The following is a 139,607-nucleotide window of genomic DNA, read 5'->3' on the forward strand; positions in this document are numbered from 1 at the left end:
CTCTGACCTGCAGATCTCCCTCAACAACACAGTTTACAAGTGGAGGATGTTCTGGCTGACCAGCAGCTCTGTAACCAGAAGAAGAACTCCATTCTGGACCAGGAGGAACCAGAACCTCCACAGGTTAAAGAGGAACAGCAGGAAGTCTGCACCAGTCATGAAGGAGAGCAGCATGTACTGAAAGAGGAGACTGATCCCTCTATAGTAACTGCTGCTTATGATGGACCAGAACCAAACCATGACATGGTTCTCTCTCACAACGCTCCTCAAGGTAAAACGTCTCTAAAATGTTTTTTTTCTTTGTCAGAACCTGAATGTTTATTATTATTTCTGTTTATTAGAACTTTAATGTTGGTTCAGGTCATTTGGTTGTTCCAGGGTTTAGATCTTTCCATCAACACATTAGTCAGGGCTTTTGAGAGCAGGTATGGACTGGCCATCTGGCATACCGGGTAATGCCCAGTGGACCGGAACACATTTTTGGGTTGGGGATGGCATAATGTAATCAAAGGTTAGGGCTGAAACAAACCAGTATTTTGGTACTCGGATACTCGCCGATTATTTTAGCAATTATTCAAGTACTCGGATCACACGTAAATGTCATAGTTTTCCCATAGAAACAGCTGCAGCGGCATTGCTTCAGTCTAGGGCTGGGCGATAAAAACGATAATGATAATTATCGCAATATAACTTTTTATATAACAAGATGACACAAGTTCGATAATGCTCAATAAATGTGTACACGTTGTGTGACGCTGCACATGTGCATTACATGCTGGGCTCTCGAGTGCTACATGTGGAGCTGTACCATCACTGTTCAACTTTTTTTTCTCCGAAAAGAGGACACTTTAGGCTTTCTATTGGTATACTCCGCCATGTCTCTGTCTTGTTTACAGGCTGTGTCTATGGGAAAGTCAGTGTCCAATTGGACAACGAGATCACAAGGTGCTCAAACTAGAATTGTAGAGCTTTCTGCTCTCATATATATCTCTCTCTATATCAAAGATGATTGATTCGACACGAGACGTATCACCCCTGACTAGCTGGGTCGTCTACATGGCTGAAAAGCAGCTCTGAATGCAATAAAAGACGCGTAGCAGACTGTTATCTCAGCTGGAATGTCATCAAAGTCAAAAGAGCGAATGGCACATTTTTTACTTATAGTGTAATAAATTTGTATGGGTTATGGTTCTACTTTGTAGTACAAAGATATAGATTGTAATATTGATTTTATGGAGATTTTTATTAAGAGATACACACCTTAGTTTTTTGAAGAATTGGTCATGTCATGTTTTGACAAATAAAGAGAAGCTTAACACCACAATTAACCATCTGGTTTCAACAAACTGTTCTCCTCTAAATGTGAAATAAATATAGATTTTACATATTGTGTTAATTATCGATATCGACTGATAATGAAATATATGATCATGATAAATTTTTTGCCATATCACTCAGTCCTACTTCAGTCTGCGACCTCCTCCATACCCGGCGCCAAAACCATGTGTCTATGTGTCTGACCTGCAAACTGCTCACTTGCGTTTCAAACCCAGGACCTCTTGAACCCAAAACACTGATCATCCCGCTGCGCCACAAGAGAATCATTCTCAATGACGTCACTAACGAGTCGTCGAATGCTAAATTAGTTGTTAATGCATTTTGCCTTCGAATATTACTCGAGTACTCGAGTAATCGTTGCAGCCCTAAAAAAGTACATCATAGATATTTTCTATCAACCACAATGGTATTTGAGATGTTAGTATTACTATTAAATAACAATGTTGATGATGCAGCAGTATACCAAAGGGGTACTGGGAAACTCACTCTAAGCTTGAACTTGAAAACTTGAGAGCTCTGCTTTGTGTCCATTTGTTCCTCCAGTTCTCCCTCAACAACATGACTGTAAGGAGGAAGAGATCCTGTCTGACCAGCAGCTCTGTAACCAGGAAAAAAAATCCAGTCTGGACCATTTTGAACCGATTGTCATCCAATACAAAGAAGAGCTCAACCATCAGGACCCACTGCTGATACCTGAGATAAAGTTACACAGAACAGGTATGTGAAACTGCAAACAAGCAGTGAATCCAGTGACTCATGCAGGATCCTACTCAGTTCTGTGCAACGTTTATATTAAGCTCAATGATCAAAACTGTGAAACATGTTTTCTTGTTTATTCTAACCCTTTAGATCTCACTCAACAACACAATTTTAAGGAGAAAGAGCTGATTCTAGCTGACCAGCAGCTCTGTAACCAGAACAGGAACAGCAGCCTGGATTGGGAGGAACCAGAACTCCCACAGGTTAGAAAGGAACCGCATGTTCTCTCCAGCAGTCATGAGGAAGAGCAGTATGAACTGAGAGAGGAGACTGAGCCCTCTATATTGACTGTTGCTAATGAAAGGAACTATATTGAACTAGAACCAAGCTGTGACAGGATTGTCTCTCACAACTCTCCTCCAGGAAAAAAATCTGTAAAATGTAAACCTGGTAGAAAAGGTGAGAAGCCATTTTCTTGCAGCACATGTGGCAAATGCTTTTGTCGAAATCATGATTTAGCTATTCACATGAGAACCCACACAGGTGAGAAACCACATTCTTGCAAAACATGTGGGAAATGTTTTACTCAAAATGGTAGTTTAACTGCCCACATGAGAACCCACACAGGTGAGAAACCACATTCTTGCAAAACATGTGGGAAATGTTTTACTCAAAATGGTAGTTTAACTGCCCACATGAGAACCCACACAGGTGAGAAACCACATTCTTGCAAAACATGTGGGAAATGCTTTACTCAAAATGGTAGTTTAACTGCCCACATGAGAACCCACATAGGTGAGAAACCATTTTCTTGCAAAACATGTGACAAATGTTTCAGTCAAAAAAGTAACTTAACTTTCCATATGAGAACTCACAGATGAGAAGCCATTTTCTTGCAAATTATGGTGGAAATGTTTTAGACAAAATAGTGTTTTAACTGTCCACAAGAGAACCCACACAAATAAGTCAAGTGTTTGCCAAACAGGTGTGACCAACTGAACTATTTGTTTAATGTTCTTTGGTAGGTTTTATTTCTGTGTACTATTGAATGTGAACTGACAGCTGACACTGAGATCTGTCATGTTGATTTGTGTGTATGTCGAAAAAACATTTTTTTATGCAACCAGTTCAATGAATTGGTTTCCTGAATGAATTGTTAAATAATTTATATAAAACTATGTTTTTTGTTTTATTTTAGATACGTTAGTAATCCCAGGGAACTCCTTTAAGGCTGCTGCCAAGCAGTGTCATACAATGACTAGCAAGGTACACCACAGGCTAGGGTGAAGTGTCTTGCCCAAAGACACACAACATTGACTTTAGGGAGGAGTTGGGATTGAACCACCAACCTTCTGGTTATTGGACACCCTGCTATACCACTGTGGCACTGCTGCCCCGAAAACACAAAGGCACTGCTGGGATTTGAACCCAGGGTCTCCTGTTTACAAGACAGGCGCTTTGACCAACTAAGCCACAGCGCCTTCAGGTATATCAGCTGTATCTCAGAATGTGATGGAGGTAAAGCATGCTGGGACATGTTCAATCAATTGTACTGCATTTCTGCAGTATCATTTCCTTAACATAGCATGTAACACTTGATAGCCCTGATTGTCTGTAGACAGTTGTCAATTAATAAATTCAAATTAATTCTATAATACCTGACTTTCTACGAAGGTTTGAATTTTGAGACTGTTTAAACAAGAGAGAAAAGTGTGACAATGTGCTGCTATGTGGTGGCAGGGCAGCAAGTAGGTGGGCCCTGGTAAGAAAAAGAGGGGCTGCCCAGCTGTAGCAGTGGTGTAAAACAGCTGACCCTGGCGAGACAGGGGGCTAACCCGGCACAAGTAGGCACACACACACGGCCAGGTGCCATGGATGGACAGTGGCAGAAGATTAAAAGATGAGTAGCAGTCAAGGAGGGGCTTGATGGCTTTAGAAGGAAGGGATTATGCCTTGTTTTTGCAACCGGTTGCTGACTCAGGTCTTCTCGTATCATTTTTGATCTGCAATAAAGACTCTGAGTTTGCCTGTCTACAGTTGTCTTTGTGACTGTTGTTTTTGTAGATGTGAGCTTTATTGACCTCAGTTCTCATATTTCAAAAGAATGTACAGAACAACAATTTGTTATATCTTCCATCGTTATTTCAGGTGAGGGAAATGAGGAAATAGTTCTTAGAAACGACACAATTTATTAGCCTCTGTGTAGCAACTTGGCAGAGCTCAACTCATCCTCATACAGGGGCATACTCAAAACATTACATGCTTACGTACAACGTAACTATGGTTACCCGTAGGGACCAAAATACATAGCAATTTGGACTACTGGTAAATGATGGCTTTAGAGGACCTGCACAGCTCAGCTGAAATCATTCAGACCTCAGTGCTACATATGATGGTATCATTTGATGGTCTGTGTAGTCCTGTTTGGATGTCAGATTTTATAAGGTCCATAGCTTCTGTTTTACAATGTGTTATTTTTGGCCCACAAGCTAAACAGAACCAGAAGTGCAAAAATTGACTGATGAAGATGATATTGAGCATTTCCTTACCTCTTTTCACATCTGACATCATCATTTCACAGACACTTTGTGATGAAATGACGTCAGCACAGTGTGTGTAGTGTGTACTTGTAACATCAGCTGGACCCATGTAGGAGGCAGAGGTGGACTTTTGTTCAATAAGTCTCTTATTGAGTGTAGAGTCACTAACATCAGCTCACAGTGTGATGAGCTCCTGCTTCTTATTCTGCATCAACTAGATGAGGAAGAATAGAATGTTCCTGTGTGCATGCAGCAACACACATCAGACAGAGAGCCTGACTGCATCACTGTGAGGGTCCTGATCAGCACCATGGACAGCTGCCACTTGTGTCTTTGACTGCTGAGATTTTCAAACAGGTCTCTGAATAATAGGAGGAGGATCCTGCTGTGAGCTCCACTGGAGACACTGCTGCTGCTTCTTACTTCTTGGACCACCCGTTATTAATACATTGTGTTGAACAGGTGTACATAATAAAGTGTCTGCTGGGTGTAATGTTGTTATTACTCCCATCAGTGTTTTACAAAATCTTCTCATATGTCCTGTTTATTTCTGTTACCAAGAAAGAGTCCAAACAAAACAACAGTGTGTTTGGGAGGTCTCACAGCTTGTTCTCCTCCTCTGAGCACAACTTTTTTTTCTGGGGTCATATTTAAATACTGTTGTGTAATTGGTCAGAATTTTGAAAAGTGTGTAGTGATTGGAGAAAAGTGGAAAAGCCTCTCCACTAACTGAGAATCCACACAGGTCAAATAATACTGTCTGCCAGACCTGTGGTTCAGTCTATTATCATGCTAGGCGCACGTACACGCCCACCTACACGCTGAACATTATCAGCTCGTTACACATTAAGGAAACTGGTGTTTGGGCAAAAAAGCAAAACCATGGAATCATGAATAGTATCAACAAATCTTCCTCCTCCTCCTGAAATGACTGCAAACCTGATGCTCCGCTTCTTTGTCTCCAGGAGTCCTAATTCAAAGGGACTGTTTTCATTTGTTGATGTTTACATGTAGAATGTGTGATTTATGATGCTGCTGCTCAGATGTTTTTATGATGTTTTACCACGATTAAAGAACACGGTGATGTAGTGACTTGTTATATTTAATGTAAGTACTAAATGTTATTAAATACTAAAGTGTGGAATGAGAAGAGACTCATGTGTCTGCATGTCAGTAACACAAAAGAACAGCTTAGCAGAACGGTTGTCATGTGATTGAGGTTTGACTGAGAGCTTGTTCATTCGAATCAATGAATTGCTAAGAATGTGAATCAAATAAGAATGAATTTTGGAAAACAGTATTTTCTTTAAATGCACAGCAAAAATAAACAAATAGCATGTAGACATGAAAGCCATTACGGGGACGTTTGATTTCTTCCCCAGGATCCTCCACTAACAGCTGCTCAGCATCAATCCGAGTAAGAAAAAACACACTGCTGTGTAAGAAGAGCCATTTCCTTTTCCATGGCCTCAAGTTTAAGAGCACGTCTTGTTAATATGTCCACAACTTTACATTCAATCTCTACAAGTTGCCTGCGGAGGTCCTCCCTGGATACAGCAGGGTCACAACAGCTGTCCTATAACACACACATGCATGTTAATGTGATGACAAAAACAATCATTTTAGACATTTTACTGAAGTTTGAGGTTGAAATAACTCACCATGAGACGTTGGATGAGCTGCATAACCTCCAGGCTCTCAGGAGACTCTAATTCTTCTAGTGAGAAGTCCATTATCTATGAGGACACACCAGGAAGATCCTGAAGCTGAGTGTGTAACAATTTACATCGTAACAGCTCAGAGTGAAAACAACATGAAACTGAAGTTGTGCACATGATTGTGAACAGTGGAATAAAACTCAGTGTTCAGTAAATTAGAAAGCACAGAGGCAACAGTCACAGGTCCACAGCGACCAGGGTCAGGATGAGGTCTACATCTGGGTTTGGATTTCACATGATAACACTGTGCCCAGTTACACATTGAAACTTGAAATAATAACACAAAACAGTGAGGGGCACTTCCTGCACTTTTGGACATTAAACAGTGAACAGTGCAGCTTTCTGAATAAAGTACACTGTCTGATGATGGAGCTGTCCTCTGTGTCCTTACTGCAGGTGAACTCTGTAGCTCTCAGCACTGCTTCACCTTTCAGACAAACTTTCTACTGCCTCTATAATCTAACCAACATTGCATGGAAACACTAGCAAACCTCTGGTAGCTGTGTCATGTTATTTTAGACCCTGTTCACACAGAATCGCTGGAATCTGGCTAAGCTCTGAATGCAAATGCAGCTAGCGACTCCCGCTAGCACCGTCAAACTTCCAGGTTCACGGGGAGGGTATCCAGGTCACGTACAAAAACACTAGAAAGGAATAAACTAGTTACACTAACCAGGGACTCACATTTCTAACTTTACATGCAGTTCTAGAGGAAAAGACCAGAAGAATGCAGAGCTGCTGAAACTTACTGTAGTCCTGCTGCAGTGGATCCACACGTCCTGCTGGAAAGTTGTCTGTAGCAGTCAGACACACTGACTCGTACTGTTAGATTCACTGAGAGGAGGTTTATATTTCACTTTGAAGCTCCGCCCTCTGTTTGTATCAACCCCTTCCCACCAACATGGAGGCCATGCTGGCACCATGTTGGCACAGAAAATGTCACATTGTTTACATGAATAATAGTTGTGTATCGTTGTATATTTAGTCAGGTCATGTCAGGACTGTGTCCTGTGTAACTACACTGATGTTGAGTTCTGTTGGAAGAATTCTACCTTAATTTGTTTTTTACTATTAATTCACTGATTCTTGAGATTAGGGACAAAACATGTCCTCAATTTAAAAGCAAGCCTGGACATTAAAATAATTTTTAAAAATCATTAAAAGAGACTTTGAAAGTTTAATATGGGAGATTTAAATATACTTCTGAACTTAGTTTGGTGTATATGTATGTGCTTTCATAGCAATTTGATATAGTATGAGGGCAGAGCAAGAAAGTACATGCCAATTAGCATGACCTCTGCAAGAGGTCATAAGAGCTGCCTGAAAGAAAAAGTGATTAAACATGTGAATAATACATAAAAATTACAACAAAATTAATTTGATGGTTTTATAAAATGTACAAGAATACATTAAGTTCAATAAATATAATTATATCCATTAAAAAAATCTTTTCAAAGTAGCGTCCTCACATCAAGTCAACTCCGTCAGGTTTTTTCAAGTTTCTAAATAAATCAGGCATATATTGGTCAGCTATAACACTGAGGACCCCCTTTTCATTTTCCCTCTCTTGATGGAAGCAGCAGCACAACACATGCTCAAGTAAGTTTAACAGTTTTTTTTCTTTTTAGCCAATAAAGGCGATTTCTCTGTCGTCACAAGTTTTGGGTGTCAACTTTGTCATCTAGGTATAATTGTCTTATATGAAAATTGTTAAATAAATGTAGGTAATTTAGCGTAGCTTATAGAGGCAGCTACCACCTGGGGGAAAACAAAATGGCTCCAGTGTATGTGACATGATTGAGACAAAAAAACAATTCATTTTGTCAACTCCGTCAGGAGTCAACTCCGTCAGAATGAATGCCTGACGGTGTTGACATTTAACCTGACGGGGTTGAAAAATTCTCCAGAACTCATTATGTATTGAATAACAAAACATAGAATGACAAAATACTCACATAAATCTTATCTAACACTGACTGATATTTATTTTATTTAAAAAATTATTATTTATTTAAATTTAAATACATTTTAAATTATTTATTTAAAAAAGAAATGATCAACACAAATGTTAACTTGTATGTATTGCTTTTATCTGTAGGTAGACATGGCTAGATGTAAACTTTCAGTGGAAGAGCAAAGAAAAAGAAATAGGGAATATCAAAGAAGGAGAAGACAGAAAATAAACAGTGATGCAGACAAAAGAAGGGAATCTCTAGAGAAGGAAAGGCAAAGATGGAGGCAAAGGGTCCTCAACAAAGCTGTGAGAACAGTGGTAGACTTGGGGCCAAGGGAACTCAGACATTGCAGAAAACGTTGGAGGGAAGCAAAGAAAAGGTCAAGAAGTTCCAGAGCCACACAGTATATTGTCACCCCACCAGCTAGTCCCTTAGAGCAGGGGATCGAAGAGCCGGCCACCAGTAGACGAGCTCTTGCAAATGAGAGACAGAGAAGAAGAGCTAGAAAGAGACACTCAAGGGAAATACAAGCTTTGAAGAAAAAGATTGATAAATTGAGAAAAGAGCGAAACAGGCTTAGGAAGCAGGGATGGCGGGAGAAAAAGGCTAAAGTAACTCCAAAATCAAATGACAAACAAAATAGAGGTAGAACAACAGTAGATTCTCCACGAACAGAGACAGAGAAGATGTTATCAGGAAGCTATCTTAGGAACCCAAATATCAAAAGAACACTTTTTTTTTCACAATGTTCTCTGCAAGGAGCTTAGACAGGACCAAGAAACTGTGTCACAGAGACGCACAAATGGTCATAGGCAACTGGCACTGTCTGGCAAGGTTCTAAGGAAGTATCGGCTTCTTCATGGTGTGCACAAGTTTGGAGTCAGCTACAAGTCAATGAGTCTAAAAAAGAAACCAGAAAAAAAGAAAACATATCTCCAGCTCATCAGCCAGACAGTTAAGGAATTCTTTGAGAGCTCATCCCGCATGACCACTGATAAAACTGACACCATCACCAGAAAAAAAATCAAGCGCCAGCGAATGGTTCTGACTGACTCCATGCTAAATCTCCACGCTGAGTTTCTTAACACAAACCCAAATCTGAAACTCAGTTATTCTTCATTTTGTGCACTACAACCGTTCTATGTTACACCTCCAAAGGCATCTGACAGAAACACATGCATGTGTCATTACCATGCAAATGCCAACTTAATGCTTCAAGCTCTTGTGTCATCAGGTGTTGTGGAGTCAGCAAAACTTGAAGATAGTTTTCATTTAGTTTGTTGCTCTCCAGCAAGTGAGGCTTGTCTTCTTCGCACTTGTTTATGCTGCAAAACCAAACACACAGCTGTGGCTCCAGAACTGGGTGGAACTAATGTTCAGTGGGAGCAGTGGGAGAGAGTTCAGGACCAGACAACAACTGAGAGCCATTTCAACATGAGACTTCAACCACACTCAGGAAGTCTTTCAGAATTGCTTCATCTGTATGAAGAGAAACTTAAAAGGGAGACAACAACACATGTCTGCCTGGTTCGCAATCAAGTAAATACATACAAAGATGTCATCAAAACCTGCAATGAGAACACAGTCATCGTGCATATTGATTTCTCAGAATCCTGGAAGTGTAAATATGCATCTGAGGTTCAGGCCTGCCGTTTTGGCCAGAACTTGCCTCAGTGGACTCTACATACTGGGATGTTTTATACCAAGGATGAAAAGGCAGCATTTTGCTCAGTGTCTGAGTCCAAGAGACAAGATGCAGCAGCAATCTGGACTCACATAGATCCTGTCCTCACAGACATAAAGACCAAATATCCATCAGTAACCACTGTACACTTCTGGTCAGATGGGCCAAGTAAGCAGTTCAAAAACAAGAAAAACTTCTTACTCATTTCTGAAGTGCCACCCACTTTCGGCTTCAGTAGGACTACATGGAATTACTTTCCAACAGCCCATGGCAAGGGTGCCCCTGATGGCATTGGAGGAACTGTAAAGAGAACTGCAGACTCGTTGATTCTACAGGGAAGTCATATTGAGAATGGAAACGTGTTCTTTGACAAGGTTTCAAACTGCCTCAATGGTGTGCAGCTGTATCTTACTGAGGAAGAAGACATGGAGAAATATGATGCATTTCTTACACAACAGCTCAGACAGGTTCCAGCAACAAGACAAATACACCAGGTCATCCCGAATGACAATAGTATCTGTCACAGACAGATGTCTTGCTTTTGTAGTGAGCCTCTGGATTGTCAGTGCTTTGCCCTGGCTACCTCACATTTGCAAGAACGCATAGTAGAGCAGCACACTGAAGCAAGGAGAAGTAAGAAGAGGCCACTGGCCCTGTTAATGGAGGAGATGGAAAATGAAGCGGAAGAAGAAGACAATTTGATGGAGACATGGGAAGCAGAAGACAGTGATTTGATGGATGAAATAGAGGAGACATTGAATGGTCCTGAGGGCACTGTTGTTGATATCACTATCAACAATGTTGAAAAAGGAGACTGGCTAGCAGTGGTATATGACAACCACTGGTGGCTTGCAAAGTCCATTGACATAGACAATGAGCACCAAGATGTGAAGGTTGAGTTTATGCACCCTTGTGGTCCTACAGCCACTTTTCACCCAAAACAAGGAACGGAGGTCATCTGTTTTTGTCCAGTAAAGGACATCCTTCTTAAATTAACTGGGAGTGCATCACCAGTCAAGTCCAGTCGGAGACGAGAGCTCTATAACATGACTCCTGAAGTAATGAACTTCATAGAGCGCATGCATGTTCGCCGCTTGTTGTCTGATGCCTAAATCGTACAGGTTAGGTAAATTTTTGAATTATTGAGTTATGCATAAAGTCATTTAGGAGATCTGCAACCTTGACACTTGTCCTGTAGAAACCAAGTTACCTGACTGATAGAACATACTGTACAGCAGCTGTATAATAACATACATATCATACATGCACTGAATAATAACAGACATTGCATTGACATTTTGAGTCTGATTGTAAACTTTCATTTACAGTGAGCCCTTGAAAGGAGGGAGGATGCATTCAGGGAGTTTTTGGGATCCCACACAGGTGCCACTGGAAGCCTGTGTCCTAAATAAGTTTTAAATGTTTCCTCAAACAGTTCAGTTCAGCAATATTCCAAGTATAGAGTACCTCCAAAGTTGTCATGTGTATTCATGTGTTGTTTACTGGCCTTGTTAATAGGCTTTGCCTACTCTTGTCAACTCCATCAGTTGACAAGAGTGTAGGTTTATTCTTTTTTTTTTTTTAAATGCATTTTGGTACAATTTATGAATTTGTTTATTAAAATATTACTTGGACTGCATGCACTGGTCTCTTATTTGCATAAATTGGCAGATTAAATATAATATTAAATATAATTTATATTTTTTATAATTTATTTATATAATATTAAAAATGAATATATGAAACAAAGTTTTTTTTAAAAGTCATTTTCCAAAACCGTGTAAAATAATGACAGAATGGTACAATATGTATTTTAATCACTTTTTTATGATTAAGTAAGCTAGTACTTGATATTTGAAGCTTTTAAAGTTTGACTTAATTATTCAAATTGAAATAAAATTATTTTGGATATGTTGTATGGAGTTGACATATGATGAAAAAAAATCAGATAAATCCTAATTTTTATAAAAAATTATATAGTAAATAACTTACTACATTTACATTTACTACAAATATATATTTTTTAATTTTAAATGTAGTTCTGTCCATAATCTCAAGAATCAGAGAATTAATTATAGTGTATAGTGATTAATCATTACGTAGTCCTGTGATCCTGTTTTATGATTATGCTTGTGCCTATTCTAAGATGTGTGTATTCTGAGAAGCTGTGTCTGTCAGATAACAGAGGGTATAAGAAGGGAGCTGCTTGAGCACTCCTACAAAGGCAACTGTCTGTGTCTGTGACTGCTCCTTCCTGCAGGAATAAACACACTTGAGTGAACTCCAGCTATTATCTCTTGTGTATTTTTCTAACATAAATTGGTCCTTCGAGCCGGATCCCAATACGCACTCACTTCTCTGGCGGCTGCTTGATAGTGCACACTGACGAGGGCCTTGCCTCCGCTAGAAGCAGGGAGCCACTAGAGGAGGGAGAGCTGACGGGATTCTTATTTGAACCTGCTGTCTTTCACTCTCGTGTACACCGGTGAGAAGTTTTTTTCTTTTTCTTTAAATCTTGCTTCAATACATCTTCTGCATGCATGGCATTTTCTTTAATGATTGTCAGTGTCGCAGTCCTCCATCCAACTAAGTGTGGGGAATTAAAAAACCAATGGGGAAATTGCATTTTTGCAACAGCAGGTACAGACAGCAAAGGATAAGTTAAGAAAAGATATATATGATAAAATAAACTACCAATAAAATATAGAATAGAATCATCAACAGTTTACATATGAACAGTTATTGCACAGGTGAGTGGAGGGAGAAGTGGTCTGTAAGAAAACTGTACATAGTGCATCAGAAACTAAATAAATAATGTGTTGTACACTGTGGTGTGTGAATATTGCTCCTATTAGAAGTGGTTATTATACAGTCTGACAGCAGCAGAGGTTGTGTGTAATGACGCGGCTCACCAGCAGAGGGCGTGTGACGGAGCAACAAGCAGAAACTACAGAGGAGAAGAGACACAACAAAGATCAGAACAGACACACTCAGCTCTTCTCTCTGAGACCATGATGATACCGTCACATATCATCACTGCACATGTTTTTGGCTGCACGTCTGGAAATGAGAGGAGACAGAACATTATCATACATGTTGCATAAGTAAAGTCACATGACATGCACCACTGTAAATAAAGGAAATCACATATTTTTAAGACACTTAGAGCACAGAGCCCAAGAAATAATATAATCTAAAGCTCACAAGACACAAGACGAACAGAACAGAACAGAACAAATACTTTATTTATCCCAAACTGGGAAATGTTTTCTATTGCAGCAGCAATGTACAGGGTCAGTATCATCCTATCTGCTGGTAAAAGTCTTTCTCGCCGTCGGGGAATCGAACCCCGGTCTTCCGCGTGACAGGCGGAGATACTATCCACTATACTAACGAGGAACGCTGACAACCACCATCTGTCATAGCAGCAGCCACCTGGTGCGGTCATGTGTCAGCTGGGGTGTGACGGAGTGGCTACGTCAGTAACTGTGGGCAGACTGCAGGTGTGTGTGCACCCAGACACACACAGGTCCCAGCTGAGAGCAGCCGGACCTTCCTGTCCTCCTGTCCATCGCTGTCCAAGGTGAAGCGACACCACCAGACCACAGGGCCATTATTTATTTAGCAGGAAAGAAGAAGATGCTCTGCAGCATTCAGGTGTGTTAACACAGTGCAGAGAGAGGAAGACATGAACAATGGTGTCAGAGCAGCAGCTGTTGCTGCATCAGCCAGGTGGAGCTGTGCAGTGTGCAGCAGCATGAGCACAGAGGTCCTGTTTGAACGGGCAGTGAGGATGAGCAGACTGCAATCAACTTTGAGCCCCGAAGGTTGCTGCTTGGGGCCTCAGCCCAGAGCGCGCTCTGCCTCAGCATTCATTGTCCTGCTGTCACTCAGCAGGCCACACCCATGTCCCACCCCCCGCAAAATCGGGGTCAAAACCTCAAAGGTGAAAAAAGGAGAGGCGAAAGTGGAAAAAAGATTTGAACCTGAAAAGTAAATCTGAAGCTGAAAAAAGATTTGAACCTGAAGAAACAAGATGTGAAACTGTAAAAAATTAAGATTTGAATCTGAAAACAAAAAATCTGAAACTGAAAAAATAAAATGGTAAATATGAAAATAATTATTGAAATGAAACCTGAAAATAAACTATTTATTCAAAAGAATTTCAAAGTTGATTCAAAAAAATCAACATCAAAACATTAATTTTCAGTTTCAAGTTTTAGTGTTTGAATTAATTTTATTTTTTCAGGTGAACAAAATTTATGACCCCGATTTGGCTCCATAATCGTGAGGGATTGCCCAGAAGGGGGCGGTGAGTCTGGCCCTACCCCGGATCCTGTAGCATATAAAAAAAATGAGCGCACCCGGAAGGGGTGGCGCAGGGATCAGTGCGTTGACAGCCGTGGATGGGGGGGAGGTGAAGAGCCCTGCCCGGAGGCTGCCAGGTGGTGAAGAGGCTCTGTCACTGGGATCCAGCCTGGATGACGTTAGCCTATATGCCGGCTCCCAGGAGCTTGGGCAAAGCACCATGAAGGACAGTTTTGTGAGGCTCACCCTTCGCTCCAGTAAGTCCCTGCTGGCTGAAAAAGCCAGGGCAAGAGAAGCCGTCTCTGTGCCCGCCTTCCTGGGACATAGGGTGATCTCCTCCGACTCTGACCTGGAGAGAGAGGCAGGGCAGAAATTGTATAGAAAAAAGATGCAGGAAGCAAAACAGAATAGGCATGATAGGAAAAAGAAATGATACTGTTGCATTGAGGTCTGCCTCCACCTTACTTCTTGATCACAATCACATCTTTAAACATTCCTGGCGCAAGGACAATAGAGAAAATACAACACACACACACGGATATTCTCTGTATGCAGGAAGTAAGGTGGAGCGCAGACCTATTAAGTCAAGTAAAGAACATTTGGAGAGGAGAAATATTTTATGACCCTGGACCCTCTCTGGCAGCGGGCGCTGCTGTGCGGATCAAACCGGGCCTCCCTCACGATGTGGCCTGTGTGCACACCGACGGCGGGGGCCGGTTGGTCATGGTGGACCTGAAAGAAGGCAGCAAGGATCTAAGTAATTAATATATATGGAAACAATGATGAAAAGGGAAGGAAAGATTTCCTATGGGAAAAACTAAGTAAATGGGTATCGGGGAATTGCATCATAATTGGGGATTTTAATATAATAATGACAACAGAAGATACAGTAAATATAAATAACAACAAATTAAAGAGTGACACGAGCAGACAAGAATTACTAAAGTTAATGTCGGAATATAATTTAATAGATTTATGGAGAGTGCTAAACCCGGGAGGTCGGGACTACTCCAGGAGACAGCTGGTGCGGGGGAAGCTGAGACAATCCCGAATAGACTTGGTGCTGGCGTCTCCTGGAGTAGTCACAGAGGTGGACACCGTGGATTACATGCCTAACAGGTGGAGCGATCATTCCCTGCTTCAGGTTCGCATGAGAGGAGCGGGCAGGCCCAGAAACGGCGGTCTGTGGGTTCTAAACAATAAAATCTGAGAAAATGAACATTTCAAAATAAAGATTAATTCTTTTCTAAACGAATAAAATATGAAATAACGGAAACCGAAGACTTATTGAAATGGTGGGAGGGGGTAAAAAATAGGATAAAAAACTGTGGTAGGAAAAACAGGAAGAGAACGAATTATTAGAAATAATAAAAATCGAAACGAAAAAAATAGAAGAAAATCCGGATCGAAACACAATCATACTCGCAACAGCGCAGGCAAAACTGCACAATTTAACGGTCAACAAATGCAAAGCAGCAGCAATAAGAGCAAAAGCAACATATCTAGTGGAAGGGGAAAAATCTACAAGTTACTTTCTGGGGTTGGAAAAACGAAAACAGGAAAACTCTTTCATAAAATCGATAGTAAACAGTGAGGGGGAAATAATAACGGACCTGGGAGGGATTTTACAAACGGCGCAGAATTTCTATAGCAAATTATTTCAAACTGAAGCAACAGATCAGGACGAAAGGGAAAAAATATAAATTACCTGGAGAAAAAGCTGGACGAAGCAGACAGGGCCTTCTGTGACTCCGACCTGACAATACAACAAATCACAACAGCCATAAAATCACTGAATACGGGGAAAAGCCCAGGATGGGACGGACTGACAGCTGAATTTTACCCAGCGTTCAGTCCTAACCTGGCCCCCATCCTATTTCAACGAAATAGAAAGAAGAAAAACAACAACGGAGAATTTTGCAAAAGGAATAATAACAATAGTGTATAAAAAGAAAGGGGATAAAACAAACTAGAAAACTACAGACCGATAAGTCTTTTGAATACGGATTATAAAATAATGGCGAACATTTTAGCAAACAGGCTGAAAAGGGTCATTGAGGAGGTGGTGGGTGAGACACAGGCACATGGCGTGCCGGGCAGAGACATTTCTGACTCTGTCCTGGCCGTCAGATGCCTGGTCAAACACATGTGCACAACGGGGGTTTTTATTGAGTGTAGATTTTGAAAAAGCTTTTGATCGTGTGGAGCACACCTTTCTATGGCGAGTCCTAGAGAGGCTGGGCTTTGGAGAGCGGTACATTAACTGGATCAAAACACTGTACAGCGGAGCCACCAGCTGCGTCAAAATAAACGGCGCGTGCACGGGCGCGTTTCCGCTGAGCAGATCGATCAGACAGGGCTGTCCGCTGTCTGCCATGCTCTTCACCCTGGTGACAGAGCCTCTGGCAGAAGCGAAATGTAAATATTAGAGGGATTAGAGTGGGAGAGTCTGCGTGCTGCAAGATTGTGCAGTACGCAGACGACACAAATGCCACGGTGGTAGATAAAGATAGTGTTAATGAGGTGATGGGCACGATAGATTCTTTTTGTAAAGCATCGGGTGCAAAAATGAATATTAATAAAACACAAATAATGATGTGTGGGGGAGCACAAAGCACACGCAACACATGGGGGTTTCAGAATGCGGGAGAGGAAATAAAGATACTGGGGGTGTGGGTGGGGAAAGATGAAGGGAGAGCAAATCAAAAACATTGGGACATTTTAACAGGAAAACTCAAGAACATAATTAACCTGTGGAAGCAGAGACAGCTGGGGATAAAGGGAAAAATAACTGTAATCAATTCACTAATGATGTCTATCATGTCCTGGCTGTCTGTCCTCTGTCCCCACAGCAGGAGAGCAACATTAACAAAGCCATCAGCAGCTCCCTGTGGAGGTCTAACATGAACCAGGTCGCCCATGACGTCATGATACTTAGTCCGGTTCGGGGACATTGTTGACCCGGCCGGTGGCATAGAAGCTGCGGGGATCCTGGCCATCCTAAGGAGGGGGAGAATAGTTTTCAGAAAAGGCAACATTGTTGATGTATGTGATAAACTGGCTGCCTCTGTCCCTCAGTGCTGGTTACGGTTGCTGAGGGAGGGAAGGCAGCCAGGAACAACTAATCCACTCTGTTGTGAGTTTTATACCCGACAGGACCAGAAAAACCTACAAGACATCCCCACAAAAGGGTTGTATCACATCTTCGTCCGGAACAAGAGGAGACCACCAGCGGCTGACCAGGTGTAGAGGAGGGTTTTCCCTGGCCTCCGGGGGGACAGGATCTGGGCCACACTCAGGAGCGGCATGGCCCCTGGGAATGTGCTCACAATGGACGTTAGATTAAGGCACAGAAAGATACACCCTGGAATAGTGCTACATCAAATAAACAAAGAGGCATTCAGCAGGGGCTGCGCCGTCTGCAGGGCAGCCGAGGTGTTGTCTCATCGGGAGCTTTATCAGGAATGGATAAACTTTTCCCCACCAGGGTCTATATCAGGCAGAAGCAATCCATATCAGAATGGTGCATTAAGGCTGTTCTAGTCGAACACTGAGTGCAGTGTGGTGTCAGGATGTCAGCTAAGTGCTTAACCACATTCTGTGTGACTGAGTTTGTGCTGCTGATGATGGCTCTGTGGAGACTCCTTCTTGGTGTATCTTGGAGTCCATACAGGCCTGGATAAAGCTGGAAGCAGAGCTGACAGCTGATTATTTGATCCCTCTCCAGTTTCTGTAGGTAGCTGACAATCTGTTTCTTAGTTGCTAGTGGGATCTCTCTTCTACTGTGTGTTGAGGACTCCACCTCATGATAAGTTCCACCAATGGAATCTGCTCCGGCAATTTGGCACTTTTGGAAGTTTAGTCCTTCAGCCAGTGCTTGTTTTTCCAGCTGGCTGACATCCTGTTCCTCGCCCAAGCAGCCAATGGTGTCCAGCCTCAGCTTCAGGTTGCAGCACTTGGATGAGTGGCTTCAGACAGCCAAATATATCTTTGTCGTGGTGGCACTCACAACGGGCCAAGTGTGTGTCGATCAGCAGTCCACTCTTTCATGTAAAAGAACATGTAGCCGGTCTCCTACCTGCTTGCAGTCTCATGTATCTGCTGGCCCTCTGCAGCGGTGACCACCTCACCAACGCTGCCTGCACATCTTTGTGTTGGAGCCGTAGGCAGCTCGACTGGGGCCTTCATCCGCAGAGTCAGCACTACATTAAAGACATATAAAGACGTTATATATATATATATATGTGAGTTTGGTGTTCCATTAGTTGTGTCGACAAATATAAAACAGGTTTACCTTCAGCAATCTTTGTCAGATGAGCAGGCCCAGTTCCTCACATTACAATTACTGTTGCTGTGGCCTTGATGGTATCAGTCTAGTCCATAGAGGACTAAAAGTACCTGAATGAAGGGTTGGCTGGAGGGAAGAGAAGGTTCAGCAAGAAAAGTTCAGCCTTTTATAGGTCTGTCATTCTTTATCTAATGACCAGCAACAACCAATAAGAGGCTGGCATTAATGAACCACATGAAGTTCAGCTTTGCTGCATTGATGATGTCACTGATTGATCAATGAATCAATGGACAACAAGAATCAATAAGAAGTTAATAATTGGTGAGGATCAATGAGAGGGGAAAAGGTGTTCCAAATTTGTTGTTGATAGTGTGGGTTCAAATCCCACTAACAGTTCAGTGTGTTGTGAGGTCATGTGACAAGATGGATGACTATAGTAAGGATCTACTGTAGTGCTGTGTGAGTCCTCAGAGCACACTTCTGTCTTCATTTGAAGCTGGTAGGTACAAACTGTACCACTGCTAGCAGGAGCCCCTTTGTTCTACACCTGGACATCAGCTCACTCATTTTAACCACTGACAGACTCCGTTTCTGGAAAGACAGACTGGACAAGACATGTCTCTGGTTCTCTTCCAGGCAGGTTTGCGTAAAGAGGGGGTTCCATGGTGTAATGGTTAGCACTCTAATGAATGAAAAAAAAGAGGAGAACAATGAAGAGAAGAAATCTTTGTAACAATGTAACTCCAAGTCAGTCACACTTGTGTGAAATCAGCCTGTCCAGTTAGGATCAACACTGACTGACACTGTCCTCCATGTCTAGATAAGGCTGTCTTTATGCAGTGCTGTTTAATTTTATTGTATAATATTTGACCTGTATATATTTTCACATGGGTGAATGGGCTGAATAGTATGTTATAGTCCTGTATGCAGTGTGTGTATTCACTTGTATTTGTTTTATATTTGTTCTGACAAATCTGATAAATCATATAAACATTTAAGACTCACTCTGATCTTCATCAAAGAAGCTCCCACACAAAAACACGTTTGAATGCTCATTGTTCATATTATTAAACCATAAACAGGTAAAATTACGGCCGATGTTGTCAAATGCAGATCTAGAGCTGATTATCCATGCTTTTATCTGGTTTCGTTTAGATTACTGCAATTCACTTTTTATTTGTTTTTTTACAATTCTGGACTCAAACGCCTGAAATTGGTTCGGAATGCTGCTGCAAGGCTTTTAACAGGATCAAACAGATGGTCACACATTACCGCGAATTTATCTTCCTTACACTGGCTCCCCATTAAATTCAGAATTGATTTTAAAATTTTAACCCAAACTTTCAGAGCTTTAAATAGGCAAGCCCCCCAGTACATCACAGACATGCTGGTGTGTTACTCCCCTAGACGCACTCTTCGATCCTCCTGCCAGCACCTACATGAGGTTCCAAAAACCCACCTTAAAACTCGACACCACCCGGCACCCGGACTATGGAACGTTCTGCCCCTCCCTATCCGTGTGGCTGAGTCTGTTGATTCTTTTTTTTTTTTTTCAACAATATATTTATTGAAATTTTACAAAATACAAATGTAAAATGGGCTCACATAAGAACAAACTAACAAACAAAAAGGCACATTTTAAAAGCAGAGTACAAGTACATGAAAGTATTTGCAGACGAAAGATGGCATTGAAAATTCAGCATGATTGTGTAACTGTACAGGGACTAGTTATGAAGTCCCAGGGTCGTGCAACATATAGGATAAATCTTTGTTTTTCATATAATTAATGAAACGGCCCCACACTTTTTCAAAAACCTCTTGTTTGCCTTTTAAAGTGTATGTGATTTTTTCCAATGGTAAACATAAAGACAATTCTTTGAGCCATTTTGCTATGCTTGGTTTGCCCATTTCTTTCCATGACATAGCAATCATTCGTTTGGCTTGTAATATTCCTAGATTTATGAGAATTTTGTCATGGCGATTTATATGGAATTCCTCAGGGTGCAAGCCTAATATAAAAAATTTGGGTTCCAGCTTTAACTTCACCGACAATATTTCCTGTAACATATCCCTAACCTCTCCCCAAAATTCTCTGAGTTTTGGACATGACCATAGACAATGGAACAAAGTGCCGTTATCTTCTCTACATCTATTACAGAGATCTGGGATCTGTATATTAAATTTGTTAAGTTTTTCTGGAGTAAAATAAAGTCTCATTAGCCAATTGAATTGCAGTAACTTTAGACGTGTATTGCCCGTCTGCGTTTGGGCTACCTCACAGGCTTTTCTCCATTGGTCTATAGATATCTCCTCCTGTAAATCAATTTTCCAAGCATTAAATTTAGAAACAGAAGATTGAGAAGAAGATGACATCAGTAGGTCATATAATTCAGAAATGATTCCTTTGTTATATGGATTTTTAGTGAGAATTTTTTCTAAGGTTGATATACAAGGAATTTGTGTAAGGTTGCTTTGATGGGTCCTAATAAAATCCTTTAATTGCAGATATTTGTAAAAATGTTTTCGGGGGATATTAAATTTAGAAACCAATTGTTCAAAAGCTAAAAGTTTTCCATCTTTTCCATAGACATCCTTCACTAGTCCCACCCCCCTGTCTGCCCACATTTTAAAGCCTCCATCATTCTTCCCTGGGGTAAAATTATTGTTGCTCCAGATTGGGCTGAAATGTAGAAAGGGGGGTGGATTCATTCAGATATCGTTTGGTAGCCTGCAAAACACAGATCATATTTTTAAGAATTGGGTTGAGAGTAATCCTTTTAAGTTTGTTGTGTTTGTCAGAGTAAATATAGTTTAGGATGGGCAACTTCAAAGATAATGATTCAATATTTCTCCAAGCCAGGGAATTATCTGAAGTATAGTAAAACATTATTGTTCGTAATTGGGCCGCCCAATAATACCATAGCATGTTAGGGCATTGCAGCCCACCTCCGTCAAAGGGCAAATATAAAAGGGACAAGCGAAGTCTGGGACGCTTATTGTTCCATAGGAATTGGTTAAATTGTTTTTTAATTTTAAGGAAAAAATCTGATGGGGGTGGTAAGGGAATATTCTGAAACAGGTATAAAAGTTTGGGAAGAACATTCATTTTTAGAATATTTATTCTGCCAATTAATGAAATTTGAAGATTCGACCATCTTTCCATCGATTTAAAAATGCTGGCCATAATTGGATTATAGTTATATTCTACCACTTCTTCCAGCTTTGGAACTATTTGAATTCCAAGATACTGTTGATTCTTTTAAACGCCAGCTGCAAAAACTTTTATTCAGACAAGCTTTTAGTTGACTGGGTTTTTTTGTGCTGTTTTGTTGATGAAGATTCTCAGTCATCCAGGTCATCATACATAGAGAAGATTGAAGCAAGGCGTCTGGACTTGTAGAGTTTTCTTGAAGCTGTTTCGCTGCTCATTCAAGCAGCTTCATCAGTTCTAACTTTTCTAACAGTAAGAACTAGAATTAAAACTAAAACCAGAACTAACAGAACTGATGATCGACATACACACAAATCAACATGACAGATCTCAGTGTCAGCTGTCAGTTCACATTCAATAGTACACAGAAATAAAACCTACCAAGGAACATTAAACAAATGGTTCAGTTGGTCACACCTGTTTGGCAAACACTTGACTTATTTGTGTGGGTTCTCTTGTGGACAGTTAAAACAATATTTTGTCTAAAACATTTCCACCATAATTTGCATGAAAATGGCTTCTCATCTGTGAGTTCTCATATGGACAGTTAAGTTACTTTTATGACTGAAACATTTGCCACATGTTTTGCAAGAAAATGGTTTCTCACCTTTGTGGGTTCTCATGTGGGCAGTTAAAGTACCATTTTGAGTAAAACATTTCCCACACGTTTTGCAAGAATGTGGTTTCTCACCTGTGTGGGTTCTCATGTGAGTAGTTAAATGGCTATATCGACTAAAACACCTGCCACATGTTTTGCAAGAAAATGGCTTTTCACCTGTGTGGGTTCTCATGTGAGTAGTTAAATGGTTATATTGACTAAAACACTTGCCACATGTTTTGCAAGAATGTGGTTTCTCACCTGTGTGGGTTCTCATGTGAATAGTTAAATCATGATTTCGACGAAAGCATTTTCCACATGTGCTGCAAGAAAATGGCTTCTCACCTTTTCTACCAGGTTTAGATTTTACTGATTTTTTTCCTGGAGGAGAGTTGTGAGAGACAATCCTGTCACAGCTTGGTTCTAGTTCAATATAGTTCCTTTCATTAGCAACAGTCAATATAGAGGGCTCAGTCTCCTCTCTCAGTTCATGCTGCTCTTCCTCATGACTGCTGCAGAGAACATGCGGTTCCTTTCTAACCTGTGGGAGTTCTGGTTCCTCCCAATCCAGGCTGTTGTTCCTGTTCTGGTTACAGAGCTGCTGGTCAGCCAGAATCAGCTCTTTCTCCTTAAAATTGTGTTGTTGAGTGAGATCTAAAGGGTTAGAAGAAACAAGAAAACATGTTTCACAGTTTTGATCATTGAGCTTAATATAAACGTTGCACAGAACTGAATAGGATCCTGCATGAGTCACTGGATTCACTGCTTGTTTGCAGTTTCACATACCTGCTCTGTGTAACTTTATCTCAGGTATCAGCAGTGGGTCCCGATGGTTGATCTCTTCTTTGTATTGGATCACAATCGGTGCAAAATGGTCCAGACTGGATTTTTTTTCCTGGTTACAGAGCTGCTGGTCAGACAGGATCTCTTCCTCCTTACAGTCATGTTGTTGAGGGAGAACTGGAGGAACAAATGGACACAAAGCAGAGCTCTCAAGTTTTCCAGTTCAAGCTTAGAGTGAGTTTCCCAGTACCCCTTTGGTATACTGCTGTATCACCAACGTTATTTAATACTAATACTAACATCTCAAATACCATTGTGGTTGATAGAAAATATCTATGATGTATTTTTTTAGGGCTGTAATGATTACTCGAGTACTCGAGTAATATTTGAAGGCAAAATTCATTGACAACTAATTTAGCATTCGACAACTGCCCAATGTCATTGAGAATGATTCTCTTGTGGTGCAGCGGGATGATCAGTGTTTTGAGTGCAAGAGGTCCTGGGTTCAAAAGCGAGTGAGCAGTTTGCAGGTCGGACACATAGACACACGGTTTTGGCGCCGGGTATGGAGGAGTGACGGACTGAGTGATATGGCAAAAAATTTATCATGATCATTTATTTCCATATCAGTCAATATCGATAATTAACACGATATGTAAAATCTATATTTATTTCACATTTAGAGGAGAACAGTTTGTAGAAACCAGATGGTTAATTGTGGTGTTAAGCTTCTCTTTATTTGTCAAAACATGACATGACCAATTCTTCAAAAAACTAAGGTGTATATCTCTTAATAAAATCTCCATGAAATCAATATTACAATCTATATCTTTGTACTAAAATGTAGAACCATAACCCATACAAATTTATTACACTATAAGTAAAAAATGTGCGATTCGCTCTATTGACTTTGATGACATTCCAGCTGAGATAACAGTCCGCTACGCATCTTTTATTGCATTCAGAACTGCTTTTTTTAGCCGTGTAGACGACCCAGCTAGTCAGGGGTGATACGTCTTGTGTCGAATCAATCATCTTTGATATACCACGTGAGAGCAGAAAGCTCTACAATTCTAGTTTGAGCACCTTGTGATCTCGTTCCATCGTCCGATTGGACACTGACTTTCCCATAGACACAGCCTGTAAACAAGACAGAGACATGGCGGAGTATACTAATAGAAAGCCTAAAGTGTCCTCTTTTCGGAGAAAAAAAAGTTGAACACAGTGACGGTACAGCTCCACATGTAGCACTCGAGAGCCCAGCATGCAATGCACATGTGCAGCGTCACACAACGTGTACACATTTATTGAGCATTATCGAACTTGTGTCATGTTGTTATTGAAAAAAGTTATATCGCGATAATTATCATTTTTATCGCCCAGCCCTGACTGAAGCATTGACGCTGCAGCCGTTTCCATGAGAAAACTATGACATTTACGTGTGATCCGAGTACTTGAATAATCGCAAAAATAATAGGCGAGTATCTGAGTACCAAAATACTGGTTTGTTTCAGCCCTAACTTTTGATTACATTATGCCATCCCCAACCCAAAAATGTGTTCCGGTCCACTGGGCATTACCCGGAATGCCAGATGGCCAGTCCATACCTGCTCTCAAGAGATCTAAACCCTGGAACAACCAAATGACCTAAACCAACATTAAAGTTCTAATAAACAGAAATAATAATAAACATCCAGGGTCTGACAAAGAAAAAAAACATTTTAGAGACGTTTTACCTTGAGGAGCGTTGTGAGAGAGAACCATGTCATGGTTTGGTTCTGGTCCATCATAAGCAGCAGTTACTATAGAGGGATCAGTCTCCTCTTTCAGTACATGCTGCTCTCCTTCATGACTGGTGCAGTCTTCCTGCTGTTCCTCTTTAACCTGTGGAGGTTCTGGTTCCTCCTGGTCCAGAATGGAGTTCTTCTTCTGGTTACAGAGCTGCTGGTCAGCCAGAACATCCTCCACTTGTAAACTGTGTTGTTGAGGGAGATCTGCAGGTCAGAGGGTCAGAAGGTTCACAGCACACAGAGAGATGTATTTTCTATATATAGAGAATTCTAACATAGAAATACCATCAGCTTTTCAGTAATATCATGTCAACAGACATTCAGCAAGTCTAACTTAGGGTGCAGTAACAAAATATTAGGCTTCCCTGTGTGGGACATTCACACACTACTAACTTCTGTTGTTACATTATATTCCACACTTACCAGTGTTTCCCTGCCATTATATAGGGAGCAGCTGTTTTCTATACAGCAGCAGATCATAACAGAAGTCATTTAAGGTCACCTTTCCTACAGAACAGGTCTTTGTTCTTTTTATTAAACACAATAAATAGCTGCCCCATGCACGTACACACACACACACACACGTACACACACACACACACACACACACGTACACACACACAGGAATGTTTTTTTTGTACAAACCAGGAAGTAACATCAGGAACTTTTCTTCCTTAAAAATAATTTTTTCATTATTTCAGCAGTAACAGTGAACGTAGTGATGTCGGCCAGCATGTGACAGCATGTTCAACGGCCTCTGTTGTGTGGAAAATAATATATTGTGAAGCCAAAAGTTAAAGAAAGAATTGAGCGAGTCTTGATTCCTGACCCCCAGGAACAAACCATGGACTTTGTTTAAATAATACTGCTGTCTGTGTCTGTCATTGGCAGATAGGAGGGTGTTAAGCTGTCACATCTGAACCTGGCTGTGGTCTGTGGAGGTGTGCACCACGGCACTGGTGGAATTCAGCTACCAGCCAACATGTAATGATCATATCAGTGCTGCACTGTTTACTTTTTAAACATGCAGGTTAAACCACAACTCAGCAGTGAACTACACAAACCATGACGATGATGACAACAACATATAATGATGTCCGCGCATTCTAAGCAGCTGTTGTCTGTATGGATTGTTTAGTGCTGCAGTATTTTGATCAGGCAGATGCGCGGACACCAAAAACCTCTGTTGACGCCGCTAAACTTTTGGCTGTGAACAAAAACTCATATTGTTGTTGTTCAGGTCACGTTTGAACGGATGAACCGCAATAAATGAAAACGTTTATCAACTCGGGCTACATCGATGATGCTCAGCTCAACGACTGATGACGTACACAGTGGTAATGAGCGAGCGTCTTCACCCAGCTCAGCTCCAAGTCATGAAGTCAGTGTCCTCCTGTCAGAAACACTATGTGCTGAATGTCACTCTTTTCACACAGAGCCGTTGTTGTTCCGTGACATTGTCATGTTTACATACCTGTTCTGTGTAGCTTGATCTCAGGCTTCAGGAGCAGATCCAGCAGTTTGCGCTGACGGTCCAGCTCTCCCTCGTACTGGACGATAGTTTGTTCAAACACTCCCAATATTTCAGCAGCAGCAGCAGTTAGCCGCTCGCTGATAAAAGCTCTCAGAGACTCCGCAGCAGCCATTCAGATGATGAAACACTCACAGTAGTTACACTTCTGTTCAGCTAGCGAACAACAAACTCCTTCTTCACATGTGCTGTCGCTGTGCTCGTCTTTGTTTTCCTCTTCCTCCTTCCGGCTCTTCTTCTTCTCCAGTTTAATGGCGGTTGGCAGCCAACTTACAAGGCGCATTACCGCCACCTACTGGACTGGAGTGTGGACAGTCGTCCTGCTCTTCCCTGTCCTGTTTTTTCTTTCAATACAAAAACCTGTTATATAGTAGAGCTGAACGTCTCCCTGTGTTCTTTCTACAAACATCATGGTGACATCATATCTGTAAACCACTGGATCCTTCTGGATACATGTTCAGTGGAAGGTACAGTCTACATATCCTGGGAGGAGTCCAGAGCTGCAGCTGCAGGTGGTGTCAGTATCCAGCTCTTCTCACTAACATGGTCTGCAGTGAAAGGTGATGCTGGTTGTTGAAATGTCCATGTAACATGTACTGGAGCTCTGTCTGGGCTCTTAATGGTTAATGATGTAGTCCCACCCAGAGACGTTTTTCTTTTAGCAGCATTATTTTGAAGTAAAATATGACTTTACAGTGTTATGACCATTAACATGTAACTGGTTGCATCGCTGCATCACCTCCTGTGGAAACTAGAGTACTCTTGTGTTACCAACAATGAAAGCTGTCTGCTTTGCTTGCTAAGTCTGCATGAACTCCTCCTGATGGTCCTTCTGAAGTGTTCGTGGTGTATTGAAATATTCTCATTGTGCAGTTACAACATCACTGAAGTGAATTGTTGATCTTTGTTGTTAACAGGAACATGAGAATCTGAAGCAGACTGTCCTGTTTTTATATCTGATGTCTTGATGTGTGGCTCACCTGAACATCTGATAAGAGACTAAAACTATCAGGAGGACGCTGCCAAACCACCACAGACAGTCAGTCCTGCAACAACAAGTGTTTGTCCTCACAAGTGTGTGAACTGCAGGAGAAGCACGCTCGTGATAAGCACTGCAAAACATGCCCCATGATCTGCATGAGCCTCTGACTTCTGTGACCGGGCCAGTGGTTTGCACTTTTGTCCACTAGGTGGAGCCACATGCTCAGACTGTCCAGGCTGAATGAAGAGGACAAAAAGAGCAGCTTGAAGATCGGCTGCTCTGCCTGACAGCTGCTGTATGAATGAAGCTCCACTGATTGACTGATTACTTCTTAGCTCCAGTCTTGTTGAGTGTAGATTCACCAGCATCACCTCATGAGCTTCTTTGTTCTTGCTTTGAATAATTAGTGTGACTCATCATCATTAACAGCTGGTTCTAATGCTGCATGTGAGCTGAGCAGGGTTTGCTCTGATGTTTGCTTACAACCTTATTGAACAATAGAAAGAATCCCTTGGTGAGTTCACATCAGTTCTTTTCAGTGGTTGTTATAGTACATAGTTTTGAGAACATGTGTTCCGCAAACATATTATAAAAAAAGAGATAAAAGCAGTGCTGTGCCATATAGGCTACCAGTGTTCCAACCAGTGTGCTGCAGCTCACTGCGCTGGTACAGACCATCAGGTGTGCCATGGGAATTAACCAGTTTGACTTAATTGGTCTGAATATTATTATTCACGTACTGTAAATAATGTGTTTGTGCCAGTACCGTGTAATGACAGGCAGAACAATTGATTAGAGTTAGAGTTAGATAAGTTAAGTTATTGTCTAGTCTGGCAGTGTCTCGGTACCTGGACTCAGTGCAGGCACAGTGTGTGTTTCTGTGTGTTCAGGCTCATGTGTGCGTATTGGGGAGAACTGTACAGAGAGCAGAGTGTAGACCCAGAGAGCGTAGAGCCAGGGGAATGTGCTGTGGGATGTTTATACTCAATACGTGTTGGGAAACAACATCAAACAGTGTCATCAACATGCATTATCACAATAGGTGGATAGAATAAACATCTCTATCATAGGCCGTATGTTGTTTCTATCATGCATTACTACAGTCTAGTTCGCTGAGAACAGAGAAAGGAGTGATGACACAGTGTCCTGACATCAGTGCCACTGTGTGTGTATCCCTTGTACATGTGTGCACTGCCTATTGTAAAATAATAATAATAAATAATAATATATTAAAGTATGTCGGACATCAAAGTTATGACATCATCATGTCACATGTTGGCCTTTGCAGATGAAGCCATGCAGCAGCACTGGCTGCACTGGATCAGAGAGACAGGACATCATACTGTTGATATTGTTAAAATGAAGTCTCAGTCAGTCAGTAAACATTCTCAATAATACTGTTAGACTGTGTCAGACACATGTTGAATCATGTCTGCTCTCTGCATGCAGGAGCATGAAGGTGTGACAGGAATGCAGGTTACAGAGAGTCATGCTGCGACAGCTGATCTATTTGACTTCAGGGTTTGCAGCACATTATGTCGACCAAGTCATTCAAAGAAATTCAACCAGACAGTCCCCGCCCCCACTTTGGACAATCTGACCGTATCTCTGTGTTCCTCTACCCAGCCTACAGACAGCTCCTCAAACAAGCCCCCCCGGTAAGCAAAACCATGAAAGTTTGGAATGAAGAGACTGACATGGTGCTTCAGGACTGCTTTAATGCTACAAACTGGGATGTGTTTAAAACTGCTGCTTGGAGAGAGGAGGACTGTTCTGTGGACTTAGAGGAATATGCATCAGCCGTCACCAGCTACATCAGCACCTGTGTTGATAACATTGTCTCCACCAAGTGCTGCAAAATATTTCCCAATCAGAAACCCTGGATGAACTGTGAGGGACGCTCCATGCTGCATGCACGCTTCACTGCATTCAACTCTGGTGATGCTGAAGCCTACAAAAAGGCCAGATATGATCTACGTAGTTCCATCAGGGAAGCCAAGAGGCAGTACAGACTGATGCTGGAGGGATACTACAACAGCTCAGACTCCCGGAGCATGTGGCAGGGCCTACGTCACATCACAGACTTCCAGCAGAGGAGCAGTACGGTCACAGACAGCCACAGAACACTACCAGATGAGCTGAATGAGTTCTACGCTCGCTTCGACACCCGCAACACCAAACAGCACAGAGGGATTCTACCAGCAGAGGCAGCACAGAGCTCTTCACTCACTGTGACTTCAACTGAGGTGCGCAGGGCTCTGAAGAGGACAAACCCCCGAAAAGCAGCTGGCCCTGACAACATCCCCGGCCGTGCTTTGAGGGCCTGCTCTTCAGAGCTGGCTGAGGTTTTCACAGACATTTTCAATTTGTCCCTCTCTCAGTCATCTGTGCCCACATGCTTCAAGACCACCACCATAGTGCCCCTCCCCAAGAAAAACAAAATAACCTGTTTGAATGACTATCGCCCCATTGCCCTCACTTCCATTGTAATGAAGTGTTTTGAGAGGATAGTCATGTCCCACATCAAAGACACCATCCCAGACACCTTAGACCCCCTGCAGTTTGCATACCGCCAGAACCGTTCCACTGACGATGCCGTTATTGCAGCCATCCACACAGCTCTGTCACATCTCGAACACAAAGAATGCTGTGTATAGATTACAGCTCAGCATTTAACACTGTCATTCCCAGCACACTGGCTGAAAAGCTCCTCACTCTTGGACTGACATCCCCCCTCTGCCGCTGGGTCCAGGACTTCCTCACAGACAGACCCCAGACTGTCAGAGTTGGTGCCAGAATATCAGCCACAAAGACTGTGAGCATAGGAACCCCCCAAGGCTGCGTGCTCAGTCCACTGCTGTACACCCTCTTCACCTACGACTGCGTCCCCTCCCAGAGTAACAGCGTGTCATTAAAACAGCTCAGTTCATCTGTGGAGCAGCCTTCCCACCTCTACAGGATATCTATAATGCCCGGGTCACAAAGAGGGCCCACAATATCATCAAAGACCGCACTCACCCACAGCACTCACTGTTCACACTCCTGCCGTCAGTCAGACGCTTCAGGAGCGTGAAAGCAAGGACAACCAGACTAAAAAACAGTTTCTATCCACAGGCCATCAGGCTACTGAACCACTGACTGAACATTTTTCTTTATCTTTCCACAATGCAAAAATTGCACATATTTGTTTTTGCATGTACAATCTCTTAAAATATTTGCACATTCTAAACGTCCTACCTCTGTACATAGAACTGCACATTCTGTACATAGAACTGCACATTTTGCTTATTCTATTTTATTTTTTCCTATTGTTTATTCGTATTTTTATTTATTCTTATGCCTAAGTCTACTGTTTATTTTTTTATCTTAATTTAGTTGTGTATAAAGTCATATGAAGGGAACTCGCAAAGTAAGAATTTCATTGCTCAGTGTAACTGTAAAGTGCTGTGCATTTGACAATAAACTTCTTGAATCTTGAATCTTGAATCTTGAATGGGCTGAGGCCAAGGATGCGGTACGACCTATCTCAGCCCAGGATCACGACACCTTCCTGGCCTGCTTCAGAGCAGTCTTCGACCTTCCCAACCGGTCTGGAGATGCCTCCGAATGCCTGATAAACTTAGCCCATCGTCAGTTCTCTTCTGATTCAGAAAGGTATGTAAGCCCTATATATGAACTATTAGAGATGTTGTATATGTGTTTTAACCCTCATGTGTTGTTCGGGACATTTTTGTCCTCTGAGAGTTTATTTTGGCCATAACTTTGTCAATATGTGGACAAATTGAATCATTTTTCCTCAATAAGCTTAATTTTACATAAATTTTGTTAATATGATTTTAAAATTTTTCATAGGTCAACGGTACACTGTGGGCAAATCTTACCCCCTAATGTGTTGTTCGGGGACAAAAACGTCCCCTAACTTTATTAGATAAATATTTTTTTGAAACAACAGTAGTGAAAAAATCATTTTCCCCCAGGATTTTAACCCTTTAATCACCAATTTTATAAGGGGTGGTGCTGAAAATTGAAAAAAAAAAAAACACACAAAATGGCTCATTTTTAATAGAAAAGGTGAATGTGGACTGGATTCTTTTGAACCTTTATTACAGTCTTGGTCATGTCAAACATCAGTAACAACATTGACTTTATTGCATTATTAGTTTTTGCACAGCACTGGATTTTCTTTTTTCTCCCATTTTGTCCCATAGACTTACATTATAAACACACTTTTTTTGACTGCACAGCCATGGCACTAAATAATCATGCATTCTTGATTGTTGGTGGTTTACCCTGTTGGTAGGAGGTAACATTTGTGATTTTTACAGTTAACAACTTAATGACCATACAACCCTTTACCTGCAGGCCTGTGGATGAAATACTTGTCTTTTTTTCCCTGTTAAAAGAAACGACTCAGATTTCATTACATCAGATTTATGAACATAACACTTTATTATGAACCAACATTCTACAACAACCTCAAATGAACCTACACTAAGTATTTAGTGTTTACTTTCTACCGCAGGACTTGCAGCATGTCACCTGGTGCTCTTTGCAAATGTAACGACCACAAGAGATGCAAGTGGTGACGGTTTTTTTTCGTTGCCCTGTGCACCACATGCACTCTTCTCTTTCTTGAGCTGCAGGTGTCTTCTGGTATCGGTGGCTCCGCGTCTGGAGGGGCAGCTGCAGAAGCCTGGATCCCTCTCAGCCGTACCAAAGCAGCTGCTGCACGAGGGGTGTGCTTTCTTCTTAACATTGCTGCAGAGACTAGAGAATTTCCCAGCTCTTCTAGGAAAAGCCTAAAAAACTAAAAAACTTTGCCTTGTTCCAGGAGGGATCCACAGCTGTGAAGATGACATATGCATTATATGCCGAGACATCCACCATATTGAAAAATAAGGCCTGTGGCCACCGATTGGTCTTTCTTCTGCAGCTGTAGGTACCGACAACCTACAAAGATTAAAAACAAGAAGAGAATAAGTACAGATTTCATCTTGACAAGGAGTTACTTCATTCTGAAGCTGCACATGACATTGAGAATAATTATGCAAAGATGATCAAAACACTAACTGTAATTCCTAAATTTGTCTGTAACAGGGATATGAATTTAGTAAAAAAAATCATCAGAATGAATGAAAAAAGAAATATGTAATCTCACATACCTTGTCAAGATTGTCAACGCCTCCCTTGCAGTGGTTGTCGTCGGTGACGATCTCCGGCTTCTTTTTTGGTCCCTCTGTCACTGCTGCCTCGCGGTGCCTCGTGCTGATGAGGATCACATTTCTCCCACATTTAGGGATGTAACTCACAGCTGTGGTGTTCTTTTTAAAGGCGAAGACGGAGGAGAATGCAGGTCTTCCTTTAACCTGCACCAGGTTGGCTGGCAGCTCTGGCTTATTTTTCCTCATGGTCCCAACCAAGTTTACTTTCTTCTGCAGAAGCTCCTGGGCAAGTGAGTAGGAGGTAAAAAAGTTGTCACATGTGACAGTGACACCTTGGAGTCCTTCTGTCATCTCCATGACGACACGCTTGCCCTGGCCTACCTCTGCAGCATCACCTATCTTTCCCAGGTAAATGTCACACTTCCAAGCATAAGATGTAGCAACATCGGCAGTCACCCAAATTTTTAGTCCATATTTGGACGTTTTTTTTGGCATGTACTGTCGAAAAGAGCATCGCCCTTTGAATGGCACCAGCTGCTCATCGACTGTTACATCTTTGCCGGGGTTGAACAGGAGGGGAAGGCGATGCACCCACATTTCCCACAGGGACCTGATGGGGGCCAACTTGTCCTCTCTGCGACGAGCTGGTCTCTGCAGCTTGTCATCAAAACGCAGACCTCTGCTGATGAGATGAAACCTTGAGAGGGACATAGTAGCTCTGAAAATTGTACGACCATTGTGTTCATCCCACAGGCTGAGTGTGGACTCCCCTCTGGACCTGTAGACTCCAGCCAAAATCAAGAGCCCCATGTAGGCACGCAGATCTGTGGTGTCTATGGCAATCCAGTTCCTCACTGTGCAGTGTCCATGGAGGTTAGTCATGCTGACAATGAGGTCAATCATCTCCTCTGTAAAAAACAGGTGCAATGCAGAATCCGCATTCTGGACCCTGACAATGTCATACTGTGTTGGCCCTGGCTTCACACCTCTGGCATGCTGCAAAAAGGGAGTTGTCTCCGCATTGGTGGGAAACCACACTTCACCATTTTTTCCAATCCACCCATATCCATCAGCCTCTGAATCCTCCTCACCTTCAGTGGAATAAGTTGAAGAAGATAATGGTGCCACGGCAAAATCAGGATCTGAATCTGCTGTATCCGTAGTGTCAGAGAGAGAAGATGACATGTCCTCCAGCTCACTAGAAGGGCCAGGCTGCATTATCAATTCCAAAGCTTTGGCACAAGTGAATCCTCTCTTCATCTTGCTTGCTCCTCTCCTCACTATCAAATGACCAGGAGAACGCATGCACGGCCACCTGCTTGGGTTTTATTTACTCTGCACCTCTCAGCATCAAAGAGCCACACTTTTTGTTTACTCTATAAAGTCTTTGTAGTTGTGTTACACACAGTGCACAGATCTCTCTTTCTCTCTCTCTCTCTCTAACATACACACACAGTGTGTAGACACACAATTATGTGCTAAAATACTCCCTATAACTCCATATACAAGCCAGAAACTACACTACATAAGCACAGGCCTGCAGGTAAAGGGATAATATGGTCATTAAGTTGTTAACTGTAAAAATCACAAATGTTACCTCCTACCAACAGGGTAAACCACCAACAATCAAGAATGCATGATTATTTAGTGCCATGGCTGTGCAGTCAAAAAAAGTGTGTTTATAATGGAAGTCTATGGGACAAAATGGGAGAAAAAAAGAAAATCCAGTGCTGTGCAAAAACTAATAATGCAATAAAGTCCATTTTTACTGATGTTTGACATGACCAAGACTGTAATAAAGGTTCAAAAGAATCCAGTCCACATTCACCTTTTCTATTAAAAATGAGCCATTTTGTGTGTTTTTTTTTTTCAATTTTCAGCACCACCCCTTATAAAATTGGTGATTAAAGGGTTAAAATCCTGGGGGAAAATGATTTTTTTCACTACTGTTGATTAGAACTGAAGTTAATTAAAAGGTCTATGCAAAAAAATTTCAAAAAAATATTTATCTAATATATTTTTAAAACCGTTAAAGTTAGGGGATGTTTTTGTCCCCAAACAACACATTAGGGTAGTGTTTGCGAACAGTCCATGAGGGTTAAATATTCAGCATATGGAATAACTTCGATCGATAGATTTCATAAATTTGTTTGTCTGAAAGGGCAGAAGGTGTGTATGCATCTATCATTATGTTTGCATATGTGTGTCTTTCAAAGCAAGGCCACTCATTTATTTTTTTTGTCACAGTGAGGCAGAGAGGCAGCCCAAACGTAAAGGAAAAGCCATGCCCAAACCAGCAAGCAAGCGTGGTGCAAGACAGAGCCTAACAACAGAAGGACCGAAAGCCAGAGCCTCCCATTCATGCCTGCTAGAATCCCTGGACCCACATTTGACACAACAAGGTCCTGGTCTCCACTTCCTCTCTTCCAGCTGTTTTTTTCCACCACTGTTGTCCGTACTATTATCAACGGGTCATTATTCGGTGCCATTTGTATTGTACTGTAATACTGTCTGGACAACCCACTGACTGCAACGGCACCCACTGGGTGATAGAACTGATGAGAAACTGAAACAAAACAGAAAAAACAAATCAAAGAAAATCCAACTTCGACCAGTCAAAGATACTTTCAAATAACATTACCTATGCAGAATGTGATGTCATAAGTCGGTTTATGATATATTATTCTGTATTTGGGTAACCTATGTGAAGCAAACGCACAAACGGAGGACCGATATCTGGTTAAACTATTACTAACAGCAGCTAAAAAAAGAGATTACGAGAAAATGGGCAAGAAGGTCTCCATACTGCCTCACTTAGTATTGATGGACACGTTCATTGAAAGTGCACATACCTATATTTGTGTCATATCATACACAGCACATTCATGGCCTGCACTGAACAATGTTATTCTTTCTGAGGTAGCTCTTCTTATAAAAGAAGGTCCTTCAAAGGTCCGTCAGTTTCTTAATGTAGCAACCAGTTCCTGTAATATATATATATGCTCTGTGTGTAATATAAATATACAAACTAATGTGATTTGATCAGAACATTTTAAAAGACACTGATGATCTGTTCTTATTGTCTAAACAGGAACAGTTGAAGCTCAGCTTGCAGCCCCTGTATCTCAGGCTTCTCAGCTTCTCTTCAGATGTTTGGACGTTTCTGCTGGAACCTCTCATTTAATGACTCACATTTAGAACTTCTGACTTTATGTGGAGGAGGGATTGATTTTGGAATAAGGAGGCTGCAGCCTGCGGTTTAACCACTAGATGTCAGCATTGCACAGCATTGGTGGTTCAGTGGTAGAGTTCTGCCTGCCACCCATGAGGCCTGGGTTCGAGTTGATTCACCCTCTGTATCCATGAAGGAAGTACAAATTCTTGTTTTGATCCCTTTCCCTTATCAAAATATAATTTAAGGTTTAAGGTGTTGGTTTGGGGGAAGTGCCTAGCAGACCTGCATGCTGACCTGCAGTCCAGCCCCTGAATATTTCAATGCTTATTGATATATCACTGTTTTTTCTGAAGTGCTTTGAGGCCATTCTGATTGTAAAATGCGCTCTATAGATAAAATTGAATTGTAAACTTTATCACAGCTAAGCTGCTTTAGGCCTTTGCTGCCGGGGGGGACACAAACATGATCCACCGATCATTTCCTCCACCTCCTCTGCTCTTCTTCCTCTCCCCTCATCAAGCCGATATATGATCTAATATTTTATCATTATAATATATATTATGTTATCACTGTGTGTCCAGTCTTCCTTGTAGTTTATGCCTCTCTCTTTGTATCTTTCTGCATGTCTCTCTCCCTTTAGATCAACATACGGCCTCCGGCCCTCTGATAAATCCAGTGCTACTAGTGCTGGATACTATACTATTCCCAATGCGTGCCTATGTGGTTTTCTGTGCAGTGCTAGTATAATTAACTTGAACAACATGTCAGCAGAAAGGTTCTCCTTATGAGCCAGGTCCTGTTCAAGGTTTCTTCCTGTTAAAGGGAGTTTTTTCTTGATACTGTTAAGGGGGTTCAGGCTCTGGGTCTCTGTGAAGCACCTAGAGATGATTCTGACTGTAAAAATCACTGTATAAATACAATTAAATTAAATTGAATTAGGTTCTCTTGGCTTGTGCTCACATAACTCTGATGTGCACTGCTGCTTCACAAAGAGTCCTTACACTGTTTAGAATAGAAATCAAGAATACATCATATGATGAGTTGCAGTCATATGAAGGCTTTACACTGTTGCATTCTCCCATAGGGACACAGCCTTTGTGTGTGTCTCATGGTAAACATGTCTTTATTAAACTGCAATGATGCTGTGCACTATATATTGTAGAAACAAAGACATCATTTAGCAACAAGTGCACAGAAGAATATTTATGTACACATCTACATAATACATTTAAAATATGTTTGTGTGATTTAGTAACAACATGTCATGAGTTTAAGGATATTGCTGTATATGTAAAAAACGACTTTATGTTGTCAGAAACATTTTAAAGTTACCTCAGTATGACAACTTTGTTACAATTAAAGGTGTTCCTCCAGGATCTTATCTTATCTTATCTTATCTTATCTTATCTTATCTTATCTTGTCTTGTCTTATCTTATTTCATCTTATCTTGTCTTATCTTACCTTATCTGATCTTATCTTATCTTATTTCAACGTATCTTATCTTATTCCATTTTATCGTATCTTATCTTATCATATCTTATGTTATCTTATCTTATTTCATCTTATCTTATCTTGTCTTATCTTATTTCATCTTATCTTATCTTATCTTATCTTATCTTATCTTATCTTATCTTACCTTACCTTACCTTACCTTACCTTACCTTACCTTACCTTATCTTATCTTACCTTATCTTACCTTATCTTATCTTATCTTACCTTATCTTATCTTATCTTATCTTATCTTATCTTATCTTATCTTATCTTACCTTACCTTACCTTACCTTACCTTACCTTACCTTACCTTATCTTACCTTATCTTATCTTATCTTATAAGAACCTTTACGATGTGTACACACATGTACAGATACATTCATGTTAGTTCAGGTTTGTGTTAGAGAATCCACCTCTGATTATTTTCCCAGTGATGATCATTCGAAAGGCCGATCTGAACCATGTGTAGAAGAACGCATAAATAAATGGATTGAGCAGTGAATTGGACAGTGCGAGCCAGTTTAGCAGTTCAATCACTAAAAGCGGCACATACACACGAGTGAATGAGAGCACAGTGGTGCAAAGAAAAAAAGGCAGCCAACACATGAGAAACACTCCCATCACTATAGCCAGAGTTTTGGTGGCCTTCCTCTCCATCTTACTGACAGCTGCTCCACACTTTGTCATGTTGTGGATGCTGCGCGCCTGTCTCTGTGCAACGAGGAAAATCTTCAGGTAGATGCACAGCATTATGATCACCGGGAGGTAAAAAGAGAAAATAAGCCCCATGATGTGTGCTAATATACCGTCAAGGAAGCAATTCTCAGCACAATGTTCTTGGTGGATTCCAACAATCACAAAACTAATTCCTATTATCACAGACACACCCCAGCTCATCAGGATCATGACCACGACAACATAATCGTTGATTTTAGCTCTGTATGTCAGAGGCTGACACACTGCGTAGTATCTGTCAATGGAAATACAACAGAGGTTTAGAATGGACGACGAGCACAGCGAGACATCGAATGTCCCTCGCACCTTACAGAATATATCATCGTAGAAAAGGCAGGAGCTGAAAGAGAATTCCATGGTGAGAGGAAAAACTAAAACCCCAACAAACATGTCCGCCACAGCCAGAGACAGGACGAGGAAGTTACTGGGAGTGTGCAGCTGTTTGAAGTAAATAACAGAGGTTATCACGAGGAGGTTTCCACACACAGTTACGACAGACAACGAACCGAGAAAAATATGAAAAAGTGTGCACATTTCAGACAGGTTTCTTATCAGTGCCTTAGACATGTCTATTTCAAAGCAGGGATGAATCTGAGTGAGAACATCGGTCCTGTTGACAGTGATTTCCATGCCTGTGTGATCCTGTAAGTCACACGTTCAGAATAAGAAAAACAGTAACGCAGTCGCAATCTACATGCACAATTCAATCCTTTGTTTTCATACATTACCGTGTCAGAAGGTCCACATCCGTATGTGTCCCTCCCTGCTGTGGCACTCAACAGGACATGTACGTAAACATTTATCATTTTTTTCCTACATCCTAAAAGCCTGCGAGTCTCACTGTCCAATCAGATGCAAGACTCTTAAGTGACTCTTAGGAGAAACTTTAGGATGCCATGACAACAGTTTATGCAGTAGTTGTGTGTGTGCTTGCGCACGTAAGTGTAAAAAATCACTCATATTCTGAGGCCCAGAAGCAGAGAGGGAAGACTTTTTTCAATGTTTTTTTTTCGCATTTAAATATCTTCTTAAAATAATTTTGAAACCATAAACCCAGACTTAAGTTAACTGTTGTTTCACTTAGCAACCACCAGGAGATAAGGAGATTAATATTAGGGTTTAGTCACAATATGAATTTTGGCATTTTATAAGAAATACAAACTAAAAATCTGGGGTGTTTTGTGGCACGTTGTTGATGTTGAGAGTGCTGAGCTCTTTACATCTGTTTCTACGTATGAGTCCTTCTGCAGGTGGCGCTATAAGGAGCGTTCACCAGATCTTAAATCTAACTTCGCTGACCTGTCTGGCCAGGTGCTTGCTCCCAGCCAGCCACAGCGGTACTCAGCATGCCCAGCTCTTCATTATTCTCCCCAGATGAAGTTTTCTGTTATCTAGACCTTTGATTTTTGTAAATAAAGACTTGCTTTTTCACTGGAGGTCTGTGTTTGCCTCCTTCTCCTTGCACTCCCTACACATAACACAGGGAGGCGTCCTGTGCGAACCTGCTCTCATCCATGAAGTGCACAGGGTGCCAATGGTGAATCTGCCAATCTTGGTGTTCGCCCTGCATGGTAAGCACAAGTCCCACTTGTGGACATGGGGCCCTCATACCACCCTCATGGAGTCTGTTTCTGACAGTCAGAGCAGAAACATGCATATCAGTGGCCTGCTGGAGGTCATGTTGCAGGGCTCTGGCAGCGCTCCTCCTGCTCCTCCTTGCACAAAGGAGGAGGTAGCGGTCCTGCCGCTGGGTTGTCGCCCTCCTGCGGCCCCCTCCACGTCTCCTGGTGTACTGGCCTGTCTCCTGGTGTCTCCTCCATGCTCTGGACACTGTGCTGACAGACACAGCAAACCTTCTTGCCACAGCTCCCATTGATGTGCCTTCCTGGATGAGCTTCACTACCTTCCAGGGAGGTACCTCCAGTCTTATCTGCTTCAAGCCCAACCTGAGAACTTTTTTGGAAGAGGTCCCTTCCCTTGAGTGACTTCCTCAGTTTCGCTGCTCTTGTGGTTTTTGTCGTTGAGAACATAACATTACCTGGATGAATGAGAGCGTCCACAGACATAACAGATACTTTGTCATTGTATGAATAATATACAATTACATTTTGTAGTTCAGAGTTTCATACACTGCAGCAGGCACTGACAACCACTCCCAGAACTATAGCCAGAGTTTTGGTGGCCTTCCTCTCCACCTTACTGACAGCTGCTCCACACTTAGTCGTGTTGTGGAAGCTGCGCACCTGTCTGGCACAAAGAGGGACGTATTCCTTTATAGTTACGTTTTATCAAGTTGAAAGGCAAGTGAAGGCTTTCCTTTTAACACCTCTATTTCTTATCATCCCCCAGTAGAGTAAAAAATACAATAAAATTATTGCATTACTCTGATTCACAAGTCAGTGGCCTCTGTTTCACACTTGTAGTCTTAGCAGCCCAATCCAATACAGATCATTACATTTACTACTGAAATGAATGTGTTATACAGAGCTGGGATTCAGATGCTGTTCGCTACAGCCATTTTTACACGTGAAGTACTCCTCTGAAATTGTACACATGTAACCTTGACCTTAACCTTAAATGCCTGGTTCAGTCATACAAACATAACAAACATAGCTCTTTTGTCCTGCCACCTTCTTATAGTAGTGCAGATAATAGTTTGTTCCATACAAACAAAAGAACTATCAACTCTTGGCAATATACAGTTTCAATTTATAATTGTATTGAATCAAGTTACGTTACTCAACAGGATTTGAGACTAATAAGCCTCTGTTAATGTTACAACACCTTTTAGATATCTTCATAATTAGACATGTGTACTTAGACAACCGGCCAGATTAAAATGACAGTAGATCATGTGCACCTAAGTATGAGGTGGTTGTAATGTTGGAAAGAACCGTTTTTTTTTGGCCTAATATTTAGACAGGAGAGAATTAAGAACAATGCTTTTATTCCACACTTCAGTCAGTGCAGTTTACAGTTAGTAAAATCACCTTGAAATATTCTCCCAGAAATGATCATTCTGAACGCTGATCTGAACCAGCTGTAGAAGAAAGCATAAATAAATGGATTCAGCATAGAATTAGACAGAGCCAGCCAGTTTGTTGTTTCTATCACTGGAACTGGAACTACTGAATCACCAGCGAGAGGCAGAAAAGTGATGAAAAGAAAGAAAGGAGACCAGCAGAAAAGAAAGACTCCCAGAACTATAGCCAGAGTTTTGGTGGCCTTCCTCTCCATCTTACTGACAGCTGCTCCACACTTTGTCATGTTGTGGATGCTGCGCGCCTGTCTCTGTGCAACGAGGAAAATCTTCAGGTAGATACACAGCATTATGATCACTGGGAGGTAAAAGGATAATATGGGTCCAACGGTGTTTGCCATGAGGACGTCTATTAAACACCTGTCCTCACAGTTGTCATTGTTTAATCCAGCAATTATAATCCCAATCCCAGTCAGAACAGAAACCCCCCAGCACATCAAGATCATGACCACAACCACTGGGTGATTGATTTTAGATCTGTACGTCAGAGGCTGACACACCGCATAGTATCTGTCAACAGAAATACAACACAGGTTCAGTATAGAACACGTGCTCAGTGAAATATCAAAGCTGCCTCTTATTTTGCAGAATAAACCCTCGTAATAAAGACACAAACTGAGAGAGAACGCCATGCTGAAAGGAAAGACAACGATCCCAACCAACAGGTCAGCCACAGCCAGAGACAGGATGAGAGAGTTAGTAGGAGTGTGCAGCTGTTTGAAGTAAATGATGGAGATTATAACAAGCAGGTTTCCACACACAGTGATAACAGCTAACAATGCAAGAAAAGCATATAACAACATACATAGAATGGAAGGACTGTTTGTCAGAATGTAATCAAAGTTATCTATCACATAGCAGGGATGTATGTCAGTCACAATGTAAGTTGTGTTACCGCCTTCAGTTTCCATGTTTTAGACCTCAATCAAGTCAAACCTTCAGTATCAACAGTGCATCATTGTGTGTTCTGGTATAAAGAGTAATTATTGCTGGGGCAAAAGGTTAATACTCTCTCATCTCGTTTCATTGTTGTAGATGTTGTCCAATCAGAATTGTTACTAGTGATGACGAGTATGGTACGTGCATCCAATGTTTGGAAGTATGCAGATCATCATTATTTGATCATTTAGATTGGTTAATACTGTTTGTATAGGCAGTGTGGTGAAGAACAGAGGCATGTAGTGCATTTTTTTCTATGTGCTCATGAACAGACATTGAGTGGCCTTCTTTTAAAATGTTAACTAATAAGAACAGTCATTATAATAAAATAATATGACCTTTATCTATATATATAGTTAGGCATGTTTCACTAAAATTATGCACTAAAACTATGCAGTCCTTGCAGTCCTTTCTCCCACGTTACCAGCACGTGCAGTGGTCAGCTGGACAGAGAAGTACCACGAAATGCGTATATACAAACTAAAGGTCCTCCAGCCAGTAGGTGGCGCAGTGTCTGTAGCATATCAGCATTTCAATGTGTGCAGAGTCAGATGTTCAACATGACTGTAAAGTTTCATCCACGTAGGATGAAGTATGTGGAAGATACAGCCACAGAAACATCTATTTCCTGTGTGTTGGCGAAGGGTCAACTTCATGGCAGGCCACAGAGCGTGTAATAAAGCTCCGCAAAGTTTTGGTCCTTATGGGCTTAAGAGTGAGCTCACAAATTTTCAGCATTATGGGAAATCCCTTGAAGAAGAGTTCGTAAAAGTATGGCAGGTGAGAAACACAAAATGGCAGAGGTTTTTCAAAATGGCGGACTTCCTGTACATTGTGGAATTTGACTGTAATTATTGTCATGAGAAGGGACATTGGAAAGCTGAGTGTCCAATACTGAAAAGCAGGGGTGGTCGCTCAGGAGGTAAACATGTTAAACCTGTTGTTTGCACTGCTTCAGTGGTGAAAATGCCAGTGATTGGTAATGGGGTGCCAGTGCCTGTCACACATGAGACTGATAAATATTCTGGGTGCAGGGCTTTTGTGTCTGAAGGCTTTGTCTGACTCCCTGGTAGTGATAAGAAAAATTCTTCAGGATACTGCAGCAAAGGAATTATTCATTTTAGATTCTCTGTTGCCTTTTTCTCAGGCTACTGATACTAGTGGTTGTGTATTGGTTCAAGGGATAGGTTTGTACACATTGTGTGTTCCTTTGCATAGGGCCAGTCTCTATTGTGGTCTTGTGGAAGGTGATGTCCATCTTGGTGTCCTTTCAGCTTTGCCAATTGATGGCATTGATGTGATTTTGGGCAATGATTTGGCTGGACATCGTGTCTGGGCTGATGGTTCTCCGCCAGCTAAGCTGCCATCTTTGAAGAAACAACTGGTGACTGACGAACAAGTGTTGTCTGTGCAGGATGGAGTATTGATCCGTAAGTGGTTGCCCCAGGGTTTTGATTGTGTGGGGGTACCAGTGGTCCAAATTTTTTTGTTTCTGGCATAGGCTTTACGTGGCAGGTCAGTTGGCCAGGAAAAAACTGAAGACATCTCAGGAGAGGATGAAACATTTGTATGATTGTCATGCTGACAAGCGCCAGTTTAGTGAGAGGGATCAAGCACTTGCTTTGTTACCAGGTGTTGGGTCACCATTTCAAGCAAAGTTTGCTGGTCCATATACTGTGAAACATCAGCTGTCTGAACAAAATTATCAGATTGACACTGCTGACCACAGGAAGAGACATCAACTGTACCATGTAAATCTGCTAAAGCCATATTATGCTCGTGTTTAGTCCCAGGGTGAGCCAGATTCCTCCCCACCTGATGCAAGTCCAGCTTTGACTGCTGGTAATGTGGGGCAATCAACTTTTGTTGGGGGGGAGGAGGACGTGGTTGCACCTGATGATCCTGTGTTGCATGGTGGTTTGAAGAACTCAGAATCACTTAAAATCTTGGAGGGTTTATTGGGCCATTCGTCTGCTGAGAAGAGTGTGGAATTGGCAAATTTGATTAAAAGTTATCCTTCTTCTGTCAGCAGGACTTTTGTCGTGTTTAAAGTCTGCTGTGATCGGCTCCAGTCCTTCTAGCTCCCAGGTGTTGGGTGAAAGAATTTATTCTGCATGGTGTTAACATGCAGTGTGTTCAGATATACAAGTTTTCATGTTTATATGTGTTTATCGCTTAATAATGTGATTTTCATAAGTGTTTATGTGTTAGGAAATTTTATAGAAAATCAAAGTAATTTGCGGATACTGAATGTATTAATAAGTAATTTCATAGTATGTCATATAACGTTGTTTTCTGCAGTTCAGGCTGTGGCAGATGAGATCAGTTGTTTTTCTGCTCTCTGGAGCTCCGGTTGGTACGAGATGGTCATAAATTCAGACTAAGGACAGCAGCACCTCTGACCTGATAAAAGCCAGATTCTAAAGGAATGTGTTTTCTCCTGAGTGCCCCATGTTATGGTCATCCCTAGATCAGACTCACAACCTATGAGATTTAAGAAATTGGAGTTTTACCTTATTTGGCAGTAAACACTAATGGTCTAGTTGCTGTATGAACCAGGGTCTGCAGGGGGGCGGTAGATGCCCCTGTGGGCCGGCAGGCAGGAACGCCCATGGGGTATATCAATGTGTGAATTCCATGTCCAGTTGTTGTTGCATTGTTCGTTGTTGCTGTGTGGTTGTTTGTTCTTGTTGGTTGTCCTGTTCTTGTGTTGTTCTTGTTTGGTTCTGTGTGTGCAACAACCCAGAGCTCTGCGACTCAGAATTTGCCTCATTGTTTAATAAATTATAATTTTGAGACCAGAATTTATCCCTCACAAACTAATTCAGGGGGTGATCAGAAGGAAACAAGGGGATTTTCACCCCGACAATTTGGCGCCCGAACAGGGACACGAAAGGAGTGTGGGTCAAACGACATCTTGCCTGACGGAGTGACTACTGGCTGGCCAATAATAACAAGGTAAGCAGATACCTGTTTAATCAAAATTCTGCACATTGGACAATCTAAATTAAGTAGTCACTGGGATGGGTACGGTGTTTTAGAGTTCAAATTGTAAGAGGCAGATTGTAAGTCTTAATAAGTGAAGTAAAATGAGATGAAGTAAAAGAAAATGAGATGAAGTAAAAGAAAATGAGATGAAGTAAAAGAAAATGAGATGAAGTAAAAGAGAAAATGAGATGAAGTAAAAGAGAAAAAGGAAAAGTGACACTGAGAGAGATATTAACCAATTAAAAATAAAAAGAATAAAAAAAGGGTTAATACAATAACGTGAATGAGCGTTATGTCATTGGGAGTGGCATCCCCCGCTATATTTGGACGCAAATATAGATAAAGCTCGGTTGAAAGCCCGTGGGATTTGATGACCCCTGAAACGATAGTGATGACCGCCTAAAGCTTAAAAAATAAAAAAAAAAAAAGGGTCACACAGAGGAAAAGTGTCACAGTGATCACAAAATAATAAAGACAAAAAAAAGGATCACGAGAAAGTGTGTTTAAGTGAAGGTGTGTGACTCTGTTGGATTTGGGAAGGATTTGGTGAGTGGTAATCATGTCTACGTGGAAGACAATTGATGAACAGATGAGTAAGATGTTGAGCCATTGCTGCGGACAGGCAGGACCAGAGGGACAACAGAAGGCTGCAGCTGAGATGGAAGCAGCAGTGTGTACAGCAATGACAGGACAGGGAGTGAAAGGAGATGATAAAAAGCCACTAAAAAGTGTGATTGCAACAGTGGAGAATAGAGTTAAACTAGAGAGAGAGAGAAAGGAGGAGATTATTAGATTATTAGTGTTAGAGACAGTTGAGTTGAAGGAGGCAGTGCAGGCTGATGAGGAGAGACGTAAGATTCTATTCAGGCATATCTGTGCTGCATAGATGATGATTGTGAGGAGTCTGGTAGTACCACTGACATTAAACAGGAAGTAGAGAGCGAGGGAACTCAGGGGGCGGAGATACCGTTTTCCCTATTCACCAGCCTCTGCTGTAGCTTCTGCTTCGCCTCAGACCCCACTTCCTGGGATGTACCCCATCATGACTGTACCTGATGGGAGGGGGCGAGTAACAGACAGACAGACAGGAGTGAACTTTAGTCAACCTGGTGCCCAGCAGCACTGGTATAGACAGGCAACAGAGGAGGGGCTTCCCCTGTTGCTTCAGCAGGCCCAGAAAAATGACCCTGATTTACCAGGAAGTGATTCTGTTGCTTGGAAGAGACATGTTGTACACCATATGAATTTACACACAGACACAGAGACCATGGAGATGAAAGGGCTGCAGACACAATTATTAAAGCTGCAGTTAGCTCAAGCTAGAAAGAAAGCAGCATATCAGAGGAAAATGAAGAAATACACCCCTGCATCACAGAGGGTGGTTCAGCCTCAGCCTGCTCCCCCGCCTCAGCCACAGTCCCCAGTTGTGGGAAATCTTGATATGTATTTAACCCCATCTTGGGTCACCCGCCCCCACTATCAAGGTGGGTGGGGTCAATATCATAGAGGAGGTAACTGGAGGGGAAAAGAGGGTGGCCGTGGGGGAGGGGGGCATGGAAAGGGTGGATACAGCGGTTTGAGTGGAGGTGACTGCTTCTATTGTGGAAAACCTGGCCACTGGGAAAGAGACTGTCACTACAAGCAGCCCCGTCAGTGACCACAAGGGGCTCCCTGGTATCCTCCCCAGGGAAATGGCTGTCAAAGATCACACCGGCATCTCAAATCATTTCGTCGGTTGGCTTCTTTTGGGAAACCTTTGCCATTCACAGAACTTGTGAAACTGTGTTAGCAGCACCACAGACATTGTTTCATTCGCTCCAGCTCATCACCAGTGAATCTGATGGGCAGAGACTGGAACCTCCATTATGTTCTCCCCAGATGGATTAATGGTGACTTTTCTTACTGGACAGACTTTTTATGCTTCCAGAGTGTTGGAGTAGCTGGACAGTGGCTGATGAGAACCACTATGATACAGATGTCTTGTGAAGATATCTGCTGGACTCGTTTTTACCTGAGTCTCCTTAAGGGGGCGGTCTCCTCAGTCTATTCCAGCTGTGGAAACCCTGGATAATGTCTTTCTGACCCTATAGGCTGTCCACTGATCCCTGTAGGTTATTCTCTTCTATGACAGGTGTGAGGATCTCTTCTATCAGGAGAGGTTTTACCTCCTAATGAGAGGGACTACATTGGTCCATCACAGCAGATAAATTGTTTGTGACTGAGGAGGGAGTAGCTGCTGACGTATAGTTAACACCAGAACAGTTTTAAATGGCTCAAAATGGCAGATAATAGTGTGCCACTTGTTTGCTTAGTAATTGTACCACACATAATATTATAGAATTAAGCTCCATGGTTAAGAAATGTAAAGCTATTTCTAATAAATAGGCACAGAGGATAGGTGTTTAGAATTCTTCATCCTTTAAAGCTTATTAGGTTGCCATTCATACAGTAGAGGCATAATAAGGCTCAGGAGATGTTAGCCACACTACCACATAACATCTGGTCTTCATCATTTACTGATGTAGGTTTTGTGCCTCCTGTACTCTTGTCTCTTTCATTGTCTCAATTTCCATAATGATCTGGTTCTCCTAGATCACTTAGTTCCTTTATATCTTGATGTTTCTGAAACAGGTGGAGTTGTGAATGGTGTTCTGTTTCAGAAAAAAGAGGGTGAGACAGGTATTAATGTATTTGAGTTTTAAACCGGACAATAAACTGTTTGAATAACTATTACATTCCACAGCATGGATTCCCAGAATGGATCTCATTTTAAGAGTAGACCTGGAAAAGGTGGAGCAGACTTTAGGCCTAAAACATAGGTATGGTGCAGTGTATCACCCACAGTCACAGGGAAAAGTGGAAAGGATGAAACTACAACCTAAAACAAAAATTGGCTAAAATCTGTGCACAGACCAAATTTATATGGGTTCAAGTATTATCTATTGTATTGATGTTCTGTTAATAACGCCATATAATGTACACCCTATGAGCTTCTTACAGGTCGACAGTTTCCTGGACCAGCTTGCCGGCTGAGACTGAAGAAGTATGCAGTATGGTATTAATATAAACCATAATATAATGAATTTAAAGCTTTGGTGTTAGTATTTGTATTAAAGGAGAAAGGAGAGATGGAGAGTCCAGAAGGAGCCACACACAGCTGAGTGGGTCCTCCTGAAGGTGATAAAGAGAAAGTGGTCGGAGCCAAGGTGGACAGGTCCTTACCAGGTGGTGGAGCGCACCTCCCACGCGGTGCGGCTGAAAGGCAAAGGAGACACCTGGTATCACTGGAGCCAGTGCACCCCAGCTACAGAACCAGGGAGAACGCTGAGCGACATTAGAAGGAGCAGGAGGAGGATAAAATAAAAGGGGCAGAATAATCCCCTGAAACCAGGAGTGTGACCAGTAGGTAGTCTACCCTACTTGGTTGAAGAGGATGAGACGGTGAATACACATACATGAGCAATCATCAGGATCAGCGTGGGACTAAGAGTGATAGGCGAAGTTAAGCGCATCACTCCAACTAAGGGTGATAGGCGAAGTTAAGCGCATCACCCCACCAGGAAACGAACCACAGTCATCAGTAAGGTCAGCTGTCGAGAGGAAGGTCTAAAGTTTCAGGAGCAGAGGTTCTAGTTCCTGTGTCAAGAAGACTCCGGCTGACAAGATGGGACTGTGGGGTAACTGGAGGGTGTTGGGAGCTTGTGTTTTCATGTCTGTAGTTAGTGTATCTTTGACTTTATTTTTGTGTGTACATAATTATTTTGTCAGTTTTCCAGGATCCAATGGTATGTCAAATCCAGGGCCCAGCACACGCAGGGTGAGGAGAGCACCAGGGACAGGAGGAGATGTATGTGTGAGAAACAGGGGAGGTATAGAGTTAGACTACTATAAGGGTTCAGAGTTCTCTTTTATCTTTGATTTGTGCGCAGTAATCAACTGCGGGGGACATAATGTGTCGTGGAGACAGTATGGCGTCTATGTTTGTGGATTGGGGTGGCAGCACACAAATTGGGCACCTAAAAAAGCTAAAACCACCTCAGGCGGGCGGATCTTGTTCAGTGGGTATTTCCATATACAAAGAGATTGGAGCTGCATGCAGAATCCCATTATGTTATCAATTACTGGCCTGGACCACAACCCTTATGTTAAATCTTCCGGAGTGCCTGGCCAATGTTGGGACTCCCAACCCGACATTGTAGTCCATAAGCTCACCCCGTTCGATGTATTAGCGTTATCTACTGGTTATGAGGATGATAATATTTGGTTCAGATGGATGGTAAAACAGGTGAGGGAGCAAAATATGTCAGGTTGTGTTGCCTGTGCATCAGCGAGGCCCCACCTGAACCTGCCCCATTATATCCAGACGATGCATGGGGATTTGATTTCAGTACAGGACCGGATGACTTTGGATATGTTATTGGCAGAGAAAGGAGGTGTATGTGCTATGTTTGATGAAATGTGTTGTACTTTCATTCCCAATAACACTGCTTCCGACGGTAAGGTCACTAAAGCTTTAGAAGGTTTGAGAACTCTTTCCAGTACGTTGCATGAGCACTCAGGGATAGATAACCCCCTGGACGACTGGCTGATTAGGGTGCTGGGACCCTGGAAGGCGGTAGTATGGTATGTCACTAATCACTTCTTTTGCAGCATTTTTGGGTATTTTGACTACATGTGGTTGTTGTTGTTATATTCCCTGTGTGCACTGTTTAGGTTACAGGTTAATTGTGTCAGCAATTGAAAAGCAGGATTCAGGTTTTCATTCTCCTTCATATCAGATGCCTCTGCTGGCAGCAGAGGTGCCCGTGCCAGGTGACGACGAGGAAGATTTGTTGTGAGCTCTTATAAGAGCTCAAAAGAGGGAATTGTTGGGTGAAAGAATTTATTCTGCATGGTGTTAACATGCAGTGTGTTCAGATATATAAGTATTCATGTTTATATGTGTTTATCGCTTAATAATGTGATTTTCATAAGTGTTTATGTGTTAGGAAGTTTTATAGAAAATCAAAGTAATTTGAGGATACTGAATGTATTAATAAGTAATTTCATAGTGTGTCATATAACGTTGTTTTCTGCAATTCAGGCTGTGGCAGATGAGATCAGTTGTTTTTCTGCTCTCTGGAGAGAGCTCCGGTTGGTACGAGATGGTCATAAATTTAGACTAAGGACAGCAGCACCTTTGACCTGATAAAAGCCAGATTCTAAAGGAATGTGTTTTTCTCCTGAGTACCCAGTTTTATGGTCACCCCCAGATTGGACTCACAACCTATGAGATTTGAGGAATTGAAGTTTTACCTTATTTGGCAGTAAACACTAATGGTCTAGTTGCTGTATGAACCAGGGTCTGCAGGGGGGCGGTAGATGCCCCTGTGGGCCGGCAGGCAGGAACGCCCATGGGGTATATCAATGTGTGAATTCCATGTCCAGTTGTTGTTGCATTGTTCGTTGTTGCTGTGTGGTTGTTTGTTCTTGTTGGTTGTCCTGTTCTTGTGTTGTTCTTGTTTGGTTCTGTGTGTGCAACAACCCAGAGCTCTGCGACTCAGAATTTGCCTCATTGTTTAATAAATTATAATTTTGAGACCAGAATTTATCCGCTCCTTCCTTACAAACTAATTCAGGGGGTGATCAGAAGGAAACAAGGGGATTTTCACCCCGACAGCAGACACAAGTGCGGAGAAATATTCTGTCTTTGCAGCTTTAACAGCCTGCTGGTATGATGTGAGATCGTTTTGGAGGAGATCCCACAAAATTTTAAGTTTGTCCTTTTTCCATCTCCTGTCTGCCTGCCTAGATGCGCGTCTGAGCACACGAGTGGACTCATTGAGCCAAGGCTGTTTCTGCGGCCTTACAGGCTTGAGAGTCATGGGCGCGATTGAATCCAAAATCTCAGAGCAAAGTGAATCAAACATCATTACACAATCATCCACACTGTGGCTGCTAAGATCAAGGGAATATAGAAAGGAGTTTTTAAAAGCAGCGGTAAACCGCTGGGGAGTTGAGGGGTTAAAAGCACGGAGACGGCGAACGGGATGTTCGGTGTTCATGGTGCTGGGTGCAGGCACAGAGAGGGAGAATAACACAGGTAAATGGTCAGATAAGAGGGAGTGTCCGATTTCAGTTATCTGTACATCCAGCCCATATGACAACACAAGATCCAGAGTGTGGCCTTTCTCTAGTGTCGGCACCAAAACGGACTGCGTGAGATTAAGAGTCAATGGCACTCAGAAAGTCTCTGACCAGAGGTCTGCTCTCACAGCAGACATGCACATTAAAATCACCAACAATCAGAAACTGATCATATGACACCCGAGTGACACCCGACACAAAGTCCGCAAAGTCCCGAACAAAGTCTTTGTTAATTTTTGGTGGCTGATAGACCACCGCACAGAGAACAGTCACGGGGAGCTTTACCTCGAAGAGTTGCAGCTCAAAGCTGGAGTAGCTGACAGCCGGAGATTGTTGGCAGTGGAATGAGGATTTAAATATCGAAACCAGTCCTCCTCCTTTGCCAGTGGTACGTGGGGAGTTAAAGTAATTACATCCAGTGGGGAGCAGCTCCGAGAAAGGTACCAGTTCTCCTTCACGTAGCCAAGTTTCCGTCAGGAACATAAAATCCAGTTTACGCGAGGTAAAGAAGTCGTTCAGGAGAAAAGTTTTGTTGGTGACGGACCTCACATTCAGCAGCGCCAGATTTGCATGCTAGTGAGCATGGTGGCCATTGTGGGATGGAGAAAACATATGATGCTATTGCACGTAGATATTACTGGCCTGGTATGGAAAAAGACATACGGAAATGGGTTTTTTTTAATCTGTGCATGGTAATTTTTGGTGATTTTCATTCACCCCATACTTTAATTATTGTAGATATTTGAGTGTCCTGAATGCCAGGCCGGAAGAAGCACTACGAAAATAAAGAAGGCATACATCCCCATTGAGGTGACTGCATTAAAACATTTAACATATTTCCAATTGAAGCCATGTCCATAACTAGACTTTTTATGTTTAAGATAACTGAGCCACTGGGACTACTGGGCATGGACCTTATTGGCAAGCTCACACCAACAAAGAAGGGCCACCAGTATATTTGTGTTATGATAGATTACTTTACGAGTGGACAGAGGCGTATCCACTGAAGACCAAAGGAGCAGTGGAGGTTGTTTACTTTATAAATTTGGTGCCCCAAGAAGGCTTTTACCTGACCAAGGATGTGAATTTGTCAATCAGGTAACACCACTTATGTTATCTGCCCCTAATTTCAATGATAAGTTTTGTCTCAGTATTATTATTGTTAATCCAGATAAACTATAGGATCTGTGACAAGCTGGGAACAAAGAGAAGCTTGTGTTCACCCTACCACCCCCAGACCAATGGCTTGGTAGAGAAAATGAATGGGACCATTCAAAGGTATGTTTTATAATGTTTGTCGATTTTGTGTTACTTTTTGCAATCATGTAACTGTGTTTATCTTTGATCTTACAGGACTTTGAATAAACTAGTTGGGGAGAAACCTGAGACTTGGGACAGCCACCTGCAATCCTCTTTGTTTGCCCTGAGAACAAAAAAACAACTGACAATTCAGTTCTCGCCTTATTGTCTAATGTTTGGTAGGGAGAAGAGATATCCTACTGAGATTCCAGAAGAGTATGAGGTGTGTTCTCAATACATGTATGTGGTGCATGGTACAGTAATCCACCAATCTGGTTTACCAACATTGTGATATATTTCCTCTCAGGTAACTGATAGCATCGTGGAGAATGTGTTGGGGCATGAAACACTATCTGCAGGACTAAAAATACTTAAAAGAAATTATGCAGTCACCCTGGAAAACACTGAGAGGGTCAGGGCTTCAGTGAAGCGGAAGAGGGAGGAGACAGGGCAGGAGGACAAGTTTGCTGTGGGAGATCAGGTCATCCGTCAGGAGCAAAGGAAGGGGGGTAAACCACTGCTAGGGCCCTTCACAATAATTAAAACTGAATATAAAAGTGCTGACCACAAGAACAAGGTGGTCAACATTGACCACCTTACCAAATACACACAGCCCACACCCCGCATCCCCCACAAATGGCCTTCTTCATCCACACTTTCAGCATCACCATCCACTATTTCCTCCCCATACAACACTACCCTCTACCTCTGCTCCACCGTCATCCAGCCCTGCTCCTCCTCTATCAGTAATGCAACCTGATTCAGTGGAAAGTGGTGTTTTGTCTGTGCTGAGGTCATTACAAGTATTTTTTTTATTTTCTTCCTACAGTAGTAAATGAAATTTGGGCTGGGGAAAAGCCAGAGATTTTATGGAGCAAGATGGGCCCATATAAATTGTTTACACAAAACCTACAGGAACACCTTGGACCCGGTAAACTTGTGGAAAGTGAGGTAAGCAAAAAACGTGGCATTGGACAATGTGTATTTTATTTTTTTAGATCATCAACATTTCTTAACGTTTACTGCAATATCGTTATATATTCGTTTGCAGGTGACCTGTGGCCGCTTTTTGACAATACTGTGACTCAGGGCCATGGACAGTCCAGTGCCAAAGCAGAGGCTACTGTTCAAGTGCAAAGGTATCCTGCAGAACTGAACATTCCAAGGCAACAGGACCCTTTTGCTCTACTGGCTCACTCAGAAGCATCTATATCCGCACCCGTACAAACTGGCACTTCAGATTCTGTGCACACCTGCTTCTTCGGTCCCCTGTGAGAGGGTGTTTTCCAAGGCTGGGGAAGTTTATCAAAAAAGAGGAATCGCCTGAGCCCAAACACTTTGATATCACTATTGTTCCTAAATAAAAATCAATAAAAATGCCCCCTCCCCCAATCACCCAGTAACACAAGCACTTTCATAAAATGTATAAAAAATGTTAATATACATATAATAACTAACAACAATAATATTATAAATATTAATTCATGCACATTTATCTATACCACATTACCACACAATAGATGTATTTACTTTCTCTATATCTTTACAATACCTCATACAGAAATTCTGACAACCCTTAGAACACGTTCCATTGACAGTAAAAACTATGGACAGAGCTTCCGTGAGAGCTTCCGTTTGTTTCGGAAGAGCCATTCTGAGGCTCGGTGGGAGGTTCCAGGACACGCTGACCGCCGCCATGTTGGCAGTGTCACGTCCGCCAAAACTACAAATATGGACAAAGAGGGGGAGGAAACTCGTGCTGTGATACGTCAACTGTCTGTCACTCAAGCGGCAACGCCCATAATTATGTGTAATTTTAAGTCTGAATACAATTGAAAGGAGTGAGTTGTAAAAAAATTCACCCCCGATACAGTTGACACTAGAAGAGAACCTATCATCTGAGACCAGAGTGGTTTTTTGTACCAGGCTGTAAACATGTTCTTTTCTGCTGTGATGTCGGCCATTTTATCATGGGAGTCTATGGGAAATTACTCGCTTTGGAGTCAGGACTTCCAGCATGTGCAGCTAAAAGTCCATTTTCCATCCCTCAGCAAGTCAGAGGACAAGGAGAGAACAAAAGCTGAACTAGGAGACAAAGAAGCAAAAGCAGAGACTCGTTATTTTCTACTAAAGGAACAAGAAAACACATCAGGTTTTCTAAAGGAGCAACAACAAGCAGCAGCCCTACTAACAAAAGGACAAATGTCCCTCTGTGGCTGTGTCTCATTTCAGGGTCTGCATCCTTCGGAGTGCGCATTTTAAGGCCGCTTACGTCACAAAGCTGCGCGAAGGCTGTCCCAATTCGCCAAAAGTCGAAGGGTCCTTCAAATGCGTCCTCCAAATGCGTCCTCCTTTTGCCTGAATTTGGAGGACGCATCGCTACCATCCTTCGTGGCCTTAAATATCCCACAATGCTTTGCGGGCCTACTTTTTGTCCAATAGTACAATGACGGACCAAGCGAGCGGCAGCGGCACCGGCAGGAGTGCCGAATTCACATTTAAATGTAAGTAAAGAGCAGTAGTTGGAGAGTTTTAAAATGCTAGTAGTGACAGCGGCATTAAAAAAATGAGTTTTATATTTACAAACATGACGTCCTGTTGATACGAGGCGCTGTAAACTAAACGTTTTGATTGAATGTTGTTTTTTGTTGTTTACTGTAGTATAGTATAAAGTATAGTTCACGTGAGGAGCAATATTATCGTTATTATATCAAACGGTCATTCTGCCTGTTGGCATTATGTTGTAGGAGGAGCAGAGAGAAACAGAAGAAACCTGACAATTGATAACGGAGGAGATGAGACTGGAGAGGGAGGGAGAGAGAGAGAGAGAGGGAGAGCAGAGAAAGAACGGACAGACCTCAGCTCATACAGAGGATGGTGGACAGCAGTGATTTTATGTTCTGTGTTATTTAAATGTTACTTATTAAATTGTATATTAAATCGTTCTTGTCTCTGTGTTCTTAAACTCTTCTAACCTTGTTACATTATGTGTTTCATTACCTATTTATAATTTAATAAACTTTTGAACAACTTCTCAGTGACACAGTAAATCATTTATTGTTCTGTTATGTACAATATTTACAAAGACACAGTTTGAACATTTCTAACTATTTACCAGTGGGCATTATGAAAATGTACAGTTTATTATTTATAAAAGATCAGCAGAAAATACTATTCACAAAGAACATATATATAAATGTTTGGCTGAGCAGGAGTCCTTGGTGCTGCTGGACTGGATGATGCCACGGTGAAGACCTTGGAGTCCTCTGGCTGTGAGTGGGACATCATCTGGGGGAGGGGGGTGTCTGTCTCCTCTGTCCACCACATCGTCCATCAGGGTTTGCAGAGCTGACGATCGGCGGCTGCCATGTTACTAAAGATGTTTTTAAAAAGGGCAAAAATAAAAATAATAACTTCAACAGAGCGGCTTCCAACGCAGCTTAAAATATGAAAAGCTATAAAATATGTATCCTCACCCTCCAAAGGTGATGATGGTCAGTACACCTCCTCCAGGACAGACAGCTGGTCCTGCAGGGAGCCCCACTCTCCTCCACCCAGCAGTAATTCTCTGGTGCAGTGACAGACCTGATGCTTAATGACACATTAAAGCAGTGCTTTCAGGGTTATTTGCAGGGTTCTTACACATGTAGCTATTTAATTTAAAGTATTAAAATTACAAACAGACCCTGTATCAAGTCTTACAATTGAATAAAATATAAATTACATTTAATCATATTTGTCTATCTACTGGTTATATATCTAGCGTTTGCTCAGTAACTGGTATATTAATTATGATCAATAATATGGTTAAACAGCAGCTTACCGTCACCTCCCCACTGCGCTCTCCCAGCCTGAAGAAAATGAGCCGTCACCGGTTTTGCTGCCGCTGGAGCCGCCTCTCCTCTTCCTCCAACAACAAATAAATATATTAAAATATTCCAAATTTCTAAATCCACACTGTTGTCCCGCTTGTTGTGTAGTCCGTGTTGTGTCGCTGTGACTGCTTTTGTTTTTCCCGGGGCAAAATTTATGACGTCACGCCACAATCAGGAAGTGCTTTGAAGGCCAGACCGTCCCATTTACCAACGGTCGAGGATCCTCCGGAGGATCCTCAGGAGGACGCGGCCTCCTGAGACCGCGTAGGCTGCGTCCTCCGAAGGATGCAGACCCTGAAATGGGACACAGCCATTGTCTCATCTTCCCTCCTTTGTCCTTTGTCTCCTGATCAGCAAGTGGAAGCAGGTGAGCTCAGTCAGAGAGGAGGACTGGGAGTGTCTGGAGGAGCACAGGAGAAGAAGCAGAAACTACCAAGAGCCCTGAGCACAGTGTTCAATGAGCTTATACCACAATCATGTTGCTGCTGGTAACAAACACATGTGCTTAATGGGTAAGGTGGGAGGAGGCATGAAGAAGAAAGGCTTTACTATGAGGTCTGGATACATCACTGTGAGTTTAATAGAACTTATTGGAGTCTTAACTCATAATGAAAGAAGTGACAGAAACAGCAGGTGAAATTATAAACTACCAAAGTATTAAAGAAAAGGTCAAGGGACCCAAACCTGAACAGACTGCATGCTGAAGACACTGAAGGAACAGGAAACAACAGGTGCAAACATAGAAAGCTCTGAACGTGACAGAGACAGCAAAGGACAGCACAAGACTTGGACACACAAGAGTTAACAAGACACAGGTGACAACAATCATGGCGGAGCAGCTGAGCAACAAGGAGGGAAACACAAGAGGAAGGAAAGAGTCCTTTCACAATAAAACAGGATATCCAACAAAACAACAAAGTACATGAAGCAGGAAGATGGAGGACTTAAAGGGAAACAAAGCTGACACAGCTGGCATCATGACATTAGTAACAGTTCAAATGCAGTAAACATGCTGCAGACGTGTGTTCATAGATGAAGTCAAACATCAAATGTGCCGTCCCATTCACCTAAATGTTACTAAGAAGAGGACTTCCTGCTGCTCCTTAAACATGATGGTCTGCTGTGGGTCATGTCTTTGTTCTGCACATGTACAGCTAACATCTCCAGTGTTACACAAACACATCATGTGCTGCTTGACTTGTTCCATTCATGGTAGGAAAGCATGTGGAAGTCACACATGTCAAATCTGTGCTAGTCTCCCTTCATTCAGGCCATATGAAGACAAAGAGTCTGCAGGTCCAGGAAGTTATAATTAACTATCATTAAATAACAAGAACTTATGATGCAGCCAGCACATTTATACCATGAAGACCCCTTTAAAATAATAAACCTCAAAAACTGGTGTTTTCATCTGCCAAAAAGTGACTGTGGCCCCACAGTGAGTCCAGGGGCTTATTTCTGCCTCAAAAGGACTTGATTTCACTCTGGTCTGTGATATTAAACAGATTATTGTTGAATCCTGGAACACTTCAAACAGACCGGTGCTGTAGGTGGACTGACTTGCAGCCACCCTTTCAAATATCTTAGAAGTAAAGGTGAGGTTGGAGATCACAGCAGTTTAGAAGCCTGTGGTACTTAACCTGTTGCCAGAGACAGGTTGATCTGGCCACACCTGCGTGAAATCAGCCTTTCCAGTTAGGATCAACACTGATTGTGGATCAGTTTCAGCTGCTGTTGTGCAAATGGAACAGACAACAGGTGGAAATGAGAGGCAGTTATCAAGACAGCCCTATAAAGGAGAGGTTCTGCTTCTCAGGAGGGTCACACCCTAATACAAGACCACTTCCTGCAACAAATAAACTTCATGATTCAATGTTGAGCTAATGCCACAGCCACAGAAAGACATTTCTCCCAGCTGCTAGACAGCAAGCCTTATCTAGACATGGAGGACAGTCTCCTCATGGAGGACAGTGATATGCAAAGTGTTCAGTCTTTGTTGACACAGTTAGAAGAAATCTTTGCACATATCTTTACCAATGTCAAACTAAGAAGAGCATGTGCTCTCTCTAGGCCTACCTTGTTGGGGGGTACAAACAGGACCCATTGAGCAGTTTCCCCCTCACCCTCTGACCTCTCCTCCACTCTCCTTAGTCTGGATCATACTGGGTAATATCGTCTCATAATCTGTGTTTTCTGTCTTCCTTGTAGTTCTGTACCTCGCTCTCTCTCTCTCTCTTTGCAGGTCTCAAGACCTGCATGCTGACCTGCAGTCTGGTCCCTGATCTCTCCTGTGCTCATCGACTTCACTAGCCCCTGCTGCTCATCTTTGCTATCAAATTACTATTCCTACTTATGGACTGACGATAGATATCTATTACAGTATAATCACCGTTTCATCTTGCTGTCATGTTTGCTCTGTTCTGTATCATGTGTTAGGGACATAAAAAATCTTCTGGATCCTTTCGTTTATCTTCCCCGGTTCTTTGATTAAGAAGAAGTGGACAATATCTGGTCTCAAAATTACAATTTATTCTAACAGTAAAGAAACAAATTCTGAGTCACACAAACAGAAGCTTCTGTGGTTGCCTGGCCTCACAGCCAGAGAACAATATGCCATTCTTGTAAACACCGTTTATCCTATCTTGAGATCCCATAAAATCATGTCCTTCCCTAACTCTGCACCAATAGGGTCAGCTCAACTGATATTTAGTTTACCTTATTTGGTAATGGTTAAACCTTAGAGAGGAAATAGCAGGGGGTCCCCTTTTGTCAGTCGTAAACCTAAGTTGAAGATAAGTTCTCCAGGAGAATGTTCACTGTACCATACGAGCAACTATATGACGCCCCATAAAAGCTTACACCTCTTCCCCCATGTAAGTTCACTTTAAGTCCTAACATCTCATAGGCTGTGGGTCAAATCTGAAAGTGACCAGAAAAACAAACTCACAGGAAGGGTGGGTCGTAAAATGGGGTCATGGAGATTAACACATTCTTTCAATCAAGATCTGGATTTACAACCTTAGCTTGATATCAACCAGAGCTGTCTGCAAAGAGCAGACAACAGCTAACAAAGGAAATGAATTACAAAAGTCTATGAGAAGTAGGGAAATTACACACTTCTCAATACATTCAGTATACCTGTCTTCTTTTGATCTTCTGTAAAACTTACTTAACACATAAGTACTTATAAAACACATTACAGTAATATGCATACAGAAATGAAAACTTCATATTAGGGACACACTTCTAGATATGTGGACCCACACCACATAACAACATCATACAAAATAAAATCTTTCACCTAACAGTTCCCCCTTTTGAGCTCATTTAAGAGCTCACAACAGAGCCTCCTCATCCTCATCTCCATCAGGCACCTCTGCTACTAACAAAGGCATTTGATATGGATGATATACACCTATATCCTTCTTCTCAACAGCTGATACAGTTAATCTATTACACAAACTATGCATGCAAGGTATGCAACAACATCCACATGTAATCAAAATAGCTATAAAAACTGTAAGAGAAGTCATTACAGAAATGATTAAAGTGTTCCAGGGACCAAACCACTTATTCAGCCAGCCATCTAGAGGGTTATCAACTCCTGGGTGCTCATGCATCTCCTGAGACAGGGTTCTGAGGCCTTCTAAAGCTCTTGTCACCTTACCATCCGGGCAGTGTTGTTAGGAATAAATGTACAGCACATTTCACCAAACATAGCACATACCCCTCCTTTTTCTGCTAATAACACATCCAAAGCCATCCTATTCTGTACTGACATCAGAGAGGTGGGGGCCAGCTGTTCAGAAAGACCTTCTACAGCATCCCTGGTTAAATTAGCTAACCTAAGAACATTATAATGCACATAATTAATTCTGTCAACATTTTTATTAGGAGTCACTGGAAAAAGAGCAGAGAGAATAGGAATGTTCTCAAACCCTGCTGCAACCTGATCAGCCAATTTGAATTCATCTGGAACGCCTCTTGGAACCCTTATTGCATCTATGTAGGTGGGACTGCCTAAGGATAAATCAAAGTGGGTTGCGTAACGCTTTGTGATGACATGTCGCCGCCGTCTGCGAGTCAGCCCCATTTCCTTGTTGTTGGGATGGTACCCTGGTAGCTTTCTCACCTACTATCTGCAATGGAGACATCAATCTAACCATAGAACATAAACCCCTTCCGTCTATTCGTAGAGAAACAAACAAATGAGGCCCCCCACAGTAATAATATAAATCCGCTCTAGCCTTTGATTCTAAAACCGAGGTATTACGTTGCACCACCGTCTCACACCATGATACATCAATATTTCCATAATTAACTGTTCCTGTGCCTGTCATGTTGAAACAATAAAGAAGACAACGTGGTACAATTTGATGGAGAGACTTCACGAGTCTTGGCCATAATACAACCAAATCCTCATGCATCATCTGGATACAATGGGGCGGGTTCAGTGAACAAGTGGGGTCGCGCTGATGCACAAGCAACACAATCTGACATATTTTGCTCCCTCACCTGTTTCACCATCCATCTGAGCCAAATATTATAATCCTCATAACCAGTAGACAATGCTAATACATCAAATGGGGTAAACATAGTGTAATCATGAACTACGATGTCCTTCTGAGGAAGGGGAGTTGGCGATGGGTTAATCAGTGCCGGTTTATCAAGCAAATTAATCTTAATCAATCCTACAGGATCCCTACCGGACACGTCTACTCCCACGACAATATAAAAATCATCGGATTTGGAGTCCCAACATTGGCCAGGCACTCCAGAAGGTTTAACATAAGGGTTTTGCTCCAAGCCAATAATTGATAACATAATGGGGTTCTGAGTGTGACTCCAATCCCTTTGTATACGGAAAAACCCATTTAACAAGATCCGCCCATCTGAGGTTGTTTTAGCTGCTCTAGGTGCCCAATTTGTTGCCTGCCATACATGTTCCCATGAGGAACACCATCTCCAGGCCCCTGGCCATCCTAACCCACAAACATAGACGTTATACTCTCTTCACGATGCATTATGTCCTCCACAGTTGATTACTGCACACAGATCAAAAATATAAGAGGACTCTACACCCTTATAATAATCTAACTCTATACCCCTTTCTTTTCTCACACATGCATCTCCTCCTGTTCCTGGTGCTCTCCTCACCCTACGTATGCTGGACCCTGGGGGAAAAACCAAATCACTTCTCTTTTCACACACATATAAACTCAGAATTACAACAGTTACAAATAACAAAATGAAACCACCCAACACTCTCCACTTTCCCCACAGTTCCATCTTGTCAGTCGAAGTCTTCTTGATAACAGGAACCAAAACCTCTGCTCCTGAAGCTTCAAACCTTCCTCTTGACAACTGCTCACTCGTGTCGGCTGTAATTCACCATCTCGTCCTCTTCAACCAGTAGGGTAGACTACCTACTGGTCACATTCCTGTGTTTAGGGGATTATTCTGCCCCTTGTATTTTCTCCTTGTCCTGCTCCGTCTGAATGTCGGCCAGCGTCCGTCCTGACTCCAAGGCCGGGGTGCACTGGCTCCAATGATACCAGGTGTCTCCTTTCCCTTTCAGCCGCACCGCATGGGAGGTGCGCTCCACCACCTGGTAAGGGCCTGTCCACCTTGGCTCTGACCACTTCTTCTTTATCACCTTCAGGAGGACCCACTCAGTATGTGGCGTGTCCTCATCTGGTCTCTCAGTTTCTCCTTTCACCTGTGATATCACACACTCATACCAAAGCTTAAAATTCATTCCAAGAGGCTGTCGGACTGTAAGAAACTCATATTATGTGAATTATGTGGCGTTATTAACTGAACATAATATACACATTAATACAATAAAAACACTTGAACCCATATAAATTTGGTGTGTGCACAGATTTTAGCCAATTTTTGTTTTTAATTTTGGTTCATCCTTTCCACCTTTCCCTATGACTGTGGGTGATATACTATACAATACCTGTGTCTTAGGCCTAAAGCCTGCTCCACCTTTTCTAGGTCTACACTCTTGAAGTGAAACCCATTATCAGATCAAACACTTTATCACTGTAGCACTGTCCTCCTTCTTTGCAGGCCACGCTTCTGGCCACCCTGTGAATGAATCCACTGCCACCAGGAGATACTGTCATCCCTGGTGCTTCACCATATCTATATAATTAATAACTATTTCCTGTCCATGTACAACTGGAAGTGGAAAACTTCCCATGTCTGACTTCACTATGTGTTTGGAATTATACTCATACATATTTTACACTCTTTTACTCAATTCTTGGTCATCCTTGCCATACATGGATGCCACCAATGTGTCAAATTCCTTAACATTTATTTCCCACATATCCAGGCCCATGCGCCTCATTTAAGACGCTCTTCCTGAGCCCTGGTGGAAGCACTGGCTTCCCTTCTGGGGAATACATCGCATACATCTTGACTCTCTCTTGACTCTGCCCCCTCTACACCCAGACCATCTTTTCCTGGGAGAAGTTAAAGACCTGATGAGCTATTTTCTGCACCATTTTAATAATTCCTGCTGCATGTCTGGTGCATTCTAACTGTTGTTTAACCAAGTTAAAACTCAGATTGACACCTGTCTATTACCCCCCTTTTTCTGAAACAGAACACCATGCACATCTCCATCTGTTTCAGAAACATCAAGTAAAATGAACTAAGTAGTCTAGGAGGGCTAAGCCAACAGCACATGCCAGAGACTCCTTCAAGTCAATGAATGACTGCTCTACTACCTGAAATAACAATTTATGTGGATACTAGAAGAGCCAGATCAGTGTGGAAGTTGAGACTCTGAAAGAGACAAGAGTACAGTGACACAAAAACTTACATCTAGAAATTATGTGGTAGTGTAGCTAACAGCTCCTGAGCCTTATGATCAGTCACTTGCCTGCTATACCATCTGTTTGTGTTAAAAACATGGAATCATCTACTTTGGGAATGGTAATCTAATAAGGTTTGAGGATGAAGAATGCTAAACACCTATTCGCTGTGATAGCTGCCTATCAGAAGTAGCTTTACATTTCTTGACCATGGAGCCTAATTCTATAGCTTGATATTTTGGATGAATGGCTCATGAAACATGTGGCACACATTTTGAGCCACTTAAACTATTCTGGTGTAAACTATACATCAGCAACTACTCCTTCCTCAGCCACAAACAAATTATCTACTATGATGGACCAATTTCGTCCCTCTAATAAGGAAGAGAACCTCTCCTGGTAGAGAGATCCTCATGCCTGTCATAGAAGAGTGTAACATACAGAGGGTCTGTGGCAGCCTATAGGATCGGAGAGACGTTATCCAGGGTTTCCACTGCTGGAATAGACTGAGGAGACCACCCCCTTGAGGAAACTCAGGCAGGAGGCGAATCCAGTAGATATCTGCACAAGTCATCTGTATCTTAGTGGTGTCATCAGCCACTATCCAGTTACTCCAACACTCAGGGAGCATGCAAAGTTCTGTTCATCAGTGAATGTCACTATTAGTCCATCTGGGGAGCACAAAATGGAGGTTCCAGTTTTGATCAACAAGTCTCTGCCCATCACATTCACTGGTGATGAGCTGGAGCAAATGAAACAATGTCTGTGCTGGTCTGCTAATGCAGTTTCACAAGTTCTGTGAATGGCAGATGTTGGAAGTTCCCCAAAGAAGCCAACCGATGGAATGATGTCAGATATCAGTGTGATCCTTGGATGCCATTTCCCTGGGGAGGATACCAGGGAGCCCCTTGTGGACAATGTAGGGGTTGCACTCTGTAGGGACAGTCTCTTTCCCAGTGGCCAGGTTTTCCACAATAGAAGCAGTCACCCCCACTCATACCGCTGTATCCACCCCTTCCATGCCCCCCTTCCCTACGGCCACCCTTCTTCCTCCAGTTACCTCCTCTATGACTTTGGCACCACCCATCACGATAGTGGGTGCGGGTGACCCAAGGTGGGGTTAAATACATATCAGGTTCTCCCACAACTGGGGACTGTGGCTGAGGTGGGAGAGTGGGCTGAGGCTGAACTACCAGCTGTGATGCAGGGGTGTATTTCTTCATTTTCCTCTGATATGCTGCTTCCTTTCTAGCTTGAGCTAACTGCAGCTTTAATAATTGTATCAGCAGCCCTTTCATCTCCATGGTCTCTTTGTCAGTGTTGTCAGTGTGTAGATTCATATGGTGTACAACATGTCTCTCCCAAGCAACAGAATCACTTCCTGGTAAATCAGGGTCATTTTTCTGGGCCTGCTGAAGCAACAGGGGAAGCCCCTCCTCTGTTGCCTGTCTATACCAGTGCTGCTGGGCACCAAGTTGACTAAAGTTCACTCCTGTCTGTCTGTCTGTTACTCGCCCCCTCCCATCAGGGACAGTCATGATGGGGTACATCCCAGAAGGTGGAGTCTGAGATAGGGCTGTTATGATAGATACTGTGGAGGCGGGCGAATAAGGAGGTGGTATCTCCGCCCCCTGAGTTCCCTCGCTCTCTACTTCCTGTTTAATGTCAGTGGTACTACCAGACTCCTCACAATCATCATCTATGCAGCACAGATATGCCTGATATAAAATCTTACGTCTCTCCTCATCTGCCTTCACTGCCTCCTTCAACTCAACTGTCTCTAATACTAAGGATCTAATAATCTCCTCCTTTCTCTCTCTCTCTAATTTAACTTTATTCTCTGCTGTTGCAATCACACTTTTTAGCAACTTTTCATCATCTCCTTTCACTCCCTGCTCTGTCACCGCTTCACAAACCACTGCTTGCATTTCAGCAGCTGCCTTCTGCTTGTTGTCCGGACCTGCCTGTCCACGACAGCGGCTTAACATCTTACCCATCTGTTCATCAATTGTCTTCCATTTAGACATGATTACCACTTACAAATTCCTTCTATACGTTAAAATTTAACTTCCTATGTACCTTCTTCTGTCCCTCACTGTGACTCTGGCAACAGAGACACACACCTTCACTTAGACACACTCTCACACAACCAACTTCCCACGTACACTCTGCACAACCTCACTTCTCTGCCGACGCAGAATCAGTTTTAAACACAATAATTCTCCGACAGTGCGGAGTACATTAAACAACCACGACAAAACAAGACAAGACAAAACAAATCACCGGTTTATCTTTCTCTCAACAATAAAGCACTTTCTCAACAATTTACTTAGGCCTATATTTGAAACTTATTGCCAATGTTTTAAAACATTTTAAACTTATTGCCAATCAATCGTTATCTTTGTCAATCCGCCTTTATTCTGGTTACGCCCAATCTTTACATCAAGTTTTTCACTTTTTCATTCATTTAACACTTTTTGATTCTATTACTGCCAATCCATTCTTTCTTTTCAGGGGTCATCAAATTCCCTCGGGCTTTCAACCGAGCTTATCTATGCCCGCGTCCAAACATAGTTGGGGCTGCAAAACCCAATGACTTTTTTAATTTTTTATGTGTTACTCTTTTTATTTTAATATTTTATTTAAATTTTTGAATAATTCTTCAATTATGTGGACTCACAATTTGTCTCATACTATTTTACTTAAAAACACCATACCAGTCACAGTGACTACTTAATTTAGAGTGTCCAATATGCAGAATTTGATTAAACAGGTTTCTGCTTACCTTGTTTGTTGTTGGCTAGCCAGTAGTCACTCAGTCAGGCAGGATGTTGTTAGACCCTCACTTCTTTAAACCGGGCGGAAACACCAAATTGTTAGGGACATAAAAAATCTTCTGGATCCTTTCGTTTATCTTCCCCGGTTCTTTGATTAAGAAGAAGTGGACAATATCTGGTCTCAAAATTACAATTTATTCTAACAGTAAAGAAACAAATTCTGAGTCACACAAACAGAAGCTTCTGTGGTTGCCTGGCCTCACAGCCAGAGAACAATATGCCATTCTTGTAAACACCGTTTATCCTATCTTGAGATCCCATAAAATCATGTCCTTCCCTAACTCTGCACCAATAGGGTCAGCTCAACTGATATTTAGTTTACCTTATTTGGTAATGGTTAAACCTTAGAGAGGAAATAGCAGGGGGTCCCCTTTTGTCAGTCGTAAACCTAAGTTGAAGATAAGTTCTCCAGGAGAATGTTCACTGTACCATACGAGCAACTATATGACGCCCCATAAAAGCTTACACCTCTTCCCCCATGTAAGTTCACTTTAAGTCCTAACATCTCATAGGCTGTGGGTCAAATCTGAAAGTGACCAGAAAAACAAACTCACAGGAAGGGTGGGTCGTAAAATGGGGTCATGGAGATTAACACATTCTTTCAATCAAGATCTGGATTTACAACCTTAGCTTGATATCAACCAGAGCTGTCTGCAAAGAGCAGACAACAGCTAACAAAGGAAATGAATTACAAAAGTCTATGAGAAGTAGGGAAATTACACACTTCTCAATACATTCAGTATACCTGTCTTCTTTTGATCTTCTGTAAAACTTACTTAACACATAAGTACTTATAAAACACATTACAGTAATATGCATACAGAAATGAAAACTTCATATTAGGGACACACTTCTAGATATGTGGACCCACACCACATAACAACATCATACAAAATAAAATCTTTCACCTAACACATGTTTGCTTCTCTCTCTCTCTCTCTCTCTCTCCTTCATCCTCTCTCCCTCTCTCTCTCCTTCATCCTCTCTCTCTCTCTCTCTCTCTCTCTCTCTCTCTCTCCTTCATCCTCTCTGACTAGCGGCAGGACTGGTTCCCCCTTAAGTTGACAGGTCCTGCTCAAGGTTTCTTCCTCTTAAAGGGAGTTTTTCCTTGCCACAGTGCTCTTAGGGGGGTTCCTGTGAAGCTATGCGCTATATAAATAAAACCGACTGACATAAAAAATAAGAGGTCACACATGGCTCGTTGGTCTAGGGGTATGATTCTCGCTTTGGGTGCGAGAGGTCCCGGGTTCAAATCCCACATCTTTGAACTTCAGTAGATTGGATGGCTGCCTCATGTTTACGTTTGCAGGATTAATCTTTATTCCAACTTAGACCCTGTAAACAGCTGTCAGCAGCAATCATTCTAGAACTGATATGTTATTAGTCAATAAAAACCCACAGCCACATCCACAGGACAACACTCAGCAGTCCATCTTCACCTCAAAGAGAAAGGACAGTCAGTCTTTTGAGGACAATAATGTCCACATTTTAAACAGAGAACAGGTGGTTTGTAAGAGGAGTCGAGGAAGTTAGGTTGCTACAGTACATAACAGTGCTCAGGGTGAGCATGGCTCCCTCTCCAGTTTGGTGTTGGCGCTCCTTTATTTTTTTTCCAGATTTTAAAAAGCATGGTTTAGCCTCTTGCCTCAAATGTCGAAACACAGTCTCCCTCCTCCCCAAACACACTGGGCCTGCTATCCAGAACTGTCTGCAAAAACAGGAAAAGATTAATTTGTCCCACAATGGGGAAATTGTGTTTTAGCAGCAGCAGATATAGACAGCAAAAGGATGAGAAAAGCTAGATACATAATAAAATTAACTACAATATACAATAGAATCAAATAAGAGTATGCATATTAACAGGTGAGTGGAGGTAGAAGTGGTCTGTAAGAAAACTGCATAACTAAATAAATTATGTATTGTACACTGTGGTGTGTGAATATTGCCCCTATCAGAAGTGGTTATTATACAGTCTGACAGCAGCAGGAAGGAAAGACCTTCTGTACCTCTCCTCCACACACCGAGGGTGGAGCAGTCTGCCACTGAAGCTGCTCTGCAGGGCTGACAGGGTGTTCTGCAGGGGGTGGGACTCATTGTCCAGCATGGATGTCAGTTTTGTCAGGACCCTCCTGTCACCCACCTCCTGCAGTCTCCTCCTGCAAGGTCGGGACAGAGCTGGACTTCCTGATGACTCTGTCCAGCTTTTTCCTCTCCCTTTGTGATGCTGCTCTTCCAGCAGACCACACTGTACAGAATGACTGATGCCACCACCATCTCCTCGGATCTCATCGGAACACCCAGGTATTTGTAAGAGTCCACCTGCTCAATGTCCATTCCCTGGATGTTCACCGGTGAGGGGGGGGGCTGAGTGTCGTCTGCGAAAGTCCACCACCATCTCCTTGGTTTTCCCTGCATAGATCAGGAGGTGGTTTCGCTGATACCAGTCCACAAAGTTCTGCGTCAGTCCTCTGTACTCTGCGTCGTCGTGGTCAGTGATGAGACCAACAATCGCAGTGTTGTTAGAGAACTTCTGCAGCACACAGCCGTCAGTGTTGTTTCTGAAGACCCACAGTTCTGGGCTTTCACATATTGTTCAGATTCAGATTCAGATTCAGAAAACTTTATTTCTCCCTGAGGGGCAATTTAAGGCACAAGTGAGCAGCTTGAAATATAAGACACAGTAAAATAGAAGAGAGAATAGATACAAATAAAATATAAAATATTAAGTATGTACAGGTTACATCAAGTCATAAATGTTATGACTATCCAAATGTCCATGAACAATGTAAACAGACTGTAAAGTGGCTGAAGTGCAAAAGTAAGCAGTAAACAGTAGTATTTGTATGTGCAAATTAAAGCTATTGTGGTCAGTTTGTGAGGTAGTCCCTGATCCACTCTGACAGCAGGTGGTCCACCCCTGTCTGCTCCAGTTTGTCCTTCAGGATCGCCGGCTCTCCAGGTGAGAAAGCTCAATTTAGCAGGAAGATGACAGCATCCTCCTAATAATACTTACTTTAAGATATGTTATATAATGTGTTATGGGTTTTTGGTGGTCATGTATAGGGTTTACTTGTTTGTTAGATACTAGATGTTACATCATGCAGTAGCTGACTCCATGTGAACATGTAAGAACTAATTAGCTAACCAGGTCTAAATGTATTCACTAGTTAAGTAGTGCAAGAACAAAATATTTAATATCAAGAAATGAACTGAACTGGCTTTCCATACAACACTGTCATGAGGTCCACATTGGCCTGTAATGGAATCCAGAGTATGAGAGTGTATGACTTGCAACAAATAACAATTTCACTTGTGGTTACACCAGAATCGGTCCTGTCAGGTGATATGAACAGATACATTCGTATCAATCGTCGTTCAATCAATCGTTACTCTTTATAAAGCTCTGCATGGACTTGCAGCAGACTAGAACGCCAGCATTCCAATTCCTGTCATGTTCACTTGTTCAAAAATCAGCATGGTCCAACAACAGATCCACTCCTGGTCCCGTGTGTTTTGCTGCTTCCTCTCTGCTCTCCCACCTCTGTGTGCTTGTCCCCCGCTGATTAGCTGCCCTGCCCTAACGTGCTGCACCTGTGTCTGATTGTAGGCAGGCCCTGTGCTCTTAACACTTTTTTTCGCCACTTCTCCAAGGCTACGTTCAGAGGTCGGCAGGTCTTAATGCTCAATTCTGATTTTTTGGTGAAATCCGATTTTTTTGGTGTTTACAAAATAATATGCGACTGCTACCACTCTCCTGTGTGAATGGACTGTGGCCCTGAAGTGCCCTGCATGTGCAGAAGAGGACACGACGTCACACAATGTGTGCTTGTGTGCCTTTGTTTACGTTAATGTCCGATCGTAGCCAACATAATTATATTCAAATAATATCAAGAAGAATGCTGAGAAGGAAGAGCGCAGTAGCTGCAGCGTCTGTACAGAGATGCGTGTGGGTGCGGAGTGGTGGGACAGTGATGTGACTGCTTTTAGCGACACTGACTTCATTCATAACATTCAACATTCATAACTTCAGAATGACGAGAACCTTTGAATACGTCTGCGAGCTCCTTTCTGTGTCACTTTCACAGCAAGACAGTCGACATCTCCCTCATCTGTGAGCCGTGCGTTGGAGTTGGGCTCTACTTCCTGGCAACAGAAGCTTGTTGCTAACAACACAGCTTGTCTGCCGGCTCCTGTGTCGCAGAATTGTGACGCCTGTCGCCTTTCACTGACGCAAAAGTCGGATATATGCCGCATAGCTGTTCAGACTGAGGTCGCATTGCAAAAAATCTGATACGTATCTGATTTAGGACCACATATGAAAGCGGCCTGGGTCGGATATAAAAAAATCGGAATTGAGCTGTTCACACTGTCATGACAATATCAGATACAGGTCACATAAGTGCAAAAAAATGGGATTTGGTCACTTTAGCCTGCAGACTGAACGTAGCCCAAGTGGCTCCATCAGTTCTACTGAACTTGACCAGATGAAGCACATCGGACTTGTTAGGTGTAAACAATTAACTCTTTGAGCTGACAGAGGAGCATAAGATGACCTTGGAGATGCCAGGGATTGAACCCAGGGCCTCATACATGCAAAGTATACGCTCTACTACTGAGCTACATCCCCCACTGTTGTTAGGGCCTGACCACTGAGTAGTGCGAAAGCCCCATTGTAAATGTTTATGTGCATATAAACAAGATCCTGAGTAGCATAAAATACATAAAGTAAAATATTGTCGATGGAAGAACAACACTAAGCACATGTTTTTCTACAACATTAAAATATCTCCAGTTTGTACATTTCTTTGGGGAGAAGACAAAATTGCCTGGAGGAGGGAAGGCTGTAACAGACTTCATGCTCAGCCGATGATTAAAGGCTACAATGAGCAGATCACAAGTACTACAAAGGACCACCTGACCACCTGTGGGGATTTCTGCCCACTGCAGCTCTCTGCTCATTGATATGAACTCTGACTGTGATAGTGATTCCTGCATGGTACAGATCTGTGCATGGTACAGATGTATGCATGCGTATCATGACGACATCACACACACATAGACACGTGCACACAGGTCTTGGTTAAGACCCTACAGGTAAGTATGGACAAGGAATGCTAAAAACAGGCACTGCGGTCTTGACAAGATTTGTCTGTGTGTGTGTGCAAGGTGTGTGCCCAGGTAAAGTGCGGCCTCCCCGGTAAGCTGTCCCTCCCTCCTGGTTCTCTGGCGCACTACCAGGGGCCCCAGAATAAACAAACAAACAAAGAAAAACAAAGCACTCCTGGACCCCTTCTCAGCAGCACCAGGGGCACGGCGCTGCATTTACGATGATGATGACGATAATGAGGAGAGGCAGCCAGGACCATAACAAGGAACAAGGAGGAAGAGGAGGAGAGAAAACAATGTTTTTTTGGAGCTAATGAGGGAGGACATGAGGCTGCAGAGGGAGGCTGAGGAAAGGAGAGAAAGGGAGAGCAGACAGAGGATGGAGAGGCTTTTTGGTTTATTGGAGAGGATGGTGGACAGGAGGTGATGTTTTTGTGTTGTACATTCAAATTTCTATGTTGTTTAAGTTATTATTTACATTGCACAACAGCTTGGAATTGAAATAGCTATAAAATTACTATACTTACCCTCTGAAAGTAATCATGGTCAAGTATTCCCTCCTCCAGGGCAGACACCTCAGCAGACAGCTGATCCCACCAGGGAGCCCCACTGGCTGCCTCCAGCCCGTTCTCCCCCTCATCCTCCGGCATGTCCTCCTGCACTCCATCCTCTGGGGCCATGATGTCACCGGCACCCAGGCAGATGTTGTGCAGGCCATTTGACAATAAGCAATATTTCTCTCATGTAGTGACATACCTGAGGCACAAAGGTGTGGTGCACCTCCAGCGCTTGGAGGAAGATGGCTCGCCACCTCGTCTTCATCATTCCAAAGGCACGCTCTATGATGGAGCGTGCCGTGGAATGACGGCTGTTAAAGCGCTGGGCTGCCACACCTTGTACCGGCTGCTTGTAGGGAGTGATGAGGGGGAGTGGATGCTGGAGACATGGGTACCCGCCGTCTGCCAAGATGAAGTGCCCTGGAGGAGGGTAGATGCCACGCCTGTACAGTGGGCTGTGCCGGAGTACTCTGGAGTCGTGCACCGACCCCGGCCAGCCCACGTACGTGTCAATGAAGCGGCCCTGATGGTCACACACTGCCTGCAATAAAATGGAGGAAAACAGTTTCCTGTTGCGGTAGCAGTGACCATCCAAGCCGCTTGGAGGCTTGATCCTCACATGGCAGCCGTCGATTGCTCCAGCAGCTTTGCAGAAAGCTCTGTGACTCGCCAGCCCTGCAAACCCCTGGGTTACTGCCGCCAGGTCTTCTGCGGTATTGCGGAGGTAGATGAAACTTGTGGCGGATAGCCACCACCTCCTCCGTAACCCGATGGACGATGCGGTGAACAGTGGTACGAGGCATCCTGAACACCCTTGCCACCACTCTGTAGGATGTCCCACTCACCAGCCAGAAGAGGAACACCAAGGTCTCTATTGTGGCACCCCATCCGTGTCTTCTTTCCTGGTGTAGAAGCTCCAGCAGCACCGCCAGGGACTCTCTGCTCAGCCGGAAGTCTTGGGTGGTGTCATGATTGTTAAAAAAGGTTTGTAGAACAGGGACCTGTACATTTATACGGCAGTAAATCTGCCCTGTCTGGAGACATGAGGGTAAGAACATGAGGATTAAACTATAGCAATTGATTTACAGCTGATACAATTCTATTGGATGTTAACAGTTCTTACACATTTAACTAAAACTAGTTTAAAGTATTCAAGTCTTACAAATGAATAAATACATATTACATTAAATCATATTTGTCAACTACTATTTATATGGCAGGCATTTGTTCAGTAACTGGTATATTAATTATTATCAATAGTATGGGTTATTACAGCAGCGGGTTAACGTTACCTCTCCACTGCGCTCTCCCAGCCTGAAATAGACGAGTCGGCGCCGATTTCGCTGCCGCTGGAGCCGCCTCTCCTCTTCCGCCAACAACATAAATATTAAACAAAACAAAATCCAAATCTCGATCTCCATTTCCATCTTTCGTTTTTCTGCCTTTTCGTGTCTTTCCTCTCTTTTCTCTTTTTACTCTGTGTTCGTCTGCTGTCGTCTGTCCGCGTTTGTTTTTCCCGGGCTTGGGGGGCAGAACTTGTGACGTCGCGCCACAATCAGGAAGTGCTTTGAAGGCTAGACCGTCCCATTTACCAACGGTTGAGAATCCTCCGGAGGATCCTCAGGAGGACGCGGCCTCCTTAGACCGCATAGGCTGTGTCCTCCGAAGGATGCAGACCCTGAATTGGAACACAGCTTAGATCTTTCCAAATAAAACAGGAAGCTAGAGACAGAGAGGAAATGAATCAAAGCATGATAAAAGCAAAAGCAGGAAGAAGACAAAGAGTCATTTTCAAAGACAAATGAATCCAAGAATCAAAGAGGAAGAAGAAGAGCTAAAGCTTTCCTTACATGGAACTTTCAATACATGAACATCTTCATATGATCTTCCAGCATGTGCAGCTAAAAGTCCATTTGACATCCCTCAGCAGGTCAGAGGACAAGGAGAGGAACAAAACCTGAACTAGGAGACAAAGAAGCAAAAGAGACTCATTATTTTCTACTGAAGGAACAAGAAAACACATCAGGTTTTCTAAAGGAGCAACAACAAGCAGCAGCCCTACTAACAAAAGGACAAATGTCCCTCTGTGTCTCATCTTCCCTCATTTGTCCTTTGTCTCCTGATCAGCAAGTGGAAGCAGGTGAGCTCAGTCAGAGAGGAGGACTGGGAGTTTTTGGAGGAGCACAGGAGAAGAAGCAGAAACTACCAAGAGCCCTGAGCACAGTGTTCAAAGAGCTTTTTACTACAATCATGTTGCTGCTGGTAACAAACACATGTGCTTAATGGGTAAGGTGGGAGGAGGCATGAAGAAGAAAGGCTTTACTATGAGGTCTGGATACATCACTGTGAGTTTAATGGAACTTATTGGAGTCTTAACTCGCAATGAAAGAAGTGACAGAAACAGCAAGTGAAATTCTATTAGTAACAGTTCAAATGCAGTAAACATGCTGCAGACATGTGTTCATAGATGAAGTCAAACATCAAATGTGCCGTCCCATTCACCTAAATGTTACTAAGAAGAGGACTTCCTGCTGCTCCTTAAACATGATGGTCTGCTGTGGGTCATGTCTTTGTTCTGCACATGTACAGGTAACATCTCCAGTGTTACACAAACACATCATGTTCTTCCACTGACTGAAACATGAAAAATAAGTGGCCACACATGGCTCGTTGGTCTAGGGGTATGATTCTCGCTTAGGGTGCGAGAGGTCCCGGGTTCAAATCCCGGACGAGCCCTGATGTGTAACTTTATTCCATTGGAGACCAACTCCTTGTTGTTGACTCTTTTCAGTTCCTCTCTAACTACCACACAGCTTTACAAAGCTAACAAAGTTCTATTCAGACTCATCCCAATCCAGAGCAGTTGTTCCACAGTAACACCTGCAGGAGGACGTCATCACCCAGTATGTGACCTGCACTGTGAGCTGTAAGGTCTTATACAGACAGGTGTGTGTCTTTCCTCATCAGGTCCAATCAGTATCATCAAAGACAGCTGGACTCAGATGAAGGTGTAGAACCATCTGAAGGACGATCACAAGAAATGGACGCACCTGGGTTCAATATATGAGAGTCACAGCAAAGGCTCTGATACTTAGGACCATGTCATATTTCACTTTGTCTTTTTAATACATCTGCAAACATGTCAACAACTCTGTGTGTTTCTGTCAGTATGGGGAGCTGTGTGGACATTAATGAGGAAAATGAACTTCAATGATTTTAGCAAATGGCTGCAATATAACAAAGTGAAACATTTAAGGGGGTCTGAATACTTCCTGCACCCACTGTACACATTAAAAGACAGTGATGATCTGTTCTTATTGTCTAAACAGGAACAGTTGAAGCACAGCTTGCAGCCCCTGTATCTCAGGCTTCTCAGCTTCTCTTCAGATGTTTGGACGTTTCTGCTGGAACCTCTCATTTAATGACTCACATTTAGAACTTTTGACTTTATGTGGAGGAGGGATTGATTTTGGAATGAGGAGGCTGCAGCCTGCGATTCCACCACTAGATGTCAGCATTGCACAGCATTGGTGGTTCAGTTCAGATTGAGAGAATGCAAAGAGTGTGCAAAGCTGTCATCAAAGCAAAAGCTGGCTGCTTGGAAGAATGTCAAACATCAAACATATTCTGCTTGGTTTAACACTGTTTGTTCACTACATCATTCCACATGTGTTCCTTCATAGCTCTGATGTCTTCAGGATGAATCTACAATGTAGAAAGTCATAAAAACAAAGACAAACCACTGAGTGACTTTTGACTGGTACATTTAAAAATGTCATCATATGTCCTAACCAGCAGGGGGAGCACTGATCATAAACTCTCTGTCTCACATGTTATTGTCATGTGTTTTTATGGATGATGATGCTGACTGTTGTTTTCTTGCTTCTCTCTGTAAACAGCTTGTAAACAGCAGCTTCCCTGAGGGGAAACTCAGCTAATAAATGATGCTGTAACCTCTGGGACTTGATCTGCTGGGTGGGAGTCCACTACATTATCCATCCATCCTCATCCATCCAGCTACACTCTCCCTCTTAAAATGCAGGCTGGAGGATGCGGGCATCGATCCCGCTACCTCTCGCTTGCGCTTACTGCATCGCGCTAGTCGAGCCAAAGTAAGCCCAAAGTAAACCCACATTAGCCAATCACGTTCCTTTCCCTGGGCTTACTTTTGACCAATCACGTTCCTTTCCCTGGGCTTACTTTTGACCAACCAATCGCGTTCCTTCACTGTGGCTTACTTTTGACCCTTCCTCGTGAAAACGGTAAGATGAAGTTTACTTCACCTTATTTAATTTACTATAAATCGGCCATTGTCTGTTCAGATACAGTCTGTACCTTAAGAAAACAAAACAGGCCGACATAGCGATATAGCGATTGGACATTATATAGCACACGTTTTCTTCGACGTACCCGTCAACCTCTAAATACCGACCAAAAAATGTCACTACCATTGATCGCTATCGCTGTCATGGCCACCCGCTAACAGGCTATACGTGCAATTGATTCTCTGTAAACTGGTAGATATTGCTCTATTGTTCGTTTTATGTAATGCACACATAACGTACTAATATGCATGTAATACCTTGTAATGGTGTAAACCGCTTTTTGTAGATGTAAAGTAGCCTACATGTAGGCTAATCCAGGAGGTCATTCACTATCTCTATAAACTATAAACGTAGGATATTGATCAGTTCAGAAATTCCAGTTTTAACATTAATATAGTAAAGTTAAGGATTCAGACATTAGGGTTTTCAAAAATACATCAGAATAAATCAAAATAGAATACTTTTTACTCTTACAAATTAAGTTATGTTATGATGTTAAAATGGTTTGTTTTCAGGTGGGTGTTTTATTACAATCCCTCCCCTTTAACAACTTACCTCTACAAATATTTAAATAAAGGTACAATACAATAGCTCAATGAAAATAACATGGTTTTGCTTTGTAGGAGACACAGTAGTACACATTATCATAGTAATGTGAATTACTTTATCAATCCCTGTGGGGAAATGAAGTAGCTTGTTAAATGATCACACTCTAAAAGTACAGGTATCTTTCAGCGGTAATTGTGTTGTTCTGATTTTCATTTCAGAAAATGTATGCTTATCCGGTTTTTAAGTGGCAGTCGGCCACATCACAGCGTCTCCTCATGGCGCCATCAGAGGAGGCGATGCGAATGCAAAATGTGGAATCTGGAAGGGCCAAACCTGAAGAGGAAGTGCTGGCGGAGGCCAGAACGTTTGTGAGTGTAAACGGTGGAGACCCCAGTGACCAGTTTTTGGTGCTTGCTCACTGCAAGCTCCAGTTTGGGAAGTACCAGGGCCAGAGATTTAGATGGCTCCTGGAAAACTCTCTGGGGTATGCATTGTATTTGATGGACAGCATATCTAAAGAGACGGTGCAGGCAAACCCCCTGTCACAAAATAAGCAGCTGTTCATCCAGTACACATCTCTTATTAGAGAGATGGCAGAGGAACTGGAGAAGTTTAAAAGAAAGCAGCAATCTCAAGCAGAAGCCCGGGAAACTGGAGACCAGGGATGTTTGATGTTTGAGTTTGGAGACTTCAAGGGCCGGTCCATGAAGGACGTCTATGAAGACCAGAGCAAAGAGGCCCAGGCTCTCATCAAGTACCTGATCAAGGCAGATGCCAGGCCCAAAACCAACATGGCTACATACGTCTTGAAAAGAAGGGCTTCTGCTGGAGCATGTCAGCCTGCACCTACACCTGCAGCCTCCAGTGCCTCTGCACCTACACCTGCAGCCTCCAGTGCCTCTGCACCTACCCCTGCAGCCTCCAGTGCCTCTGCACCTACCCCTGCAGCCTCCAGTGCCTCTGCACCTACCCCTGCAGCCTCCAGTGCCTCTGCACCTACCCCTGCAGCCTCCCACAAGTCTGCTCCTTCACCTGCTGCCATCCAAACTGGTGTGTGGAAGACTGGCACTGTGAAAGCACTGTTGGCGCGTGGCAAACATTTGTCTCCTTCACAGCTGGCTAAAAAACTGATGTCACCAGTTAAACCCTGTGAGTGTAACTGCGTAACATGTACTGTATATGTATTCAGTTATCATTATGACAGACTACACAGACTTATCCACTTGGTGTTTCCAGCCCCAGTACCGCAGTGCACTCTGCCAACAGAACCCCAGCCAAACATTTGGCACAAAGGCAGCTCTTCCCTACTGGTAAGTAACATCGTACATTGTTTGTCCTTGTGTCTTGTCAACAGTAATAATTTTATTAACCTATTAATAAATGCTAATAACATTTTATATTTGTGCTGCAGGCACTTCTGTTGCCCCTTCTGGAGCGGGTGACTTTGCTGAAGACGATGATGAGGAGCTGGTATCTGCAGTGTCACAATATGAAGCACAGCAGAATACAGGTGTGGCATACGACACAAATGCAAATATTATGAAAATGTTTAGTGAAAACACACTGTGAAGTATTATTTTTGAGGAATAAAAAATCACTGTTTTTTCAAATATTTTTGTTTACAGTACAGGATTATGTCGCATCAAGCTTCAAGCGGGATGCATTCTTTGAGTGCACCTCTTCAAAACCTTAAGGATATCCAAAGGTGTTGGTGTTTTCATTTGTGTTTCCCGTTGAGAAACAATCATTGGATAACATTTTCACTAACATCACTTGCTTTTCTCACTCACTATCTGTCTAATCCCCTGAACAGGACGGAGGAGATTCATTGTTTTAATGATCACAGTAACTGTTTTTCATCACTGCAACTTTGTGCACGCTTCATGTCTGTGGGCATCACTACTTTATACTAAATTCATCACAACTTATTTTCTTTGCTCTATTCCATCTAATCCTTTTCAAATACAGCTCTGGAAAAAATAAGAAACCACAGTGGTCTCTTATTTTTTTATGTCTAACTATTAATTATAATCATAATCTATTAATGCTTGTCCAAATGTATGCTGTGCAGGCAGAATGTGGACTGCGATCAAATACAACAGTCATCCTTATATTATTTTTTTCTGCATTTCTCCTTCAAAAGCTCCAGCCATGGCTCATTCAGAGGCCCGTGCTGGTCCGCCTCTAGTGGTAAAAATACCAGACCCTCCACATCATCAGCCACCTACTGAGCTCCCTCGTCACTGGAAGGATCAGCTTCCACCTTTCCAGCAGGAGTGGATCCGTAAGACCCTCTTCAAGGCCAACCTACACACTGGCAAGCCAGAGCTAGTGCCCCAGCTGAAGCTTTGGTGGCATCCTCCTCAGCCCCCTCTCATTCACAGTCAGCTGCCCGCCTCACCTGACCTCTTCTTCTGTCGGCCCCTTTTTTTATGGATGCCGCTGAAGATGTGGCAGTTCCCTCTTGTCTGTGTTCGCCCAGACTGTGGTAAACACAGACTAACAGTGGCAGGACTATATCGTACTGTGCGCAAGGTCTTAGACATCGACAGGTGGTATGACCTTGCAACAGAGTACTTGGAGTGCAAACGCTGCACAAAAAAGTATCCAGCCTGGTCCGAAGACATCTTAGGACAACTGGATATGGGTCACCGCAGTCAGTTTCCCGCTTTATTGACATACAGGTAAGTCATAATTAAGATCAAACATTATTAGGTGCTTTGATTTGTGTTATTGTTTAACCAAAAACTGCATTTGTGTTATTACACTGGTCTTTCATTAGATACTCATGTGACAACCGGGTGGTGAGGATGATGAGGGAGAGGACATTGGGCAACAGTGCGACTCAGCTTCACAAGAAGTTGATGGAGCAACATGGTGAGGCATGGTCGCAGCGTGTACTGCAGTACCTCACTGCCTGTGAGCCATTTGCAAAGTCCTCCCTTTGCAGCCTCCTGTGTTCCTTGAGCCTCCTCCCTTACCTGCCATACCTAAACCTAAGTGGATGTTAGCTGTATACTCCAGGGATGTTCTGGGGCGACTGCATGAGGTCAAGGCCAAAATTACATCTGTCTTTGGGTCTGTGCTCAAGATTGACTCCACTAAAAAGGTATCACAGCATTTTACCTATACAGAATGTTGGCCAGATATAAATATGTTTGCGTGCATAATGAACACTCTGTTTGACCTTTTCCAAATAGGTCACAAAGAAACTTGCTGGGGCTGCTTCAGGGACAGCTGCTTGGTGCACAAATGTGGGAAATGAGCACGGCCAAGTCCTTGTCTCTGTGCTCACAGCTGCTGTCGGGGTGAAAATCCCCTTGTTTCCTTCTGATCACCCCCTGAATTAGTTTGTAAGGAAGGAGCGGATAAATTCTGGTCTCAAAATTATAATTTATTAAACAATGAGGCAAATTCTGAGTCGCAGAGCTCTGGGTTGTTGCACACAAAGAACCAAACAAGAACAACACAAGAACAGGACAACCAACAAGAACAAACAACCACACAGCAACAACGAACAATGCAACAACCACTGGACATGGAATTCACACATTGATATACCCCGTGGGCGTTCCTGCCTGCCGGCCCACAGGGGCATCTACTGCCCCCCTGCAGACCCTGGTTCATACAGCAACTAGACCATTAGTGTTTACTGCCAAATAAGGTAAAACTTCAATTCCTCAAATCTCATAGGTTGTGAGTCCGATCTGGGGGTGACCATAAAACTGGGTACTCAGGAGAAAAACACATTCCTTTAGAATCTGGCTTTTATCAGGTCAAAGGTGCTGCTGTCCTTAGTCTGAATTTATGACCATCTCGTACCAACCGGAGCTCTCTCCAGAGAACAGAAAAACAACTGATCTCATCTGCCACAGCCTGAACTGCAGCAACGTTATATGACATACTATGAAATTACTTATTAATACATTCAGTATCCGCAAATTACTTTGATTTTCTATAAAACTTCCTAACACATAAACACTTATGAAAATCACATTATTAAGCGATAAACACATATAAACATGAAAACTTATATATCTGAACACACTGCATGTTAACACCATGCAGAATAAATTCTTTCACCCAACACTGCCGAGGGACATGGATTGCATGCCATGGTAGCTGGCCTGATGAAGCGCTATCGGGAGGCAGGACAGATGCCCCCAAAAGTGATGTATGTGGACAGAGACTGCTGCAGTCAGCATGGCCAGTCTCGTGTTAAGGCCATGTTTTCAGAGTGGGATGACCTCGAAGTGCGCCTTGACATCTGGCATTTTATGTGCCGATTTGCTGCAGGTGTCACAACAGAGGCTCATCCACTCTATGGAGTCTTCATGGCAAGTCTGTCCACGTGCATCTTTGAATGGGATCCAGAGGATGTTGCTGCTCTTCGCCGTGCAAAGGAGGGGGAGCTAGCAGCAAAGAAGACCGGCCACCTCTCAGAAAAGGCACTCAGTGCTCGCATTACCCGGAGGGAGTTGGCACTGCACTGCCGCAGGAGGACCAGAGGGATGGAGGAGACCACCAGCCTGATTGGATCACTGATTGATCACTTTGACAGTGTGGATGGGAAGGACACTCTGGGAGTTCCTCTACTGGACCATGATCGGATCCAGCAAATATGGAAAGAACAGCAGAAACATGTACTGTGTATCCAAGACCCAGAGAACTTCCCACTCTACATTAAGAAGGGGACACTGAAGAAAGGTGGTGTGGAGCTGTGCTGCTACAGGTGTGCCCGTGGCTCTACCTCCCTGGAGTCTTTCCACCTCCACTTGAACCGCTTCATCCCAGGTATCTCATATGGATTACAGTGTCTCCTTAAGTATTATAAGCACTGTAACTGTTTCCATTACTTTAAAGTAATGTCACATTCTACAGTAATATTACAGTCCTTTTCTGATGTCAGAACAAGAAACTAATTTAATTACTTTTCCTCATTCATTCTGGTTATAATGATAATTTTTCATGTATTTACATAACTCTATTGCATGTAACCTCATAGTACCTCAAATGTAGCACATATCTTGCGCGTGTGTGACCCTTTTTTTCTATTTTATTTAACCTTTAGGAACCAGTGCCAGTGATGCACATTTTCAGGCCTATCTCCTTGAAGGCTTGATGGAATGAAGATCGGATGGAAGAGGCTGTAAAAGGAGCCTCTTCCATCCGATCATATGGCAGTGCCCTGCGAGAGGCTGTGGACCAGCTCAGCCGAGTTGTGTTTGGGAAGCCCTGGGATGAGCGCTACCGCCCTCCTGGAGTATACACAGGCAAGAAATACTCATTTAACACCAATATAAATAATTTATTCATCAATCCACATTTTTGTATTTTGAAACATTATCTGTATAACCTTTTATGTTCTGGACAAAATATTAAGAACACTTTCTTTTTTGTTTTTTTCTTGTAGGTGAATTGCTGGGGGTGGAGTATCTGTACAGCCAGACAGGCAAAACATTGACTCCAGTGCTCCAGAACCCTGAAGAGGAGGACAGGTTGGTGGAGCAAATAAATGACGAGGACCTGCAAGATGAGGGATTTCAGGAGGAGATCATGGAGGACATCACAGTATCAGTGCTCTGTGAGGATGACCCCTGCCATGATCTTCAAAAGAGCCCCCCATCTTTGACAACCAGTCCTCAGGCCTCTGCTCCACCCCACCCATCCACGTCCAGTGATGGAGAAGGACAGCATCCTGCCTCTGCCTCCTTAGTGCTGTCACAGCCGTCTGACATCTCTCAGGCTGCACTGGATCCTGGAAGCAGTCCATCCAACGAGCCTCAGGTAAGACATTTTAATGGCCTTTTAACTTTTGGTCAGCTTTTATTGCACATATATTAACATTAATCTGCATTTACTAGGGAGCAGTTATTGGCCCTGATGGTGTCACTGGGTGGGACAAGGTCCAGGAACTGGCTGGTTACCTTGTGGGTCTTCGTGAGGCTTCTTACCTCACTGAGCTGCAGGTGACAGAGGCCTTCCGGCTGTGGGCAGCGCTCCCTGATGGTGACAAACAACGGGTTAACTACCAGCCTCGACATCAGCCTCGACTGACACACGGCCGCTTTAAGGCACCAAAGCGATCTGGAGTCACCCCGGGTGTGGAGAGTGTAAAACGGTGTTTGATTGGCCATCCTGGGGGGCCAGCTCAGTGGCCTAGTACCAGCCGCTTAGTTGAGGCCATATGTGTAAAGCTGTGCGCTTTACACAGGTCAACAACCAAAAAGGCTGGAGTGAGCAACCCCAGGTGGTCTAAAATCCTCACCGATTACCACCACATCCAAGATTTGGTGCTTAACAGCACCAGGCTGATGGAGGAAACCACGATCCAGCTCTTTGAGCTAAACCAGCGGACACTCATTCAGTGGTAGGCAGGGTACACTATTTGCCTCAAATGAAGTAAATACTTCTAAACACATAAAATACAAATGATGTATTTTCAGGTTTCAACGGCAGCAGAAGAATCAGGAATTGAGTGTCCTTAATCAGGGACCGGCTCCATCTGCCTCAATTCCTGTGGCTCAAACCCGGCTTACTGCTCCGAGGGAACCACTGGATGAAGCACCAGTCATATCAGGCCCAAGACACACATTGGTACTTCCACCAAATCAGGAAGGACAGGCTCCTCCTCTGCGGCCTGGTCACCGGCGCATCAGGGAGCGCCCCATCACACCTGTGCCCACAGTACCTGGTCCCACAGCATCAGAAACTGCACAGCCTGTTTCAGCAGCTGGGTTAGGCACGTTAGTTCTGAACCCAAACATGACTGTGCCAGTGGTGATGGCAGCTTCTGGTACTGCAGCATCCGGTGCAGGCGCAGCCCCGCTTCTTCCTGCGTCTGCTGCTCCTCTTCCTACTGTGTCCCGTTTCACTCAGAGGAACAGGCAGCGGCGGGCTCTGGAGGAGGAGAGTGGAGTCCAAAAAAGGAAGTATGTGAGAAGGGTTACCTTCAACACATGCAGCAAATGTGGGCATCCTAAAACAGCAGAGTTTGGCCACAGTAGATATGGTAATGCCACATTTTGCTCGCGTTCATCCAGTGGAATGTCTCTGGATGAGTGGCTGCGCCAGCAAAAACATCCACAGTAAACACTGTACAATGTTTGGCCTGTATATATTGTATATAAGCAATTTTCTTATGTTTAAATCAACAAGCCTGTCTGTCTTTATGCAGTGCTGTTGAATTTTATTGTATAATTGTACATTGTGTAATATTTGACCTAATATTTGACCTGTATATGTTGTATATATTTTCACATGGGTGAATGGGCTGAATAGTATTTTATAGTCCTGTATGCAGTGTGTGTGTGTGTGTGTGTATTCACTTGTATTTGTTTTATATTTGTTCTGATAAATCATATAAACATTTAAGACTCACTCTGATCTTCATCAAAGAAGCTCCCACACAAAAACACGTTGACTGCTCATTGTTCATATTATTAAACCATAAACAGGTAAACATCACAAGTCATTGGACGGGGCATATAAACTAAAAAACATCTGTTGATATTGTAATATATTTAAACATATCTAAACTAAGCTAAATCAATCATTAATTATTTTACGCACGTTGTGGGTTTTAAACATTCCAACAACTCTATACATTGTCGCACAGCCGACGGCACAGACTACGGGTTCGAGTCCAGCCCATAGCAGATGATTTGTTTCATATTTCACTTAAACTCCTTTATAATGAACAGGATTATTGCCTCAATACCGCTACACGAGACGTTTGTCCGCGCACAGCGGGGCTCCACATTTTTCTCAACTTTTTCCCTTGCGTGCGACAGCGAGAAAATCGGACCCCTTCTTTTGCGCAGCGAGCGCTCTACCATTTGAGCTAATCCCCCTTGTATAAAGTGTCAATTGCAAGTCAATCAGGACTCACTGCACTACATGAAGTGTACTAGTGAAGTATTGGAAGCATCAGACTTTTAATCTGAGGGTCCAGGGTTCAAGTCCCTGTTTGGGCAGAACACTTTGTACTCCCTCTTGCTTGTACTCCCCTTCCCTCTCTGTTAATGTGCTTGGACAGAGCTCTGTGAACAGCCAGCCTCTTTGTGTCTTGCCCTCCTTGTGCAAGGTGTCAATGGTCGTCTTTTGGGCAACTGTCAAGTCAGCAGTCTTCCTGGTTGTGCAGCCTACAGAACTAGACTGAGACCATTTAAAGGCCTTTGCAGGTGTTTTGAGTTCATTATCTGGTTAGAGTGGCTCCAGGTGTCTTCAATATTGAACCTTTTCACATATTTCCTAGATACTGAATGTGGGTTTTCATTGGTTGTCGTTATAACCATCAAAATTAAAAGAAATAAACACTTGAAATATTTCAGTCTGTGTGGAATGAATGTTTGCATTATACAGCTTTCACTTTTTGAATGGAATTACTGAAATAAATCAACCTTCTGATGATATTCTAATTATATGACCAGCACCTGTAGTGGTGTTTTGCTGCAGCCTGTGGGGTCACCATAGAAACAAAGACAGAACAGGCCCCCTGAGTGACAGCAAAGAACAGGCCCCAGACAGAACAGGCCCCCACACTGCTCACTTATAACAGGGATATTAAGTAAAGTTCTTTACAATAAATTCACATTCACATTTTATTATCACTTCACACATGGCACAGTATATATGGCAGAGAGTTAAAGGTGGAATATGTAGTCAGAGATAATACCAAATATTGACACTAGGTGGCAGCACTTCAGCCTCCATCCACTGCTGCACTACCAGCACCACTCTCAGTGCTTTTTGTTTCCATTGACTGTACAACATGATTCAATCCATGTTATTTATATGACAAACTATGTGTAGTGTTTCTATGTGTGTAGCTGACATGTTGCTCAGCTTCCATTGGACACATATACTAGATGGAAGCTGCAGCAGGATTGGCTGATGACTGATCACAGGTGTGAACAATCAGCCGGTGACGAGTGGAGCAGGAGCAGCTGCCCATGCTGCAGAGACACAAACAGCAGCAGCACTCTGTGACCCATGTCCACTCTGTGTGTCCTCCAGACAGTCCTCCTCATGTCTCTGCTCATGTCTTTATCAGGACAGCAGTCAGGTCCAGCCCTCTGGGGGATTTCTGCTCTCACTGTTTAACTCTGATTTCCTGATAGCAGCACTCACACAGCTCAATGCTGAAGAATCAGATCCTTTCATGAATATGTACTGCAGCTAATACAGCAGTAAACATTCACCCCTTCACTCACACACAAAGAAGGAGAAAAAGACCAACAACAACAACCAGGAAGTACCCAGACCATGACACTCAGTCCATGTTAGACACACAAATGTTCTCTTGCTGCCTCATATATCCAGCCACTGACAGTTACCATGGTAACCAGGTCATCAGTGTTATTCAGCTCACTTGTCAGTGATCAGATCTGTTCCGTTAGTATCTTAAGTGACTGCAGACAGTGTTGTTAGATTTGTTTATGTTTTACGAGTGTTCACAAAGTGAGAGAAACACGTAATACCATGTTGCTAACAGACGCTAATTTCATGTTGTCTGTGTTACCTTAAAGCTAGACTCATAACCAGAGAGTAAGTACGCTTATATGAAGTTATGAGGTTAAGTTGGTTACATGTGTGACTGTGAAATGAAGATGCATTTGTTTATTTCTGAACAGAATGTTTGAGATTAGTGCAGCATATACATTGAAAATGTTTGGATGTTTGTATTTGGAATCAAAGCAGAACATAAGCAGAGAGCCAGACAAAATGGTGAACTAGAACAGAGCAAATGTACTGCTGAAAATGTCCTGAGCTCATGCGTCTTACTGTACAACAATGAGAGTGGAAAGACACACAACTGTCCTCACTGGGATTATGGCTGTAAATTGTGTGCATAGACAGAAGTTGTATGTGTCCAGGTCAGGACAGACGTTCAGCTTGTAGCTGATTGACTAACTTACTACAATGAGACATTGTTTGTGTGTTTGCTGCAGTTTGAGTTGTTGATCCCACAAATCCAAAGTGTTACTGTTCATTTGACCTGTGTGCCTGTAAGTCTCCTGGACAGCTAAACAGGACAATGTGGAAATAAACAGCACTACATGCATTCCAATCATTTACAAGGACTGAGAGCTGTGAGTCACAACAAAGCTGCTGCTGCTCTCCATACATTCATCTACACAGGCTTCAAGGAGACACTGAAACATGGCATCTTCTGACAGCTTTAGGAGCACCTGGACCACAACATTATATTAGACTGTGATGGAGATGCTATCCATCTGTGATATTAGCACAACAATGATTCTTTTCCATTTGTCTAATACAATATTTAGCAGCAAAAAGACTGTTTGAGGCCTCACAAAGTGAGGAAGGTCTAAAAGTATGAACTAACCTTCAGCATGATACCTTGATGCTTCACATCAGTCTTTCTGCTTCTCTTGTGCTGTCTGACATCTACTGAAGTCTCACTTTCTGTTTGAGGAACATACTCTTCCTCACTGATCTCACAAAGTGATGAAGACTCTTCTGATGTGTTTTCACCCTAACATGAATGAGAGGTTGATTTTTATTGTTCATGTCTTGGATGTTTAATAGTTGTCAGATCATGGTTTGGAAGAGGCTCCACAAAGAAGAACATTTCAGTGCCTGTCTAAGTGAACCATCACAGTGGACTTGTGTTGTAATCAGCATGTCATTCACTGCCATGCAGCCAGCTGTGTAGTAATACTGCTGATAGAAGTGTCAGTGACAGCAGCAATTAATTCAAATTAAATTAATTAAAATTAGTGAGAGCAGGGAATTCTGCCTATCATTCTGGAATACTGATGTCTATACTGGAATGCTGCCACTTATTCTAGATTTCTGGAACTTCTGGAATTTTGACTTTGACTTAACTTTCTGTGATAGCTGTCTGTCAAACTTCGAATGAAATGGAAACAAGTAAAGGAGCACCAACACCAAACTGGACAGGACAACCTGGACAAGACCATGCACTCATTGACAGAACCAACCTGGGTCATCAGACTCTTCACTGTTACCTTTTCCTAGTTGTTGTGGCCGAGTGGTTAAGGCGATGGACTTGAAATCCATTGGGGTTTCCCTGCGCAGGTTCGAATCCTGCCAACAACGGTTCTTTTCATCTCCAAGATCACTTTATGCTCCTCCATGTCTGAGGACCAAACCCTGGCACAGTCCATCTGACACTTCCAAAAACTGTCATTTTAAAATTGCTGGGCCGAGAACAACTGGTGTGCAATGAGGAGGCAAAGGATAAAACGTCCCAGCACATTTCAAACCCAGTTTCACCCTGAGGCAGAGACTGCTTCACCTTAAGGACAAAACACCTGGGAAAGGCAGATCTCAAGGTACTACAATAGTCAGAATGATTCATCATGTGGTGACCAGATGAAAAATCTCATCTCTGGCTCAAGACTTGTTGAGATAGCATAGACAGAAACACTCTCAGTCTGTCCCCATCAGTGTCAGTGAAGATTTCAGATTGTTTATTAAGTGTTCATCCTTGAGCTTTTCCAAACTTGTTGTGGACAGCACGCTGTTCATGTCAGGATGGCCGAGCGGTCCAAGGCGCTGCGTTCAGGTCGCAGTCTCCACTGTTTTATCTTATCTTATCTTCTCTTATCACTCTCTGACACAGTGCTCGAGTAGGACATCTAGTGGTGAATAAATTGCGGTGTGTGTTATTGGTTCATGGATTGTTTGGGATTTGGATCTCCATGCACATGCACACTAGTGTAGTCTCGTTCGACCACACATGGTTGAATGGTTTCAGGCTGACACAATAAAATACATTAAACTTTCAGTTTCACTGCACCAAGTTGTTATATTTATATATATATATAAGTGACATTTGAAGTCAGGGTGTCCGCGGGGTCTTAAAAAGTATTAAAAGTTGATGAATCAACTGTGGGAAAATGAAGGCCCTTAAAGTATTGAAAATCTTAATTTGAAATGTGTGTGCAGAACTCATACAGCCCTCTCACTGCAGCCTCACACAAACAGACAGACAGACAGGGTTTAAATACGTTTCGCTGCTGAACAGCAGAATCTGCAGTTCAGGTGAACATGTAGCGGAGGAGCAGGATTTGTTGCTACTATGTGGGTTTTGCTGTTGACCTGAATGAGTGACGATAACGAGCCGGTAATGTTCAGGGAGGGGGCGTGACGTGCTCGTAGCATCATAACAGACTGAACAGCAGGTCTGAGGACAGTGTTATCTGACCTGTGTGGTTCATCCATGAAGGCTGAGTCACTCTGACTGACAGCAGTCAGCTGGTTTAAGGAGTTATAGAACATGGTTACATGACGAACGCCCATTTAAAAAGTATTGTTATTATCCTGCTATAGTGGACCATTGTCTGCCAGGATGATATCTGCATACAGCTAAAACTGTAACAGACAGAATGAAGAGTCTGTCAGCTGGAGCTCAGCTTTAGAAAGAGAGGAGACACTGAGGCAGAGGAAGAGAGGTGAGGAAGATGAGAGCAGAGATACTGTAGCTGCATTAGAAACATGTTGAAGAAAACAAAATATATATCTCAATCACAACTATTAAATAAATAATAGTGTATATAATTTTAATCATTTTTAATTCACATTGGCACATTGGTAAAAAAGAAAAAGAGATAAGACCATGTTTCACCTCTTCTTCCTCTCATTAGTGCAGTAGGCAGCGAGTCAGTCTCATAAGCTGAAGATTGTGATTTCAACCCTCACAAGGGGCACTTGTTTTAGAGCCAGAATACAGATTACAAAGAGCACACTGTATGTTTACATGTCATCCAGGTCATGTTCATAGAGAGCGTCTGGACTTTTTTTCTTTTTCAAGTTTTTCTTGAAGACGTTTCTCTGCTCCTCCAAGCAGCTTCATCAGTTCTAACTGTTTGGTGGGAAAATGGTTTATATGTGGTGGAGGTGGGTCTGGGTGAAAGTCACTCTTCCAAGCATGTTCCTGCTTGCGTAAGTGTTCATACTAAAGTCACACTGTTTCTCAGCATAAACCACAGAATGGCCCATACACGCTCTAACCAACTCAGCTAACCGGCCCTGGCAAAGTTTAACACACCTGTCATTTCGTCGGAAAACAAGAAAATGATAACCCTAGACTAACAGAATGTTGTTTTGTTCAGAAAGAAGTGCATTCAGACTGAAAAAGCAGCTGCAGGAGGAGAGCTGGCCCAGTTTGGTTCAGGAAGCAGTGCAGCTGTGTTCATTGATCAGCTGCAGCACGTTGGTTAGCTGAGAACAACTCAGTTTATTCAGGAGTTTACATCGAGACACCTGGACTGAAGGATTGTTTTTGAACACCACAGCAAGGACACTTTTTGAGGTTACAACTCTGACATGAAGGCATTATGTGATGTCATCAAACACACCCTACAATGTCATCATCCCGGAAACCTCCGTTGCTGCCCCCGGCTTTGTGACCATACGGGTGGACAGAGATGTGACTGGCAGCGGTAAGAAGAAGAGAGGAGGGATTGTGCTGTATGTGAGTGAACAGTGGTGCAAACCCGCACATGTCCGTGTCAAGGAGCGTCTCTGTAACCCGACTGGAAATCTGCAGTGAGCCCTGAATTTTTACATGTTCAAAATATCTGTTTGCTTCACATCTACTCATATTATTTACCATCGTTGGTGTTGAGTATGTGACGGAGCTCAGGAGGGGAGGGGAAAAGGGACAGACAATGACATTTATGTAGGCTAGAATAACAAAATCTATTGTGAATATAATATTAAATAAAACAGCTGCTTTAACATGAAAAGAAGTTGTTCACTGGCTCCTCACACAGACACATGTCAGGAGTCAGGCGTGTGCAGCTTGTTTACAGTGAGGGCAGCTACTGAGAACATGTGTTCCATTCAACTAGCATCCTGATTAAAAAGAAAGAAAGAAACTCCAAGTACTTCATGTGACCTGCGTATTCACAGCGAGCACAAATGGAAATGCTGATTAACACGCGGCAGTCTCCTGGTTTGATCCATTCTGGGACTATATGCTGACGGAGCACTGCTATATGCGCACTGAGATCACGCCGCACCTGAAAACACACACCGTCAACAAACAACCAGCATGGCTATAGGCTGCTGAGACCTGTCCAACAGACAGCGCGTCGCCTGGCACAGTTTTCAATGCGCGCTCTCATTCCTCTGGTGCAGTACGCTCACATGTGTGTGTGCACGCCTGTGTGTGTGTGTGTGTGTGTGTGTGTGTCGGGGGGGGGGGGGGGGGGCGGAACTCCTCTGCAGCGGAGTGCATGCAGAAATATGCAATTGACAAAATATGTCAATATGCATTGACATGCAGAGACAGAAACGACACGCCGAGCAGAACGGAGGCTGCCACTCCTAAAAAGAATTCTAACTAAATATCAGAGAAATACTGACGGGCAATTAATAAAAATAAAACGCACAGGACAAGCCTCAGTGAATAAGTGCGTGTGAGAAATATGTGCGGGCCGCACTAACACTAAACTTTGATGTCAAGTGGGGGGCCACAAAATATCGGTTCACGGGCCGCAAATGGCCCGCGGGCCGCTACTTTGAGACCCCTGGCGTAAGGGAACCACACAGCCTCTGCTCTCTTGTTTCTGTGGTCCTGTAATACCTTTCATTCTGCTCTGTAGCCACTTAAGGTTTATATCCATTTTGATGTTGTTGTTGTCACATACACACTGTCACAAATGTGTAATTGAACGCTGGCTATCATACACAGGAAGAGGGATGCGATAGACGTGTATCCAGTGATTAGCCTGGCTGCCTCTCTAAACCCCTCTGGAAATGGTAAAAGCATTTTTGTAACTTCTATACAGATCCACAGTTTACTAAACATCGCAGATTGACACTAAGAGGCAAGAGATGGTGTAAACTAGCACACAGAAAGATGTTTTATATAGGCTACTATGAATGAGCTGAGACACTCCATAAATCATGTGTACAGGTGTACCTGAAGGGGCAGATGAAAGCTACAGACAGCAGGTCATCAGCTCTAACAGAAGAGACGACTCAACAAAAAGGCACGAGACGTCGTACAATATGTGGTCTTAATAATACAGTTACATTGTTCTAAGTGTTTTGTTGTTGGATTTCAGTTACCACCCCCATGTACGTTGGTATCAGACGGTCAACTGTGCAGTTGCAAGAGTGATCTTGGTGAACCCAGAAAGTCAGCGCTGTGATTTCTTCTCTGACAGAGTCATCTACAGGTCTGTCAGGACCAGACCACCAGTGTTTGCTCACTCACTTTCATCACATCCAACATTCAGTGGAACTTTCTGTCCAGAGCATTTTACACTGGTGGTAGTGGGTACATGTTCGGCATGCCAGTCTGTAAATTAGACAAACAAACGGTGTCACACAGTTCCGGGTTACAGTTTAATGTAAAGGGCATCTCATTCAGTCACTTTCCTTTGGTGCTACTGTGATTGTTCTGTATTCTGTTGTTTCTGAATAATACAGCTGTCTCATAATTGGATTTAAAGGAAATCTACATTTAATTTGTGATTACATTATCATGAAATTTGATTGGCCTAACATTATACTAATTTAGCAAAGATATCTTTACTCTGCTGCAGTTACATTCATTCATGTCAGGGAACAAACTTCTTTGTTTGCACAGACTCAATATACCCGCCCTCATTTGTGTCAGATTTTCATTGTATACATTACATAACAGTAGAATAAAGCTTGCCCATCTGATTCCTAAGACCTTCTATCAGCAGCAAATATGTAACTTGGTTGTTGGTGCATTTCTTGACTGTCAGTATACATGATTCCTTGTGGTTGCTCACCTGTGGGAAGCTTCCAAGGAATTATAGTGGTTTATTGGTTCACCCTGACAAAGAATGAGGAGGGATATAGGGGAAGATTATAGAGTTTGAGAGATGATCATGAAACAATGTAGAATATTAATGTTCCCTTTTGTGTTTTTGCAAATTGAAATCGTAAATTGCCTTAAATGCTTCAGAATTGCAAACAAGTGACCTGGTATGGAGGAAACTTGGAGTGTGTTGATGCCCTCTTTTTGTTCTGCAGTGGCAGAGTGAATGGTCGTCAGTACAGAGCCGACCTGGAGCTTTACCAGAATATTGTTGCTGAACAGTGCTGCTGGGAAATGAAGTCCAACGAACCCGTTCTCAAACTAGTCAAACAGCAGCAGGGACACTGGGAAAGACTTGTCAGGACTAAGGTACTCAACTTGTGTTCAGTCTACAGCAGAAATATAGAATTTTTCCACATCATCTTTTGATTGATTTCAAAGGTGATTTATCTTTCTAGAATATTTTTGTGAAAATGTTACTTTTGAATTATTAGTCAGTTGGAAAAAATATTCTCCCTTGCTGTCAAAGTAAATAGTGGCCAGTATAGAGTAAGTAATAAAAGTAATCAGAGTAAGTAATTCTCACGAAATACTAAGTGGTATCAAGAAGTATGAAAAAAAACATATAAGATAAATAACATAAAAAAAACTATGAAACCTGTAGTAATATACAAATGGTCCACCAGAGGGAGCCAGCGCGAGTGCACACACATATATATATATATATATATATATATATATATATATATATAGAGAGAGAGAGAGAGAGATAGAGAGGGAGGGAGAGAGAGAGCGAGGGAGAGAGAGAGGGAGGGAGAGGGAGGGAGAGGAGAGAGAAAGGGAGGGAGGGAGGGGGGGAGAGAGGGAGAGAGAGAGAGAGAGAGAGAGAGAGAGAGGGGGGGAGAGAGAGAAAGGGAGGGAGGGAGAGACAGAGGAGAGAGGGGGGGGAGGGAGAGACAGGAGAGAGAGAGGGAGAGAGAGAGGGAGGGAGAGGGAGGGAGAGGAGAGAGAGAGAGAGGGAGAGCGAGAAAGGGAGGGAGGGAGGGGGGAGAGAGGGAGAGAGAGAGAGAGGGGGGGGGAGAGAGAGAGACAGGAGAGAGAGAGGGAGAGGGAGAGAGAGAGAGGGAGGGAGAGGGAGAGAGAGAGAGAGAGAGGGAGAGCGAGAGAGAGCGGGAGAGAGAGAGAGGGAGAGAGAGAGCGAGCAGAGAAAGAACGGACAGACAAGTCATGTTACAAGTTGGGAGGCTCAGGCATTATTTTATATCTGTCAGGTCAAAGTTTATCCAAAATATTGAGTTGGAGTTATTAGTGTTTGTATTGCAGCAGTTTTAAATGGTGTTTTCCACTTAGGTCCATTAACTCCTATTATAATACTACATTTTAATATCAGAGCCATAACAACATGGAATCATGCATTTCTTAATGTAAGGGTTTCATTTGTGAGGACATGTCAAAGTTCATGATCATAAATTCAGCTTCACATTCTTCATTTCACTGCTTCTAAGACAAAAACATGTTCTGACCTGAAATCACAGTCAGTGATTCAAATGAAAGTGAAACATCATCAACATTTAAAGCACAAAGTTGAAGCTGCTGTCACTTCCACACACTCTGCTTCTACACACAGCACAGACTCACTGAGGAACCAGACCACAACCAGAACCCAGCATGTAGAGGCTGAGTGAATGTGGTGCTGAAGGTGTGGAGGTGGATCAGTGTGTCAGAGGAGACTCTGTAGAAGGACAGAGTGCCAGCAGGACAGTCCACATACACTGCTGCTCTGTGAGAGACAGAGGAGGAGGAGATGAGTGTTTCTCTGTTATTGTGACGGACAGAGTAACCATCATCAGAGCAGATCAGACTCCAGGACTGATTGTTTCCTCCAAACCAGCAGTCATCACTGCCTCCTTTCCTTCTGATTCTTCTGTAACTCACTGATATATAAACCCCTCCTCTCCACTCGACCTCCCAGTAACAGCGACCAGTCAGAACATTTCTACACATCAGCTGATCCCACACATCAAATCTGTCTGGATGATCAGGATATGGCTGCTCCTCTCTCACACGTGTCACCTTCCTGTTGTTGTCAGACAGTTTGAGCTTTGTGTTCACTGAGTTTGTGTCGACTTCAAGTTGACAGAAATCTGATGGAGAGAAAAAGACACAGCTGCAGTTTATCATCTGACACATCTGATGGCTTCATTCTGTCTTTACTGACTGATGTGTTGTTCATTCATACAAAGTTTATCATCAGACTTTTTGTCACTAATGTTTGAATGAACAAACACACAACTATCAGCTTTGTGTTCAAACACAAACTGGATATTTGCAGCAATGTGAGTAAAGACAGACGACACATTTAGAACATGAGAAGAACAGCAGCATCAACTGTATCATTGGATAAAGAGCATCATCCAAAAGCTCCATACAGGAACATACACAAACACACACACACACACACACACACACACACACACACACACACACACACACACACACACACACACACACTGATTTTCAAAATAAAAGCCTCCAAATCATTACAGACCTTACTAGGCCTGGTAAACTACACACAAGCCACCCAGAAATATGCAGACACACACTATACACACCTGCCAACACACAGACACACAAACATGGATTTTCAAAATAAAAGACCCTGCACAATAACAGGATATGCTGAAGTGTAGATTTTCAAAATAAAACACTTAAACATGTTTTAACATGCATTAGGGAGTGTCCCCAACCCACCCCCCCCCCCCCCCCACACACACACACTTACACAGACACACACTGATTTTCAAAATAAAAGCCTCTAATTCATTACACAGCTAACTAGCGCTAGCCACCCCTACAAATTATACATCAAATCGACCGGCTCGGTCAGGACTACGACCCTCTGAGGTTTGGTAGCGATCGGATAAACGGTGTTTGAAAAAATCCAGAAAAACTGCGATCGACCCTCCCCACAGGCATCAAATCACTGTCAAACTTTGAAGGCATGGCGTTTGGGCATGCTTTCACACAGAACCTTCATTCAAAATGTAAAATGTAGATAAACATTAGACCTCTGACATATTGAGTCCCCATGTCTGTGCCACTTTTTGTTTTGACAGGCAAGCCACTTAAGCTGACCTAACCCCCCTCATAGGAAATAATGGGAAACTGGTGAGATCCCTGACAAAACCCAGCTAACTTTGGAAGCCTATCAGTCTGGCATGCCTCTACACGGAATATTCATTTCAACTGCAAACTGCTCATAAGGAGTTGGACTTTATCATACTGAGTCCTCATGTTCATGTCTTTTACCAAACTTCATAAAATAGCAGCCAAAGTCACATCCACATCTTTAGGATTCCTCCATCCAGAATGAATGGAGAAGCTTGGGGCCTATTAAACCTTATATAAAACCAATCAGAAACACTGTAAAAGCATGAAATGTCATCAGTGGCATCTTTCACATCTGCCGGTGATCAGGAATGAGGTTTGGTGGTATATAATGGGGCGGACCGGCAGCAGAGTGTGGGTGAGCGCGCATTGGCCCACTCAAAATTTCTTGTGAGATTTTCTAGGTTATATATACAATAGTTATTTCTATTTTCTTTCCTGTTTGGTTCTTCTGTCTTTATGTTCCTTTCTTTGGTTGGGATTGTTGGTGCATTATCATTGAGGGTTTTTCCTGTAGAACAGACCAAAAGTCCAGTTCATATGTTCACTGGGCCGAAGCCTCTGTCATAAAATCAATAATGTCATAATATGCCACCAGTACTGTTGTCCACAGGATGAAATCACACGTTTAAAAATGATTATTATTTATATATATTTAACATTTCACCACAAGATGGCAGCAAACATGGTCAAACTCTCACCACCCTGTTTGCCAGTGATCTGTGTTTTTTTATTGCCCATTTCTAAAATGGCAAGTGTGAGTAAGAAAAGGAAGGTTGACAGCGAAGGCCGAAGTTTCAGGACAAGTGGAAATGGAAGAAGAATGTGAGGGCAAGACATCTTGCACATTGAAACCTGTGTTGGAGCCAGACCTGCCCCCTTTACTGCAGCTGAGAGCCCAGTCTCTTCCTTCTCATCAGAGGTCCCTCGTTAATCGCGGGGTTACGTTCCAAAAATAACCCGCAAAAGGTGAAATCCGTGAAGTGATGGGCTTTATTTTTTACAGTTATTCTAGATGCTTTAAGGCTGTGAAGCCCTCACTACACACTTTATACTCCTTTCTCTCCTGTTCAAACACTGTCAGAGTTCAAACCTTCATAAAAATAAGTGTTACAGAATGAAACCAAAGCACAAAGCAAAATAAAAGGAAATATAATAACTGAAGATTAAACAATGGTTTGTGAAATGGAAGTTGTGGCGGCTGCACAAAAATGAATGATAAGTTAATGTGGTCTGTTCAGAGCTGTCAGTAAAAGCTTGTTTAACTGGTTTCGGCTGTCCCGCCTAACAAATGAAGAGATTGCTTCCAAAACGCTATAAATCCAGAAAAAAGTGTTTTCTTTCCAAAAAGGGTTTATATGAAACTTCTAGTTTTCATATAAACCCTCCGCCATGACAGTTGGAAAGCTGCCCCGTGATTGGTTGAATGGAAATGCTGCATTGTGCTGAAAATCAGGGTGTTTGTAGCAGATTGGGAAAAAAGGGAAGAAGCGGTGCAGGGAAACATGGCGGATAACGTGTTTTGTTACTAATTGATTAAAAGCTTTAAACAGAGACCCCGTGTGAAACTTATTTTGGTGGTAACTCGTTTTCTTAAACAGTGGCGTTTCTCGCCCTAACCCTAACCCTAATAATGCTGCTCACAGCTCAGTGTCTCAGTGTCTTCACTCTTCAGTCCATCAGTCCAGTCTGACCCTTTGGATGAGATTCTTTGTGTCTGAGTCCTGCCTGCTTTTGGACTGTGGAGCTGTTTCTTCCTGTGTTTGGACCTTTTCAACCCTTTGTGGTCTCTTATTGGATTTTGTCTTTTGTCTGCTTTGGTTGTCTCTGTTATGTCCCAGGCTGAGGGGAAACCCACACACAGCATGTCTGCACCTCCCCACTCGTCCCCACTCTCAGATCGGCAGCTACACAGGCTGGTTTCAGTGTTAGGCTGCAGTTCATGAACTCAGAGCTGAGCAGTGCCCAAACAAACACAGAGACACTACAACACACTAAAGCTCCCTAACAAGAGAAAAAAGGAAAACCAATGACAAAGCTGGAACCTAAAACTCCTGCTGGGGAGTAATAAACTCCAGTAAACACCAAAGAAATCCAACCGCCGAGGCTGCGCTACAACAGCTCTGATGGACTGATAGAACACTGACTCATGCACAATAACATGAGGAAAGACTGAGTCAAACTTACACTTCCTCAGCCCAGGTTTTAACCACTGCTCTCCACCATGCTCCACCCTGCAGGAAGAAACACAGTCAGAATGATTTTCTAACCAACATGAGTCCAAACTGCTGATCAACATGAAGCAGAGTTCCTCAGTTTGTCAGAGACACACAAACAGACTGAAACTCATCTGTGTCGACTCCAGAAGAGTCTCTCCTGATCTGCTCTGTGTTTATTCATGTCCTCCATTCTGTGAAATATTGCTCTCTGTCAGTGCTTTACTGTAAAATCCTCTTCATGCAGCAACAGTGTAGGTTTGATCTCAGCATTGTGTATTTATCCAAAGCAGCAAACAAGCCACACTGTCTCTGACTGTTTGTTCCTTTCACTCTATATGCAAACACAAGCCTGGTTCACATGTGTCATGGATGGAAGAGTTTCTGACACACTTCAAATAAATACATTCACTCATGTCTGTGTGTAGTTGTTACAGTGATAATATTGTAGTGTCTCCCTGCTCTCTGTCTCTGACTGAAGGAACTCCTCCTTCTACCATTGTGTTGTTGTCTCCTCTGAAGCTTCACATATGGATTGTTTCAGGAACATTTGTTTGTGGAAATAATTCAGTGGTTCTTACAGCTGAGGACATTAATAAGTAGGGCATCATTTAGTATTTGATCTGCACTAAGTGTGACTGAAAATCAGTCTGTTTGTATTTTGACATGAAGAACGTGTATAAAGAAAAGTGAAGTTAACATGATGGACACTTAATGATGGAGGAAGATGAACATCAGGGATCAGTGATTATTTCTTCTCTGCAGTTTCAGTCCATCCATCAACAGCTGTGGATATATGAGCTAAACTGACAGACTGAGGAGGACTCATGCTCTGTGGTCTCTGTGTACCTGAGAGTCTTCAGACTACAATCTGGACTGTTGAGTAAAGCAGACAGCAGCTTCACTCCTGAGTCTCCTGGATGATTGTAGCTCAGGTCCAGCTCTCTCAGATAGGAGGGGTTGGAGGTCAGAGCCGAGGCCAGAGAAGCACAGCCCTCCTGTGTGATCAGACAACCTGACAGACTGGAGGGACAAAACATGTCATGAACTCAAGAAGAAAGAAGGAAAATCCAACAGATCTTCAACATGAACATGAAGCAGAATTTAACTGATGATCAACAAGCTGGATCCTGACCTGAGAGTCTCCAGTCTGCAGTCTGGACCCCCTAATCCGTGAGACAGCTGCTTCACTCCTGAATCCTGCAGGTCGTTATTATCCAGATCCAGCTCTCTCAGACTAGAGGACTGGGAGCTGAGGACTGAGGACAGAGCTTCACAGCTTCTCTCTGAGAGGTTACAGCTGCTCAGTCTGAAAGAAATGAAATGTGTACATTTAACAATACTGAATAATTGTAGAAAGTAGAGCAGTGCAATGACAAAAACAATTCTACAACATGAAAGGACACTATTGTCTAAGCTTAGTAATGTCAGTGGTTATAATTTGTGAATTATGTTTGTACATTTTTTATTATTAATCATCTGTCATTTCTATGGCAGAGAACAGGAATCAGCCAATCAGAAAAAAATGTATTGTTGCCAGGTGAGGTCTGAGATTCAGCTGCAAGCACACGTGCTGCAGACGTTATGGCATATAGGGCAGGCCAGGAGTGAGAGACAGGGAGCGGGTTTCCTTCTATATTGATCCTCCCTTTGTGTTTCAGTCACTTCATGTGAACTGATTGTGTGCTGATCAACACAAGCAGACACATCAGCACAGATTCATGTGAACTAAGTTACCTGTTGTGCAGCTTTTTTTGGAGGCTTTGGGTAATCTGTTTCTAATCTGTTTAATCTGATCTGTTCTGTGAAGTCTCTAAAACCTGACAGTGCAGCTGATGGCCTCATTGGGAATACAGTGAAACAGAAATGTGTTTTTTGTGGTTAAAGTCATGGTGGCACAGAGGTAGACAGTAACAGATGTAAACATTTTGTTCTAATAACCTGTTAGTGTAGTGCCACCATGAGGCTGACAGAACTGTTTCATTTTCGGTTGGTTTTATATTTGTCATCATGGCTTAAAATAAATAAGGAGTTATTGAATCTCTCAGTAATAGTTGTTGAGTTAACCCTTTACTTCTGTCAGTATAATAGCTGTTGAAATCCACCAGAATGCAGGAAATGGCTTCTACTTCATCCAAAATGTTCTGGGGGAGGTAACTCTGATACTTTTCCACATTAAAACCATACAGCCTGTCCTTATTAGCTTTAGATATGATTCCAGCCTCAGACCTTTATGGTGTATTTCCAGGCTATTCTTTAAGGTCAGTGACTTCATATTGTTCATCTTCAGCAGTTTCTGTTTCATAACTTCCTAATGTTCAAAGGTTTTCTACTTTTCACAATAAAACAGCTTCATCTATTCAAAGTGTTTCAGCAACTTAAATTCAGACTACAGATTCTCCAGCAATTCAGAGCAATCCTTCACATCATTCAGAGCAATGCTTCAGCTGCAGCAACCAAACTCACATTTTCTGCAGGAAATGCTTTCTAGTTAACTTTGTGTTCATAGTGTGTCAATTCATATTTTCGTCTTGTTTAATGAGCTGCAGTTTAATGTTATAGATGTACTTGCACAATCCATCATCATTTAATCTCTTGAGTGAAGCCTACATCTAGAAGGTTTCATTCCTAAATGTGTTTTGTTTGTAACCCAGTTTAAAATCCCCACATGTTTTAATGAGTGTTGATCATTTCAGTTCAAGTTTAAATGTGTAAGCATTTAAAATGTGATTTCAAAGGGTAAAAAAGTGTTACATGTTTGTTGTGTTATGTTAAAGAATGTTGCTGAAAGATGTCCCACCAGCATAGATGGGGTTAGTAACAAGTGACAGGACCGTGAGCACAGTGTGACACAGACTAGGAGAGGTGTGTCGGAGAAACATGTGTAACACAGAGATTTTCTGTCTTCATTTCTAAGTTAGCAGTGCACAAAACGGTGTGTAACTTGTGTCTTAAGGTTGTTGACAGGACAATCTGTGAGAAGAAGTCTAGCAGCATACTGAGAGGCGGGAAGACTTTCAGCACGAAGTTCAGACGGTTTATGTTTGGTGCTAATGCTAAAGCTAGCTGTTAGCCACCTGGAAGAATAGATTCAAGTCAGTTGATGACAAGTGAAGGGACTTTTTCTAGCTCTAGTTGGACTCACTCAGTCGACTGTTTGAGGGGCTCATCTGCTGTTTTCCACCTGAGGACAGAGAAGAGACACGGACGGAGGTTGGAGCCACTAGGACTTGGGAGTTTCTTCCGGCAAGAAGAGAGGATAGAGACAGTAGACGGAGTCTGTGGTGAGATGCTGATGCTGAGCCTGCTCCTGTGACTGTTGGAGGACGGGACTGGAACACCTCAGGTGCTTGTTTTATTTTGCTCAGAGAGTGAAGCGGCCATTAAGTTTTGGGCGTCCACGAACACAAGCACCGCATCAGGCCTGCTGCGGTATATGTCAGTCTGTAATCATTTAAGTTGCCGCTTTATAGAGTGTATTAAGCTCACCCCACCACAACCTTTACATCACAACACATAAAACTATTAAGACTGACCTCAGAGTCTGCAGTCCACAACTCTCCAGAAAACCACGTAGCTGCTCCACATCCTGCAGATGGTTCCCACTGAGGTCCAGATATCTCAGCTGGGAGGGGTTAGCCTTCAGAGCTGATCCCAGAGAGCTGATCTCTGACAAACCACAGCAACACAACCTAATAAAACAATACAAGACATTGATAGAGCCATTGATACCACTGATCATCTAATAATATGGGATAACATTAAAACATACAGATTACTGTTACTGGAAGGGAAGAAAATAATAATTATTCACTGAATTACTGAGCAACATTTGAACATATGAGTAGATCTGATTTGTCATCAGAGCAACAGTGACTGAAGATACACATGTCTGTGGTCCTTTTCTGTCTGTCAGTCCTGACAGATGATTTAAAAACTGGACCTCAGCCTAATAATAACATTAACTGACCTGAGAACCTGCAGTATGCAGTGAGGACTGTCCAGTCCAGCACATAGCTGCTTCAGTCCTGAATCCTGCAGCCTGTTCTGGTTCATGTCGAGCTCTGTCAGATGGGAGGGGTCGGACTTCAGAGCTGAGGCCACAACTTCACAGTGAGTCTCTGAGAGGTTACAGTCAGAAAGTCTGTGATGACAGAAACAAGAACATTATGAAAGGGACACTTTTGAAGCAGAGTTCCTCAGTTTGTCAGAGGCGGGAAGACTTTCAGCACGAAGTTCAGACTGTTTATGTTTTGTGCTAATGCTAAAGCTAGCTGTTAGCCACCTCGAGGAATAGATTCAAGTCAGTTGATGACAAGTGAAGGGACTTTTTCTAGCTCTAGTTGGACTCACTCAGTCAACTGTTTGAGGAGCTCATCTGCTGTTTTCGACCTGAGGACAGAGAAGAGACACGGACAGAGGTTGGAGCCACTAGGACTTGGGAGTTTCTTCCGGCAAGAAGAGAGGATAGAGACAGTAGACGGAGTCTGTGGTGAGATGCTGATGCTGAGCCTGCTCCTGTGACTGTTGGAGGACGGGACTGGAACACCTCAGGTGCTTGTTTTATTTTGTTCAGAGAGTGAAGCGGCCATTAAGTTTTGGGCGTCCACGAACACAAGCACCGCATCAGGCCTGCTGCGCTATATGTCAGTCTGTAATCATTTAAGTTGCCGCTTTATAGAGTGTATTAAGGTGTGGGGCCACAACTTTTGTTTAAGTGACCTTGAGGTTGGTAAACTGAGTTTCTGAATTCATTAGAATTCATTCTAATTTTATTTTCATGTCTTAGTTCACCAGCATTAACCTTTTCTTAAATAACTGAGAATTATTTTTCTAAAACCTTGTGTTGTGTTACTTATTACTCACCTGAGAAAGGGCAGTGATTCAATTGCAGAGACATATGCAGACGTAGTTAAGATCTTTATTAAAAATATAATTTAAAGATGGCCATTTGATTGATGGGTCAAACACTGCACTTGTGTGTATTAAAGGGACATCCAAGATAATAATTAAAACTGAGTTAATCAGGGTTAAGAAACATTGGATAAATACTTTAAAAGAACCTAAAAGCCTGCCCTCATCAATATGACTACAGAGGGGAGTGCTACATGTTGTTGAAGTGTTTTCTATATTCACATATTTTTGTCGGAAATATTTTACACCAGAAAGTTCCAACAATTTTATATTGGAACTCATTTGTACTAGTTATATCTGCAACTCATGCTGATATACAACTGAAAACAAAACCATGCTGCATCTCAAAGAGCTTCAGTAAACCCAAACCTCCCTCATTGATCAGACAACTTGACAAGAGTAGAGTTACAAAATCATAAACTCAAAAAGCAAGAACTAAACCCCTACAGACATTCAACATCTGGGGTTGGGTGGGGTTAGTAATGCATCATAAGTTCAAAACATAAGCAGCAAAATCCAACCGATCAACCAATGAAATGTGAAGACTGGATCAACACCCAGATTTACCCTGACCCGAGGATCTGCAGTCTTGGGACTTCAGAGCTCACCCCACCACAAACTTTAAATCACAACACATAAAACTATTAAGACTGACCTCAGAGTCTGCAGGCTACAACTCTCCAGAAAACCACGTAGCTGCTCCACATCCTGCAGGTGGTTCCCACTGAGGTCCAGATATCTCAGCTGGGAGGGGTTAGCCTTCAGAGCTGATCCCAGAGAGCTGATCTCTGACAAACCACAGCCACACAACCTAATAAAACAATACAAGACATTGATAGAGCCATTGATACCACTGATCATCTAATAATATGGGATAACATTAAAACATACAGATTACTGTTACTGGGAGGGAAGAAAATAATAATTATTCACTGAATTACTGAGCAACATTTGAACATATGAGTAGATCTGATTTGTCATCAGAGCAACAGCGACTGAAGATACACATGTCTGTGGTCCTTTTCTGTCTGTCAGTCCTGACAGATGATTTAAACACTGGACCTCAGCCTAATAATAACATTAACTGACCTGAGAACCTGCAGTATGCAGTGAGGACTGTCCAGTCCAGCACATAGCTGCTTCAGTCCTGAATCCTCCAGGTTGTTCCAGTTCATGTCGAGCTCTGTCAGATGGGAGGGGTCGGACTTCAGAGCTGAGGCCACAACTTCCCAGTGAGTCTCTGAGAGTTTACAGTCAGAAAGTCTGTGATGACAGAAATATCAGAACATTATGAAAGGGACACGTTAAGTAGTAGCAGTGATCTCATTTGATCTGACTGTTTGACATGTAACAATAGTTCTGATCATTCTCATCGTCTCATTTTGACAGTGTATTTCAGTTTATTTCCCTGTTGTAGGTTCTTCCAGCTGATATTGCTGAAAGATAAATTCTTCTCTTTCATTCAGAGACTTTAAAGAGTTATTCTGTTGTCTGACATCTGACTGTTTGTGTAATGGTATGTGTCTGCATGTTTGCATACCATGATGTTGTGCTGCAGTTTTTGCAGTCTTTGTATCTATGTAGTTTGTGCAGCTCTTTGGCCACATGCAGCTGTTTTAACTACAAATAAAGACACATTTATTGTCCATTCATTTAACAGCTTCAAACAGAAACATACAAAACAATGTTTTCACAGTAGAAGAACATCTGAGACAAAAACACAGCTGATGTGATGTGTCAATGAACACAAGGAGCTCTGTTAGAGAGAAACACACAGTGTGAATGTGTCTAAGAACTAAACCAGTAATCTACACTGATTGGTCACATCTGGACTCACCTGAACTTTCTGCAGTTCCTCACAGCTGGAAGCAGTCTCAATCGTCCTTCTGTTGTTGTGTTGTACTTCATCAGGTCTAGCTCATCAAGAACCTCCTCTGACATCTGCAGCATGTAGGCCAGAGCTGAGCAGTGGATCGCAGAGAGTTCCTTCTCTGATCTGTTCTCTGACTGCAGGAACTCTTGGATCTCCTGATGCACCGAGAGGTCGTTCATCTCCATCAGACAGTGGAAGATGTTGATGCTTCTGTCAGGGGACACTGTATCAGTGCGTCTCTGTTTCAGGTTGTTGATGGCTCTCTGGATGGCCTCTGAACTGATCTCTGTCTGACCCAGCAGGTCTCCTAAGAGTCTCTGGTTTGACTGCAGGGAAAGACCATGAAGGAAGCGAACCATCAGGTCCAGGTGGCCAGTTTCACTGTTCAGAGATTTCTCCATCACTTCGTCCAGGATGTCATCCAGAGATGACCTTTTTTTCTTACCCAGGAATGGCCAATACCTCTTTTTCTCTCCCAGGAATACCATCAGCTTCTTAGTGTCCCCATCGATGAAACAGTGTATGAGGTGGAAAGCAGCCAGAAACTCCTGAACGCTCAGGTGAACAAAGCAGAATGTTGTGAATTCCTGTTTCCTTCTCTTCTCTTCTTTGAAGATCTCTGTGAACACTCCTGAGTACACTGAGGCTTCACTGAAATCGATGCCACACTCTTTCAGATCCTTCTCATAGAAGATTATGTTGCCCTTTTCCAGCTGTTGAAGAGCCAGTTTTGCTAGTGACAAAATGCACTGCCTGGACTTCTCTGGTCCACATTTCTCTTTGGTCTGATTTGCCTGAAACTTCAGAAACTCTGCATACACCTCAGTCAGGGTCTTGGGCAGCTCTCCTCCCTCTCTGGTTTCCAACATGTCCTCCAGAACTGTAGCAGTGATCCAGCAGAAGACTGGGATGTGGCACATGATGTGGAGGCTTCGTGATGTCTTGATGTGGGAGATGATCCTGCTGGCCTGCTCCTCCTCCTCTCTGAACCTCTTCCTGAAGTACTCCTCCTTCTGTGGGTCAGTGAACCCTCTGACCTCTGTCACCACGTCCACACAGTCAGTAGGGATCTGTTTGGCTGCTGCAGGTCTTGTGGTTATCCATATGCGAGCAGAACGCAGCAGTTTTCCATTGATGAGGTTTTTCACCAAGATATCGGTGGTGGTGGACTTAGTTACATCAACAGAGTGATCATCGACATAAAGGTCCAGATGAAGGCGGCTCTCATCCAGTCCGTCAAACACAAACAGAAGCTTGAATTCGCTCTTGTCGTAGTTGCTGTTTCCTGATGATTCTAAAGCAGTAAAGATGTAGTTAAGAGCCTCCTCTTTGATGCCCTTAGCCTCTGGGATACATTTATGAATGAGGTTTGCCAAACTGAACTGTTTTCCCATCAGTGGATTCAGCTGGCGGAAGTAGAAGGGGAAAATGAGATGCACATCTTGATTGGCTGTTCCTTCAGCCCAGTCCAGCATAAACTTTTGCACCAGGAAGGTCTTTCCAATTCCTGCGATTCCGTTGGTCAGCACTGTTTTTACAGGTATGTATTCTCCAGAAGGATGTTGGAACATGTCTCTGGGTTTGACAGATGTCTCAGTGTCTCTGGGCCTCCAGGCTTTCTGGATCTGTTGGACCTCATGCTGTGTGTTGATGTGTATGTCAGGGCTGGCTGTGATGTACAGCTCTGTGTAGATATCAACCAGACGCTTTTTATCTTTTGCCCAGCCTTCTCGTGCACACAGAATCTTGCCCTTGAAGTTTGATTGAAGAATTCTTTGGTAATATGTGATGTGGCGTGGCTCCGGTACTGGAACCATCCCATCTGTGTCAAAGACAGTGAGTAGTGTTAGTGTGTGTTTACACATATAGGCAGACCTTGTCTGTCTTAACTAACTTTCCCAGGCAGCTCAGTGTGTTCCTACAAAGATCCATTATCATCCAAAAAACGAATTCATCTTGGCAATGCTATGGCTAAGAGAGTAAATCAAGGCAACTGAACACATGGATGGTCTTTGTTGTTTTCTGTAAACATTTCACTGCTCCCCCTAACCACCTTCACTCATGATACAAACTACTAATAAATAAACTTAACTTGAGCTTCTATGGTAATATAATGAAACATATTAAAACATATGAGTTTTAATAGACAATCAAGTGTCAGTATTAGTGTGAGTGTAATGTGGTAGTTTTGTTTTGGCAACACTGACACTAGTGTAGAGTTTTAACACTATTGTCAGCCAGTGTTACTTTCTAACACCTGTCAGAGTTGAAATATACAATCTCAATATCGTGCATCGTAAGTCTGACAGACAAAGCGAGTGATTAGAGCACCTTAAACACTGCAGTGTTTGGTACACAGGCTGGATTCAGTGTTAGGCTGTAGGTCATGAACTCAGAGGGGAGCAGTGCCCAAAACAACAAACAAAAAGACACTAAAAACACTAAGGTTCCCTAACAAAAGAAAAAAATGACAAAGCTGGAACCTAAAACTCCTGACCCAAAAACAGAACAAAGAAAAAGGGCGTCTCCCTCCTACAAGCTGCAGCTACACATGACAATATATACAGAGCTACTTACAAATGACAATGACTGATCCAAAAGCAAGATGGACTCCAGCTACACAAACACATCAACACAACAGGTACTCAGACACAGACTAAAGACACACAAATCATCTGGCTCATGTGAGAGTGGAAGTGAGGAGGACATGAGACTAAAAAGACACCTGGGACATGCTAGCAGGTCACAGTCCATATTCACTCCAATGACATCGCATCCAGACGTTTGATGGACAAAAGCCTTTTTCTTGTTGCATATGTGGGTCAGAACAATAAGGATCCAGTAAGTGTGCAATGACACTGTGACTGAATACAAGAGACAAATGTCCATTAAAGACAGGACTTCTGATGGACTCATGCACAATAACATGAGGAAAGACTGAGTCAAACTTACCCTTCCTCACATCAGGTTTTAACCTCTGCTCTCCACCATGCTCCACCCTGCAGGAAGAAACACATTCTGACTGTGTTATATCAAAGGCTGTCATGTGTGTAGCTACGTTGGTTGGCAGCATCAAAACACATGTGAGACAGTGAGCACGAGACACAAGAGATGGCAGCCAAAAAGAACGTCTATATAAGGAGCTATTCTGTAATGAAGCCTGTCAGTCATGTAAAGTTCACTAATGAAATTAGTTCATCATAATAATAACTGATGCATGGCATCTAACAGGCTAATCGCTGCATAATAGTCCTAACAGTCCTCTTAAGGTCTCCAGAGTAGCAACATGTCTAACATGGTTTGAAACTATGCCAGAGGTAACTGCTGCCTTGTGCTGGATATGATTATTAGTATTGGTTGTTATTATCTGGAGGATAGTATGTCTGAGTGTTTTTTCCTATGGTGTTGGTTGTAGAGTCCTCAATCTATTTGTGTTGTGGCTGATGTATGAGACCTGTTTCATTTGCAATATGGCTGAAATAAACTGGAATTAGTCATTGATAAGCCACACTGTCTCTGTTTCTTTCACTCTATATGCAAACACAACTAGGGATGTCCCGATCCGATCACATGATCGGAAATCGGGCCCGATTACGTGATTTCAGACTCGATCGGAATCGGACATTACCTCCCGATCAGGACTCGGATATTTTTTAGGGCTGTCAAAGTTAACGCCTTCTGTGCAGGGTGGCTCTGTGTCTTGTAGTGCAGGGGTATGACAGCTGCTTTTGGTGCGACAGGTCCTGGTTCGAGACCTCGATGTGCTGCGTGTGTGAAATCTCCCAGTGTGGCGGCACACGCACACACAGGCCTGTCGCGATAAACAATAAATCAATTAATTGCACGATAACTTTAAATGGGCTCGATAAGTTTTTCGGCCGCGATAAAGTACATTTGCACGCTTGTTTGTTTTCCTCTCTCTCTCTCTCTCTCTCTCTCTCTCCCTCACGCTGCCAAATAGACTGGATGACAAAAGGCGTCACTCGGTGCGTCGTAGCGTATAAAGTGTGCAAAGTCCGGCCATCAGATTTAATACCAGACCACGGTCAGCTCGCTGTCTGCGTCGCCACGGTGCGTCACAGCGCTGCAGGGCTTGGACGCTGGTTACAGCAACACAGAGAGCTGTGAAGCTGCACAACACCGGTTCAACACTTCGACACAATTCACCACAAGACTAAACATGCTCATGAATACAACGTGCCATCAGAGAGAGTCTGCGTTGTACGAGTGAAGTTCTCTGCCTTCTTACTGGCGGCAGCGCCACCCAGTCTAGTCCTCTTGCCCAGTCCTCTGGTGCCATCTCTGCTATTTTATGTGTTTCTGTCTACATGGTGGCGTTTTTAAAATTCACTGATGCGCATACACACGCAAACGCGTGCGCACACAAACAACTGACGTTAACACGATGGACATTTAATGATGGAGAAAGATGAAGATCAAGGCTCAGGGATTTCTCAGACACACACTGAAAGAGATGTTCTCACCTGTGGACAGCTTCATCACTTCCTGAAGGATCTGAAGGATCATCTTTGACCAGATCATTCTGCCCCATCTTCACCAAAACCATGTTCATGACTTTAATAGAGTTCTCAGTGTAGGTCTGCAACATCTGGTCCACTGTTTGCGTCCGGGTTGCTTTTTCAAGTTTATACTTTGGGATCGATGGGAAGTCTTCCGGAGGTCTCTTCTGGTACATGTACCACTTAAACTTTTCAAAGTCCTCTTCTCCTAAATCCTCTAAAGTCTGCAGAAGCACCTCTGGAGGATGTGCCATCTTGAGAGGTCTTCAGAGGTCTGTCTGTCCTCTCCTGGTTCTGCTGTGACCACAGGGTTCCAACAGGTCTTCTGTAGGATTTTCAGACATCAGAGTACAATTAACTAGAGTCTGGTGATGTATGTTACTTAGTGTGCACAGATGCTAAAGTGTTAAATTTGAAAGAAAGCTAAATCTCCTGTCATGGTTTCAGCCAGGTCTTTTATTTTGTAGTTCATTTTCTGTTTGTATTAGTTTTAGTTTTACTAGTCACTTCCTGTTTTATTTTGAAACTCGATCTTCCCCTGGTGTTTCAGTTCTGTTTACTTCCCCTTCCTCATGTGTGCTCCCTTCCCCCTCCTGTGATTACCTGCTCCGCCCTAATGTGCTTCACCTGTGTCCAATTGTCTTCCCTCCTGTGTATAAAGCCTGTGTGTTTCCTGCCCCTTGTTGCCAGTTCTGTTGTGAGTTGTCCTGCGACACAGCCGTCCAAGCAGCCTTCCGCTCTTGTGATTTCCCCAGTGAGTTTTCTGAGTGAGTTTTGGAGTTTCTTGTGAATGAACTATTTTGGATCTGACTACTGTTCGTTGCCTTCGCCCTTTGTGATACCTTTGCCTCGCGGTCTGAACTCCTGTGTACCGATTACTGCTTTGGACTTTGACCACTGGTTTTTGCCTGTGCCCTTTTGGATACCTCTGCCTCGTGGACTGAACTTTTGTGTACCGAACCTAGCCTGTAATAAAACTCTGAGTTTGCTTTCACCTCCGGCTAAGTCTGCATTTGTGTCCTCCATCTTACAATTCTCCTGACATCTCTATCCACAAAAAGCAGTGTTAATTATGATCCTCCTGCCGCTGATAAGCTAAACCTGGATGACACTGTGTCCTTTTCAAAACCTATGAAAGTGGGACCTGAACAGACCGAAGTCACCTGACACACACTTAGTGCCAAGACAAAAACACACAGAAAGAGAAAAATGAATGCTGATATCAGTGGAGTATATCCTGTGCCAAAGACAACCTACATGACTACAACCAGGAACTGAAAAATGCAAGACAATCCTTTTTTCAGAGATTATTGTTAGAAACAGTAACAATGCTCGCACATTGTTTGCTGTTATAGACAGACTGACAAACTCAGGAGTATCAGTCCCAGCTGAACTGCTGCCCAAAAAGTCCTTCCCTTGATAATCTGCCTCCAACCTTTACTTGTTGTTGTTGATTTTAACTACGCAGCTTCAGATGTGTCCAAATGGTAAACTATTCTCTTCAGTCAGGGCAGTTTCCTCGAGCCCTGAAAACTGCAGTAATTAAACTTTGTCTAAAAAAAGTCCAACCTGGATGCTTCAGCTACAAATAACTACAGGCCAATATCTAACCTTCTTTTTCTGGGAAAAGTCAATGAAAACATTTCCTAACAAATCCATGCATTTTGGTGTGGAACAATCATTTGAATGAATTTCTGGATTTGAGCACACCACAGCACTGAGACTGCACTTATTAAAGACTTGAATGGCCTACATCTGGAAATGATGCATCCAAAGTCTCCGTCTTATTACTGGACCTTAGTGCTGCATTCAATACAGCTGATCACAACCATCTGATCGACAGCCTGTGTTCTTCATCCCCCCTTCACTTTTGCAGGAATATTATTTCAACAATAAATAAAACTTAAAAGCAGTTTTAATAAAGAACATTAATGATGAACAAGACAACAGTGTCAATAATATAATAACTAAATACAGCTATATTATCTATGTAGAAGACTGTTGATGAAGATTCTCAGTCATCCAGGTCATCATACGTAGGGCTGTCAACCAGTCCCCCTCCGGCAGTTTCATAGTCCTTAGCCAGTCGTTAGACACACCTGGCCCAGGCAGCCAGAACATGACAGGTAACTATGGAAACATTTATTGCTATTGTTTGTAAGATTTACCCAGACCCACCCACTGAGGTCTGCAACCACATATAAACCATGTTTCCACCAAACAGTTAGAACTGATGAAGCTGCTCGGATGAGCAGAGAAACGTCTTCTAGAAAACTCTACAAGTCCAGACGCCTTGCTTCAATCTTCTCTAGGTATGTAGAAGACTCAAAACCTGCAGTTCCCCTTTCAGCCTCTGGGGCCTGGCTCCAACAGTGAGCCCATCCCCACAGAGCTCCATGTTGTAAAGTCCATCTTTACAGTAGAAATAAACAGGTTTACAGCCTGAGCTAACCATGGAAAATAACATCTGTATTATTGAATACAGCGTGTCATTTTCACTTACATTTCATTTGTTCTTCTTTCTACGTGCACCACTTTATTTTGAGTTGTTAAAGTGAGTAGATTAGTTGCCCAGTTAGGGGGCAACTGTAATGTTTAATAATTTCTTTAATTTGAAAAAAATGCTTTAAAAAGAGAACAAAGGTAAAAACTTTCACTTCACATTACCCCCAAAAGGACCGGATCGGGACTGACCTCACATTTTTAACCTCACATGTAACACCTTCAGGTCACAGCCAGGTTCTTACTGTATGTACAGACTGAAGGGGATATTTGACATCACATATGTTTGTGGTGGATAAACAACACTCTGTGAAGTGTTTGGGGTGGTTAATAGACTGTCCAAAATGCTGTAAAGGAAGTTAGATAAGTGGACTGAAGACATGAATGGGTTAACAGTAGATACAAGTGATGAGTGCAGTGTCATCCAGCTGTCAGACCGGTTCTGACACTCCCTGCATTTCTCACTGATCATGTGACCTGAGAGTTCTACAGTCTGCTGTGACTGGAACAGAAAAACACTACAGTAACACAACTTGTTCTGAAACAGCTGTTCATCTGCTATAAAAGTCATCAAAGAGCAAAGAGAAAGCAGCCAATCAGCAGCAGAAACATCTGTACTGTACCATCAGTCAGTGATGCAGCACAGTGTGATCAGACACGGAGAGATTTCTCTGGAAGGACTCTCACCTGCTGGATCAGTTCAGATGGACTTACAGACACTTTTGTCCTGCTGCTGTCTGACAGACAGGAAATGGACAAAAAGCAACTCCATAAAAACCAGGACTTTAAAACAGGACACCTGATACACAACTGTGAACATCAGCAGCTCAGTGAAACAACACAGAAAATAAAATCACTGTTTCCTAAAACAAATCTGCTAACACACAACAAAGAAGATTTACATTCATGATTTTTTAAACTGTGCAGCTCAGTGAACACAAACATCACAGAAAGTCATCCAGTCGGAGCGGTTCTGACACTCCCTGCATTTCTCACTGATCATGTGACCTGAGAGTTTGTTCAACTACAAGTAAAAAACACACTGATCTGATAAACTCAGCATAAACCAACATTTTCTATTTAAAGTGGTTTTAGACAAGTTGTTCTGAGTTTGAGAGAGGGAGCGATTGTAGAACAGACGTTTCAGTTAAACAACAATAAAGATCAATCAGTTACACTGCAGTAAAATCAATGAGGTGGTCAAACTGATCACTGATCAGATATTGACAGATTCTCACCTGCTGAGTCAGCTCTGACTTCCAGAAGTTTCCAGCTTCATGTGTGGAGCTGCTCATCTGCTGCTGTCTGTCAGGAAATGAACAAGAAGTAACTCCAGAGAAACCACGCCTTGAAAACAGGACACCTGACACAACACTGACATGAATGGGTTAACAGTGGATAGAACAGGTCTGAGTGCAGAGTCACCCAGCTGTCAGACCGGTTCTGACACTTCCTTCATATTTCACTGATCATGAGACCTGAGGGCTGATTGTAAAGAAAAACACCAGAAGTTACACAACTTGTTGTGAAGCATCAGTTACAGTGTGACTCTGACCTGTGTTGTTGTGTTGAGCAGATGGAAATGCACTGTGCTGCTTCAGACATGACTTTCATCTGTCAGCTTTGCATCACATGCTACATGACTGCAAAACACTTTGTGCACTTCTTATGTCTGTGTCTGTGTTTTTACAGCAGCAGTGACATCATGAGCAGAGCAGCTCCTATTCCTGATTCGATTCCTGTAGTTCCTAGAATCCATTAAAGTAGACTGGGAGGAGCCTTTAATTACTAGGAGCCCTTCCTCTGGAACCAGGTGTAAATTTGGATTAGAGAGGCAGACACCACCTCCACCTTTAAGACCAGACCTACAACCTTTGTGTTTAGCAGGTGGTGCAGCTAGTCCACACTGTAGTGTGTAGGGCTGATAATCAGAGCTATAGACATCAGTGTTTCTCCTACCATTATATCAGCAGGGTGCCCTGTCCCCCCAGCAGCACCCACTGACCCTCCTTGAAGGTCCAGTTCATTTGATTGTCTTTACAGTATGTCTCTATGGCGTCAGTCCTGGAAGTAGTCTGATCTGATGAACTCAGAACAAACCGACATTTTCACAGCAGGTGTTTAAATGCTGTCAAATCATACAAACTCCACTGTGGTCATGAATGGGTTAACAGTAGTAGTAGTATGGGTTAACAAGTGATGAGTGCAGTGTCATCCAGCTGTCAGACCGGTTCTGACACTCCCTGCATTCCTCACTGATCATGTGACCTGAGAGTTCTACAGTCTGCTGTGACTGGAACAGAAAAACACTACAGTAACACAACTTGTTCTGAAACAGCTGTTCATCTGCTATAAAAGTCATCAAGTGTCTGAAAGACATTTCCTGATTCACTTCTACTGTCTGTCCACTAGATGGAGCTCAGCAATCAATGAGCTACAGATCAGCACAGATCGATGACTGGTCTGAATCCTTCAGATCATTTTTGCTCCATATTTAATACTGTATCATTTTCCAATAAACAAACATACTACATCTTAAACCAAGCCCAGTGGAATCTGTTGCCTGGCAACACTTAGGGAAGTTACCATCCAGCTCCACTCACATCTCAGTAGGCTACAACCTCCTCACAGCTGCACATTGATAAGCTGACTTATTGAAATTCTAAACACCAGTTTACAATGAGTTGATCCTGTTACAACCAACCTACATTCTCTTTATCAGGCTGACCTGGGACTAAAATGTGGCCCTGGCATTTCTGTCCATGGCGGCCCACCATGGTTATTTATAAGTTATGCATACCAGAGCATATATGTGCTGTTCAAAGATGAAATAAAGCACAGTAGACTACACGGAAGAGAGTGGCCATGCTAAAAACATTCTTGTAACACTCAGAGCTTTTCATCTGGGGAGAGATGGCCACAGGGCCACCATTCCCATCTTGAAGCTAAAGTGGCCGTCAAAGAAACGCTGCTAAATGTAATGTGCTGTTTACACCAAGTCACCATGACAACAAGTCATAGCACGATTTGTAAACAAAGCAACAAAGGCAACAGTCACTCATCTACTGCTCCCGTACTTCTACCGGCTGACAGGAGCTATTCTGACTCCTGCTCCGGTCCCTGCTGGCTCTCGCCTCTCCTCCTCCTCCCTCTGTGTTACTACTCTGCTGCTCATTAAAGCTGTGTGCACTCTGACGGCCTGTGCACTCCATGGACCTGCTTCTGCACTGATGTGGGCCCTGCACCTGCTGCTGCTACAGTGTGCTGCAAACATATCTGTGGTTTTGGCACTAAGCAGCCACTTGTAGGCTTTTGAGCCTTTTCTCTCTCTTCGTCAACACTTTTATACTTTACCTGTGACCTTATGATGTCACCTTCATAATAGAACATGATAACATAAAAGCCATTGATTCCTACTGATCTATCCAGCTAATGTCCACATTAAAACTCTGCACTCAACATGTTGGAAGCATTTTCTCATTATTCCTTCCCAGTGAGTGAGTCTTACCTGTGTTGGTTTCTGTGACGAAGCAGAGAGCAGTCAGTGTTCAGGGTGTTTATACTTCATCATAGGAGGAACCTCTGTGGTCACATGACTTCCTAGGAACTCTGAACAGGTTTAAACTGACTGTTGGCTCAGATTAAAAAAATTCCCAGTTTGGGATCAATCAAAGAATAAAGATCATCAGTCTATCAGCTGGTTTATGGTGTGTTCAAGAGGAACTGGTGCTGACCTTTGGACTCTGCCCTCTTTGTGAGGTCAGAGAGGTCAAAGGTCAGAGAGGCCAAATACTCGCACTGAGGTGTGTGTGGTGTACAGAGAGAAGACTGTACTCAACATGTACTAATTTAATGTTTACTCATTAATTTAAACTCCTGAACAAAGATTACAGGCACTTTCTGAGTGCAAAACGTGACAAGCTCTTTAAGGAAATATCAATCCACATTTATTTCAGTGTAGAAATGTGAGCTGTTTAGTTGGTGTTAGGTGTGTCAGTGTAATAAATGTCAGATTATGTTGAAATGACTTAACACAGTCTTGTTAGCTTCACATAATTTAGTTATTTCGATTGAACACAACTAAGTTCTGTGGAACTTGTTGACATAACTATATTAAGTAAATTGGACAACTTCATCAAAGGGGAACTGTGCATGTCACACAGCCAAGTGCTGCCACCTGGTGTCAGGTGTAGGTATCAGGTTGGTGATCGGTCAGTTTACTCAACAATGTTGTGTTGAATTGACTTAGTTGGTTTGTGTTGCTTCAACAAGTTTACATTTTAAGTTTAGTTCTAAAACCAAACACACAAATGTTAATGAAACTGCACATAATTACATTTATTTGATCCAACAACTCACTGAGATCACTTTCACTACCTGGGACTGTCAAACAGCAGGCCCAGGTATGAGGGTACAACACTGCACTTTTCACACTTTTATATGCCTGGGTCCAGTAGACCCAAACATCCTGTATATAATAGAAATGTGTGTGTGTGGGTCAATGAAAATGTGTTCAGATATATGTTCATCACAGTCAATGAGCCAGGGCCAGTGAGTCTCAGTTTAAAACAATAATTGGTTGGATCATTTTTCTGTTGATGAAAAATACAAAGGGTCCCACAGACAGTCAGAGTCAGTTTGACCTTTGACCTCATGCTCCTCATGTGCTCTAACATGCACTGTGAGCTGTAAGTCTTATACAGACAGGTGTGTGTCTTTCCTCATCAAGTCCAATCAGCATCACCAAACACAGCTGGACTCAGATGAAGGTTAGAACCATCTGAATCATATTTCACTTTTTGTTTTTTCATCTGCAGAAATGTTTCCTGTCAACATGGGGTGCTGTGTGTACAAAAAATAACTGAAATGATTTCAAATGGCTGCAGCTGTTTATGTGAGCAGATGCTGTGACTTAATGACTGGAATGTTTAATCGTTTATTTCATTTCATCCCAAACGGACCGGATCAGGACTGACCTCACGTTTTTAAAGACTAAAAGACTAAAATGAAATGACTAAAAAGACACCTGGGACCTGCTAGCACACACCTTCATACAAACACAACACTCCCCCCAACACTTACACCACTGAATACCACTGTCACTCTGGATTCTACCAGCAGATGGAGACAAAGTAAACATGGGTCAGAGTACAGAGAGTGTAGAAATAACGTCATGATAAACAGTGAAGAAGCATTTTACATTAAAGATTTCATATGATGTCTGAAACATTGGATTGTAACTTATCTATAAAACTATGTTTTTGTAGGATTCATAAAAAGTGCATTTGGACTGTTTATAAGCAGGACCTCCATCTTTCTCCAAGCTTTAAAAAACAGCTGAGAGTTTTCACAGATCCATGAAAACATGCAGCTCTCTGCTGCAGCTCATCACTTCTGGAAACACTTCATTTTAAGAGACGGCCTCATAATGCTGTTAGAAGTGTTCTTATGATTCCTGAACACCATCTGTGCATCATAACTCAATCTCTACAGCTGCATTGGATCTCTGCTTGTTAATCAGTGATGGATGATAACATGTTACTGCACAGGTTTCCACCATTTTATGGCTGCATTAAAGACTTTGAACCTGGCTGCTGCTCAGTAAAAGCTCCATCTACAGTTTAACATGAATGAGTGACACAGTGAGAATGTAAAAAGTCAAAAGTGTCTGACTGAACACATGATGCAGACACAGTGTTAACAGATGCTGCATTGCTCTACAAAGAGCAGTTTGATGACAGACTCTGTTTCATGCTGACTGTGAACATTTTCAAACATCTGGAACATGTTTAATGACTGTATGAAGCAGCCAGCAGTCGTCCTCTGAACACAGGACAGTGAACGCCTCTCACTAGCTGAATCACACTGTCTGTTAGAATGACACAAAGCTCTCTAACAATCAGATGATCGGCACGAGACGAACAGATACAGTAAATCTTCCAAATGAAGCACAACAAGCAAACACTTGAAGTCACAGTAACACAACAACACTCATAAATAAACTGCTGTTTGTTACCTCCTGATGGAGAAAAGATCTGGATGAAGCCGAGGAGTGAAGGTGACAAGGCAAAGAACAGATTTACAAATTTGCAGAAAATTATTATTTGATACGATCAGACACATCAATGCTTTGGTTGTTCTGCCAGCACAGTGGTCCAGATCCTGAAAATGAATAATCTGAGCAGATTGATTGTGGGTGGATGAAAGAAGTGAGCAGATGAGGTATTCTCAGTTTATATAATATGAAGACAGGTTTCTGGAAACACTTCATTTTGAGAGACGGCCTCAGAATGCTGTTAGAAATGTTTGATTCCTGAACACCATCTGTGCATCATAACTCAATCTCTACAGCTGCATTGGATCTCTGCTTGTTAATCAGTGATGGATGATAACATGTTACTGCACAGGTTTCCACCATTTTATGGCTGCATTAAAGACTTTGAACCTGGCTGCTGCTCAGAGTGAGAACATTACTTGAAGCTGATGGGGAGCTGTGTCACTGCACAGTGTTCTGTGTTGAAGCTTCGACACACGATTCAAGAAAAAGGTTCATTACTCGAGGCTTCATTGACACAGTGCTCCAGTAGGACATCTAGTGGTGGATAAAATGAACTGTGGTGCGTGTTATTGGTTCATGGATTGTTTGGGATTTGAATCGCCGCACAGTCTCGTTTGACTACACTACATGGTTGAATGGTTTCAGGCTGACACAATAAAATACATTAAACTTTCACTTTTACTGCACAAAATTTGTATACAAAGTTACATTTGAAGTGATCATCATGATTAATCCGATTAAAATGTTTAACACAATTAAAGCATTTGCGGCGGAGAACAAAGCTGGATGCTGGTGTAGGGGAATCATTGTCGGTTTGGGTGCGAGAGGTTCCGGGTTCAAAACTTATGATACGCGAATCAGCAAGAGGTCCTCCACACACACACACGCCAGAGAAACGTGATCAATAACTTTTCTTCTACTAACATGTACACAATGACAAATTGCGATGTATGTATCAATGTAGCTAATATATTTCACTATCTAACTGATTGATCTATTACTATATATTGATATATAGTCATATCCCTGAACACACCCGATCCCACCAAGCGATTCACAACCCGAACCAATCACATGACTCGTATGCCGTTCGAAGCACTCAACTGCTTCAAACGTCACTGAAGTGGTTCAAACGTCACTAGTCACGTGACCGAAGCAAGCCTCAGCACAGTGTGAGACCGATTACGTGATTTCAGACTCGATCGGAATCGGACATTACCTCCCGATCAGGACTCGGATATATTTATTAGGACTCTCAAAGTGAATTCCTTCTGTGCAGGGTGGCTCTGTGTCCTGTAGTGTAGGGGTATGACAGCTGCTTTTGGCTCGAGAGATCGTGGTTCGAGACCTTGATGTGCTGCTGCGTGTGTGCAATCTCCTAGCGTGGCACTCTGGACACACACACACACACTCGGTATGGGCAGATACTCAAAATGAGGCAAAAAAACCTGATCGGGACATCCCTAATTAAAACGTTATGGATACGCATAGCATTGTAACTTTTTATATTTATTACATAGAAGACACCCTGAAAATAATTCATTAAGCTTTAAGGGAATACGTCATTAGTACATTTTGTTCAAAAACTGTGCATACAGCCATCAACTGCACGAGCAGATCCCCGTTTATGCATAGCAATCTCCCACCTCATCTTAGGTTGCAGACATCGCTTTTCACACTCCTCACAAAACTGCACCTGTTCCTGAGATCGCTTGTAGAGTGTTTTTCTCTTGTCAGCTGTGTGCAGAATGAACTTTGCTACTCTGTCCAGTTTAGTCTCTTTGTCCTTTCACCCGTTTCAGAAACATTTGGATATAACATCATTGACTCAAGCAAAACTTGAGAACTTTTCCACACAGATGTTTCAGAACATTTTCCTCTTTGGCAAACATGGCTTCTTATCTATGCATCCTTCATGTGACAAATAGCATTCCATTTTAAAAACAACTGAAACAGTTCCCTCATATTGTGCTAGATAAAGGCTTCTCACCTGTACGGGTTCTGATGTGAACAGTTAAATCGTTATTTTGACTAAAACATTTGCCACATGTTTGGTTTCAAAATGGTTTCTCACCTCTGGCTGGAGTCTATAGTAGTTGTCAGTGGGAGACAGGCCTTGATGGGTGGCCAGTCTATCACAGGGCTGCCACAGAAAGACAAAGACAATGAACCTAACATGCGCGTCTTGGAATGTTGGAGGACATGTCACATGACGCATCTGATGACTAAATATAAGAACAAGCACATAAAAAATCCTGAACTTTAAGGAAGCTAAAAGCAAATAAAACATCAATTTATGACAGAGCTTCTGACATTGAACTATAAACTGTAGCTGACCTACAACTGGTTACTATGAAAAATCCACTGTTATAATATGAAGTTATATATAAAGTTTACACACATGTAACAAATAACCAAACTGCTTTATAATGAATCTGTCACATATAATTCATGTTATTTAATCACTTCTGTTTTAATCTGTTTTAATTGGTCAGATTTATGTATGAAATATGATTCAAGTCCTCATATTACATATTTGAAGTTATGTCTCAATATTTTACTATAATAGTCATGATAACAAAAATATTGATTTAACAGACACGGGCAGTATGTGTGGATATGTCAAATATTATACATTTCTGTTCATGAAATATTATTGATGGACATGCTAGATAAAATATTTACCAGATCACATTTAACACATTATGATGAGTTATTATATATTATAATTATTACATATTGATGTCTATTTACCATCATTTACTTTAAAACCAAAATATGTATTTTATATATTGTATAATTTTGATTCAGTAGAAACAGTCCATGAAGAAAGTGACTTTAAACAGCTTCAACATTCCAACAGTAAAAACAAATGTTAGTTCTTACCTGTTACTATCAGTTTAGTTCCAGGACCAAAGATCCTCACACAGTGAAACAGGCTCATACAAAAACCTGCTGAGTGAAGCATCCAATCAGGAGGCAGGAGTCTGTCAGAATTCCATGTTGCAGGAACGTCTGTGTAAAACAGAGACACTGAAAATCTCCATGTTTGTAAAAAGCACCACAGCGTCCTCATCACCAGCTTTTTCCTGCTGGTTCTAAACTTCCTCTGTTAACATGTGAAGCTCCGACTGGAAGACTCCCAGTCAGCGCCCCCTCTGGTCACATGGACTCATTCCTTCCTTTGTTGGGATCAAACATGCATTTGTGCAGCTTTCGATGCTTCAGAGCTCTTTGCGTGTGTTTGAGTCTGAGATGGAGGTGAAACATGAAGCTGATGTGGTTTTCTGTTCTCTGCTGGTTTTTGTTCAGGCTGCTCCCATAATCTCTCACTGTGGGACCTTCCACTCCACCAACAGGAGCAGTAGGTGGCTGAATGATCCTCTTTAACTGTCTTGAGCTCCAGCTCCAGCCCTTCTGTGTTTGTACAGCTGAGAAATCATCTTTCTGAGGATGACTGTAACCTCCATAGATGTCACCATTATCATTATCAATATAGAGAATCAGTCTGAATGTGTCCTGGTCTTTCTTCTGGTACCAGAATACAAAGCTGTCACTACACTGTTGAAGCCCTCCACAGCTGAAGGACACATGTCCACCGACTCTCCTGGTCAGCGAGGCATCGTCCTGGGTCAGATCTGCTGCCATGGAAACCAGCGCTGCAGAGACAGGTGGAGGTCAGTGTTTGTTACAGGTGCGGCTCGTCGGCGCCTGATTGGCTGGAAACACTCACCTGAACACAGCCAGCAGAGAGCAGCAGCCGGCAGGAGAAGCATGTTTCCTCTGGTGAACTCACAGAGAAGTGACGCTCTGATGCAGCTGAGGCCAAACGAGGACGAGCTGCTCAAAACTCCCATCAGCCCCTGCTGCCCTCAGATAAGACTGCTGAGTGCTGTGGTTTGTAACCACAGCTTCAGATGAGACTGATCACTGCTAATAGAAAAGAAAAGAATTCTTATGAAGAGTTCAATAGTGCCATGATATCTGGACGGGAAATGAGGCAGAGCTGAGCCTGTCTGAGCATGTGGCTCCACCTAGTGGACAAAAGTGCAAACCACTGGCCCGGTCACAGAAGTCAGAGGCTCATGCAGATCATGGGGCATGTTTTGCAGTGCTTATCACGAGCGTGCTTCTCCTGCAGTTCACACACTTGTGAGGACAAACACTTGTTGTTGCAGGACTAACTGTCTGTGGTGGTTTGGCAGCGTCCTGATAGTTTTAGTCTCTCATCAGATGTTCAGGTGAGCCACACATCAAGACATCAGATAAAAACAGGACAGACTGCTTCAGATTCTCATGTTCCTGTTAACAACAAAGATCAACAATTCACTTCAGTGATGTAACTGCACATTGAGAATATTTCAATACACCAAGAAGACTTAAAAAGTACCAAGAAGCCCTGAAAGAAAATAAGATGATGATGTCACGTTGATTCAAAGTCAGGCAGAAGATTTAAAGGTAAGTATCTAAGGATCTGTTGGAAGAATTCTGGAAACAACCTAACCTGTGGCCTGCTGGACTTTGTGGAGACAGTCTGTCCATATGTCTTACTATGGAAATATATGTGGTGTTACTCCTATGATCTCATACATGATATGTTACTGTCATATATGATTGTGCTTGTGCCTATTCTAAGATGTGTGTGTTCAGAGAAGCTGTGTCTGTCAGATAACAGAGGGTACAAGAAGGGAGCTGCTCTGAAAAGACCTTGAGCACTCCTACAGAGGCGACTGTCTGTGTGTGTGACTGCTCCTTCCTGCAGGAATAAAAGCACTTGAGTGATGAACAGCTGATATTTTGGGTTTTATTCCTAACATAAATTGGTCCTTCGAGCCGGATCCCAATACGCACTTCTCTGGCGGCTGCTTGATAGTGCACACTGACAGGTCTTTGCCTCCGCTAGAAGCAGGGAGCCGCTGGAGGAGGGAGAGCTGACGGGATCCTCATTTGAACCTGCTGTCTTTCACTCTCGTGTACACCGGTGAAAAAAATGTTTTTTTGTTTTTAGGGTTATTCTTGGCTGTCTTTCTAATTCTAGCATGGACAAGTGCCGTTTGAATTCAGATGACATGAACAACATGAACAGATATTACAATCATATCAGACTGTCCTGCTATTGATGTGTATATATCAGTAAAAAGCTGATTAATAACATGACAACAGCCTTAACACACATCTGGAACCTGTCACTTCAAAGCAGCTGTGTTCCAAAGAACACGAACATTGCTAAAGTTATAGCACTGTTCAAAAATGGAAACAAACACAACTTCACACACTACAGACCAGCCTCACTGCTGCCTCACTTCTCTAAAGTCCTTGAAACACTAATGATCGCTTAGAAACATTTATTGAGGAACATCAGTTATTAAATGAAAGCCAACATGGATTTAGACTGAAAACATCAACCTCAATGGCAACAACTGATGCAGCAGAAGAAATCTCAAATGAGCTGCACAATAAAGAAATCTGCCTGGAACTGGGTCAAAGTGGTTTAACTCAGTGGTCCCCAACCACCGGGCCGGGGACCAGTACCGGTCCGTGGGTCATTTGGTACCGGGCCGCACAGAAAGACTGAGCAAAACATATATTATTCATTATCTGAGTCTGAAAGCTGTTTCATTTATAAATCGATCAGATCCATCCGCCTGTGCCTTTAAGCACCTGCCCAGACGCTTGTCTCGGTCAGCAAAAATGAATAAAAAACAAACGTCTTTGGAGAGCTTCTTCGGAAAGGGGAAAAGGCCTAACGAGGAGACAGAAGAAGAGGAGCCTACCCCTTCAAAGAAAAAGAAACCTGCATTTAAAAGACTATATCAGGAGTCCTATTTAAAATACGGATTTATTGCAACAGGTGATTCTCACACACCAAGTCCGCTCTGAGTGATGTGGCGACAGACTCGCAAATGAGGCAACGAAGCCTTCAAAACTGCGAGACCGAGCACCCTGCATTAAAAGACAAGCCATGGAAGAAAACATGAACAAGAACGACTGAAGCAATTAATGACGGCCAAAACTAAATTACGGAGTGGACTGGACATAAGAAACACACTTCGGGTGTCATGTCTCCCATTATCCCTAGATGGGACCGCCTCATTGCTGAGAAAGCTCAAAGGCTCCCACTAATTAAGCATAAGAGTAAGTTGTCTCTTTATGCACTTTTTTTTCTGTGCCGGTCCGTGAAAGTATTGTTTTACATGATACCGGTCCGTGGTGCAAAAAAGGTTGGGGACCGCTGGTTTAACTGACAGAGTGCAATATGTGCAGATGGCAGTTTGCTTCTAGGTGTCCACCAGGGGTCAGTATTAGGTCCTTCTTGCTACATTCTGCACAGCACAGATCCTGTTTAAAGCATATAATAACTTCTTACCTGGTACCATCCAGAAACTCTTCACTCTGAGAGAGAAGTCCAACAGTCTGAGAGGTTATGGCAACTTTAAAGTCCTGATGGTGAGAAGCACCAGGAAGAGTCTGTGTGTCTGTATGTGGAGTCAAAGGGTTAATACTAATAATCAGTTATATTAAATTATGGATGATTATAGTATATTGTGTGATTCTCTGTTTCTATGCATAGATTCATCCTGTGCTGTTGTTATGTATGTGCTTACAGTATGACAGGAAGCAGCTACAGGTTATGTTCTATGAATGATGGAGACGGGTGGAGTCAGATCAGTTCTACTTCCTTCCACTCCCTTTCAAGCATATAGTGCAGACTTTATGTACAAGCATGTATCCAGGGTCAGTTCTGCAGGCTTGTTACACTGGCCCTTACACGGTCCTACAAAAAGTAAATGACTGTGATTTTATCTGCCATGGCATTTGTGACGGCCACAAAAGTGTCACATTTGTGTTTTGGGAATAACACGTTTGTAATGTATTGTTTGTTTTTGGAATAGGTATATACTTGAGAAACGTAAAGTGTGTGTTTTGTAAGGGTTTTCCTTTAAAAAAATGGGTCTGTAATAACCACTCCAGAACAGCAGGGGGCAGCGTCGAGGGCTGGGTTTCTCTGCGCTACAGGTGGATTTTCCTCATTACTGCAGAGGGCGCACTGTGAACTGACACGCTGTCGTCCTGCCTCATCATTTCTTTCCTGAATTTCAGGTTAGTGATGTGTAAAATGACACAGAATAAGGATAACACGATGTGAAAATGTGTTTAAGAGTTGAGTGAGTTATGTTGGCCAAATAGCTCTGTAGAAACATGGGTTTAATTAGTTGCTGTGCTCCGTGACGAGCAGGCTGAGCCTGAGATACTTTGTTAGCTTGGCACACACATATCCCTCCGCGCAGTGTGTGCAAGTGAGCTCTGTATAAGTTTGCTCCCACTTGGTTATGAGTTGTTTCGCCAAATGAGTTGTGAATAAAATGTTTAGGATTGAATATGAGTAAGACAGAGTTAAGTAAAGAGTTGTTAACCTTGGTTTGATGGGTCTTTGCAGTATGGTGATTACAGTGAATGAGTTATGCTCATCGAAGGACAGTTTATATTAAAGACTGTTAATAGAAGTTTGTAAAAACATTTTGAATAGCTTAATATTACAACAGTCCATACATTTTGAGTATAAAGAGTAAGAAAAGACATTTTTGGAAATGTATGTTATTTTGGGATGGACTGTAATTTATTGATGTTGATTTATGATTGATTCATGTTGAACGGACATTCAATATTGCACATACATTGGACATAATGAGTCTGAACAATAAGAGTTATTGTTATTGTTGTTGTAAGTATTTTCTGAAGGAAATGTCCAAATAAATGACTGCAGAGAACGCACTGTGAACTGACACGCTGTTGCCCTGCCTCATCATTTCTTTCCTGAATTTCAGGAGTTTATCTGGCAGCCCGGTGCCGTTGCTACGGTACCCGTTACACATTCACTACCTCAGATTGGTCAACACTCACAACATCTACATGAGCATCAGTGTGACTTGGCTGCTGAGCGGGACCATGAGCGCTTATGGTCTGGCTTGGTGCTCAGCCAGATGAAGTTTGACTCCCAGCAGCCAACCAGTGGTCTCGTGTGTGAGGCCGCCTCCCACTCGCCACAAAGGAGGACCTGCTGCTGTTTGGACCCCTGTCTGTAATAATGTGTCTTTGCATGCTGGCCATCTGCTACTGCTATGTGTGTGTGTATCGGGCTGCACTCAGCGTGAACACAATGTTGAAGTCCAACAACCACCGAGCCAGATGCACCATAGGACTCTACCTCTCACTGTTGTTGCTCCAGCTGTCATCAATCATATTTCATATCATCTTTACCATGACGCTGAAGAGAGAAGCCCTCTGCAGCGTGACCACCTCCATGGTGCTGCCTCTTATAATCATAATTCCCTCGTGTATCAATCCTTTCTTCAATGCCAGGAATCCACAAATCAGTTATCTCCTCTTTTCTGCATCCAGTCAGAGGAGACAGGCTGAAGAAGTGGTAGAGATGGAGGTGATTCAGTAGAGCAGGAGTCCTATTTATGTGCCTCATTTGTTGAACTTTAAACAGCATATTTATTGGATTTCTCCCTCAGACTTTGCAGGAGCAGGATAAATCTCAAAAATCAGAAATCTGAGTTTAGATTAAGGATTTTGGGGAAAGAAATTGTCTAAATTGTCAGAATTTAAAGTCAGAATTCTGAATTGAATCTAAATGAGCTGTGAATATATGATTACAAAATAGATTTTTAATTTGTATGAATTTAATTTATTCATTGAAAAAGTATATACTCCATTATTGACTGTTTATCTTACTGTGTCAGGTCCCCATTAAAATGTACCCCCTCTTGTATTATTTGAACCTATTGTGTGCAGAGGCAGCTGAGTGATACTATCACACTATTAAAAAGAACAAAATAATTACAGAGAGCACAAAATGAACTGAGGAAAGACTGCAAGCACCTCAAATAAGTGGACAACAGTGGCGCAGTGGGATAGCAGGGTTGTCTGGTAACCGGAAGGTTGGTGGTGTTGTGTGTTCTTGGGCAAGACACTTCACCCTAGCCTGTGGCGCGCCTTGCTAGTCATTGTATGACACTGCCGTAAAGAATTTCCCTCTGGGATTAATACAGTATCTAAAATAAAAAAAAAAAAAATAACAAACTCTACATTGAATCTTTGTGGCATGTGTGATACGTCGCTCCATTTGAATGCTTGGTGTTTATTCTAGATATCATTAATATAAGTGTCCGTGCAGTTATCACAAAATAGCTTTTCTGGCACTGTCAGGTTTCTGAGTGCATATCTATCAATCACAGAAGTATATCTGTGGATGCTCTCATTCATCAGGTCAGAGTCATTTCCAAGAGTTTCAATGGAGGCAGCTGGACTCCAGGACTGTTTTTGAAGATGTTTCCCACTCCCCCGAGTGGCTTCTTCAGTTCTGCTACTGCTCTGGTTGGAATCTGAGTTTTATGTGTTCAGGACCTCTGTGGGTGGATCTTGCAGGAGCTACCATGACTAAGATCTCTCAGAAAGTGTGTCTGGGCCCTGTGCAGGACTAGTTGACGGCCCATAGTTAGAGTTTTAAAATTTGAATGGGAGTGACGTCTGCTAGGCAAAACTGTAGCATATCAATATTTATCTGCCATCAATAATGTATAGGAAAGCATGTATACTGATTAAATCACAAAACACGCTGTTATAAGTGTCTTATAAGGAAACACAGACACTAGGATCCATTTCCCTGCACACGCTGTGACAGTGCCTAAAACTGCAGTTGATCCTGTGGCCACTTGGGGGTGGCACCAAAATTAAATCCCACAGGTGTTTCTGTTCAAATGTCAACAGCAGAAATAAACAAAAATTCATGTCTATAGATAATTATTCATGCAAATGGTTCTCAGGCTAATCAAGAACTGCCGTCCCTCAAATGACCAAAATTCAGTCCCATGGTCATGTTAAACTGTCAGTGGTAGAAAGTATCTATGTAAAGCTAAAGACAAACAAACAAAAATCAATAAACACTGTAGTCTTTACCAGGTAACAACATAATACAGCAAATCTGCAGTTCCTTACATGGCCACTTGGTAGCTGGTCCAAAATAGTTTCTGTCCTGATAGACTTCCATATAAAATACTTTACAGCTAGAATTATTTTTTAATTAAATTTGAGCAGCCAGACCCCAAAAACCCCATATCCAAAACCACTGAGGAGAGATTGTTGATCTGTATATGCTTATCTAATTCAAAGTCATGTGTTTCTGCAGATCAAAATAAAATCATGTTTGTATATCTGATTGGTTCTTAGCAGACATAGTTTGGTCTGATCTGTGTATAGGACATTGTTTCAAGTCTTGTGGCTTGTTCAGATGTAGTTTTGTGAACCTTTGAGCCAGTGTTGTGCCAAAAAGTGATCATGCCAAAAAGTGAGCCTTAAAGCTGTTTCGCCAGATGTCTGTAGTACAGATACTTGTAACTTCATGTCTACAAAACACTTTGTGAAAGGGAAATGCTTACAAGTGCTGCAGTCTGTCATGCTGGTAGGCTTTTGGTTGGAGGATTTCTGAGGCTGCTGTGTCTGATAAATGTCTGTATTTTGCTCCCTAGCCCAGTGAAGCTGAGAAACTGTGTTGAACAGTTAGAAATGGAGACTTGCTTGTTGGTCTTGCTCGGTAACCATGCTGAAGAAATCTTCAGTTTAAGGTTTGCCCAAATGCCAAAGGGCCACTGAACACATCCACACATTTGCTCTGAGCTCATGTGATGTGCACCAAACTCTCACACTGCCTGCAGCATCGCTGGAAGTGTCCCCCTCTGTCTTCTACAGTCTGATTTGAATGATGTCTGATATCAGCAAACAGTGGGTTTCACACAGCTTCAATGGGAAATAAACACTAACAAGACAGATAAGATCAAATATAACATCAAACTCTGAAACTACTAAATTCTTCTTTAAAGCATGCAAATAAATCACAGCTTATGATGTGTGGGGGAGCACAGAGCACCAATAACATGACAAACAACCATTCACACTCAAATTCACACCTACAGGATATTTAGTCACATTTAAACATGTTTGTGTTGCTATAGCAGACCCTGTAGCAGTGATGAATTATTGCAATTTCAACATATGACCACCAGAGGGAAGCAGAGCGACGTGAGGCAGCAGTTGGCTTCATCCTCAGACTCTGGCCCCCATCAGTCCGGCTGCTCTGTCCTTTCTGTCTCCTGCAGCGTGCAGCTTTCTGTCCAGTTTGCTGACATGAACCAAAAACTTTAGCTTTGATCAAAGATGCTGTATTGACGGTAAGAGCTCTCACTGCAATGACTATTCACCGTCATACATGTGAACATGACCACACAATGAGACCAGGGGTCCGGAGAAAGTCAGACATCTGCTGTAAAGTTTTTGTCTTCCCATATGGTCTAGCGGTTAGGATTCCTGGAGGCAAGACACTTTACCTGCATAGCCTCCACTGTACTCACTGTACGGCGCTCTTGGCTGCCTTAAGCAATTTCCCCATTGTGGGACTAATAAAGGTTTCAAATTTTAATTTAATTAAATACGATCTTTGTTGTAAGAACACAGTGATTTTTTTATGGGACTTGTTTTATCCAGCAGAGTGAAAAACACTTAAAGTACCGTCGTGTAATCCACTGATTTCCTGTAGGTCCCCGCCCTGCAAAGAGGAGAAGGCACACGTTTCTCCAGTCTGGGCTGGCTGTCTCCTTTATCCAGCGCTGGGGAACAGCCACATCCATGATTACATTTCTGTCAAAGCGTATCTTTCTCCAGTTTTCATCTTCTTTATCTTATCTTTCCAGTGTATGGTTAACTGATTCAGTTGATTTTTAACGTCCTCCCACCATACTAGTGGATCATCTCCTTCATCTGTTTCGTTTCTAATCATTTCTATATAGTTATTTATTTTATGTCTAAATCACTCTCTGATATTTCCAGGTCAATTCTGGTTTGTGTCAGTGTTCCTTTAACTAGCTGTCTCCTGGAGTAGTCGCACACGCCGGGGTTGAGGACTCTCTACATATCAGCTATTTTATATTTTGCCATTATGTGAAATAATTCATATCTACTAGTGTCGTTTGTTATATTTCTATTTGCTGTATCATTACTGGTTAATATCGTATTAACATCTCCTATCATTATACTATAGTCAATACTGTATGTATGTATTAGGTACATGTTGTGCAAGTATAAGGTACTAAATATTTTAATCATTATTATTTAATACCGTGGACGTCGCTAGCCCTATTTTAGGGGGGCTTCAGCCTCCCTAAAATAATCCAAAGCCCCCCTATAATTTGCGGCAATATTTTGTTTATTATTATTATCTTGATTATTTCGGAGTTGACCATGTCGTATACGACATGAGAGCATATGTCTTACAAAGCCGCTCATACATTAGGAAAGTAATAGCTAGAGACGTTCTGTTTCTTTCCTCGAAAAGAGGACACTTCAGGCATGTCTGTGTGATGTAGACTGGCTGTATTATTCTACGGGCGAGGCAGTGTCCAATCGGACCATCGAGCGATATCACAAGGGGCTCAAATATCCAATTGTAGAGCCTTGTGCCTCTGACGTGGTGTATCAAAGATGTCTTCTGAAGACAAGAGAAGTATCTCCACTAACTAGCTGAGTCGTCTACACGTCTGAAAAGCGGCTCTGAACGCAACAATAGACGCGTAGCGGACTGTTATCTCAGCCGGAAGGTGCATTGTTCTGCACACCCCTGTTATACACTGTTATTCACTGTTATTTCTTACTGGAAACTTTTATTTGACTTATTAGCGCTGCTATGTTTTGTTACGCTAACCCGGAAGTTACGTCAGGACGTTCCGGATGAACAGGGGAGCTCGCTCTCAGACGCTCACAGTAAACAGCGCTTCTTTCATGTAGCGCAGCTTCATTTTTCAACTTTTGCCACACAACTATTGCAGGGACAAAAGAGACATTTACAGCGCGACTGTTTCTGAAATAATAAGAAAAGATTATAGACTGAGATGCTGTTTCAGAGTCACTGGCAGAAGACTTTTCCACAGATGAACAGCTGGATTGGTGGTTGATAGGTGCAATGTTGATTAGCCCCCCCTGTCTGTCAACCCTAGTGACGTCCATATCTGTGGGCCAACACTTGATGAAGGTCGTCTCTCTTCGTCTGTTAACTCTTCCTAATAAAAATAAAACACGCCACCACGAGGCAAAACATGAGACTTCATATGAGAAAGGCCCTGAAATACTGCTACACTTGGAATTCTAGTAGAGTGTAGTGTTATACCAACCTGCTTTAGTCATGGAGAAGACTGAAGCGAGGCGTCTGTTGATGCTGCTGCAACAGCCGGACTCTGGGACAAAGTGACGTCAGCAGATGTCGGGTTGTCCTCTGAGTCTCTGAAGCAACATGCGGCTCAGCTGGAAAACAGCTTCTGATGGAGCTCTGATAGTCTGACTTCATCTCTGAGAGGAAGAAGAGGGAGAAGCCGCTGCGCAGCGCGCGGACTCTCTCCAGCAGCAAAGTGCAGAGATCATCAGAGCTCCACATGAGCTGAACATGAAGAGACACAGTCCGCTAGCAGCTCCTTCACTGTCGGCCTGCAGCGCTGCTCCCACACTCATCTGGACTCTTTCATCCACACACAGAAAACACGAGCGGAACATTCAGCCTGCAGAGGAGCTGCCTTGGATTGAGTCTCCGCGGTTCTCATGGTGTGTTCAAGGACCGCCTCCTATGGCGCCAAATCGGGGTCATAAGTTTTGTTCACCTGAAAAAATAAAATTCATTCAAACACTAAAATTTGAAACTGAACATTTATGTTTTGATGATTTTTTTTCAGTTCAAAATTCTTTTTGAATCAACTTTGAAATTCTTTTGAATAAATAGTTTATTTTCAGGTTTCATTTCAATAATTATTTTCATATTTACCAACAACAACAAGAGTATCCACGTCAAGTTCGTTTGATTACCGATTAAACAGACACTCAGAAAAACTGGTAAATGGAATAAAACCTGCATAAAACGCAGAAAGCTGCCGACCAGAGCCTGTTAGCATCACGTTAGCATCATGTTAGCATCACGTTAGCAAACGTAGCCTGGTGAAAGCGGACAGCGTCTTCTCCTACTGGCAAAACATTCAGCTCAACAAGTAACTGAACGCTGAGTAAACTGGCTACGCAGTGATGAAACATACTAATAATAAAAAACTCATACGTGATCAGCCTACCTGTCTGGAAGTACTGTGGCCACCGCAGCGTAGCATGTAGCCGCTTCTGCTCGGCCAGTCGTCGCCAGGTGAAGTCGTACCGATAACCACTCTTGTCTCACATCTTTCTGCATCAAGACATTTTCTGGTTGTGGCTTTTCCGACTCACTGGTAATTTCTCTGCCATATTGCGCCGTATTCGGTGTTTTCACCAGTTGAGTCTCGCTGTAACTCAGCACTGACGCTCATTACTTCTCTGGTCCACGGTTTGAGGAGCCGCGGACACTTCAAGCTCTCTCTCCGTGGATGCAGCGGGCCAGCTGGATGTCTTTGGGCGTGATGGTGAGCCTCTTGGCGTGGATGGCGCACAGGTTGGTGTCCTCGAACAGGCCGACCAGGTGCTGGCCTCCTGCAGAGCCATGACAGCGGAGCTCTGGAAGTAGTCAGCTCCATGTTTGATTATTCTAGATGCTTTAAGGCTGTGAACCCCTCACTGCACACTTTAAGCTCCGTTCTCTCTGTTTAAACACTGTCAGAGTTCAAACCTTCGTAGGAAATAAGTCCAGTATTACAGAATGAAACCAAAGATCAAACCTGTTTTCAGCAGCATTCTGCATTCTGGAGATGGACTGACACTGGTCTACGGACTATCCGGACCAGAACTCAATGAGCTGTAAGAGAAAAACAAGGTGAGAGGTGAACTGGTTATAGGAGGGACCACTGTAATGCAAACATGTGATTTGCTGATTCTGGTGTTTTTAGGTTTTGATTTAAATTCCACAAAATCATTTATTTGCATTCAATTATTTTTGATTGTAACCATATATAATTCATACTTCTGTCTGTGTTCTAAGAGTCTTAAAATATGTGGTTTCCTTTATTTACAGTGTGCATGTCATGTGACTTATGAACGTACAGTTTGTGCATATATATAAACAGTTTGATTTCCAGGTTGATGCAGCAACAGCTGCTGCTCTGACACCATTGTTCATGTCTTCCTCTCTCTGCACTGTGTTAACACACCTGAATGCTGCAGAGCATCTTCTTCTTTCCTGCTAAATAAATAATGGCCCTGTGGTCTGGTGGTGTCGCTTCACCTTGGACAGCGATGGACAGGAGGACAGGAAGGTCCGGCTGCTCTCAGCTGGGACCTGTGTGTACTGACCCTGTACATTGCTGCTGCAATAGAAAACATTTCCCAGTTTGGGATAAATAAAGTATTTGTTCTGTTCTGTTCTGTTCGTCTTGTGTCTTGTGAGCTTTAGATTATATTATTTCTTGGGCTCTATGCTCTAAGTGTCTTAAAAATATGTGGTTTCCTTTATTTACAGTGTGCATGTCATGTGACTTTACTTATGCAACATGTATGATAATGTTCTGTCTCCTCTCATTTCCAGACTGTCTGGAGGACACACAGAGTGGACATGGGTCACAGAGTGCTGCTGCTGTTTGTGTCTCTGCAGCATGGGCAGCTGCTCCTGCTCCACTCGTCACCGGCTGATTGTTCACACCTGTGATCAGTCATCAGCCAATCCTGCTGCAGCTTCCATCTAGTATATGTGTCCAATGGAAGCTGAGCAACATGTCAGCTACACACATAGAAACACTACACATAGTTTGTCATATAAATAACATGGATTGAATCATGTTGTACAGTCAATGGAAACAAAAAGCACTGAGAGTGGTGCTGGTAGTGCAGCAGTGGATGGAGGCTGAAGTGCTGCCACCTAGTGTCAATATTTGGTATTAACTCTGACTACATATTCCACCTTTAACTCTCTGCCATATATACTGTGCCATGTGTGAAGTGATAATAACATGTGAATGTGAATTTATTGTAAAGAACTTTACTTATTATCCCTGTTATAAGTGAGCAGTGTGTGTGTGTGTTTGATGGAGTGTGTAATGTCTGCTCAGTGTTACTGATGCTGCTGTGTGTGATCTGAAAACTGATCAAACTGTGATGTGTCTGATGCTGACAGAAAATGCCGACCTGTTCCAGCTACGTTTGGAAAAGGTTGAAAACTGTTGTGAGGGGCTAAAGGCTGAAAATGACAAATTGAAGTCTAAGCTAACCCAGCTTGAGGGGAGGAATAGGAGGAATGTCCGTCTCGTTGGTCTGCCTGAGGGGATTGAGGTCCACAACCTATGGCCTTTTTCCCAGCTATTACAGGAGGTTTTTGGAAAGGACATTTTCCCTTCTGCACCGGAACTGGACCGTGCACACCGTAGCCTTGCCCACAAACCCGGCCCAGGAGACCGAGCTCGGCCTGTCGTCGTTTGCTTTCATCGGTACCAAAACAAGGAAGTGGTGGTGCGGGAGGCAAGTAAAGGGGCGAGCTGAAGTACCAGTCTAACCTGTTTAGGATCTATGAAGACTACAGCCCAGAAGTGTTACTCAAAGAAGGGAATACAGGTCCATAATGGCTACTTTGTACAAGATGGGACTCAAGCCTTCACTGCTGTTTCCTGCGCGGTTCAGTATTGTCAAACCTGATGGTACTCGGGTGGCATTGAACTCCGTGGCAGAGGCTGAAAAGTTTATTAAAGACTTTAAAGACTCTGAATGTCAAGCGTAATCTCATGTAACCGCTACAGCTTCAGGGAGTATCTGGACTGTTTATGCTTAGCGCGTTAGTCTCTTTCTTTCTTTTTTTAATAACGTTTATTACGTGATGGCGAAGGTTTACGTCCAAATCTTCACTGTAACTCCGCAGTGGTGGTTTACCTGTGTGGTGGGTTATTTTGTACCCGTATTTGTTCAGCGGGAAGGGAGTGGGTATTTAGGTAGGTAACAATATGGAAGTGTTACAGTTAGATAAGGGAGGTGTGCTGTATATTTTGGCAGCTAGTTTCACCTGGGCTTTGGGAGGGCGGTTCTGTATCTCACTGTTTCTGCTAAAGAGCCGAGCTTTCTATGTATATTTTTTTTCTATTCCTCCAGCCAGGATCATTTGATTGGTTTAATATAATGTTGCATGTTGATCACTGAGTTTCTCTCATTTTCATTATTGATTCAGTTATTATGGTAAGCCCCTTAAATACTGTTACCTGGAATGTTAAGGGTCTGAACCATCCTGTTAAGAGGAAAAAGGCTCTTATTCATCTGAAACATAAACAGGTAAAAAAATCTACAATACACACTTGAGCCATCATCCCATTTACCCAGCCGTACCTCAGTATTCTTTATTTAATCATTAAAATGTAAATTTTCATCCAGCAAGCACTCCAGAAGGCTCAGAAGGAATTAGCAGAAACCCAGCGCATTCTGGATGATGACAGAAAAAAGCTGGCAGATTTGGAGGGGGCTATTGCTGATTTACAGGCCAAGTACCAGGACAGTTTGGCTAAGAAGAAAGAGCTTGACAGCAAGTATCAACTGTGTGAGGCGCGTCTCGACCGAGCAGACAAGGTCAGAAAGAGCGATGACATTTGATAAGGATTCAGGAACACGACACACAGGAGCAGAAAAAAATGAAACTACACAGATACTGTATACACATAGTGGTACGCTGTTTACAGTTTAAACCAGTTAAATGTAATGTATGTGTAAAATGTTAACAAGGTTAGTACTGCTCAAAAACATAAAGGGAACACTAAAATAACACCTCCTAGATCTTAATGAATGAAATATTCCAGGTGAAAATCTTCATTCAAGTAATTCAATTCAATTCAATTCAGTTTTATTTATATAGCGCATATTACAATCAGACATTGTCTCAAAGCGCTTCACAGGAACCCCCCTAAGAGCACTGTGGCAAGGAAAAACTCCCTTTAAGAGGAAGAAACCTTGAGCAGGACCCGTCAACTTAAGGGGGAACCAGTCCTGCTGCTAGTCAGAGAGGATGAGGGAGAGAGAGAGAGAGAGAGAGAGAGAGGATGAAGGAGAAAGAGAGAGAGAGAGAGAGAGAGAGAGGAGCAAACATGATGCAGAATATGTTGACAACAAAATAACATAAAAATGATCAATGTAAATCGAAATTATTCATCTATGGAGATCTGGATTTGGAACCATACACAAAATAAAAGTGGAAAATCACATCACAGGCTGATCCAACTTGAGTGGAAATTGTCAATGTCAAAATGAGGCTCAGTAGTGTGTGTGACCTCCACGTGCCCTGAGGACCTCCCTGGCATCTCATCCTGGTACCTAATAGCAGTCAGGGTACAAATATCTACTCTAAATACTCTACACAATAACTTTGTACAAGTCATACAATTATTTAATTTTAGTGTATTTAATTTTTTCATCATGATGATCTGCAGCTTATAGGTAGTCTGGCAGATAAAAAAGTGTGTTGGGAGGAAACAGTCCAACATTTGGATAACATGGCCAATAATGTAGCAGGTGATATGCTTCTATCTGCTGGATACATAGTATACCTGGGACCCTTTACTGTAAGTTTGTTGTACCTTAGTGTGGCATATTTAAAATGTTTCTCTACAGTATATGTGCATATTTCAATGTATGCCTTTGTCTCTGTCCATGTGCCTGCATAATTGAATATATTTGTGATGGCCACAGCAGCATTTCTTTGTATTTTATGTCAGCGAGAGTACAGGTCAGCCATGGTAGATGAGTGGCTTCACTGTTTCCAACAGATGAGTGTTCCACACACTGATTGGGACAATCTCATCAACACCCTTGAAGATCCGGACAAGATCTGCTCCTGGCAGGTCAGAGGCTCGTCATTGCTGACCTTCAGGGCTGAAGACAGATTTAATTTGGGCTTACTATTTCTGTCCTAGAACTTTATATTTGACAGACTTATCTTTTTATGGTTTTAACCATCCTGTTAAGAGGAAATAGGCTCTTACTCATCTGAAACATTCATTCACTGTTGTGTGTTCTTGGGCAAGACACTTCACCCTAGCCTGTGGCGCGCCTTGCTAGTCATTGTATGACACTGCTTGCAGCCGTAACGAATTTCCCTCTGGGATTAATACAGTATCTAAAATAAAAAAAAAAAAAAAAAAAATCTCAGGAGTTTGGATAATGCTCGTCTTAAATGTGGGTGGGTGGGTCAGCTAAAGGGAAAGCTCGGGGTGTTGCAATATTGATACATAAGGATGTTTCTTTCACGCCTTCTACAACACTAGCCGACTCAAATGGCCGTTATGTTATTGTGACTGGCAAACTCTTTAATCTCAAAGTTATTTTAGCTAATATATATATATATATGCTCCAAATTTTGATGACCCACAGTTTTTCTCCCGCATCATTAAATTGATCCCTTGTTTAAATTCACACCTGCTCATTCTGGGGGGAGATTTGAATCTGTGTCTGGACCCAGGGATGGATCGGTCATCGGTTAGGCCTGGTTATCAAAATCTGCCTCATTGCCAGCACAGGAAATATTCTTTTTTCTCCCATGCTCATCAAACGTACAGTAGAATTGACTATTTTTTCTTCAGATATTCTTTCATGTGAATATCAACCTATAGTAGTTTCTGATCATGCCCCTCTTCTACTCAAATTGAATATCACTGACACCAGGACTCCCACTCGAATCTGGAGGTTTAACTCTCTCTTATTATCGGATGAAGAATTTGTGCGTTTTCTTTCAGATCAAATTTCCTTATATTTAGATATTAATATGACACCAGATGTTTCTGTTTTGACTGTTTGGGAAGCCCTTAAGGCATACTTGAGAGGCCAGGTAGTATCTTTTGTGGCTAAAAAGAAAAGAGATTCTAAATGAAAACAAATGGAGCTGGAAAGACAAATAGCTGACTTGGATAACAGACATTCACAAAGTCCTTCTCCTGATCTATACAAACAACGACTTCAGCTTGGTGCAGATCAAGAGACCCTCAGCCTCCCTAGAAGCAACCTCACTCATGCCCCCTCGCTGGGAGTGATGCAGCCACAGGTTGTGTGTGTCTGTGTGTCATGGGGTGTTTAAAGCAGGTGGAGGTGAGTAGGAGAGAGAGGCAGGCCTCCACAGAGCTAGTGTGCAGGCCTGGAAGAGAAAAACAGCACACGTCAAGAAAAGAATCAGATGTCAGACAGTCGGATCCTCCTCTGTGACACCTTTAACATCATATCAGAAATCTCTGTCTGCTTCTGGTACATGCAGCTGATCACCAGCAGGGGGCTCCCTGCTTTGCTGTCACTCAGGGGGCCTGTTCTGTCTGCCACTGGGATATGATGAGTTGAACTTCAGAGTTTGAATAGATTTCATTTGTCGTGTGTTTATGATCATTTTATGAATCAGCTCAAATAAAGGAGACTCACTGAAGTCACAGTTTAGTGTTTTAATACTTATACACACTTATTTTGAAGCTGCTATCAACTTGATGAGTCTTCCTGTTGAAGCACGAGGCAGGACGTGTGTCAGAACATCCATGAACTGAGTAGATTAAGAGGAAAAGCTGATGTGTCACAGCTGCTGGTTGTGTTCTTTCAGTGTCTCCATCTTGATGAAATGAGGTGTTTTACTTCCTCCAAGTAGAGTGGACCTGGCTCACAGAGTGCTGCTGCTGTCTCTGTCTCTCTGTGAGCAGCATGTTAAACAGCAGGCTCTGAATAGTGACGTCATGATGTCACAGTCACATCAGTCTAATCTCCCAATCTGAGAGAGAGCTGTCATCAACAGCAGGAAGTGCAGGAAGCTCATGGTGTGCAGGCCTCTGATGTGTGGAGGCTGTCGGCTTGTAGCAGCCAACAAGAAGGGAGTTTGTAAAAGTTCTCTGTAACTTTAGATGTGAGGATTCAGAAAGAACTTAGATCAGATATGTGCAGCACTTGTGCAACAGATACTCCAACAGTGACAGCTCTTCTGAAGAAAGCCTGAGGAGCTGAGACCTGGATGAGACACTGATACAGCTTTGCTCTGCTGACAGGAAGGATGAAGGCTGACCACACACACACACACACACTGACACACACACACACACACACACACACTGACACACACAGACACATAGACGCAACACACACACCAACACACACAATCATACACACACTCTTACAGACATGTACACACATTTATTGTCACACCGGCTCAGAAAGTGTGACACATTGGGGAGGACAAACACAACTTTAACCGTTTGACCATTTTATTGAAGAAAGAACAGTAGTTGTACACCAACAATTGACAAACAAGGAAATGTGCAAACAAAATACACCGCCATGCCTGCAGCAGGCTGGAGAGAGAGCAGCCCTCCTAGTAGGCCAGACGGGGAGAGAGAGAGTGAAGCAAACAGACTGGGAACTCTTAAACCGTCTCCAGCTCGTCAGCACAGGAGAGCTGCATAAGCTCAGGATCAGCTCCACCCAGCAACCTCCTGCACACACAGGGGAGAGACAGCAGCAACAACACAACACTCCCTGAGAGGCCAACACAGGGCCACAATATAGACACTGACACACACTAACACACAGACACATGCACACAAACATATACAGACACACACAATACACTGCTTCAGACACACACACTGCCTGCTTCAACTGTGGAAAGGCTTCCTGTGCATCAGTGCAACAGGCTGTTGGGCCTTTGCAGGATCCTGCAGGGTCGACCCCAAAGTTCAGACTCACAGTTCATAGCAGGATGAGCTGGATGCAGTCACAGCTCCTCACTGTGTGCAGCAGCTGGACTGAGCTGAACACTGGACTCAGACAGATTCAACATCCACACGTCAGTCACTGGAAGCCTTCAGAATGCTTCTCTCCTCACTCAGCTTCCAGTCCAGATCCAATACCTTGCTGCAGGTAGTGACGGACCTGTCAGCTGTGTGTTAGAAATGCATGAATAAACAGCAGCTTCATGTTGATGCAGGACGTATGAGGTCGGAACACTGATGAGATGAAAAGATTCAGAGGAAAAGGCAGAAAGAGCAGAGCTGACAAGTCACATGACTGATGCACTGACACGCTCTCTAGTCAGCTCCTCCACCAATCAGTCGCTGCCTCGCTGCTCATGCAGCCAATCAGGTTGTAGCAGTACATTTAAA

General features: G+C 42.7%; 3 protein-coding genes, 3 non-coding genes and 1 pseudogene across 6 annotated transcripts; 2 read left to right on the forward strand and 5 right to left on the reverse strand.

The window, feature by feature from the left end:
* Window positions 1-3,444: 3,444 nt before the first annotated feature.
* trnat-ugu (transfer RNA threonine (anticodon UGU)) lies at window positions 3,445-3,518 on the reverse strand. Its single transcript has one exon. It is a non-coding gene; the product is annotated as a tRNA-Thr (tRNA).
* A 13,658-nt stretch (window positions 3,519-17,176) lies between these two features.
* Window positions 17,177-33,469, reverse strand: LOC114429863 (piggyBac transposable element-derived protein 4-like; annotated as a pseudogene).
* Window positions 33,470-37,638: 4,169 nt separating this feature from the next.
* On the reverse strand, window positions 37,639-38,619 carry LOC114429864 (trace amine-associated receptor 1-like). Its single transcript, XM_028398477.1, has one exon. The coding sequence runs from the start codon at window positions 38,617-38,619 to the stop codon at window positions 37,639-37,641; it is 981 nt and encodes a 326-aa protein (XP_028254278.1).
* A 2,331-nt stretch (window positions 38,620-40,950) lies between these two features.
* On the reverse strand, window positions 40,951-45,922 carry LOC114429866 (trace amine-associated receptor 1-like; the record flags this gene model as incomplete). The annotated part of the gene is made up of 3 exons (XM_028398478.1): window positions 40,951-41,543; window positions 41,616-41,801; window positions 45,871-45,922. Coding segments are annotated over 3 exons (831 nt in total), but the record flags the coding sequence as incomplete, so codon positions are not given.
* Window positions 45,923-63,012: 17,090 nt separating this feature from the next.
* LOC114429867 (NACHT, LRR and PYD domains-containing protein 12-like) lies at window positions 63,013-106,259 on the reverse strand. The gene is made up of 10 exons (XM_028398479.1): window positions 104,392-106,259; window positions 103,644-103,817; window positions 101,611-101,784; window positions 98,776-98,949; window positions 98,490-98,663; window positions 97,619-97,658; window positions 93,898-94,377; window positions 72,270-72,620; window positions 71,786-72,127; window positions 63,013-63,057 (listed from the first exon to the last, which is right to left on the reverse strand). The coding sequence occupies exons 1-10, from the start codon at window positions 106,242-106,244 to the stop codon at window positions 63,013-63,015; spliced, it is 3,807 nt and encodes a 1,268-aa protein (XP_028254280.1). The 5' UTR covers window positions 106,245-106,259.
* Window positions 74,251-74,322, forward strand: trnap-agg (transfer RNA proline (anticodon AGG)). Its single transcript has one exon. It is a non-coding gene; the product is annotated as a tRNA-Pro (tRNA).
* trnas-uga (transfer RNA serine (anticodon UGA)) lies at window positions 87,467-87,548 on the forward strand. The gene has a single exon. It is a non-coding gene; the product is annotated as a tRNA-Ser (tRNA).
* Window positions 106,260-139,607: the final 33,348 nt, after the last annotated feature.

Source organism: Parambassis ranga, unplaced genomic scaffold, assembly GCF_900634625.1.
Source record: "Parambassis ranga unplaced genomic scaffold, fParRan2.1 scaffold_21_arrow_ctg1, whole genome shotgun sequence".
Taxonomy (NCBI): Eukaryota; Metazoa; Chordata; class Actinopteri; family Ambassidae; genus Parambassis; species Parambassis ranga.

Excerpts from the sequence above, each read along its gene's own strand:
- LOC114429864 (XM_028398477.1), bottom strand. The coding sequence starts at position 38,619 with ATGGAAATCACTGTCAACAGGACCGATGTTCTCACTCAGATTCATCCC.
- LOC114429867 (XM_028398479.1), bottom strand. The coding sequence starts at position 106,244 with ATGGTTCCAGTACCGGAGCCACGCCACATCACATATTACCAAAGAATT. Across the intron at positions 94,378-97,618 it reads AGTGGTTAAAACCTGGGCTG|ACAAACTCAGTGAACACAAA; the intron begins AGGAAGTGTAAG and ends CTTGAAGTCGAC. Across the intron at positions 72,128-72,269 it reads CTGGCGGCAGTAACCCAGGG|GCAGTGTGTGACCATCAGGG; the intron begins GTTTGCAGGGCT and ends ATTTTATTGCAG.